This window comes from Microcaecilia unicolor, chromosome 9, assembly GCF_901765095.1.
Source record: "Microcaecilia unicolor chromosome 9, aMicUni1.1, whole genome shotgun sequence".
Taxonomy (NCBI): Eukaryota; Metazoa; Chordata; class Amphibia; order Gymnophiona; family Siphonopidae; genus Microcaecilia; species Microcaecilia unicolor.
This window is the reverse complement of record NC_044039.1, coordinates 95,807,884-95,934,830: the sequence shown is the minus strand read 5'-3', so window position 1 is coordinate 95,934,830 and position 126,947 is coordinate 95,807,884. Positions and strand designations below refer to the sequence as shown.

The 126,947-nt window shown below is 42.9% G+C and overlaps 1 protein-coding gene across 1 annotated transcript; it reads right to left on the bottom strand.

Moving 5' to 3' along the window:
* Positions 1 to 64,188: 64,188 nt before the first annotated feature.
* SSPN (sarcospan) lies at positions 64,189 to 121,615 on the bottom strand. Its single transcript, XM_030215028.1, has 3 exons — positions 121,143 to 121,615; positions 73,012 to 73,098; positions 64,189 to 65,582 (listed from the first exon to the last, which is right to left on the bottom strand). The coding sequence occupies exons 1-3, from the start codon at positions 121,428 to 121,430 to the stop codon at positions 65,217 to 65,219; spliced, it is 741 nt and encodes a 246-aa protein (XP_030070888.1). The 5' UTR covers positions 121,431 to 121,615; the 3' UTR covers positions 64,189 to 65,216.
* Between the last annotated feature and the right edge of the window lie 5,332 nt (positions 121,616 to 126,947).

The following is a 126,947-nucleotide window of genomic DNA, read 5'->3' as shown; positions in this document are numbered from 1 at the left end:
AAATTATAAGTGAGCTCAAATAAAAATGCTACTAACAATTAAGAACAACAGTGTGGATAAAGCAGCTCATAGGTCCACTTGCTTTGTTTTGAGCGAACGGGGATTATGGCTGTGCAGAGAAGAGGGAAAGGGAGATTAACCTAATTGGCTTCAACTTTTTGACGTCATCCCATCTCCTGTTATGTAACCTCCTTGGGAAATTGCAGCAGATGGAAAGCTTAGTATTGGGCCGCCAAAGGCAATGTGCTTACCTCACTGACCTTGAAAATTGAAGGATAGCGGTGCAGGGAGCGGGAGAGCAGCCAGTAGTGCCCAAAGCACTGGCACTTGACTGACCACCAGGGTTGGGGGGCCTGAGCCACCAAGGCCCCCCGTAACTATATCACTATGTCCAGGAAGAAAGATAAACCAAAAATAAAAGCACATTTTGGGGCCTGTTTACTAAAGTGTCATAACCAGTTACCATTTGAAGTAAACAAAACATTATCTCTCCTCGTGAGCCAGTTGGGAGCAGCTGCGGGAGGAGGAGCCATCAATTGGGAATCCTCCAGGAGGTAGTGCCATGTCTACAGTTGGTGTGCAAGGCCGGTTCCACGACGCCACTAGAGCGATCTTGCTAGCATTGAATAAAATGGTAGCTATTTTATGATAGTCCAACTTCACTCCAAATGACTTAAAATGTAATAAACAATATTCCACTTTCACAGGGTAAGTAGCATTAAGAAGCTGCTGAAGGACCTACAAAATAGTTCTAGAAATTCATGGCGATTTTTTACCTTTAAGTATTTATATATTACCAGCCGTGTGTAGCTGTCTTCCACCCAACCCTCTCCCTGTCTGTGTGTCAGAAGGGCTGGTCATAGAAACAGGGTGTTCTTCCCATCACTTTCTCATGTTCTTGCCATTTGCATGAGGACTGCATCCGTCTTCATTTTTTACTTCAGAAGGGCTGGTCACAGAAATAGACTCAAATCTGTAATGACAGAACTCTTATCTCAATGTAAGTGTGTGCTTTTCTTTATTTTTGTAATCAACTGCATTAAAGAGAACAATTTGGTTTGAGTCAGGTCTTCCCTTTGGTAATGAAATACTAGGTTTAAGCTGAATGAATGTATGGTGAAAGGAGACTCACTATAGAGTTCATTACAGTGATGATGTTCAGTCCTCTAACTGGCTAAATAACCTCATAATGTTAGGACAGTAAAACAGCTGGAACTAAACTTTATGTGGCGAGTTAACCAGACACTGGTCTGAATATCGGCCATTGCCTAGTTAACTTCTGGGTCAGGGCCATACCCAGATATTCAATGCCCTGGCATGAACTTACGGAGTTCAGCCCACGTCTGGAAGCGGTTTACAGGCCACTTACCACTATCACCTCCTATATGTGTAGTCCCCATTTTGCAAAGGGAGTACACATATATGGAAAGAAATTTCCATGTCAGGTTTCAAAGCATGCACAGGTTTTTAAAAAGTGCTCATTTCATCCAGGGCTTTACATGAAGAATGAAGGTAGTCACTCTGAGTGCTGGCTAGGGCTCAGGAATGTTGCCATCAATTACTGAGCTTGGCAGCATGACATTATGAGTGTCTGTGGAGGACTGGAGAAGATCTACTAAAATCTACTATCCCTTCCTCTCCCTGAGAGATCCTCTGTACATGGAAACATAGAAAATGAGAAGAATAAAGACCATGCGGCCTATACAGTGTGTCCATCCACACAAACTACTAAGTTAACCCTATTAGTTTTGCGTTTACCACAAACTGTATATTCTTTTACAACTTTGTAATTATTTATTCTTGCTATGTAAGCCACATTGAGCCTGCCATGTGTGGGAAAGCGCGGGGTACAAATGTAATAAATAAATAAATAAATAAATCTTCAGTTGGCGTAGCTTGGGGATCTCCACCATCTGCTGAGTAGGCCTGACCCTAATGTGGGTGGACCCCTGCCCACCTGGATCCACCCATAGCTATGCCCCTACCGCTTACGTGTGGAAGAACTGACACCTTGATGTAAAAGTTACCATTCTCTTTTTCAACATGTATATTTGTAAAATACAGTTCCTGCTGCACATACTGACAGAGCTAACACCAGATCTGAGCATGTCCCAGCTGGGATATATCAACTCTGACCTTTACTTTCTATGTAAAATGAAGATCTTAATTTTTAGGAAACAGCGGCTGAATGAAAAGTATTTATGCCTATGGGTGAAAATCTTTCTGTGGCCTGGTCTGTGGACAAAGATGAGGATGTTAGTGGAATGTTTATGCCAGTTCTACCTCATGCATGCCTTGTCCCTCATTTTGACCACTTCAGATATTCCCTAAATACCCTTCTTTGAGTACAGTTTGTATTCAACAAAACCCACTATAAGGGCTCCAAAAGCACATAGGGGAAGAATCAGACCCTAACACCACAAGAAGAGAGTTTTTAGCCCAGCAGAGGGGAATCAGACACCACGGAAGTTTATATTTCCGCAAGCAAAATCTGAACAGTCATTAAAATAAATATATCAGTTGCAGGATGGATGTTGTTGCATAAGTCACTAACAGCCCAGAAGTAACCTAATAGTTTGTTTACTCGGTTTTACATGACTGTTTTCTGAACCTTAAGCATGTGCTATAGCTGGCAGTAACAGTTGTATTGGCATGTAGTTAAGTGCACATTTCTCTTCCGTGACACTGATCATCTTTTTTGCAGAGACACAGCACAGTTAACGTGTAACAAGATTATCATCACAGGTACTGCCAGGGTAAAGCTGCACACGGGAACAGAGTCGGCTAAGAGGTGCTGCTGGCCTCAATACAACTGATTATATAATACAGATGAGATTTGGATTTATACCTTTTTTATATTATATTTGAAAGAAAACACATGTCAATCACAAGGAATGCTTGACCAGTTCTAGGTTTTTTCACCTTAACTACCAGAAATGATTTGTTCAGTTGTTATTTCTTGTTTATCTTGTTTGTCTGTCCTAATTAGATTGTAAGCTCTGTCGAGCAGGGACTGTCTCTTCATGTTCAAGTGTACAGCGCTGCGTACGTCTAGTAGCGCTATAGAAATGATAAGTAGTAGTAGTAGTAGTTTTCCTTGCTTCTTTTCACATATGATTTATTAAAGTGTATAACTGCTATCTGCCACAAATGACAGTTTGTTTGAAAAAAAAGTAGACTTTGACGCCAATGTGTTTGCCAGAGCCAGCTTCAGCAATTTTGTCCTGAGCCCCCACCCTACCCCCATACGGCCCCCGGCCTACTTTACTAGTCTGAGGTGGTCTAGGAAGAAATAGGCAGCAGCGATGCCCACTTGCTCCAGCCCAATGCATCTTGCAATTCAAAATGGCTGCTACAACCTCTAGGAAATCCAAAAAGTGTGCCACAATTTAGATACACAAATTCTATAACAGCATCTGGGCGTCCAAATTCCATTACAGAATACTAGTGTAAGTCGGTCTATACACACCAACATTTAGACGCTCCCACTTAAGTCATGTCACTAGCAGGCATAGATGTGAGCGTCTAAATGTAGCTCTTTATTTCATTTCATTTATTAACATTTATATACCGCCTTTATCTACAGCGATGAATAGGTTAAACATAAACTTAAATAAATCCTAATAAATAAATAACATTACATTACATAACAAAACTCATCAAATACAAAACAAGCACACTCATCACTGTACTGTGTCCATCAGCTGCCAAAGTCACTATTTAGCCTGCAAAAGCAAATGCTGTCTCAGCAGTCACTTAAACGATCCTGAGTTTTTCTGAGTCCTGACAGCTCAAGAGGGTTTGTTGCACTCTGTCAGACCTGCTACAGAAAACAATTCGCCTTCTAGTGTCCTCCAGACGAAACAGCTGGAAATGGGGGGGAGGGATCTTCAACAAACAAGTATTGTCCGAATGGAGTACTCGCTTTGGACAGTACAAATGAAGACAATGCGATAAATAGCAGGATGAATCTTGATGCACACAAAAATGAACCATCAGCAGTAGCATAAATTTAATTCTATCCCGCATGGATATCCAATTCAATTTCTGAAGACAAGGAGTAACATGACCATATTTTGACATCCTGTACAATAAATGAACTATTGAATTTATCACTGCCAACACAACAGATACTACAGTAATCCAAACCTGACAAAATCAAACTTTGGAGCACCTATTGAAAGAGTGAATCTTTAACCTGCAAATGACAGTATTCTATAATTTACACATGTAAATTGTGGCATGCTCATGCCCAGCCCATGTGCCTCACCCTGTGAATGGCCCCTCATATTTAAGTGCTATGTGACTTGCATGCTATAGCACACGCATGAATGTTACATTTCACGTTCATCAGTGCTAGAATTCTAGAATCTTAGGGGTGCTTTTACTAAGGTGCACTAATGGATTAGTGCATGCTAACAATTAGCACATGCTACATGCCATGCAGCTGCACGGCATATAACACACACTAATTTGTTAGTGCACACTAAATCTGTTCATGCATCTTAGTAAAAAGGACACTTTAGTGTGCAAATAGCACTTGTATTTAGGTTTACTAACTGCAATCCATGCCCTTTCTCCACCCTATAACCTGCCCAATTCCTGCCCCCTACCACAGCATGCAGTTAACACTTGTGTGGTAAAAGCACATATCAATTTGAGCAGTAGCTACTTCCAGCAATTTAGCAAAAGGCCCCTGAAATATTTCAAGTTACACCAATGTATTTAGCAGCAGCACCCAAATGGATAATGCTCCTGAATATAGAGGTAGTTTGAAAATGTCAAGGTTAGATTTTTCAAATTCTATGTTTTCCTCATTTCTGAATATTGACCTGCTTAAGTTCATTGAAAAGTTTCCTGATATGTTTAAGCATTAACATTTCTGTCAGACAGGTGGAATTTCTACTGCAGTGGTTTCAGGAGAAAGAGGAAGTTTGCTTTAGGCTGTCTAGGCCCAAATGTACTGTACCCTTGAGTCAAACTGACTCCTGGTGACTATGGAGTGAGGGACCCCACTTGTGGTTTTCTTGGAAAGATATGGGAGTGATTTGTTATTGCTTTCTCTTGAGTTTTAAGTGACTTGTCCAAAGCTGCAACAGGCTGTTTTGGGATTTGAACCTGGGGCTTGTGGTTACCAGCCCACTGCTTTAGCCATTAGGTCACTCCTCCACTCTGCTGCAAGCTGTTCAATTTCCAATAGGTGGGTCCTTATCCAAACAGTGGTTTTGTTATGGAGTGGTTATTGAAAAAACGCCTAGAGTGTGCAAACTTTGAGTGATTACTTTGTAGTAGATTCAGGGCTTTTTTGAGGGGGTACTTGAGTACTGGCACCTTTTCCATTGTTTGCTAAAATTGACCCATGGACCTCAAGTTTAAAATGAAAGAGTTCAGGCTCTACACACTAATTCTGCCTTGTCATAGATTCTGTGACTGGTTGCAGGGGTCTGGCTATTATTGTGGGATGAGTCCCTCAGTGATCACCCCACCCCTGAAGAGTGCCCTAGCATTTGAGTACTGGCACCTTTTTTGCTAGAAAAATGCACTGACTAGATTACTGTAGTATCTGCTGTGTTGGCAGTGATAAATTCAATAGTTCATTTATTGTACAGGATGTCAAAATACTGCTGATGGTTCATTTTTGTCTGCATCAAGTATCCCAGAAAACTGGTTTTTCTTTGGAACAACCCTGTCCAGAGTGATTGTGTGTATGTCTGTGGGTGGGGTTTTTTTTGCATTGCATTGCATTATTGGAAGGTACTAATGGATTTCTACGAGCCTAAGGGTTTTGAAAAATTACAGTATCTCTCCTTTCTGCTAGAGGACCCTAGAGCAAGGTTATCAGATGGCTCCTGAGCTTCCTAACAGCCTCTGTGTCTGATCAAAAGATGGGCCACAATGAATAATAAGCATGACACATTTGTATGTATTGAAAACCCAGTATATGCCAATTTGTCTCAGACATATTTATTGTACCCTTGAGTCAAACTGACTCCTGGTGACTATGGAGTGAGGGACCCCACTTGTGGTTTTCTTGGAAAGATATGGGAGTGATTTGTTATTGCTTTCTCTTGAGTTTTAAGTGACTTGTCCAAAGCTGCAACAGACATATTTATTGTGGATATTCCAAAATCCTGACATTGTGAGGCACTCAGGATGGGTTTTGAAAATCTTGTATTAAACCTATGTAATATTTAGAGAACGTTGATTATTGTTCAATCTTCCCTAGATAAATGTATGCATGCTAGTCAACAGTTAACCATGGAGGAATGAGGTGATGCCAAAGATGGAATGAGGGTGCAGATGGGAAATAGGATTGTAGTTTAGAATAATCAAAGCTGTTTATTTTCCAATGAAAAAATTAGATGTAGAAAAAGCAGCCACAACAAGAAAAATGTTTAACTCAATGTGGAAGCTCAAACGAGTGAAAACTTTCTTCCTGAGGGAAATATTTTGCAACTTAGTACAATCCATGGTACTAAGCCATCTAGATTACTGCAACGGAATGTATGCGGGATGTAAAGCACAAATCATAAAGAAACTCCAAACTGCTCAAAACACAGCAGCCAGGCTTATATTCAGAAAAACAAGATTCGAAAGCACCAAACCTTTACGAGAAAAACTACACTGGCTCCCAATCAAAGAACATATTGCGTTCAAAATCTGCACCCTGGTTCACAAGATCATCTACGGCAATGCTCCGGGATACATGACAAACCTCATAGACCTACCAACCAGAAACACAACAAAATCAACACGAACATACCTAAATCTCCACTACCCGAGCTGCAAAGGACTTAAATACAAATCAACCTATGCATCCAGCTTCTCTTATATAAGCACACAACTATGGAACACGCTACTGACCGCTGTGAAAACAACATACGACCACCTAATCTTCCGGAAACTCCTAAAGACTTACCTGTTCAAAAAGGCATACTCAAATGACTCAACCTAAATGCCTAACCCCGCAATACAACAATATAAATGTTCATATTGGACATAACCTACTCTTCCCCTTGACCCCCAATATGTTTATCAATTCTGATCATTAGTCTGTCATAACCTCACTTTGTTCATGCCAGTATTGGCGACTGCCACTACTGCACTATCCTGCTTATAATCGAAAAAGAAAAACGCCTATATTTCGACCCACATTGGGAGATGGGCGTTTTTCTTGCAAAGGTGCCCAAATCGGTATAATCAAAATCCGATTTTGGGCGTTTCCAACTGCACTCCGTCACGGAAACGAATAAAGTTGATGGGGCGTGTCAGAGGTGTGGTGGAGGCGGGACTGGGGCGTGGTTATCAGCTGAGGAGAGATGGGCGTCTTTAGCTGATAATCAAAAAAAAAGGCGTTTTGACCACAATTTTGGGTCACTTTTTTTGGACCCTTTTTTCTCACGAACAAGTCCCAAAAAAGTGCCCCAACTGCCCAGATGACCACTGGATGGAATCGGGGATGACGTCCCCCTACTCCTCCAGTGGTCACTAACCCCCTCCCACCAAAAAAAACCCACTTAAAAAATTTTTTTTCCAGCCTGTATGCCAGCCTCAAATGCCGTACCCACCTCCATGACAGCAGAATGTGTTCGATCCTCTGACAGCCTTTCCCTGGGTCAGATGTGGCTCTCGGGTGCAGTACAGGGTCACATCAGCATTGCATTGTGGTGGGTGTAGGGTATTGGGCTCCGTGATTTCATTATCTTGTGTTACAGTCTCACGATGTTGGTAGTTGGTAGGCTCTTCTCCCATGGTGCTTTTCCCCCTGCCTACTGGGTCAGAGTGTGCCCTGTTGTGTTTCCTGTTGAAGTCCATGCGGTAGTGGCCATTTTTGTAAGCCAGTTTTAGTTCCCTTTCCTGTGTTAGCCACGTTAGAGAACTTAGTTCTTATCTTGAATGTGGCTAAAAGACGGCATTGTACAGCATTCTGCCAGCTCTGACCTACTGCTAATCTCACTACCAGGGAGACTCGTTGCCAGTGGGGCACAACCTCTGATCTGCAGTTAACTGTGAGTAAATGCGGTTATTCCAATAAAGGATGTTTTCAGAGAGATTAGTCTTCAGGTGTCAACTGGTGTGCCAATGTTATACAGCAGCAACAAGTCCTAGAGGCCTGCGTGTATGCAGGTCCCTGGAGCACTTTTAGTGGGTACCGCAGTGCACTTCAGCCAGGTGGCCCCAGGCCCATCCCCCCCACCTGTAACACTTGTGCTGGTAAATGGGAGGCCTCCAAAACCCACTGTACCCACATGTAGGTGCCTCCTTCACCCCTAAGAGCTATGGTAGTGTTGTACATTTGTGGGTAGTGGGTTTTGGGGGAGGGGGGTTGGGAGCTCAGCACCCGTGGTAAGGGAGCTATGCATGTGGGAGCTTTTTCTGAAGTCCACCACACTGACCTAGAGTGCCCAGTTGGTGTCCTGGCATATCAGGGGGGGCCAGTGTACTACCAATCCTGGCCCCTCCCATGACCAAATGGCTCGGATTAGGACGTTTTTGAGCTGGGCATTTGTTTTTTTTAGCAATAATGGAAACTAAAAACGCCCAGCTCAAAAACGTCCATTTTTTCGAAAATACGGTTCAGCCTGCCCCTTCACGGACCCGTTCTCGGAGATAAACGCCCATGGAGATAGGCATTTGCGTTCAATTATGCCCCTCCACGTAAGCCACATTGAGCCTGCAAATAGATGGGAAAATGTGGGATACAAATGCGACAAATAAAATAAATAAATAAAAATAAAATTTTCTTGACCAGTGGTTTCCAATCCCTTCCTCAGATCTCTTAGCTAGTTGGATTTTTAAGATTTCCACAATGAATACACATGAGGAAAATGCGCATGCATTGCCTCCATCGCATGCTCTCTCTCATGCATACTCACTGTAGATACCCTAAAAACACAACTGGCTGGGGGTCACCCACGACAGGTTGGAGAGCCACAATTCTAGGGGCAAGAATCAAAACAAGAGTCTGCACAGACTTTCATTTGATTACTGGTGCAACCTACCAACTGAGGTTACCACAATACAGACACTGTTGATTACTGCACCCTTGTGAACACATGAAACGTATTTACCGAGCAAAGTAAATATTGCGCTGCTTCCTATCTTGGAGCCTATCTGGTGTGGGTTTTTTTTTAACTGCATATGAGAATGCATTAAAAGGTAATTTTCCTACATATGTAAAACATTTAAATATCCTGGGAATGTACTAGCCATTACCAGACTATTTATATAACCCATAGTAGATGCAATTATAGTTTAAGTGCTTTTTTAGCATGTGAAATTTAGATACTGCTCAGTACTGTAGTTAATTGCCAGTGTAGCAATCACAGTGACCATGCTAGCTATTAGGCAAAAAGAGAAGCAGTGTCTGTTGCCTTTTCTTCCCTGACACTATCCAGCTCCCCTTGACACAGAGCCCCCACCCTTAAAGTCCTTTCCCCTCCCCCCCCCAAAAAATCATTCACAGAAATGCCAAGTTAACCAGTTCCAGGCTAGAGATTTTGGGACAGGCTTGGGGGTGCTTTTACTAAGGTGCACTGAAAAATGGCCTGCGCTGGTGTAGACGCGTGTACTGGACACGTGCAGGTCCATTTTTCAGCACACCTGCAAAAAAAGGCCTTTTTTGCTGAAAATGGACATGCAGCAAAATAAAAATCAGTGCGTGTCCATTTTGGGCCTGAGACCTTACCGCCACCCATTAACTTAGCGGTAAAGTCTCACGCGTTAACCAGGCGGTAATCATCAGTGATACACTGCCGATTACCTCCCAGTTAGCACCACGCAGTAGAAAATAGAAATTATTTTCTGACGCACGTATTGGACACGTATAGAAATTAGAATTACCGCCGGGAGCATGCGGTAGCCAGGCGGTAGGTTCTAATTTGACGCAAGTTGTATGCACGTAGGCACCTACGTATCTTAGTAAAAGAGCCCCTTGGTGTTGAACTTACATCCCAAACAGTATGGGATTTGTAGTGCCTGATCCTGGCCATTGAAATCAGTGCTGCAGGTCCCATAAGGCACCATGATGGGGGTGGTCAAAAATCTAGGCATAAATCCCTCAAATAATGCATAAATAAGGCATAGAGTTCCCGATTTCCTTATATATTTTAATCTGTCTTATATGACCACCCCACCCCTTTATCAGCTCTAGTAATCACTAGATTAGGGTTTTGACTTAATTCAAGCAGGGCTTGCTGTTATTCTGTAGACAGATTAAATATAGACTTACTAGATTCATTCTCAAGCTTTCTTACGTCCCGCATGACTAGCTGATCTGTCTATAACAGAATTCATAGGACCAAAGGGAACCTAGGTGGAAGGAATTTTGTAACAATCTGAAATAGATTTCTCGTTTTTATCCTTGGAAGAAGTATCAAAACCAAAATAAGACTGCAAACGTAGCTTAGACAAGGCATCATATCTTTGAGTAGGTACAAATGATAAACCCAAGGCTAACACAGAATACCGGTTAGAGGATAAGGACACATAGAGGGGCATAATCGAATGGCGCCGGCCAAATAGATGGCCGGCCATCTTTGGGGCTGGCTTCACAAGGGGGCGGAGCCAACCGTATTTTCAAAATACGGTTGGGGCCGGCTAAATCGATCGCTGGGTTTAGAGGAGATGGCCGGCTTCGTTTTTCAGCCATAATGGAAACCAGGCCCGGCCATCTCAAACCCGGCGAAATGCAAGGCATTTGGTCATGGGAAAAGCCAGCATTTATAGTGCACTGGTCCCCCTGACATGCCAGGACACCAACTGGACACCCTAGGGGGCAGTGCAGTGGACTTCAAAAATTACTGCCAGGTGCATAGCTCCCTTACCTTGGGTACTGAGCCCCCCAAATCCCCGCCAAACCCCATTCCCCACAACTCTACACCATTACCATAACCCTAAGGGGTGATGGGGGGCACCTACATGTGGGTACAGTGGGTTTTGGGGGGTTTGGGAGGGCTCAACATTAACTACCACAAGTGGAACAGGTGGGGGGGGGGGGTGAGCCTGGGTCCACCTGCCTGAAGTGCACTGCACGCACTAAATACTGTGCCAGGGACCTGCATACTGCTGTCAGGGAGCTGGGTATGACATTTCAGGCTGGCATACAGGCTGGCAGAAAACTTTTTTTTTTAATTTTTTTGGGTGGGAGGGGGTTGGTGACCACTGAGGGAGTAAGGGGAGGTCATCCCCGTTTCCCTCCGGTGGTCATATGGTCAATTGTGACTTGGACCCAGAGGCGTATCTGGACTCGGGTGGTAGGGGGGCCAAGGCCAGAGGGAGGGGGCACATTACCCCCCCCCCTGCCGCCGCCGATCCCCCCCCCCCCACCATTGCCAGACACCCCGCCACCGACTCTCTCCACCCCCCCTCCCGCTGCCAATCCGATTTGTGTCGGAAGATGGCCGGCGATCTCTTTCGAAAATAAGCTCAAAAGTATAAATTATAAACCGTTCTCAGTGAGCTCTGTTGGGTTTTCGTGAATTGACAACCCTGGGAGGTACCGGAGCCTGGTTGACCTGTGGAGTAAGTGCTAAAGCTTGAGGTAAACAAACCCCACCAATAGAGCTATTGTCATCAGAACCACTAACAACTATATTACCATGTAAAGTAGTATTACTATTAATCAATTCATCACCTGAAGAATCACTGGAGGAGTTTATAAATCCAACTTTTTTGTGCTTTCTCTTATTCCTCCTAGATTTTCAATTTCTGTCCATCCAGGGGTGCACATAACCACGAATGTAATCAAATTCATCTTTCTTAAATTTGAGTATCTTCTCATTTCTAATCTCCTGCTTATATTTCTCCATATTGGTCTGATGTTCCTTGAGTTGAGATTCATAATCACTAATGGACATAGACCATTTAAAAAGATCTAACTTGGTCTCTAATTCAATCTTCTGCTCATCTAAGATCATATTTGATCAATCTACAGTGAGTAACATCAGATCAAGAGAACAATTAGTAACTAAGTCATTCCATTTAGTGACATAATCAGAGTTATCCTCATTAGTAAGAGGAAAGAATTATTTGAAGAAAAGAGTTTTGAGAATATTTTACTTTTTGTCTAACTCCTCCTCCATCAGAGCCTTTGCCTTCCAGCGCTTGATCTTGGGAATGTTCCTGGGTTGTAATTTAACTGTTTTGGGTTTTTTTCAGAAAAAATATTATTGTTTGTGAGTTTATCTTGCTCTATTCATATTCTTGCAATTCTATTTTGTAGTCAGCTCAGTAGGAGCCTTGATAAGAAAGTTTGAAGTTTTTTGAATAAAGTTTTGTTTTTTTTAATTGATTTATAATACTATCTAGCCTTTACTTTTGATTGTTGGTCCAATAATTGATTATTAGCACCTAATTGACCAATTAGTTTCTGTACACATGGGCAACCTATGCAGAACTCTGTTAACTGCTAGTACAGAGTAGCAATATGGGGCTTTGCGGTATTTTTGCAGTTAGTATGCGGTAAAACAGATGTTAAGCACTTTTTGTGTCAGGAGACATGGAATAATGGAGAGTGGATGTGGAAGGCATTTGTCAGCTAATGAGCTCCACTCACTGCATGCTAAACAATGCAGAGTTTACCACCTCCTGCACTAACCAGGAGCAGGTTCCGCACGTTAATGTGAATGTTAATACATGACCTGCTATAAAAAAATAGCGAGCACTAGGTGCTGTATTAAATTTACTGCTATCCTGCAGTAAAAACCCACATTAAGCCACGGAAACTGCAAATTTGACTGCGGTTTCGTAAAAGGGCCCTTTATTTTACAATTTATCAGAATTTCAGAGAAGTAACATCAAGACAAACCTTGAATCAGAAATCAAAATTGCCAAATTAATTAAAATTATAAGTAGTAAATATAAAGAAATATAATTTGACAACATCTCAAGTCCTCAATTAGAGGAGAACCCAAGAGATCAAACATTACAAAGAAAAAAGTACATCTGGTGCAGTTGCTCGTCGGAGCCTTCTCAACTTGATGCTGAAATGGGGAAAAGGAAAGCTAAGCTGTGAACCTACCCCTTGGGTTCTGGTGAGCTCCCAAGGATGGTCCAGTTGATATTAGACTTTGCGCCAGGTATTTGTGACCTGGATTGGCCACTGTTGGAAACAGGTTGCTGGGCTTGATGGACCTTTTGGTCTTTCCTAGTATGGCAGTACTTATGTACTTATGTACTTATATGACTGACTTTCTTGAATCATCTATGGAACTGGTAACTGAAAGATCTACGCTGCTAGTTATGTTTGTGCTGGAGCCAGACCATAACACTATATTAAGACTTTACTTCAGATATTTAAGGGCTTCTTTTACTGTTGTTTCCCCCTTCCCCCAGCTGTTCCTTATTCTCTGTTTGACCTTGAGTTAGTATGATGTACTTTTCATATATGTTGTTAGCCACATAGAGCCTGCCATGGTGGACTTATGTGGGATACAAATGTTCTAAATAAAAATAAAAAAAACGATGCTAGCGATTCCTGGCGTGACAAATGTACAGCAGCCCAATGGGCTGCGTCTCATTTGCCACGTGGGAATCGCTAGTGCGGTTTAGTAAAAGAGGCTCTAAATGAGCAGTTTTTTGGGTCTTATGTTCGTGTATTTCCTGATTTGTCTAGAAGTACCCAGCTTAGGAGGAAGGAGTTCTTGGCTATGAAGCCAAGGGTTATTCCTCTAGGAGATACTTTCATACTTAAATTTCCTTGTAGAAGTTTCTTGACTTATGGTGGTGTAAAGCTTTTTGACCCAAACAGCTCAGGTATTTTCTTATTGTTAAGGAGACTAGTACTACATGAAGAGCCTCTACAGGTTCTTCCTTAACCAGCTGCTGCTGATCTACCCGATGATCTCTCGGTGAGATTTGGTTTATTTCTTTTCAATTTTTTCCTTTTCTTCGTCCCAGTTATTGTTGGCTAAAGTATCTCTTTGATAATTGTGGTTTGATGTTCTTTTTCTTGATTTAAGTAGTCTGAGAAATAAAGTGCAGAGAGAAAGTAAGTAGTAGTAGTAGTAGTAGATAGTGCTCAAGCACTGCTGAGTGACAGGGGAGGAGGAAGAGTTTTAGGAGGTTATACAATTTAGAGTCATACCTAACAGAGGGTCTTTGATTGCCTGATGGTCCCCTGCCAAGAGACAAAGAGGAGAAAAGGGGAATCCTAAGTGAGGAGTGTGATCACTGGCTGTAAAGGAAGGTTGCATCTCCTGAACATGGCAACCCGGGAGATAGTGTGTGCTATGGGTGGGCAGAGGAGAGATCCAGCCCAGGAGCAGGGGATTGAAGCCAGGGAGAGCTTGGTCCCAAAACATCCATCAAGGCAGAAGAGGGTGAAGCTGAAGCCACAGATGGATGAGCTCCCAGCTTCACCTTTCATTTTTTAGGCATAATCAGAGGAAAAACTGAAGCTTAATGCATGTGACCACCTCTATGGTGTCATCTTGGATCCCTCAGGATGCCCTCCTCACACAGGATAACTCTTTTTTTTTTTTTTTAAAGAGTTTCATCTCAGAGCATGTGATAAAGTGAATCATAGTTCCATGGAATCCAAGGGTTCAATGTGACTTTATATATACCATAGAAGAAAAGCATATAAAGAGAGTTGGGGGGTAAAATGGTACAAGCTGCTGTATGCCTGTTGTCTACTTTTCACATAATAGGGGAAATATGTCACAATTGCACCAATTGATTAGAACAGAAGCGACATAGCTATGGTAGTGCTTTGTCTTCTCTGTGTATGGGTGACTAACCATTTGTGAGTCATGTTCAAAACCATGGAGAGTATTAATGGAGCATCTCTCGGAGCGTCTCCATATGCTGATTCTTGTTTGTTTCTGCCCTGACACATATCTCCTGAATAGCTGCTTATACAACAGTATTTATTTGGGAAACCTAAACATCTCTAAATATTCAACTTCCAGAAACCCAAAATATGCAGTGTGAAAGTCGGTAATTAGAAACATTATCTGACAGAAATATTTTTGCCTGGTTTGGCATGTAAAAACTAATTGCATTCTATATTTAAGGAAAATCAACAGCATGGCTGAGAAGCACTGTGTATCTTAGAAAAACTAGGCAACTCTCCATCCTCTTTTTTATATTTGTCTTTTTTTTTTAACTGGCCTTACTTTAAATTATATATAAAATGTTAACAGTTTTTAAAATATGAGCATGAGTTTTACTATCCTTTTGTGGATAAACAGTCACTCTTTCTGGAATTGGAAAAGTCTCATTACGGGTCTTTCTCAGTGATTCTTAAATGTTGCAGTCCACCTACCAGGTGGTCTTGTAAACTGCAAGGAACGTTCCAACTCACTGACAGTCTATAGAAACCTGGTGTGAATTCTCCGAACAGGAGTAAGATTTCATCCACTACATCAGAGCCCAAAGGCACAGTCACACTCTCTCAAAAAACTGACTCATGAACCCTCAGATTGTGATCCAAACAGCAACTGAATTTATCATACATGCTGAGTCACCCAAGGTTAACAGTTCATTATTTCATTAACTCCAGCACAGTTTAGAATGATTATCTTTCAGCAACGTTAAACAAGACTCCTGAGTAACCTTTTGTTTTGAGGTCCCAGAACCCTTCCAGGTCTTTGTTTCAAATTGCTTAGGGATTTCCTATCTATACTCAGTGGGAAAACCTACACTCATCTCCCAGGTCAGACTTCCCCAACTTCCTAAAGGGACTTGGAAACTGTACCTCTTTATGCACACTGATATCTCCAAAGCACGGGCATTGGAATGGGGGGAGCCACAGGTGCCATGGCATTCCTAAAATTTTTCCTCCCTTTCTCTCTCACCACAACACATTAACTCCCTTACCTTGCTCCCCTGGGGCAGTGACTGTATCTTCTTCCTAAGAGGCATTGTGTAGTCAGCCAGTTGGGGGGCCTGGAACATCTGCGTATGCTCAAGGTTGTCTGGGTTCCATCCTCTCCAAAACAGGAAGTTTGGAGGGGGCAGAAGCTGATAGGCCTTGAGCATGTGAGATGCTCATGGCCCCTCACTGACTGGCTGCCTGATGCCTCAGGCAGATGATATAGTCACCATCCTGGGGGAGCGAGGTAAGGAAGTAAATACCTCGAGGTAGTGGGATGGGGGTCATAGTGAAGGAGTGGCCTAGTGGTTAGGGTGGTGGACTTTGGTCCTGGAGAACTGAGGAACTGAGTTTGATTCCCACTTCAGGCAGCTCCTTGTGACTCTGGGCAAGTCACTTAACCCTCCATTGCCCCATGTAAGCCGCATTGAGCCTGCCATGAGTGGGAAAGCGCGGGGTACAAATGTAACAAAAAAAAAAGGAGAGATATGCTGAAGGTGGGAAGGGGAATGCTAGACACCATGGGTAGGATGGGGAAGGAGAGATATGCTGAAAAAGGATAAGGGGAATGCTGAACACCATGGGCAGGAGGGGGAAGAAAGAAGGGAAAGAGAGAGATGCTGAAGGGGGAGGAGAAAAGGGAGGAGGAGTGCTAGACACCATGGACAGGAGGAGGAAGGAAGGAAGAAGGGAAGGAGAGAGATGCTGAAAAGGGGAAGGGGGATGCTAGACACCATGGGCAGGAGATGGAAGGAGAAAAATTCTGAAGAAGAGGGAGGGAGGAATGCTGGACACCATGGGCAGGAGGGGGAAGGAAGAAGGGAAGGGGAAGGGGAGGGAAGGAGAGAAATGCTGAATGCCATGGGGGGAGGGAAGAGAGATGTTGGAAACCTTGAAGGGGGGTTAAGAATAAGGGAAGGAGAAAAATGCTTGACACCATGAGGGAAGGGTTGAGAGGGAAGGAGGGAAAGAGAGAAGCTGGATGCTATGGGGGGGGGGGGAACTATGGAATGGAAGAAAGGGTCGGGGGCAACTTTGGGGTGGAGCTGGAGTGGAACTTGGGCACCCCTAATCAAAAAGGCATGCTACTGCTCCTGTTCCAAAGCACTCGTTCTTTAAGCTATTCAGGAACCTGATTTATGTGACTGCTTTACCTTGTGAAATAAAATCATGCCATATTTTTAATTTTTGTAACTCAAAACAGCTGGCAAAATGATAATGTCATTGTAAGGAAAGTATGTCATCAGGTAAGGTACTTAAATTTAATTATTGAGTTGGCAAATGTTTACACAACCCACATGCAAAAAATAGTAAAAATATAAATAAGCATATAAAAGTTATGATGAAAAAATGAGTGGCCTCTTTTATTTTGGACATGGTGTAGATCCCTCCTCTTGTTATCCACACCTTCCAGGGTGTCCATCCTATTGTAGATTTTAATACTTCTGCAAAGAGGCAAACCTTACCCAGTAATGCTTGTGTGGTATCCCTCATAAAAATGTTCAAAAGGACAGGACCAGGGACTGATTCCTGTGACATACCACTGTCAAGTGTGAACATCATTGACCACTACCCTTTGTCCACTTCCAGTCCAAAGGAAAGGGAGTACTGCAAACCCAGAGTCCATGGGCCCAGACCAAAACATGCCTTAATTACACCATCAGTGTTAGTCATGAGAATCTGATGCCAAACAACATGATTGTACAATGTATTAATTACTGAACGCCAGCATGAAGAGCCAGGTCTTCAATCCAATTGAAAACTTTGAATAGGAAGGCTTGTCTGAGGTTTATTTGGAGCATATTCCAAAGAAAGAGGAAAAAGCAGCAAAAAGACGTGTGACATATGAGCTCCAAACTATCTGAGAAGAAGATGATAGCATAAAATATTCTGAGATGATTTTTAAGGCCGAGAGAGGATGTATGGTATTAGATGGTCTGCTGAATAGCTTGGAAGCCAGGTGTGTATTGCACGATGGACTAGCACAGGAACCTTAAACTTAAATTTATATGAAAAGGCAGTCAATGATGAGCAAAATATGAGAAGAGTTGCATGATCAACTTTGGAAGCAGAGTGTATGAGTAGCCTAGTGGTTAGAGCACTAGGCTGATACCCAGAAAAACCAGGTTCAAATCCTACTGCTGCTGCTGCTTGTGATATTGGGAAATCACTTAACTCTCAGATACAAAACTAGATTGTAAACCCTTCGGGGACAGGGAAATACTTAGTGTACCTTAATGTAACTTACCTTGAGCTGCTACTGAAAACAGTATGAGCTAAGATTAAAGAAACCTAATAGCTGTGTTTTGCATCAATTAACAACTGAAGCCTTATTAAAGAGACAGCTTCCAGACTTTTAAAGAGCATTGCAATTATCTAGGCAATTCGACATTAAGGCATGGAGTAGGAGTTGAAGGTCTACATTGAGTTTGAGCTTTTAAAATGATGCTTTTTATACCTACTAGTTATCTCCAATACAATATAAAAAGTTGGAAGATGTACAGTGATACTCAAGTGAAAGAACTAAAGGTTCTACTGAACTTTATTGAAATTCCCTGAGGAAGAATCTTTCCCAACTTTACAACTGCCCCATTAGCAACGATTTGTTGTTTTTAAATAGTCCTTTCAGAGACAACCAACATTATACAATTACACAAGTATAATACGTAAGGGCCTGATATTTAGCCGGTGGTGTCTGGCTTTGGCATTGAGTTTCTGGAGCCAGTTAATGCATAGCTAGTTAAATGCGACATTAAGCACTTAACCGGCTGTGGGTTACCACATAAAGATAGAGCTGACTTTGATGCAGTCCTATTTATGTGGTTAACCTGGCCAGTTAAGTGCTGAATATCGGCACTTAACTGACCAAGCGCTGACTCTGCCCTAGAACGTCCCTAAAATAGCCAGTTTTCAGTTCGGCAATAACCAGTTATTTAACTGGTAAGTACCACTGAAAATTAGCAGCCCTGAAAAGGTGATTTAACCATCCAGGAGCTGTTTCTGGCCAGTTAAATAGCATTTAATATTGACCCATTAGTGTTTTTCTTTGTATATTGAAGAAGTCAATGACCAGAAATCACTAGAAATCTTAATGTTATTGTTCTCTTGGAAACTTGAGCTCTTTGTGGAAAAATATGTCTATGGTGTTGCACGAATACATGATAAAACTTGATTGCCACTGTAGCTTTCTTTTGATAAATTATAGTAAGGGGTAAGGGGAAGGGGAAAGGTAGCAGTTTTCCTGGAATTTGGTCATTTACATGTTTGAAATATTACATTTGAAAGCACAATAGGGATCAAGCTATACATTTCACTCACTGACAGCACAATAACTAAGCTTACAGGCCAAGAAATTGTCCGTCATTTGCCCCCCTTACTTCTCCCTAAATAAACCCTTCATGAAAATATGAGCAGCCACAAGCAAGCCAAACTTGAAAAATGTTATTTTGTTGCGAGAAGGGAGGGAAAGTAAGCATTCCAGTCTGAAATTCATACTGAGTCCATGAAGGTTTCTTTAACATTCTGATACTTTTTATTTTAATAAGTCTTTATGAGGTTTAAACACACTCAATAGTTATTTTTTTTTTTTAGTTGAGTACTCATCCTAGGATTGTAATGTACTATATTTTAGGCACTGGTCCAAGAATCTGCCCCCATACAGTGGAACTGAGTTGGCAACGCACAGCTGATGATCACATGAAGGCACTGTCTGAAAGGTTAAGGCTTCAGTACAGTTTTACACTGCTCTATTCCTCTCTTCATTGTGTAGTGCTGAGTAAAAGCTGCTATATGTACATCTTCTTTACTTTGTAGTTATGTTTATCACATATCTTGATATATGACCATTTGTTACACATCACAGTGGTTAACAAACCTATTAATTAGCAGAAAACAAGGAGAATAGAACTAGATCATGAAAAGAATTTTAAAAAAAGAAGTCCTGCTGATTGCACCCCCTTTCCCCAAGCTGCACACAATGGCCTTCAATCCCCAAAGGCTTGGGAAAAGAAGGTAGGTCTTCAGGTCTTCAGGCCTTCAGACCTGACTTAAACCTGGTGGCTGTGACAATTTGAGAATTAGTTCAGCATTATGCTTTTGTTTTTTGATTCATAGATACGATGGCAGCTCTAGGATTCACTCGGACGATCAAATCTTCAACCCAAGAAAAGGGCCATATGCTAGACTTGGTGCTCTGAAAAGGGGTTGACATCTTTAACACAAGGCTGGTGGCATAAAGATAATACCCCTATCATAGACTGATCATTTTCTAATCAAATTTTCTATTAAGGACTACCTAAAACAGACGGGCCCAGCCAAAGTTTGGAAGGAAATTCGATATATGAGAAATCTGACTGCTGATAACTTCCTAGAGGCCTTGTCCTACCCCCATGTGGATGAAAAGATGACAACAGTGTCAGAACAGGTTGATATCTGGAATGCATTCTTAGCAATGGCATTAGAAAAAATGGCCCCCTCTAAGAAAGTCCTGATCTCTATGTACAAATGCTCCCCATAGTTCTCCATAGAACTACAGGTGTGAAAGAGGTCAACTTGAAAGAAAATGGCAACAATCTTGCCTAGACAAAGACAGGCTTAACTGTAAGAAACATATGGCAATGTACCACTAGGCCTTAAAAACAGCGAAAAAACAGTATTTCTCTCAACACATTGAACAAGCTGCAAATTCATTCAATCAAGCAGCTATTTAAAATAGTACACAGCCTACAGTAAACCCCACAACAGAACCAGTCATCCTGGTTACAACCAACCAGCAATAATTTTGCCACATACTTTGCCAACAAAATTGAAGGCTTCCATCAGGACCTACAGACTGCTCCCACCAGTTAATGAGGAGAATACTACCTCTCCACCGCCATGCACAGCTATCTGGAACTCATTCAGCCAGTTGGCAGAGGAAACTGTTGAAACAAATCTTGAAAGTTATGGCCAACAACCTACCCTTTTGACCCCTTTATCACCTTTGGCATTTTAAGCAATATGCACATATGTACATGGGTTGGACACAGTGGCATAGCAAGGGCGGGGCGGTTGGGGCGGTCCGCCCCGGGTGTCAGCAGGTGGGGGGTGCTAGTCCGTTGAGTCTCCTGCCACCATCCTGCCTGTTTAAAAAAAAATCCATCTGCGACGCAGGCAGCGCTTCGCGTCTGCCCTGTGCATGCTGTAAAAGCTGAAAATCACCTCGCTGGTGTCCTTGCTATGTCCCGCCCTCGAGGAAATAGGAAGTTACCTCAGAAGAGGGCGGGACATAGCAAGGACGCCAGCGAGGCGATTTTCAGCTTTTACAGCATGCACAGGGCAGACGCGAAGCGCTGCCTGTGTCGCAGATGGATTTTTTTTAAAACAGGCAGGATGGTGGCAGGAGAAGAGGGCTCTGTCAGCTTTCGATGGAGGGGAGACGACGGGACCGGATCGGGGGGGGGGCTCAGATGGGAGAGGGGGAGCTCAGAGGGGAGAAGGGGCTTGGGGAGGGGTGGGGGTGCTCAGAGGGGGCTCAGATGGGAGAGGGGGAGCTCAGAGGGGAGAAGAGGATTGGGGAGGGTGGGGTGCTCAGAGGGGGCTCAGATGGGAGAGGGGAAGCTCAGAGGGGAGAAGGGGAGCTCAGAGGGGAGAAGGGGATTGGGGAGGGGTGGGGGTGCTCAGAGGGGGCTCAGATGGGAGAGGGTGAGCTCAGAGGGGAGAAGGGGAGCTCAGAGGGGAGAAGGGGATTGGGGAGGGTGGGGGAGCTCAGAGGGGTGCTCAGAGGAATGCTCAGAGGGGAGAAGGGGATTGAGGAGGGGTGGGGGAGCTCAGAGGGGAGAAGGGCATTAGGGAGGGGTGGGGGTGCTCAGAGGGGAGAAGGGTCTGAAGCTGGAACTGGGGTCTGACAAGGGGGCAGGAGGGAAAATGGGTCCATGCCTGGGGCAGGTGGGAGAATGGATCTGGGGCTGAAAAGGGGGGGATGCAAGGCATGTGGTGGATGAAGGGGGCTGGAATTGGGGGCTGAAGAGGAGGGTATTTGGGATAAGGGGGCTAGTACTGGAACTGGGGGCTGAAAAGGGGCAGGGGCTGAAACTGTGGGGACTGGGGGCTTTAAAGGGGACAGGGAGAACTGGCTGGGGCTGAAGCTCGGGACTGGTGAGAGAAAAGGGCTGGGGTTGAAACTAGGGGCTGAAAAGGGGCCAGGGAGAAGTGGCTGGGGGCTGAAGCTCGGGTCTGATGGGAGAAAAGGGCTGGGGTCTGGTGGGATAGTGGGGCTGAAAAGGGGGGCAGGTGGGAGATGTGGGCTGGGGCTGGAACTAGGGACAGGTGGAATAAGGGGGCTGGAACTGGGGGCTGAAAAGAGGGGGCAGAGAGGGACGGGACAGACCCTGGATGGATGGGAGAGGGAGGACAGACCCTGGATGGATGGGAGAGGGAGGGCAGACGGATTGAAGGGGCAGAGAGAAAGGGCAGATGGTGGATGGAAGGGGCAGAGATAGAGGGCAGATGTGGATGGAAGGGAGAGAGAGGGCAGATGTGGATGGAAGGTGGAGAGAGAGATGGCAGACTCGGGCAGATGGTGGATGGAAGGGGCAGAAATAGAGGGCAGATGTGGATGGAAGGAAGAGAGAGGGCAGACAGTGGATGGAAGGGACAGAGAGAGAGAGGGCAGACAGTGGATGGAAGGGACATTAGAGAGGGCAGACACTGGATGGCAGAGAGAGAGAGAGAGAGAGAGAGAGAGAGAGCGAAGACAGATGCTGGATAGAAGGAAGACAGTGAAAAAAAGATGAGGAAAGCAGAAACCAGAGACAACAAACTGTAAATAAAATATATATTTTTATTTTTCTTGCTTTAGGATATAGTATTGTAGCTGTGTTAATAAATGTTTATAAATAGAACATGTAAATAAGGTAATCTTTTTATTGGACTAATTTTAATACATTTTGACTTAACTTTCAGAGAACAAAACCCCCTTCCTCAGGTCAGGATAGGATACTGTAACAGCACTATACTGTATTGACCCGAGGAAGGAGATTTTGGCCTCTGGAAGCTAAATGTATTAGTCCAATAAAATGGTATTATTTTATTTTCTGTATTTCTTTTATTTCTATTTGTTAATTTGTAAAGTGGTTGGTATTTGTTAGTTTTTTTCAAATTTACATCTGCTGTCTTTATATTTTGCACAGTACTAGGGGACATTTTCTGTTTCTTTGGTGTTGCATTGTAGTCTGGCATCGGGGGTTCAGTTTAATTTTTGTCTAAATAGAAAGTTTATTATTACGTATTCTATAGTGGATTAGGGTGTATCTGTGTTTGTGAAAAAGACATGGCTTTCGGTTGGCATTGACTGTGCAGGATTGACGATCTGTACTAATCTGTTTGTTTTCATTTTACAATAGGTGAATTGATGTTCTAGTGCTCACTGTATTGTTTAAGATGCTTTCCTATTCCTTGTGTGACTCGTACAAATTACTGCTTATGGTATGGTAGAATTGCTCTTTAGGTCCTGAGTGTTTGTATTCTCGGTATGCCTAATACTGGATTTGGGGGGGGGGGGGGTGTTAAAAAATGACCGGCCCCGGGTGTCAACTACCCTAGCTACGCCACTGGTCGGACATATTTCCTATATTCATTCCTTCATTTATTGGATATTGTAGTATTTATTTCTATGCTTTTGTTTCAACCATTTTGTTACCATCCATCTCTTTATTAGATGGTGCAGTTATTGTCACCTTAACTTGGATGTGTTTTTGGAATAGCGCATGTTCATAGGCTCATTTTCAAAGCACATAGACGTACAAAGTTACATAGGCTATTATATAACTTTCTAAGTACTTTGTAAGTCTGAGTACTTTGAAAATGAATACCAAAGATGTGTTATCCACTCAAATGGTATGTTCTTTTTATATAATCTGTAATGTTTCAGATAAGCCTTATCACTGTTCTGCTACCTCACTCCCAGAATGATTAGCATGCAGTTTAAACCCAGTCTCAATCCTTATGCAAATCTTCTTTAATGTAATAACTTGAGCAAGGAGAAAATAACTGTAAGTTTTGTTGCTTAAAAAGTATTGTAGTCTCTACTACCAGAGTCCAGTGTACCCTGGACTCAGGGAACTGGGAGAATAATTTCAGCACACGCTGAGAGGTAATGCTGTACTGCAAAACAGTAGGTTGTGGGTTGGTAAAAAGACTTGATGGAATTACAGTGATTTTGGAGGCATGCACTGCTGCTAGGTCAGAGAACTGCTTCTACTGGTGTGGGCAGACATATACGGTCTGTGCTGGGGCTGGTGGTTGGGAGGCGGGACTAGTGCTGGGCAGACTTATACGGTCTGTGCTGGGGCTGGTGGTTGGGCAGCGGGCATAGTGCTGGGCAGACTTATACGGTCTGTGCTGGGGCTGGTGGTTGGGCGGCGGGCATAGTGCTGGGCAGACTTAAACGGTCTGTGCCAGAGCCGGTGGTGGGTGGCAGGGATAGTGCTGGGCAGACTTATACAGTCTGTGCCAGAGCTGGTGGTTGGGAGGCGGGGTTGGTGGTTGGGAGGCAGGGATAGTGCTGGGCAGACTTATACGGTCTGTGCACTGAAGAGGACAGTACAAATAAAAAAAGTAGCACATATGAATTTATCTTCTTGGGCAGACTGGATGGACCGTGCAGGTCTTTTTCTGCCGTCATCTACTATGTTACTATGTTACTATGCTCTCAGGGGGAAGAGAAAAGGAAGGGGGAGCCCTACTAACCCAGCATGCTAGATGGCAAGCAACCAATAGGAATCCTCCCATAAACCACAGGGAGATGTACAAGTGCTCTGAAGGAGCCCATCAGAGAAAACTACAAAATTACATAGATTTTTAGTCTAAGGCATTAACATCTAATTGGGACTGGCTGGGCTGAGAAGGGAGTCTCAGGGTGTGGGATGATTGTATTCCTGATGACATCATCTCAAGGGATTTCAAAGTCACACTGAATCCTGAGGCGTTATTCATCTGCTACCTTCACCCTCTTGACAACTATCGAAGTGGAAAGCATATCTTTATTAACATCTAATTGGGACTGGCTGAGCTGAGAACTCAGGGAGTGGAAAGATCGTGCCCTTGATGACACCATCTCAAGGGATTTAAAAGTCACTCTGAATCCTGAGGCATTGCTCCGAAGGGGCATGCCATAAGGGTATGTCCTGCCCCTTTGCACACCCCTTCGTATGCAACTTCAGACACAACTCTGATGAAAATCCTAGAAGTGGTTTTCTAGATTTATTGTTATAATATCTTTTCCTAAGACCTTGCTGGCAAAAATTGTACAGTAAAGTCATTAATTTATCAGTTTTGTTAAATTCTTTGGACCCATGTTTTTTAAAATGCATTGGTTAACATGTTTTTTTTTTAATTCAGCTGGGATTGGGAATATTAGGAGATGAAACTGGAAATAGCTGGCAGTTTTATTTCTACTTTACTGACAACAGCATTTTCGAGCACTAGAAGTAGTAGACAGCAAAGCAAATTGAGGCAACCATCCAGACTCAGGGCCCTGTTTACTAAGCTGTGCTTTAGGCATGCAAATGTTTTAGCATGTGCTCAGTGGCGTAGGAAGGGGGGTGGTGGGGCAGTCCGCCCCGGGTGCACGCCGCTGGGGCGGTGTCATCTCCGTTGGTTCCTTGCTCCCTCTGCCCCGGAACAGGTTACTTCCTGTTCCGGGGCAGAGAGAGCAAGGAACCAATGGAGCCGACGCAGCTCCCAGTGACGTGGGCTCGGGGGCGGATCGGTCCTCCCGCCCGCCCCTCGCTGCCAAAGTAAGTTACAATGCACTCCGGGGGGGGGGGGGGAGGGTGCGCGCCGGAGGGGGGGCATCGTGCTGCACCCGAGGCGGTGCGCGGTTACGACCCGCCCCGAGTGCCAGCCGCCCCCGCTACGGCACTTCATGTGCTAAAACTTTGCACACGCTAGTGCTAGAGACACCCACATCGGATATAATGGGTGTCTCTATTGTTAGCACGGGCTAATTTTTAGCGCACGCTAAAAGGTTAGTGCGCCTACAGCATGGATTAGTAAACAGGGCCCTCAATGTGATTGATTGTCTCTTTCTAATAATATTCTAGAAGTTATTTAAGGCAGAAGTTATGATAGAACAGCTCTAGCTAAGTGTTCTTTTCATTAAAAAAAAATTAAGAGAATCCACTAATTTAATGTCAATCCCTTTTCTGTATGTAATAAAGCTAAGACGGTGAGGGACCTGATTGGAGATACAGGTCCTGGTTTGGTCTTTATTACTGAAACATGGATCCCAGACCCCTTGTCCCCTTATGCTTTAAATATTTGTCCTTCTGGTTATAAGGTGATTCATTCACCTCGGCAAGATAGGAGGAGGGGGGGAGGTCTTGCTTTTATTTATAAAAATTTTTTTAATTTTAGATTAGTGGTTAGTTCAATAGAGAAGAATTTGGAATATTTGATTTGTAAATTCTCTGGTAACGACTGTAACATCTCCTTTGGTTTTTTGCTTATATAGCGACCACCTGGATATTGGAAAGATGTTCAATTTAAACTAACAGAAGTTATTAGCTACTATTGGACCTTATTTGATAAATTAGTAATCTTGGGTGGTTTAAATCTTCAATTGGAAGATGGAACTGACCCAGAGTTTCTCCAATTTCTTTCACTGCTGTCCTTGCTATCAATAGATTGTGGCCCTAATTGTTCTACTCATTTAATAGGCCATTCATTGGACTTTGCAGCATATACACATGATAATGATATGGAATCATTAGTGGATACTGATCATTCATTATCTCTTAAAATTCCATTTGAAGTTCTTCAATACTAATACTGTTCAAACTTGTTCAGAGATTATCTCTGCTGGTAGGAAGTTTCCTAGTAGCAAAGCTTTTTGATAAGAATTTTTAGGTAGATCTGTTTTAGGGGCCTTTTTACTAAACAGTGTAGGCACCTATGTGCGTCTGACGTGCGTCAATTTGAAGTTACTGCTGAGCTACCGCGTGGCCCGTGCAGTAATTTCATTTTTGACACGCATCCGCTAGGTGTGCCAGAAAATGTATTTTACTTTCCGGCATGCGGTGAAAACTTGACTTGCATAGGCAATTACCGCACGGTTAACTCGAGAGACCTTACTGCTAAGTCAAGGGCTGGTGGTAAGGTCTCAGACCCAACATGGACGAGTGACAATTTTTATTTTGCTGCACATCCATTTTCAGCAAAATTAAATAAAGGCCTTTTTTGCAGGTGCGCTGAAAAATGGATCTGCACGTGCCTAAAACATGCGCTTACACTAGCACACCCCAGATTTCAGCGCACCTTAGTAAAAGGACCCCTTAGTGCAGTCTGATGTTGATTCTATGGTTGAATCATGGAATGCTGTTTCAAATGCTGTTTTGAGGGAAATTGCACCTTTTTGTGAAAAAAAGTAAGAAGAAACAAGACAATCCTTAGTACTCTAATGCTCTGTTGTTGTTGAAACAGGAATGTAGGTCTTAAGAAAGAAAGTGGAAGAAATATAAATTGGATTTCTATTATACAAATCGGAGGGCTAAGATGTCACAATATAAATTGGCTATTATAGATGCTAAAGTAAAATATTATGATCAAAATGTGATCAAAGCTGGAAACTCTTCTCAGATTTTGACTTCTTTAACAAATTTGGAGCAGGCTTAGCAATTCCAGAATTGTTTCAACCTTCATCAGAGAAATTAAGAAATTAGCTATATTTTTTTCAAACTAAAGTTAACATTTTAAGGAAACACTTTAAGGGAATCAAATTATATTTAGGTGGCTAAATAAATGAATATATATATATATATATATATATATATATATATTTGCACCTGCAACGTTCTAATGTCTCTGCCTGCATTCGTAGCCGTCTCCTGATGTCACTCTCCCGCAGTAGAAGCATGCTTGCCTGACGTCTACCTCCCACCACTGCTTCGTTTGCCTGCACCGCCCAGTGATTCTCCTCTCTCCCCTGCCCCCTCCAGCCACCCAGCGATTCTCCTCTCTCCCCTGCCCCCCTCCAGCCACCCAGCGATTCTCCTCTCTCCCCTGCCCCCCTCCAGCCACCCAGCGATTCTCCTCACTCCCCTGATTACCTCCGTCGAAGCGGCCGTGTCATTGAAAACTCTGCCCGTCTCTAGCCTTCCCTTCAAGTTTGTTCCCTCAGAGTCCCGCCTTCTGACATCATTTCCTCTTTCTGTGAGGGCGGGACTCTGAGGGAATGAACTCGAAGGGAAGTCTAGAGATGGGCAGGGCTTTCAATGACGCAGCCGCTTTGACAGAGGTAATTAGGGGAGCGAGGAGAATCGCTGGGTGGCTGGAGGGGGGCAGGAGAGAGAAGAGAAGAGAATCGCTGGGTATGGGTGGATGGAGGGGAAGGCAGGGGAGAGAGGAGAATCACTGGGTGGCTGGAGGGGGGGGCAGGGGAGAGAAAATAATCGCTGGGTATGGGTGGATGGAGAGGAGGGCAGGGGAGAGGAGGGTTGCTGGACATGGGTGGATAGAGAAAACAATTTCCTGTGAAATTGGCTTTTGCAATGACAATTAATAAGTCACAAGGACAAATATTTGAAAAAGTTGGCATTTTTCTACCACAACCAGTGTTTACACATGGACAACTGTATGTTGCATTTTCACGAATTCGTAAGTCTTCTGATGCAATTGTTAAAGTTATAGATGGTCCTGAACAAGGAAAGCTTTTCCCTCATTGTGATAAAGTTTACACAAAAAATATTGTTTATAAAAAAATTTAAAAAATCTAAACCAGCATTATGTTTGCAATTAAAGTTATTTATATTCTGCTTACTCTCTATTTTTTTAAATACTATACATACAAATTTCTAAAAAACACAATATTACTCATTATATACCCTGATTTTTGGTAATGGTTCCCTTAACACATAATTGCAATTAGATCATCATTTTCCTAGCGCCCATTTCATTTCTTTCAGAAACCTTTTTTACTAGTATATATATATATATAAGGATACGTATATGAGGATTTTATTCAACTTCGAAGTGTAATGTTGGCAGATGGACTCTAGGATCAATTTACTCATATCTCCTCTACCTTTCTGTGGAAAATTTGCAGGAAATTGAAAAATATGTGTTGTTCATTAGATGAATGTCCAGCATTCTATTTGGAAGGGTTACCATCAGATATTTTAGATCGGTTGACAGGCTTTGTTAGAAGGAAATTATCCAAAACAGATTGCTGGCATTGCTTTGACACCAATTCTTATGAAAACAGGGGAAGATATGACTGCTGTAGACAATTATAGACCAGTTGTGAGTATACTGTGGATGGCGAAACTCCTTGAATTTGTTGTAAATTTTCAACTTTCTAATTTCATGTCATCTTTTTCATATTTACATTACTCACAACATGGGTTTCATCCATTGCACAGTACTGAAACATTGTTGATCATAGTTACAGAAGGCAAAAAATATCTAGCTTCAGGGAAGAATATTGTATGCTAACAGTCTTCTATATCAGGAGCATTTGATTTACTACTGTTAAGATTGAGTGGGCTGGGTATTACAGGAATGGTTTTGAATTGGTTTACTGGATTTTTAGAGCATAGATCATATACAGTTCTTAAGAACTGGCAACAGTTTTCAAGTTGACTGCCAACTTGTGGTGTTCCACAGGGGTCACCTCTTTCACCACAATTATTCAATATTTTCTTAAGCCCTTTAGGGAAGTTTTTGGAGACCTTCATTATTTTTTCACAAAGGGGTCCTTTTACTAAGGTGCACCGAAAAATGGCCTGCGCTGGTGTAGATGCGTGTATTAGACATGCGCATGTTCATTTTTCATCACACCTGCAAAAAAGGCATTTTGGGGGGCCGAAAATGGACATGCGGCAAAATGAAAATTGGCGCACGTCCATTTTGGGCCTGAGACCTTACTGTTATCCATTGACTTAGGGGTAAGGTCTCATGCATTAACCAGGCGGTAATTGTCAGCGTACATACAATGCTGATTACTGCGCAGTTAGCACTGTGTGCCGGAAAATTTTCTGATGTGCGTAGTGGATGCACGTTAAAAAATGAAATTACTGCCCGGGCCATGCAGTAGCCAGACAGTAGTTCAAAACTGACGCATGTAGGATTTTATTTATTTATTTATTTATTTATTACATTTGTACCCTGCGCTTTCCCACACAATGCAGGTTCAATGCGGCTTACATAGTAATTCGAAATACAAAGTCTTATAATAGAAATTTCAAAATGGTAATGAAACATTATAAAGTTGAGCTTGATAATGTATGATTAGGATAAGAGAGGGTAGACAGGATAGGATAGTATAAGTTGGGAGAAAAGGGGTAAAGAGGGATATAATAAAGGAGAGATGGAGAAGAGAAGGATGGGATAAGTAGAGGGGGCATGGGGAGGTGGGGTAAGTAAAACTAATGATGAGGTCGGTATCTAAGTCAGAACAGAATTGGGAGTGGAGGTTGGTATGATTAGGTTGGGACAGAGTAGGCTTGCTTGAAGAAATGAGCTTTCAGCATTTTTCTAAAGGGCAAGTAGTCGTTAATTAATCGGATAGGTTTTGGTTAATTAACAATTACTTGCCCTTAACATATGTTCATACATGGCTTAGTAAAAGGACCACTCTGTTATTCAAATGATATATTTGAGGGTTGGATACTTTAAATGATACAACTCAAAATGTACAATGCTTGATTACAGTGGTTGAACACCGAGCAAAAACTAATTTCTTGAAATTAAATAATCAGAAGACCACAACTTTTGTAGTTAGGTCAAGAGTTCTTGTAATTATTCTAGACTCTAAATTGACCCTAGAATATCAGATAAATGCACTGGTAAGAAAATTTTTATGGGGCCCTTTTACAAAGGCGCATTTGGCTCTATCCGCATGAAACATGGACCAAAATGAGACTGCTGCCAGGCTACCGCGCCCCCGGTGGTAATTTCAGATTTGCCAGGCTGGTTTCAGTTTTACCGCATGCCCTTTTCCCGTCCCATTACAAAAAGCCCTTTTTACAGACGCGGTAAAAACTGACCCGGTGTGTGCCCAAAACATGTGCCTGCAGGCCACATTTGACTGCGGCTTAGTAAAAGGACCCCAATATGCATTGCATAAACTTAGATCTAACAATCTAGTTTCAGTCCTGCTAATTTGAGAGTTATTGCTCAGTCAGTTCTTTTACCCAATCTGGATTATTTTTTATTATTTGTTGACAAGACTTCAGTTGCTCCAGAATATTGCAGCTCGATTAATCTACAGGATGGGAAGCTATACTGAGGCTCCTCCGTTACTGAATGATCTGCACTGGCTCAAATTTGAGAGTCGGATTTATTTTAAACTCACTTGCTTAGTTTTTAAAAGTATATCCGGGCTAAATTTAGATAGTGTAAATCAGTTGTTGCTCGTTCTAAGTAGGAGATTAACAAAACATGCAACAAATGATATTAGATTTTCTATCTTGTAAATCTATGAGAGAAAATCAATTGAGTTTCAAAGTATAAGGTTCTGGAACAGTCTACGTGTCAATTTATGGCAAACTGATTCATACTTATTATTCTGAAAATCTTTAAAAACATTTTTGTTCTCCAATCAAAATTTATAATTTTAATGACATCATTATCTTACTGTATTGTTTCAATTTGCAGGTAAGCTCCTTCTGAATGCAGAAGTCTATTATTATAATCCACTTTGCAATACATTGCAAGGGTACAATTTCATATCTTAAAGGCACAAGCACTGAATACTCTACACAAACAACATGCAGCCTGCCTGCAGAACATAAGCATTTTATATATAACTAGGAAAAAAGGCCCGTTTCTGACACAAATGAAACGGGCGCCAGCAAGGTTTTCCTCGGAGTGTGTGTGTTTTATAGAGTGTGTGTGAGAGTGAGTGTGTCATAGACAGAGAGTGAATGTGTGAGTGTGTGTAACAGAGAGAGTGAGACTGGGTGCAAGAGTGTGTGTGTGTGAGAATGAGAGTGTGTGCCAGGGGCCCCCCTCCCTCCCAGTTCCAGGGTGGCCCCGCCCCTCCCTCTCTCCCAGTTCCAGGGTTCCCCCCTCCTCCCTCCCTCCCAGTTCCAGGGTCCGCCCGCCCCCCTCCAAGTTCCAGGGTCCACTCCCCCTCCCTCCCACCCACTCAGTTCTAGGGTCATTGCCCCCCCCTCTTCCCCCCCCCCCCTCCAGCCACCCTGCGATGTTTAACTGCAAAATTAGGGAGCTGTGTAGTGTAATAAAATGCACCTGCAACGTTGTGAAGCTGACTCCGTGGCTTCACTGAAGTGAAGGGTTCGTAAGGTTTGTCAGATTCGTCAGTCTGTCACCATCTCTCTCGGCCTCGCCCTCGCGCCTCTGATAGGTCCGCTGCCCTCGATGTCATCATGTTTTGACGCGAGGGCGGGGCCGAGAGAAATGGTGACAGACTGACGAATCTGATGAACCTTACGAACCCTTCACTTCAGTGAAGCCACAGAATCAGCTTCAGAACGTTGGAGGTGCTTTTTATTATAGTAGAGATGTTTGTTATATCCATGTGTTATTAATATGTGATTACATTTTGTATTTTTGTCATTTTTATACAATTGTTTTGACTCCTGAGACAGGCGCTGTGTGCGCTGAAACACAGAACTGTGTCGAGTCCTATGGGCATCTCTAGCATTTAGCACACACTAAAAAAGCTACCGTGCCTTTGTAAAAGACCCCCTAAATGTTGCCCTTGTGTTGGAATCTGATTGGTCTTCCCCCTTTCTTTCTTTAGTCTTTTTTTTTTTTGATCGGTGTATTTGGGGGTTCCTTTCTTCTTTTTTTGATTTTTGGTCTGGCTCAAAACCTACATGTACATTTCCTATCTGATATAGGGAACACATGTCTGTGTTAGAAATATTTCCCCATCAAGCTTCATACCAGCATCGAGGCACACACAGATTTAAAAATAAAGATTTTGTCCAGGGCTTTATATGGCAGATTAAGGAAAACAAAAACAAAACAAAAAAAATGAGCAAGTGGAGTGGAGGAGTGGCCTAGTGATTAGAGCACTGCTCTTGAATCCAGAGATGGCCAGTTCAAATCCCACTGCTGCACCTTGTGATTTTGGGCAAGTCACTTAACCCTCCAGTTCCACAGGTACAAACTTAGATTGTGAGCCCTCTAGGGACAGGGAACTATCCAGCATTCCTGAATGCAACTTACCTTGAGCTACTACTGAAAAAGGTGTGAGAAAAATCCAAATAAATAAACCAAACTTGCAATGTAGGCTTGTAAAATGGTACCAGCTGCAACCCTTATTTTAGAAGCATCCTCACATGAAAGAATTTACACGTGTAGAAAAGCAAACACATTTTTTCTCTGTAAATACTAATTCCCTATATGGCTTTTAATTCGATCACTCTTTGAATGACCTAGGGACCCTTTTACCAAGCCTCGGCAAAAGGGGGCCTGCACTGGTGTTGGTGTGTGTTTTTGACATGCGCCGAGGCCCCCTTTTACCACAGCTGGTAAAAGGCTGGTCTTTGCTTTCTGCAGGAAATGGCCCTGCGGCAAGAAAAGCACTTGCCGTGCGGCCATTTTAGGGGGGAGCCCTTGCTGACACCCATTGAGATGGCCGTAAGGGCTCCCTTGCTAACCTGGTGGTAACCAGGCAGCGCGTGGCACTGCCCAATTACTGCCGGGTACACCCTGGTGCTACAAATTTAAATATATTTTTGTAGCACCGGATATGATGGCGCACTGGGAGTAGGAAGTACCATTGGGCTGCTGTGGTAGCCCGGTGGTACTTCCTGTTTAGCAAGCAGTAAGCCCGCATTGGACTTACCACCGCTTTGTAAAAGGGGCCCTAAATGTCTGAAAAGTAACCAACAATATTGCATGAGATTGAATAATATCCTGAGAAGAGTCTAAAAATTGTGAAATATACAAAGTGGGAGAAACTATAACATCCATGGCTCCATCTTTCTGGGTTCACATGTTTGACTCCTTTCAAAATATAATAAAGATTATCCACCATAAAATTATTCATTAAACGATAACCCAACACTTCTTTCAGGTACTTCTTTAACAATTCCAAAGGAGCACATTGAATTCTCAATCCATTCCAACCTATTATATGTCGCCACAGAGTCCTTAATTGATGACATGACTGCAGTTTGAAATGTGACATTCTGTGACTCTACCTTAAAGACCCAAGATGCCACATCCTGAATTCTCCTATCTTTTTCAGCATGTTTTCTTACAGTCTCTTTGGGTTTGCCTGCGTGGACAGATGCCCACCCATTCTTGTTTCAGTCCCACCCAGCAGTGGCACCACACTGCTCTCTCCCCCCTCTCCTCTGCAGCATCCCATCATCTGCGTTCCTGTCTCTAAACTCAGCCCTCCCCGGTGAACCTTACAGGCCTGCAGCAATTCATTCTTGCTGCTTGTGCTGACCCTGCAGGTTTCCATCTGTCGCATTCTGCCAGACAGGAAACAGGCAATGATGTCAGCGAGAGCGGGACATGGCAGAAGGAAGCCTGCGAGAATGAATCGCTGCAGGTGCTGAGGACACCTGTACAGTACACTGGGGAAGGACGGGGGGGTTCAGAGACAGGAGCACAGATGGTGGGATGCCGCGGAGGAGAGGAAAGATATGGAGTAGGTGAAAAAATTTGTATTTAAAAAAATATCTCTGGGAACATATTGGTGTGTGTGTGAAGGGGGGGGGGGGGCGGGGAGCGTGTGCATGGTAGGGCCCATCCAATTTACCACTGGGCCCATCCAAAATACTGAATCTGGCTATGCCTCTGATTCAAAGTCTATTTCTACACAGTCTCCGATCTAACAACTACTGCCCAAATATCTTTAATAGTCATAAGTACATAAGTACATAAGTAGTGCCATACTGGGAAAGACCAAAGGTCCATCTAGCCCAGCATCCTGTCACCGACAGTGGCCAATCCAGGTCAAGGGCACCTGGCACGCTCCCCAAACGTAAAAACATTCCAGACAAGTTATACCTAAAAATGCGGAATTTTTCCAAGTCCATTTAATAGCGGTCTATGGACTTGTCCTTTAGGAATCTATCTAACCCCTTTTTAAACTCCGTCAAGCTAACCGCCCGTACCACGTTCTCCGGCAACGAATTCCAGAGTCTAATTACACGTTGGGTGAAGAAAATTTTCTCCGATTCGTTTTAAATTTACCACACTGTAGCTTCAACTCATGCCCTCTAGTCCTATTATTTTTGGATAGCGTGAACAGTCGCTTCACATCCACCCGATCCATTCCACTCATTATTTATACACTTCTATCATATCTCCCCTCAGCCGTCTCTTCTCCAAGCTGAAAAGCCCTAGCCTTCTCAGCCTCTCTTCATAGGAAAGTCGTCCCATCCCCACTATCATTTTCGTCGCCCTTCGCTGTACCTTTTCCAATTCTACTATATCTTTTTTGAGATACGGAGACCAGTACTGAACACAATACTCCAGGTGCGGTCGCACCATGGAGCGATACAACGGCATTATAACATCCGCACACCTGGACTCCATACCCTTCCTAATAACACCCAACATTCTATTTGCTTTCCTAGCCGCAGCAGCACACTGAGCAGAAGGTTTCAGCGTATCATCGACGACGACACATCAGAGTCTTGAACAGGTCTAGAAGAGCTAGATTCTAAATCCAAATGGGGAAATCTGCACAAAAGGTTGAGGGGAGAAGTTCTAATCCCTGAACTTAAAGAAGCATTTGCATGGGATTTGTAGAGTCCTGCGAAGAGACTGACTGCAGAGGGAACACGTTGGTCCATTGGTCCTTTCACTGGTACTGGGATAGATTGCACCACAGCAGATCATTCCTCTAAATGCTGGTAGACGATAATCTCCCGCTCCTGCTTCTAGGTGCTCCTAAAGTGCTTGGTCAAGTGCCTGCGGCCATGTGCCCATGTTTCACAGGGAGTGTCTATTCTTTTAGTAGTGAATACTGCCTCTGACGTCAGGCAGGCCTTCCCACTCTCCTATCCACGTTAATTCCTGCTGGAAGATGTCAATCTCGAGCTCTCTCTGGCAGTTAAGGCACTGTGTACCAGCGTTCCATGGGGAGTGTCTGTTCTTATAGGAGTGAATACTGCTTTTGACATCAGGCAGGCCTTCCCACTCTCCTGTCCATGGTAATTCCTGCTGGAAGATGATAATCTCGAACTCTTACTGGCAGTCAAGGCACCATGTATTCATTATTTCATTGTATTATTCAGCAACTTGAATGGCAATTTGTTTGCCAAGAAGAGGTATATATAAGATTTTATAAATAAATAAATAAAAAGATAAGTACATAAGTATTGCCATACTGAGACAGACTGATGGTCCATCAAGTCCAGCATCCTGTTTCCAACAGTGGCCAATCCAGGTCTCAAATATCTGGAAAGATCCCAGAAAAGTACAATACATTTTATGCTGTTTATCCTAGAAATAAACAGTGGATTTTCCCCAAGTCCATTTTAATAATGGTCTATGGACGTTTCCTATAGAAAGACATCCAAACCTTTTTTTAAACCCTGCTAAGCTAACTGCTTTTACTACATTCTCCAGCAACGAATTCCAGAGTTTAATTACACATTGAGTGAAGAAAAATTTTCTCCGATTCATTTTAAATTTGCTACTTTGTCTTAACTAGCTTAAAAACTTAAGCTGAAATACACAGCTATTCACTCTCAACAGGAGTAAATACTTTTAAACAAAATATGATGCCCTCTTTGACGTGAGTTTTGGTGATTTTCAGGAGAACATTGATCTGTACCTTAGTAGTGCTCCAGGCTCCTATGCCCTTCCCCAATAACCCTGGAAGAAATTCCCCAGTATGGCTGCACTCTGTAAACAGAGTCTGCAACCAATCCCAAGTCAGAAATTTCATTTAAAAGTAGCAGTACAGAAAAAGTTAGCTAGGAAGAGTTGCCTCTTTAAATAGTACCATGGTTTGTGACAGCAAGGGATATTAGTTATAACATGTCTACAGGGCTTACATTGAACCTACATAGATCATTAATTACATATCTAGGAAATTAACAATGCTTTAAAAGGTGATAGTAATAGTGTCCTTACATGAAACCTTTAAAGGGCCCTTTTACTAAAGGGTTGGCGTGCAGCAATGGGCTTGTCGTGCACCAACCTGGAACTATTGCAGGGCTACTATTTTTGTAGTGCTGTTGCTTATCCAGCGGTGATTGGCACTGCCCAGTTACTGCCGGGTTAGCACGGGAGCCCTTGCCGCCACCTCAATGGGTGGCAATAAGTGTTCCCCCCTGAAATGGCCACGCAGTAAGTGGTTCACTTACTGCACAGCCATTTCTTTTCCAGAAAAAAGACAGCCTTTTACCCGCTGCAGTAAAAGGGGGCCTCAGCGGGTGTCAAAAACATGCGCTGATGCTAGCAAAGGCCCCCCTTTTACCGCAACTTAATAAAAGGACACCTAAAACAGGGAGAGAAGCTGCAAAGCAGTAATAAAGTAATTTTTAACAAATCAATGATCTATATTCCAACCCATCTGATTACTTTTTTTTTTGTGTTACATTTGTACCCTGTGCTTTCCCACTCATGGCAGGCTCAATGCAGCTTACCTGGGGCAATGGAGGGTTAAGTGAGTTGCCCAGAGTCACAAGGAGCTGTCTGTGCCTGAAGTGGGAATTGAACTCAGTTCCTCAGGACCAAAGGCCACCACCCTAACCACTAGGCCACTCCTGTACTTGGGGTGGCCCTTCTGTTCTATTGACAATGTTTGTCCAGCATTTGCATAACACAATGTGAAAATATCTCAAGTCAAACACAGTAGACTGTTATCTTTGCCAAAGACCTGGCACTGCCATTCAGAAAGTTTGTGCTTTGACTCCAAGATTTGGTCTTCTACATCCCAGAGACTGGGGTGGCTGTGGCAGAGATAGTGGGGAAAAAGTTATGACTCTTGTTCAGGTCAACACTTGTAGCCAGATTTAGAGTCCATGTCTAGCTATGTGACTTACCTGGTGGTGGCTGTGCAATAACAAAAATTCTTTGCAGTCAAAATCAACTGTATAATCAGAATATCACAACAAAATTTAAAAAATTACTGAAAATTTGAACTTAAAAATTATTATGGATCATCAGCAAAGAGGATAATCAATAAATTTTGTGAAACTAGTTCGCAGAGGGGTCCTTTTACTAAGGTGCGCCGAAAAATAGCCTGCGCTGGTGTAAATGCGTGTATTGGATGCGTGCAGGTTCATTTTTCAGTGCACCTGCAAAAAGGCCTTTTTTGGGGGCTGAAAATGGACATATGGCAAAAGATCATACATGGTGATGCCCCAGCCTACATGTCAGACCTAATAGATCTACCACCCAGGAATGCTAAAAAATCATCCCGTACATTCCTTAATCTTCACTTCCCTAATTGTAAGGCCTAAAATACAAATTAACGCACACATCAACCTTTTCCTATATGAGTACGCAATTCTGGAACGCGCTACCACGCAACCTGAAAACGATCTACGAATTAACCAACTTCCGCAAACTATTGAAGACCCATCTCTTTGACAAGATATACCATAAAGATCAACACATGTGAAAGTCCCCACTTATATCTAGAATTGTCTTATAATGTTTTCTGTTATATTACTATCATGTATTTCTTTACCATGTAACCCATAACCCTTCTGTAATTCCAGATGTCTATTTTCTTCTCATTTCCACTATTCATGATGTATTGTAAGCCTTATTGAGCCTGCAAAGAGGTGGGAAAACGTGGGATATAAATACAACAAATAATAAATAATAATAATAAAAATTGGCATGCATCTATTTTGGGCCTGAGACCTTACCGCCATCCATTGTCCTAGCGGTAAGGTCTCACGCGTTAACCAGGTGGTAATGGTCTATGCGCGTACAATGCCGATTACCGCCTGGTTAGAGCTATGCACTGGGAAATTTCCAGCATGCTTAGTGGATGCGCATAAAAAATGAAATTACCACCCGGGCCATGAGGTAGCCAGCAATAAAATAAAAACTCAATGCTGACCACAATGACAGAATATTGGCCTGCAAGTTTTGTAATGTTGTTTCTGAATAACAATATGTCATGAAGGCTCATGGTGCACCAATCAGATACTGGGTCCAATGGAGTTGAACAAAGAAAGACAAAGGAGAAATTACCAGGTCCCCAACAGAGTACGTTTTGCCAACTTATTTATGTATTTAATATGCAAGGTATGTTTAAATAAAAGCACATATATAAAACTATACAACTGAATGGCATGAACTTGATTTACAAAAAGTTTTTTTTTCTTGCATAGGCACAAAAAGGAAGAAATCTTTAAAAATTAGTTTCTGTGAGGGCAATTTTCAAAGGTAGTACTGTACATAAAAAGGATTTTTGGGGCAGAAATGGAGTTTTTGGCAATTGCCCATTGTAAGCTCTTTTGAGCGGGGACGGTCCTTCCCCATGTTAAAGTTGTACAGCGCTGCGTAACCCTGGCAGCGCTATAGAAATGCTAAGTAGTAGTAGTAGTGTATAAATACATAAATCACGCGTGTATAGCCAACACACTCATAAATGTACACATTAAGATGACGGTTCCCAGGGGTGAGGTTGGGGCAAAAACTATTGTTTAAACTCATGCTTTTGGAGTCCCTAAGGTTTTATTTTTAAATAAATGAAAAATATACTTACACAAATAACAAATGCAAGTTTGTGTGTATCTATATGTATGTGTGTATTTATTTTCATATACAGTGGGGGAAATAAGTATTTGATCCCTTGCTGATTTTGTAAGTTTGCCCACTGACAAAGACATGAGCAGCCCATAATTGAAGGGTAGGTTATTGGTAACAGTGAGAGATAGCACATCACAAATTAAATCCGGAAAATCACATTGTGGAAAGTATATGAATTTATTTGCATTCTGCAGAGGGAAATAAGTATTTAATCCCTCTGGCAAACAAGACCTAATACTTGGTGGCAAAACCCTTGTTGGCAAGCACAGCGGTCAGACGTCTTCTGTAGTTGATGATGAGGTTTGCACACATGTCAGGAGGAATTTTGGTCCACTCCTCTTTGCAGATCATCTCTAAATCATTAAGAGTTCTGGGCTGTCGCTTGGCAACTCGCAGCTTCAGCTCCCTCCATAAGTTTTCAATGGGATTAAGGTCTGGTGACTGGCTAGGCCACTCCATGACCCTAATGTGCTTCTTCCTGAGCCACTCCTTTGTTGCCTTGGCTGTATGTTTTGGGTCATTGTCGTGCTGGAAGACCCAGCCACGACCCATTTTTAAGGCCCTGGCGGAGGGAAGGAGGTTGTCACTCAGAATTGTACGGTACATGGCCCCATCCATTCTCCCATTGATGCGGTGAAGTAGTCCTGTGCCCTTAGCAGAGAAACACCCCCAAAACATAACATTTCCACCTCCATGCTTGACAGTGGGGACGGTGTTCTTTGGGTCATAGGCAGCATTTCTCTTCCTCCAAACACGGCGAGTTGAGTTCATGCCAAAGAGCTCAATTTTTGTCTCATCTGACCACAGCACCTTCTCCCAATCACTCTCGGCATCATCCAGGTGTTCACTGGCAAACTTCAGACGGGCCGTCACATGTGCCTTCCGGAGCAGGGGACCTTGCGGGCACTGCAGGATTGCAATCCGTTATGTCGTAATGTGTTACCAATGGTTTTCGTGGTGACAGTGGTCCCAGCTGCCTTGAGATCATTGACAAGTTCCCCCCTTGTAGTTGTAGGCTGATTTCTAACCTTCCTCATGATCAAGGATACCCCACGAGGTGAGATTTTGCGTGGAGCCCCAGATCTTTGTCGATTGACAGTCATTTTGTACTTCTTCCATTTTCTTACTATGGCACCAACAGTTGTCTCCTTCTCGCCCAGCGTCTTACTGATGGTTTTGTAGCCCATTCCAGCCTTGTGCAGGTGTATGATCTTGTCCCTGACATCCTTAGACAGCTCCTTGCTCTTGGCCATTTTGTAGAGGTTAGAGTCTGACTGATTCACTGAGTCTGTGGACAGGTGTCTTTCATACAGGTGACCATTGCCGACAGCTGTCTGTCATGCAGGTAACGAGTTGATTTGGAGCATCTACCTGGTCTGTAGGGGCCAGATCTCTTACTGGTTGGTGGGGGATCAAATACTTATTTCCCTCTGCAGAATGCAAATAAATTCATATACTTTCCACAATGTGATTTTCCGGATTTAATTTGTGATGTGCTATCTCTCACTGTTACCAATAACCTACCCTTCAATTATGGGCTGCTCATGTCTTTGTCAGTGGGCAAACTTACAAAATCAGCAAGGGATCAAATACTTATTTCCCCCACTGTACCACCATTCACAAAGGGATCAGAAAAGTTGACAATATAAGAAAAAAATGGTTATACAGAAATGGGGTTCCAGAAAATCTAAAAATGTAAAGAAAACTGAAACAATGGGAAATAGCAAAATGAGTAGCACAATTTAAAATAACCAATAGACAAATGAAAAACAGAACTCCAAAGGAGGGGTAAAGATAAAATAAGTCAAAAGAATAACATCAATGTACAGAAGGTGCCTGTTAGAAAAGCCAAGTTTTAAGTGCTGCCTTAAACTTCTTCTCTGACAGTTCCATACATATTTCTGGGGTCCTTTCACAAAGGCGAGCTGAAAAATGGACTGGGATAGTGTAGGTGCGTGTTATGGACGCGCACAGATCCATTTTTCAGCGCACTTGTCAAAAATTCATTTTTTAAACTTTTTTGCCAAAAAAGGATGTGCAGCAAAATAAAAATTGGTGCGCGTCCATTTTGGGTCTGAGACCTTACCGCCAGCCATTGACTTAGTGGTAAGGTCTCTCGTGGTAATCACCTACGCACATCAAGTCGGAGTTACCGCCCGATTTTAGGCACGTGCCAGAAAAGAAAATATATTTTCTGGTGCGCGTAGTGGACATGCGTCAAAAATGAAATTAACGCACCAGGCCACGCGGTAGCCGGGCGGTAACTCTGAAATGACGTGCATTGGGTTTGCGTAGGCACCTACGCGGCTTAGTAAAAGGGCCCCTCTATTTCCTCATAAAATAGCCTCCCAGATCTGGCCCCAATTTATACTTGCTTTGAAGCTGGTGTGAAAATGAGAGTGAACACTGCAGTGTTCCCATATATGTTACCAAATACATGCATACACTGGAGCTCCACCCCAGATCTAGCCAAACTCCACCCCTGGGAAGGCCTATGCATGGCATGTGTATAAGTGCATGCTATCTTATCCGTGTGCAGACCATATTAGAAAAGGCCTTTCATCCATGTAAAACAGGTTTTAAATGCAGAATGATTGCTATATAATTACACCGTCATGAGCACAAGCATGTTTTGGGATGGCTGTTAGAAAACCAAAATTATAGCAGGTTAAGCAGAGTTTTGTCAGATAGTTGGAGTAATCCCTGCGTAACACTGCAGGAATCTCCACTTTCTTCCACTCTGTTTAATGTCTTTTTAAATACGCTAGGTCTAGAGTTGGCAAAGGATGTCTTTTTTTTCATATAGCTGCGCTGACGACATCACTGTGATGATTTCTATTCAAATATCCTTGTCATATTTCACCATTCTTGTTCAAAATAGTGCTGTAATAATAAGTTCTTGGATGCTGAAATATAAATTAAAATTAAACACCAATAAAACTAAATTCTTACTATTGGATAATAAACCTGATCCGTAGATTGATCATATTTTAATATCCACTCTCACCCGTCATTAAAATTCTGGGAGTTTATTTGGATCAAACATTACCACTTGAATTTCATGTTAATGCTTTCGGGGTCCTTTTACAAAGCAGCAGTAGCTGTGCCTCTGCATTGCCATGTGCCAAATCGGCCCTACCACTGAGCTTGATCAGGAGCCTAGCGGTAGTTCCAGCTTCCAGCGCATTGTGATTAGGGCACTAGAAAATATTTTTGTATTCTCTAGCACCAGCAGTGTGCATGGTGGTAATTTACTACGCACTGCCCAGTTACCGCCGGGCCTACTGTTGGATCGTTAGGGTATGCCTTTTCGAACCGGTAAGTTTTTAGTAATTTCCGGAATTTTAGGTGGTTGGTTGTTGTTTTCACGGTGCTTGGTAATGCGTTCCATAGTTGTGTGCTTATATAGGAAAAGCTGGATGAATAGGTTGATTTGTATTTGAGTCTTTTGCAGCTTGGGTGGTGGAGATTTAGGTATGTCTGTGTTGATCTTGATGCGTTTCTGGTTGGTAGGTCTATGAGGTCTGCCATGTATCCCGGGGCATCTCCGTAGATGATTTTATGAACCATGGTGCAGATTTTGAATACAATGCGTTCTTTGATCGGCTTTGTTTGTGCTGATCATTCATTATTATACATATGTTGCCAGAATGTTTCTGAGTCTATTTGGAACAATTTAGACTACATGCGCAATCTTTATTATTATCTAAATTAGATTATTGTAATCTTTTATATCTGGGAGCTTCTAAATAAATTATTCAAAAACTGCAACAAGATTAATTTTTTCTTTGTGTAAGTATGATAACATTTTGCGCTGTGTACGACTGGTAGTGCAATAGAAATGATTTATAGTAGTAGTAGTAGTAAATTCTATGTAAAACTCCATGGTTGCCCGTGAAGGCCAGGATTCTGTTTAAATTCTCTTGTGTGCTATACAAAGTTTTAAATGGCAATTACCCAGAATGTTTGTTGTTTCATCTAGAATTCTCTACTCCCATTAGAAATAGAAGATTATGCAATAACTCTCCCTTCATTTTTCCATCACTGAAGGGTATTAAGAGATTTAGGGACTCTTTTACCAAACAGCGGTAAAAGGTGACCCGTGGTGGCGTCGGCAAGGGGAATTCCTGCACGCCAAGGCCACCTTTTACTGCCACCAGTAAAAAGGCCATTTACTGCTTGACTCTTTACAGCCTCCTATTTAGGAGTCGGTGAGGGCTCCGGTGGTAACCTGACAGTAATCAGGCAGCATGTGGCACTGCCCGATTACCATTGGGCACACCTCTGGTGCTAGAAAATACAAATGTATTTCCTAGCACCGGAAATGGTGCACGGAAGAACCGTTAACTACCGCTAGGCTCCTGGGCGAGCCCAGTGGTAGGGTCGATTAGTTGCATGCCAAATCCGCAGTAGCCGTACCTCCCTGGGCCACCTAAGCTTTAGGAAAAATTGCTTGCCTTCCAAGCACTGAAAACATGGAAAGAATTTGCTCCTTCTTTTAACATTTTACATAATTATTTACCTTTTTAGGAGGAATTTAAAGGCCTTACTTTTTACAAGATTTGTCTAATTCGCTGCCATTGATTTTCATCCTTAATATGTGAATTTTAGAATTTTTGCTTACTGTAATCCCCAAGTGAATATCTTGGATGTCTCTTATTGTAAACCGCTTTGAATCTTGTGGTGTTACTGGTATATAAGCATGAATATAATAGCAAAATGCCATGAAGGAACACATTAGGTATGCTATTATCATCTGAGAAGAAAACTACTTTATCATGAAGAGCTATAGAAAGATTAAAATAAAGATACAATATATTAGCTCCAAACTTTCATATTATTTGTGTATATAAGCTCTGAGAAAACATAGCACTTATTTTTATGCAATATACCTGTAAGCATTCCCAGTAGCAGACAATGGGCAGAACAGGGGCAGGATTAGCACTTGTGCATGTATTTTGCAAAATATGCACCAGTTCCCGCCAGCACATACACGCACCAAGCGCCTCCTGTTTTACAAAGGCACATACACTGCCTTTATAGAATAGGAACAACCTTTTACTAAGGTGCACTGAAAAATGGGCTGCGCTAGTGTAGGCGTGTGTTTTGGGTGTGTGCAGATCCATTTTTCAGCGTGCCTGTAAACAAAGGCCTTTTTAACATTTTTGCCAAAAATGGACACGCGGCAAAATAAAAATTGGTGCGCATCCATTTTGGGTCTGAGACCTTATTGCCAGCCATTGACTTAGCGGTAAGGTCTCATGCGTTAAACGTGCGGTAATTGTCTACACGCATAGAATGAATTAGTGCACAGTTTCTGCCACGTGCCAGAAAAGAAAAATGATTTTCCGGCATGCGCAGCGGACACACGTCAAAAATGAAATTACCGCAAGGGCCACGTGGTAGCCAGGCTGTAATTCCAAACTGATGGGGGTTGGGTACACGTAGGCACCTACGTTGTTTAGTAAAAGGGCCCCTATGTGTCAATGTGACTTTACTGACCAGGCACCCTGTTACAGAGATTGCCCATCTAGCCGCTGTAACACGTATTTTCAAACGTCTAACTACAGCTCATTTTATAAGTGCCTAATTACCTCCATAATGACCATTGTTGAATTTGTACTGATCATATACCAAGTGTTTAGAACAAGCAAACGTGGGACGTTCTGCAACAGTGATGTACTCATAACAAAATTTAGAACCAGCGCACAAAAAATAACTTCCCAATACTCAACGTTAACAGCATGCAAATAAGATGTGAGTTGTGCAAGGGGGAGGAACGTGCCTGGCGCATGCGCACAAGAGTTGTGTGGTAAGCAAAGCTCTTGTGCTTATGCCCATTCAACCCTGAAGCGCAGGCACATATCAGTGTTGTTCTGCTCCTTAAATATAAGCTTTTTACATTTTTTTCACTCGAAATGTTTATATTTAAGTGCAGGTGGTGGTAAGGTCTCAGGCCAAAAATGAACACATGCTGTTTTTTATTTTGTCACACGTCCATTTTCAGGCCTATTAAAAAAAGCCCTTTTTCCAGGATGCAGCAAAAACTGGCCCTGCGTGCACCCAAAAAACGCGCTTGTACTGCCGCAGGCCACTTTTTCCCATGGCTTAGTAAAACGGCCACTTAATGAGCTGTTAACAATCAATAATTGGTGTTAATTGGCAGTCATTATGATTTACGTGTGGATCTACCCTGCGCCCTATGCTATAATGTGTGTATAAATTTTATGGTGCACAACTCAAAAGGGAGCATGGGCAGATCAGGGGCATTCCCATAATATAGGCACAATGTTATAGAATAGCATCACTTATGAGCCTAGTTGCTATTAGTTGCATGCCAGCATTTGCACCAGGTAAGTGCTTGTGCCCAAAGTTAGGTGTGAGATCTGCGTTAAGTTAGCATTCTCCAAAGGCGTTCTGTTCAGAGCACCCTTTCAGAATACTAGTTTAGCATGGATCTTCCTGGTACCTAACTCTGGTGCCATTTACTGAATTCTGCCCATAGGATGCCCCTGCATCCAGAATCACTTTTACTTCTGGTGGTCAGGCTCCGTGTTTTCTCTGGACTGCCTCCTCCCTGCACTGATGCCTCTGCTGTCAGTTCCCCTGTGTTCCAAGCCTCACTCTGATGCCCCAGCATTCTAGCCTCATTCCAGGGGCAAGCCTCACTCTGGTGCCCTGCTGCCTCCTTCAGTGTGGTCCAAGCCTCATTCCCAGGCACCAGAGACGTGAAATCATCAGTGAGGCCCTTATAAGGAACCATGGGACACTCTTGCATTGCCATCGCAATGTTTGCTCTTCTGCTGTGAGTTTCTTGGCTCCAACTCTGTTCCTGAGTTTCAGCTGTTCCTGAGTTCCAGTGCGCAGCTCTGTTCCTGAGTTCTGTCAACCTTCATCTCTGTGGTTCTTCTGCTGGATATCCAGTATCAAATCCTATCTGAGGTGACTCTGTCTGCCATCCTTGGAGTTCGCTTACCTTCAGGGTTCGGAGCCAACGATGGCCAAGGGCTCACTATTGGGACAGACACCCAGAAGCCTAACAGTAACAAAGTAGATGATGGAAGATAAAAACCTGAATAGTCTATCCAGTCTGCTCAACAGTCACACTCATTATCAATTCATGTTTAAACCAGCAATGAATGTAGTATAAAATATGTATACTTGATCCTGAACTCTCTCTGCTATTTTCAGGACACAGATCCCTGATTCTATATATGCTGCTCAATTGAGTAATGAGCAAATTAGTGCAAATAATTGGGCACTAACAATTATTGGTGTTAATTGGCAACAAGTTGGATTTACATGCACATCTTGCTAAGCACTACTCTATAAAGATATGCGTGTAAATCTTTTAGCATGCGACTGAAAAGGGAGCATGGGCATTCATTAAAGATGCGCGTAGTATTCTAGAATTTGGAGTATCTGTGCCTAATTTAGGTTTTGGTTGGTGTAAATCCTCATGCCAAAAGTTGGACGTGGATCCCAGTGCTATCTGCTATTCTATACACAGCAGCCAACTGGGAGCATTGTTTATAGAATAGCGGTCAATGCTCATTTTTTTCTGCACCCAAATTTGGGCACTATTTACAGAATCTAGTCTAGACTGTACAATTCTGCACATTGTCCTTATATCCCAACTACTGGAGTTGCCGTTAAAGTTCTTTCCAGCCTATCCTAATCTGTTTTATCATATATGAAACAAAGACCAAAGACATCTACCTGCCATTGTCCTTATGCTCCAATTACTAGAACTGCAGAGGCAATGGAGTAGCGTGATCAACAGGACACTTCCAAATCCAAGGAGATGAGAGATGGTAAAATATTCTTTAATAGTAGATAAGACTTGACACAGCACTGTGTTTTGGCGAACACTGCCTGCCTCAGGAGTTTGTGCTTGGTAAACGCCAGTTGATTGAGTTGAAGAAAGTGAACCAAATAAAGCCTTTAAAAGGGCTGTTGATTGATAAATAAAGCTGAGAGAAGAGTCGAGTGCAAGAAATGCCAAATAGCAGTATTGCTGTGTCTTATCCAACTACTGGAACTGCCATCAGAGCCTTCTCCGGCACACCCTAATCTGTCTTGCCATATACGGGACACAGACTGTAGAAGTCTGCCCAGCACTGGAGTCGCTGTCTAAGCACCACTCAAAATATCAACATACATGCAGTCCTTTTCATTTTTATACCATCCTCTGTCTAATTAGGGATCCTCCGTGTTCACCCCACGTCCTTTGATTTTTGTCATTGGTTTAAGCTCCACTACCACCATGTCAACAGCAGGTGTAAATGCGAGCACCTAAATGTAGCAGCATAGCGTGTAAAATTGTGACACACCCATGCCCTGCCCTTTTGCCTCGCCCTATAAATGCCCTCTTGCATTTATGCACTGTGCAACTTATGTACTCACATTATTGAATACCCGCTGTGCTCACACATAGCACTTATGCATGTAGATGTGACATCCATGCACTCACATTTAGGCTCTAAGATTATAGAAAGAGTTGGTTTGTAGTTCTCGCTTTGTTATTGTTGTCTGTTCTCTTATTCTGTCCTTTCCAACATTAGGTACCAAAATGGTTACATGAACCCTGTGGAGCACCTTAGATTTGCTTGTGTCTTCGCTTCGGGTAGCCATTCTAATTCTTGCAGTAACCCCTGTGGTGTTTGGCAGGGGTCTCCGTTGCCACCAATATTGTTTAATGATTTTTTTTTGCATAGCCTAGGTTCACTCTTAGAATCTCAAGATATTTTGTGTTTTATTTATGCCGTTGATATCATTGTTATGATCCCTGTTTATCAGACTATTCGGAGCCCTTTTACTAAGCTGCATGCCCAATGTGCGACAATTCGGAACTACTGCCTGGCTACCATATGGCACAGGTGGTAATTTCATTTTTTACGCACGTCCATTATGTGCCCCAGAAAATATATTTTATTTTCTGGCGTGCGGCATTAACCAGGCGGTAATTGGCATTGTACACACACTGATGATTACCACCCGGTTAACACATGAGATCTTACTGCTAAATGAATGGGTGGTGGTAAGGTCTGAGACCCAAAATGGACGCACGCCAATTTTCATTTTGCCGCATGTCCAGTGAAGAGGTTCGCACGGCAGGTTTGTGGAAACATACACGATAAAAAGCTGAGAACTTGAGGTATTTTCCCCCAATAACTTCATGACTTAACAAAGCAATATTTGTTATGCTTGCTATTTTATACACTTAGGTTACAGCAGTATACAAATATCACTGTTATGTTATGTTTTTCAAAATTCACAAAATAAGGATGCGGAACTGATCCGCGAGGTGAACAATAGGAATCATTGTCAAGGTATACTTCATCCAAACACTGTGTGAGTGAGACCTGGAATCAAATCCAGGTTACATTTAGATGTGGCATAGATGATCTGAGCCAACATAAGCCCTCCTAGTTTGAAGAACAGTTAAAGCTAGTGCAAATTGGTTGATCTAAACTGACACATGATTCATAATACAGTTCTAAGCAAGCTGTACTATAGGCTTACCAATAATCAAGCCACTGGTCTACTGCCCTGTTCACCATAAGTAAAATATAAAAACAAAGCCTTGGATTCTATAAATGGCATCCAAATTTGGGCACCCCAAATTGAGCATGATTATCAATTAGTTAATGAGTCATTAACAATCAATAACTGATATTAATGGGCTCTAATTTGATTTGCGTGCGGATCTGGCTGCATGTGATTGTATAAGAGACCGTGCCCAAATCCTCTCATGTGCAACTGAAAAGGAGGTGTATCTATTGGAGGGCGTGAGCAGGTTGGGGCATTCCAAAGAATTACACGCAGTGTTATAGAATTTGGGGTCAGCCTGCCAAGATTTACACCAGGTTTCAGTCGGTGTAAGTTCTCACACCCAAAGTTGGGTGCCGGAATGTGCGCTACGAGTGCTCAGCTTGGAGTGCATTTTATAGAACAGTGCTGAGAGGAACCCGAACTATAGCTACGTGATGCAAGGTTCCACGTTAGGAGTCACCGACCAGGAAAAGGATCTAGGAGTCATCGTTGACGATACTTTGAAACCCTCTGCTCAGTGTGCTGTGCCAGCAAAGAAAGCAAATAGAATGTTAGGTATTTTTAGGAAAGGAATGGAAAATAAAAATGAGGATGTTATAATGCTTTTGCATTGCCCTGTGGTGTGATACAAAGGCATTATAACATCCTGGTCACTGCATCTCAAAAAAGATATGGTGGAATTAGAAAAGGCACAGAGAATGTCAATGAAAATGATAAAGGAGATGGGATAACTTCCCTATGAGGAAACGCTGAAATGGCCTGGGCTCTTTAGCTTGGAGAAAAGATGGCTGAGGGAAGATATAATAGAGGTATATAAAATACTGAGTGGAGTGGAACTGGTAGACATGAATCGCTTGTTTACTCTTTCCAAAAATACTAGGACTAGGGGGCAAGCAGTGAAGCTACAAAGTAGTAAATTTAAAACGAATCAGAGAAAATATTTCTTCACTCAATGTGTAATTAAACTCTGGAATTCGTTGCCAGTGAATGTGGTAAAAGCAGTTAGCTTAGCGGGGTTTAAAAAAAAAAGTTTGGATAGCTTCCTAAAATGGACTTGGAAAAATCCACTGCTTATTTCTGGGATAAGCAGCATAAAAAGTATTGTACTGTTTTGGGATCTTGCCAGGTACTTGTGACCTGGATTGGCCACTGTTGGAAACAGGTTACTGGGCTTGATGGCCCTTTGGTCTGTCCCAGTATGGCAACACTATGTAGTTATGCTTTTTCCCGGAGCCTAATTTTCAGCTGTACGTGCCACTCTGTACAGGTTACCCCCTCCATGCCTTTGTTTAGGGCAGTACCTGCGGCTTGATGCAGGTTACCTCCTTCTGTGATTATATTTTATGTCGGGGATGGCAGAACTGGCTGTGTCCTGGCTCCCAGTTCCAGTTGGTCAACCAGATATTACTTGACTCTCCAGTGAGCCAGATTACTTAGCTCACTCAATACATGACTTAAGTTTGACATTTATGATTTTAATGTCACCGGTCTCAGACTTTTTATGTAAGATGAATCTTAGTTGTCTACCTTAATAGTGGGAATGTAAGGAAGAATACTGCTCATGGTGTACAGTAGCTTCCCCATCTTCCCTTATTTTATATTTTGATTTAATTGCAGTGCATCAAAGTTGGCAATAAATGGAAGCATAAACATCATTGACACTCATCCTTATAGTACTTAGAAACTGAGTGATTATTGCACTCAGTTTTCCTTGCCCTGCCTGTTCTGACTTGACACAGCAGATTAGAAATGAGAACCAATGCCAAGATGAGGTTGGCTTGAATTCTGGCAAATTGAGACAAGCAGGCTTGGTCTAATCTAAGCCATGTGAGCAGAATTAGACCACAGCTATTTGTGGCTAAATCCAGTGAGAATGGATGAACCCTGGAACACTACTTACATTCTTGTAAGAAATAAATCTTATCTCTTCTTGAACGCCAAGTAAGTGCTTTTATCATCCTATCAGCCTCTCTCATGTACATGTAAGATAACTCCTGAAAGCTACTAATATGGTAGGAGGGGAGAAGGACCCTCTCTAACAGCCATTCCCACTGAAATCCATTGGCATAACAGAATTTTTGAAATGATGCAGCATATTTTGATCAGGTAATGAGAAATATTTATCTCAAAGAAGGAAAATTGACAAATCTGGGCCCAATCTTCAAAGGTTCAGGTTCACTTTATTTGATATAGTGCCATATAGAGGCTGACCAAAACCAGTGGTTTTGATTCCAGCCAAAACCAAATCCGTGGCCAAAATCCACCACAATTTCGGCCAGAACTGGAAGCAAAAATGAAACTGTGGCCCCCACTGCTGCAGTTGCAAGCCCATTCCCACGAGCAAGACTCCCTCCTACTGAAAACCTATTCCCTCCCCAGGCCACCCGCCAACTCTGCCCTCCCCCTCCTAGGTCTTCCCTGGGTCTACCTTTTAAAATCCCTGGTGGTCTAGTAGCCTTTTCGGGGCAGGAGCATCCAGAGTTGCTCCTGCCCCCACTGGCTGCATTCTGAAAATGGCAGCAGTGACTTCCCATGGCAACTTTATGAGACTGCCGCGGGAGTTCGCAACTGCCATTTTGGAATTGGTAATGGCATGAGCAGGAGTGATTTTCAGAACACAGCTAGTGGAGGCAGGATCAACTCAGGCTGCTCCTACTCCAAAGAGGCCAGTAAACCACCAGGGCTTTTAAAAGGTAGGCTCAGGCAGGGCCTTGGGTGGGGGAGGAGGGCAGCTGCCTGTTGCCACCACAACTGTTGGGACTCAACCTGGCCCCTGTGCAGGGGGAAGATGCATGGAGCAGGGCTGGCTGGTCTTGCCTCAGGTGGAGAGTGCTATGCTAGCTGACAAAGATCTAGTGGCACAGGTGTGTACGTCCGGTAGCGCTATAGAATTGATAAGTAGTAGTAGTAGTAGGTGCACCTCACTGCTGTCATTAGTCATCTTAAAGGGAAGCTGAATAGATCCTTCCTGGAAGCCCCAGCCAGGTATTGTGGGGATTTGGGAACCCCTCACAGTGTGCCAAAAGATCTAGAGACAGGACTTCCTATGCCCAGTACCCTATTGTATTACTTCTGTCTGGCCACTGGACTGCCATCATAAGAACATAAGAATAGCCATACTGGGTCAGACCAATGGTCCATTTAGCCCAGTATCCTGTGGCCAATCCAGGTCAGAAACCTAAATAGTAGCAACGTTCCATGCTACCAATCCCAGGGCAAGCAGTGACTTCCCCATGTTTGTCTCAATAGCAGACTATGGACTTTTCCTCCAGAAAATTGTCCAAACCTTTTTTAAACCGAGATACGCTAACTGCTGTTACCACATCCTCCGGCAAAGAGTTCCAGAGCTTAACTATTCTGTGAGTGAAAAAATATTTCCTCCTATTTGTTTAAAAAGTGCTTCCATGTAACTTGGAGTGGAGGAGTAGTCTAGTGGTTAGTACAGTAGACTTTGATCCTGGGGAACTGAGTTCAATTCCCACTGCAACTCCTTGTGACTCTGGGCAAGTCACTTAACCCTCCATTGCCCCAGGTACAAAATAAGTACCTGAATATATGTAAACTGCTTTGAATGTAGTTGCAAAAACCTCAGAAAGGTGGTATATCAAGTCCCATTTCCCTTCTTTGAGTGTCCCCTAGTCTTTGTACTTTTTGAAAGAGTAAAAAATTGATTCACTTCTACTCGTACTACACCACTCAGGACTTTGTAGACTTCGGTCATATCTCCCCTCATCCATCTCTTTTCCAAGCTGAAGAGCCCTAACCTCTTTAGCCTCTCTTCATATGAGAGGAGTTCCATCCCCTTTATCATTTTGGTCGCTCTTCTTTGAACCTTTTCTAATTCCGCTATATCTTTTTTGAGATACAGCAACCAGAACTGAACTCAATACTCAAGGTAAGGTCATACCATGGAGTGATACAGATGCATTTTAGTATTCTTGGTCTTAGAATTCCTAGCGTCCTGCTTGCTTTTTTGGCCACCGCAGCACACTGGGCAGAAGATTTCAGTGTATCGTCTACAAGAAAACCTAGATCTTTTTCTTGGATGCTGACCCCCAACTTACCCTAGATCATCAGGTAACTATGAGATTTGGATTATTCTTCCCAATGTGCATCACTTTGCATTTGTTCACAATAAATTTCATCTACCATTTGGATGCTCAGTCTTCCAATTTCCTAAAGTCTTCCTGCAATTTTTCACAGTCCGCATGTGTTTTAACAACCTTGAATAGTTTTGTGTCATCTGCAAATTTAATCAACTCACTTGTTATTTTGATTTCCATACCATTTATAAATATGTTAAATAGCACTGGTCCCAATTCTTTATCAATGCTTTCCACTTAGCTTGACAGTGCTTATGTTGCTTCTTTTTTTTGTTTTGTTACATTTGTACCCCACACTTTCCCACTCATGGCAGGCTCAATGCAGCAGGCAATGGAGGGTTAAGTGACTTGCCCAGAGTCACAAGGAGCTGCCTGTGCTGGGAATCAAACTCAGTTCCTCAGGACCAAAGTCCACCATCCTAACCACTAGGCCACTCCTCCACTCCAGACATGTTGCTTCTTATTTTTTTCATTTCGGTCCTTACTGCATTGTTTGAAGGACATACTTTTGGCTCTAATAACCTTGTTCACCTTTTAACCATGTTGGCTGTCATTTTCTCAAATTTCCACCTTTGTAAATATGTGGTATGCATCTGGTCTGGGCTTACAAGATGGCATTTTTAAACAATGTCCATGTCTGATTTAATGCGGGGGGTAGACCAGTTGCTTAGAGGGGCCCGAGTTGGATGTGACTGTGCTGTCGCAGCTGACTGTCTTCCTCGTGTTGCTGCCAAAGAGGTGGAAACTAAAATATTGGGCACCCCTAACCCAGCCAAGTACCTGAGAGACCCTTGGGTAGATCCGGGGCAAAGAAGTTGCCAAAATTGAGCTATGCAGACCACTACCTCAAATGCCTGGTGTGGGATATGTGTTGACTTTGGTTCCCCTATGTCCCCTTCCAGATGATGAGTGTAGTGGAAATGCAGAAAGAGACTTGGATCCGGGAGGAGATTTTCCAACGAATGTGACCCGACCCCACTTATCTGGCACATAGCCCGGAAGACCCCACCATGCGAGAATACATTAACCATCAGTACCGGGAGTGGCAAGTGGGCCGCTCTGTCTGCAAACACTATGTAGAAGTGATGGGCTCCCAGTAAGGGGGAAAATTCTATTGTGTCACCTGCATTCTGTCAGAGGGAGCCTTGGTGAGCAAGCCTGACCCCAAGTGGTACAGGTGATGAAAGACAGTTTGAAAGTATTCAGGACTGATGAGAGTAATAGCACGTTGAAGGGTAAGTTAAATAACTGGTTAATTGGGGCATGTTAACTGTTGGTGAGTAAAAAGAGGGGAGGGGTTATATGAAAAATTGAATGGGATGTTTATTGCTGTTGGTATCTGATGTTCATTTTGTTAACTTTATCCCTCTACCTCAAGAAAGTTGACCAAGAATGGTGATTCCATAATAAGGTTATTATCATTGTTGTTTTAATAAAATGGAAATTAAATTAAATTATCTTTGAGGACAAAGGGTAAATGATTTCTTGTGGGAAAAAGAGGGAGAAATCATTTTTATTTTCATACAAGGGTGATAAGAAGAAATGATGAGACACTTTCCCAGGGGGATTACTAAGGGTGAATCCTGTTGCAGAAGACAGACAGGAAGAGATGGAGGGAATGCCAGGCTACTTGGGGGTGGGGGGTGGGGTGGACCTAGCAGACTTTAGAATAAGTATCTCCCCTACTATGTGGGTGAAGTTGAGTGACTAATATAGTTGTTGAAGTTATGAAAATATGATTGACAGTGGTGGGGTTTAGTGAAAGAAAAAAGCCTGAAATGAGGAAGAGCCAGGAAAGTGGAGACCCAGGAAGAAAACAAGGCACCTCTGGAGACTGAGGTAGAAATGATTCCACATGGCTACAGCAGGGGTGAAATGAAAATAGTATGAGCTCTGCGGGTTAGAGGGATTGACACCTTGAGAGGTGAGCAGGAGAAATACCTACTAGTTACAGAGGTCTTGAAGAGAACCGCACCTTGAGAAGTGAACGGACAGAGGAGGTCTGGTCTGTGGATGAGTTTGGCACCTGGGGATAGTGCCCAGCAAGACTTTAGGAGAAACAGCCAGGAGACCAGCCCCAGATTGTTTTTGCCAGGCAGGAGGGGACAGAACTCACTAGATACAGGAAGCAACAGTGGATTGAATGAGAATATTCAATTGTCATTACTTGTGATTTTCCAAGTTTGCTACTTGCAAGGACTGTTCATATGATTTTATCACTGTTAGTAAAGTTGAACTGTTTTTACAAAACCCAGTGTGTGAGTACAATTCTTGGAGCAGAACAGGATGAGAGACTAAGAGGTGGTAGCAGAACCCCCTAACCTACTGGGATTAAACCCGACCCGGCCTACGTCCAGGTGCCTACCTTAAAGAGCATAGCCAGCATTCTGAACTGTTTTGAGTGGGACCAGGGTTACACATGTAAACTCATAAGACTTCAAAAGCTTGCACAAAAATGTGCATGCAATTTTCATAACTCACAACTGCAAGGGATTCATGGACCTAGGAGGGGCCTGAGTGGGTCAGGGGCATACCTGGCACTCAAATGCACATCTTATAGAATACTTGCAGTTACCCATCTAATCGCCTACAGTTAAGCACAAAAATATACACGTGCCACTTAGCTAGCATAAGTGCTCACGCCTAAAGTTAGGCATGTAACTGCAGACATACTCTAGTATTCAATAATGTGCAATTGCCGATATAGAATTCATGCTCACTGCATATAATCTCTGCACCCAACTTTAGGCAAGCTGTAGAGAATTATCCCCGTTGTGGCTTAGAAACAGAGCATGTGATGACACATTATTCTGTCCCCTTATTCATGGAGGCAGGGTATATTGTTGTGTATATTTAATATGAGTATTATTTATATTCAATTGCATTGTTTGTATAATAGATAGCACTGTGAGTTATGACTGCTTTTCCTATAGTTTGCAGTTCCTGCGATTGACCCCTTGTGAGCTTTCCCTATTAGCTGTAAGCTTTGAGCTAGGACCAGCCCTTCCTCTGTGGCCTGTGAGAGACCCAGTCTTCCTAGCATGCCTTTGTGATCAGCAGCTGTTCTAGTGGCTGATCCCACCTTAATCTACTGTAATTCCATCAAGATTTTTCACCATCATCTCCTAAACTCTCCTCAAGGCATTCCTCAAGTCTTTTCCCAAGTCATTCCCCATTTATTTTCCCTGAGTTCTTCCACTTATTTTCCTTGAGTGTTACAGCTTTTCCTCTCAGCTGGACTGAGGTTCTGGCCATCTCCTTGCCTCTAGGGTGGCTAGATACAGACTCTATGGGTAGAAGGCCACAATTCATTTACAAGCAACTGAACTGTAAGTTGGAATTTCGTTGTTTATTCTGAGTACTACAATAAAGAAGATTTGCTTAAGAATTGAGAGTCTACTGGTGAAGCTTCTGCTTGGGAATGGTTTATGCTGGCTGTTTAAGCTTCACTATACTTTGCCTAGAACAGTACACGCATAGGGGCCCTTTTACTAAAGTGCATAGGCAACTATGCATGTACAACATGCGTCAGATTAGAACTACTGCCCGGCTACTGCGTGCCCTGGGCGGTAATTCTAATTTTTATGCGTGTCCAAAACACAGTACAAAATAATTTCTATTTTCTACTGCGTGGCGCTAACCGGGAGGTAATTGGCAGTGTACGGGTACTGACAATTACCGCCCGGTTAATGCGTGAGACCTTACCGCCAAGTCAATGGTGGCTGTAAGGTCTTAGGCACAAAAAGGCCACACGCCAATTTTAATTTTGCTGTATGTCCATTTTTGGCCCCCCAGAAAGGCATTTTTTGCAGGCGCACTGAAAAATGGACCTGTGTGCGTCCAAAACACGCGCCTACACCAGCACAGGCCATTAAGAGTTGCAAACCAGAAAAACTGTGACAAGATGGGTCATGTGAGTGTTTAGTCACAGTTTTTCTGGTCTGCACTCTTAATGATATCCCCAGCTGTCAGCTATAGATATTTGACTGTTGTAGGATGTCATCACTGCAAGTCAGTTTTTGCTCTCAAAGCCATTCACCTAGGTCCCCATGGCCTTGTTGGGTGGTATGTGGCCATTGCCAGTCTACCAGCATTGGCTATTTTGTTTCAACAGTAACCTGCTAAATCTGCTCAGCTACTTCCTGGCATTTTGTTTTCTTTTTATCGTCTCTCCCCTTGTACCTGCTTATAAGGCACTGAATGGTGGGTTGTTTGCAATACTGTTGAGGAAATTATCTAAATAGTATGGGATCTGCACCAGAAGACTATGAGAAGAGACTTGAAGACCTGAATATGTTTAACCTGTAGGAGAAGAGGGACGGGGGAGATATGATACATAAATTTAAATACTTATTAAGGAACCAAACAACCTTTTCTAAAAATGGAAAAGTGACAGAATTAGAATGAACTTGTAAGGAGGGAAACTGAAAAGCAACATCAAGAAAATAAGGTGGTGGTGGATGCCTTACATGCTCTTCTGTGGGGTTGTGGTGAGGTAGAAAACACTGATGGAATTCAGAAAGGTGTTACATAAACATAGAAGATCTCTTATGGCATGAAGATGTCATAAAAGTGTGCAGCATTTCCACTCACAGTAAAATTCAAATATATTTCTTAAATAAAGGGGGAAAAACACACAGAGGGGAGTTACCTGCATCAGGCATCAGTTACAACTGTAAAGACAAAGGAGTCCCAGGTACAACCCTGGCTGCCTTTCTGGGCAGACTGGATGGGCCATGCTGGTGTTTTTATCTGCCATTACTATGTAATCCTAGGCCTACCAACTTCCTCTATTTCTATCTCAAAGATCCTGGTCAGTCGCCAAACATCTACCACAATTTCAATAATGAATCATTTTCTAATGCTTCCTCTGAACATTTCTCCCCCTCAACTTACGATTGAATTTCCTTTTCTATGGAGAATTTCACCTCCCTGCAGTTTATTGAATATTTGAAGGTTCCTTTCATGTCATTCTCCACTGAGTAGATTTTGAGTGCCTTTCTCCTCTTTTTGCAGGGCTTGTGTCACAGGCTTTCGGCCATTTTTCCAGCTTTTTGGGTTTTGTTGAACTGCTTCATCTTCCCAAAGTGCTCCTGAGGGAATGACCTCCAGAGCTGGACAAGGTGGGCTCTCAGTACTCAGCTATTCAAAGGGCACTATTGCAGCCATGTTCCTGCTGGTATCTCTATTGATGCACTCATGTTCAGGTATTTCTCTTGAAAGAATAGAAATATAAATGTGTTTACAAATTATTATTGTGCAACTGCATACTGCTCAATTATGGTTCTTAAGAAGCTGGCTGAGGTGCCCTTATAAAACTTCCCCCTCAAAAGTAGCGGCAGACAGTTACGCCAATCTTGAGGCTCATCCGAATGTCCTAGCAAGTTTTATGCACATCTGTGCATATTTTGTACATATATTAATTCCAAACTCCACCCTTGGGAACAGCTCTCACTGTTAGAACAGTAGGCTGTTAGCCAGGAAATCTGAGGAACACTTATATCTGCAAATAAATATGTTTTACTGAGGAAATGACTTCTAAGATTACCCCCCTAAATGGCTTGAGTGGCTGCTCATCACCAGTGAGGCCGGCTCTGATTTTCATCATGTGGTGGGGAGGGGAAGGAGACTATATCCCGTTTCCTCTAGTAAAGCTAGGACTGTGCTTCGGAAAAACAAGATGCAATCCTGTGCTGATTACAGAAACTGGGCCCAACCACCATCATTTTTTCACAACACGTTAACAATGTAAGTCTCCATTCGCACGGTAATGTTACAGTCTGCTTTCCCATTTGTGGATCTTGATATTTAAAATGTGCAACCTTCTGTCCAAGTCTTGGTCTCTGTGAGGGTAATTTCATCACAGGATGCCTGACTTGTGAAACCAGGGTATGTTAACGTGATCCCAGTTTTCTAATGCTCTGCCTTTGAAAGTGTTCCCATGGAGAGCACCTGCACATGTTTAAATCTGCTATGTAGGACACACAATGTTTTTCTGGAAAATTGACGCACATACTTTTGAAAAGAATGTGTGCAAGTCTAAATCTTGCCCAATTCTGATTCTGGGAATGTCTCTGCTCACTGTGGGTATAACATTTGTGAAAGTTTGTAATATGATACCTTGTTAAAGTCTTTTTCTTTATATTGTTGTGATAATTCCTTCAATAAAGTGACCTTTGGAAAATTAAAAAAAAAAAAAAGAAAAGACATTTTTATACACAAACCTCTGTTTTATCTCATAAATGGCTTTTGAAGTTTTCACATATAAGTGAACTAAAGGAGCATACATAGGATACCTTCTCGTTTTACAACAAAACACTGTAGATTATAACATATATTGCTAATGAGTCCACTTGCAATGTAAAAATACAAAAAAAGGAGGAAAAGACCTCAACATACCGGGTGCTCAAATGAACACTGCCATTTCTGTCTTCACAGCACTCATCGAGCCGTTGCATCATCATTGGCCAAAAACCTCCTTCTGTATATTTTTCTTACTTTAATGCTCCAAACATCCTGCTCATTCAATCAGCGAACAATAAACAATGCAAATAAAGAATATTATATTGAGCTACTTATTAGCTGATTGAGCTGCATAGCTCCTGATAACACAACTCCCAACGGGGACCTGTTTCGCCCTCCAGCTTTTTCAAGGGAGAACTCAGAAGCATTTTGTCTTCTTCTTCAGCATATTTGCAGCACCATAGTATGCTGAAGAAGAAGGGAAAGGGGACTTGATGTACCACCTTTCTGGGGTTTTTGCAACTACATTCAAAGTGGTTTACATATATTCAGGTACTTATTTTGTACCAGGGGCAATGGAGGGTTAAATGACTTGCCCACAGTCACAAGGAGCTGCAGTGGGAATTGAACTCAGTTCCCCAGGATCAAAGTCCACTGCACTAACCACTAGGCTACTCCTGAGTTCTCCCTTGAAAAAGCTGGAGGGTGAAACGGGTCCCCGTTGGGAGTTGTGTTACCAGGAACTATGCAGCTCAATCAACTAATAAGAAGCTAAGTAGCTCAATATAAGATATTTTTATTTGCACTGTTTATTGTTCGCTGATTAAGTGAGCAGGATGTTTGGAGCATTAAAAGAAGAAGGGTTTTGCTGAAAGAAGTTTTTGAGATTCTGTAGAAGATTTTTTTGAGTGGAAGTGATCTTTGTTTCTTTGTTTACCCTCTCATTTTAGCCAGATTCCTCATAATCCCCCCCCCCCCCCCCAATATTCAGCCGTTGGCGGGCAGCGCTGTTAATGTTAACCACCACTGTTGAACCCGAATATTCAATACTGGGCCATATCCGGTTGCCGGCATTGATTATCTGTTTTTTTTAAGCCATTTAGCGCATGGCTGGTTACCTCAATATTCAGAGTGAACCGGCTATTCGTTAGCGCATAAAGATAGGACAGCTATTTATATGGTCTTATTTATGCGCTAACATTGGCACTGGCCAATTATCTCAGAATATCAGGAGCTAACTGTACCCCACCCACGAAAAGCCCCCAACATAGCCAGCTTGCACTTTGGCGCTAACCGGCCATTTTCATAGAAGATAATCAAGTTAACCGGTCGGCAGCCATTCTCGGCTGGTTAACTCACTTGGAATATCATCCGGTCCCTTATTTATTTAGATTCAGCTCACACCTTTTTAGAAGTAGCTCAAGGTGAGCTACATTCAGATATGCTAAATATTTCCCTCTCCCCAGAGTGCTGACAATCTAAGGGGTCAATTCAAAAGCACGTATTTGGATAACAGCACCTTAGCTGGAGAAGTGGTGCTGACTGGGATATTCAGATGCACCATCTGTTAGTGCCGTTGAATATTCTTACAGACCGCTTCCACACGATGAGGCGGATTGTGGGTGGAGCCAAGGTGCTTCCAGAACTTATCCGGATAGTGACCAATATTCAGTCTGCTATCTGGATAACTTAGGATAGATAGAAGGCTCTTCTAAGTTATCCAGGTACGTTATTCGGCTAGTAGACTCAATATCACCGCTATTCAGATAAGTTCTGGTGCTGGCTGATATTCAGTGCCTCAAGAGACTGGAACAACAGAGTCAAATTTGAAAATCTTTATTGTAGACTCGACAAAGATCTGTGTTTCAGCCACAGGCCTGCCTCAGGAGTCTCAGTAGTATATGTGGTTAGAAGAAATTCCACAGGGGAACTGATGGTGATGGTCTTGAAAAAGACCTTATAGTGAACAAGAAAGAACGCTGAAGCGCAAATCACAGTCCAATAACTGGAGTTGAATAACAGGAAAAGCAGCTGAATACCTGGATCTATTTTGACTACCGCAGCTGGTGTTTAAAAAAGGCTGAGCATGGTGGCTGAATGCTGAGGCAATGGAGGGTTACGTGACTTGCTGCAGGTCACAGGGGAGCATCACTGAGATTTGAACCCTGGCCCCCTTGGCTCTCAACCCACTGCTCTAGCCACAAGACTACTTCTCTACTCCCTTTAGAAGTTATATTGTATGGGAAGATGCTTCTTTATGTTAGATACACTACATAAAATACTTCTCAGGCCTAAATTATAGGTAATTTAAAAACCTGATTGGAGCAGAGGCATCAAAGGCAGTGGTGTGCTGGTAAATGTTAAACAACAGGCTCTCTCCCCGGTCCCCCTCTGCGCCCCCCTGTCCCCCTCTGTGCCCCCCGTCCCCTCTGTGCCCCCCCCCCAAATTGCAGAGCTGAATATAGCCGGGGAGAGAGCCTGGGGGGGGGGGGGCAATGCATTATCCAGGAAAAAAAAATTAAATGATCCCGGGTTCCAATCTAATTCATGTTTAATGTGGGATAAAATGCCATAAATAAGTAAATAAATATAAACTTTTAATGTTGAGCACCTGATTCTCAAAGTGAACATATTCCAAACACTATAATGAAAATAAAATGATTTTTTTTCTACCTTTGTTGTCTGGTGACTGTTTTTCTGATCATGCTGGTCCAGTATCCGATTCTGCTGCTATCTGTCCTCTTAACTCCGTTTCCAGGGCTTCCTTTCCATTTATTTCTTTCCATTTCTCCTTTCTTCTTCATTTCGGGTCCTCAGCTTCTGCCTATTTTCTTCATCCATGTGCAGTTTTTCTCCTCTCTTCCTTTTCCCTCATCTCATCTCCTTCCTCACTCTTCTCTCCCCTCCATCCATGTCCAGCATTTCTTCTCTCTCCCCTCCTCTCCCCTGCATGCACCCATGTCCAGCAGTGACCCTAATCTCCCCTGCCCTTCATCCACCCATGCCCAGGGACTCCCTTCTCTCCCCTGCCACCCCTCCCGCGTTGTTCACCGACAACTTCTCCTCCCTCCCTCCGGATCCGTCCCTCACCGACCTGACTCTTCTAATTCTTTGGCGGGGCAAGCAGTCTTGCCTGCCCGCTACCAGCGCTGACTCTCCCCTGCCGGTTCGCACTTCAAAATGGCCACCGAGACTTCAGTAACAGTCTCGCGAGGCCACCTCTGGAAGTCTCGGCAGCCATTTTTAAAGCGCAAACCGGCAGGGGAGAGTCAGCGCTGGTAGTGGGCAGGCAAGACTGCCTGCCCCGCCGAAGAATTAGAAGAGTCAGGTGAGGGACCGGATCGGGCGGGCGGGAGGGAGGAGAGCTGGCTCGCAGTGGGAAACAACCGGCTCGCAAGTTGGTACAAAATGTAACAACCGGCTCTTGTGAGCCGGTGCATGCCGGCTCCAGCACACCACTGATCAAAGGTCTATAACCCTGGATGTAATGCAAACATTTTCTATATAATTCAGAATAGCTGATATTGCACTGTGGGGCCCTTTTATTAAGCTGTGTTAGGCGCTATCCCCCGGATTCTATACAGGGGGTAAATCTAGTCTTATTTTATAACTATGTGTATAGATTAATTGTTTTAACAAGCTGTTAAGCATTGTTAACAGCTCTTAACAAGCACTAACTGGCAAAAGAATTTACACTTGTACATTGCTAAGCGTATTCTGTAATGCGCTGCACCTAAATGCTAATGTGTGCAGGCAGAAAGGGGAGTGATTGGGGGCGTGGAAATGGGTGTTCCATGGGCATTCTAAAATCTATACGGTTGTTATAAAATATGGGCCAGTGACCATTAATCTACATGTAGGGATTTACACCAGCTTTGTGTTGGCGTAATTGGATGCTCATAGATTTATTTTAATTTTATTTGTTGCATTTGTATCCCACATTTTCCCACCTATTTGCAGGCTCAATGTGGCTAACATTGTTCCATCATGGCAATCGCCATTCCAGAGTGAGAGATGTAAGTGGTATTACATAGAGAACATGAATGACAAAATAAAATTAAGCAAACAGGTATAAAGAGATCAAATTCGGAATAATAGATAAAGTGGTAATGCGTTAAAGTTCATATGAAGGATCGTTGTAGTATGCCTTGTTGAAGAGGCAGGTTTTCAGTGAATTCCGAAAGTTGGCTAGGTCATGCTGGTTTTTCACGTCAAGTGGTAATGCATTCCATAGGCTGTGTGCCTATGTAGGAAAAGCTGGATGCATGTGTTAATTTGTATTTTAGTCCTTTGCAGCTGGGGAAATGGAGATTTAGGAATGTGCGTGCTGATCTTAGTATTCCTGGGTGGCAAGTCTATGAGGTCTGACATGTAAACCTGGGCATCACCGTAAATGATTTTATGAACCAAGATGCAGACCTTGAACGTAATACGTTCTTTGAGTGGAAGCCAATGCAGTTTTTCTCTTAGGGGTTTGGCACGAACTATGCCTAATCGAATTCTAAATACTGTACATAGATTTACATGTGGTATTTATTTAGAATACACTTAGGCATAATTGCCTAACGTGCATTAATTTTAGGCGCCATATATAGAATCAGGCCCTATTTATTTATTTAGATTTTGCTCACACCTTTTTCTGTAGTAGCTCAAGGTGAGTTACATTCAGGTACTCTGGATATTTCTCTATCCCAGGAGAGCTCACAACCTAAGTTTGTACCTGAGGCAATGGAGGGTTAAGTGACTTGCCCAAGATCACAAGGAGCAGCAGTGGGATTTAAACTGGCCACCTCTGGATTGCAAGACCGGTGCTCTAACCACTAGGCCATTCCTCCACTCAAGCTTAACAGCACCAGTTCTGAACACACAAGTATCAGTAACTGTACCTTTAAAAAGGCAGCAGTGAATATACAGAACCTAAATATGCTTTCTATTGGAAATGTGCCCTTAACATGTTAAAAATGGACTAATGTCAGATGCGTTAAAGCATTTTGCATTGTGTGCGCTAATTATTTTCTCTTAAACTTTTTATGAGGGGGCGAGTAGGGGGTTGAGAGTAGGCATTCCAGCATCTATATTACTGCGCGCTAAGTGATTAGCACATAGTTAACACAGGAGCTTGTACTGTCTCCAAAACAGGAGGTAAGTGCTCCCGTGGTAATTTTTGTAAATGGCTGTGTGCTAATGCTAACATTAGTGTATGGCCCTATGTTGAAAAAAAGCAAAATAGCCCTTTATCACAGCCATGGAAAAATGGCCTAAGCACGTGGGAAAGACCCATGTAACGGCACACTAAGACCATTTCTTACTACAGCTTAGTAAAAGCACCTCTGTATTAGTAAACTATTTCCAAAGCTTTTCTGTGGTACTTTCTTAAAATACTGGTAAATCCCTTTGCATTAAAAACGTCCTAAAATATCTCACTACTGTTATCATGTTATTTGTAAACATTTTTATTCTGTGCCAAATCTTGGTTTGCTTTAATTTTTACAAAATTGTAATTTACAGTTTAGGTATCTGTAAAAGTAATTGTACATAATGAGGGAACATTTACGCAACAACTGATAAAAATATAAAACTGATTTGCAGAAATCTGCTATACTTGTCAGTTAAACTATTTTGAAAATAATTGTTCGTGCTCAGTGGCACACAATATCCCCCAAGTATTCACATATTTGCTCTGTCATTGATTTGAAAATATAAATATGATCATATAAAAGATGGGAAAACAGTGATTAGAATCTTATCGACTGTTTTGGTTGTTTCAACTAACCTGTGTCGACCTTTACCTATCCTACGGAAAATTACACTTTCTGCTGCTCCTTTTCAGTACGAGCCATTGTATAGAAAAAGGCTCCCACATAGAAGACTTGGTATCTGTGTTTCCACATTACAAAACAGACCACAAAGCACACAACGGCTATAACTACATTAAGAATCATTTGCAGGAGTAGGTACAGTTTGATAGTGCTGGTAACGGTGGAACAGTCAGACAGATTGTGGTAACTGAAGCTTCGGCTGAGGGGATCGCTAGTGTCCAACTTGCAATCACAGGTGTCAAGGACCATCTTGCAGGTGAACTGCGTGACCTGAGAATAATGATGGGCTGCAAAAGCCATTGCCGTGAGGCAGATAATCAGACTGAGGGCACTCAGCAAAAAGTAGGACAGCTGGAGAAAAACAAAAAGAGGCAGAACATAGACTTTTCCAGTTATAATGAAGAAACATACATAAAACAAGTTTGATGGTATAGGTGATATAGGTGGTAGTTTCAAATTGCATTAGTGCATAGGGATGTGTGTTCGTTGCTGGGCTGTGTGGGGCCCTTTTACTAAGCTGTGTTAGGTGCTAATGTGCGCCTAATGCAGCTTAAAATGGCGACAGAGTGTGTCTTGTGGTAAATGGCATTTTAACACACCGTAATCCACGCGCTAAAAAATTGTTCTATTTTTTGGAAGGGAGAATGGAAGGGTAGATCAGCGTGGTTATATTACCACATGCTAACTGGTAAGCACAGGAATAGCAAATGAGGCCTTAGTAGATTTTGTTACTGGCCACATTAGTAGATTTTGCTAATGGCAACATTAGCGCATGACTATTAATACAAAAAATAGAAAATCGATCACTTACGGCAGTAGTAAAAATGGCCTTAGTGTGCGGGAAAACCCTGCTGGAGCGCACACTAAGGCCACATTTTACTGCAGCTTAGTAAAAGGCTCCCTCAGTTTGTTAGCATACCTTCAAAAATGCAAGGGGTCTTTTACAAAGCCGCAGTTGCATTTTTAGTGTGTGCTAAATGATTAGCATGTGCTAAACGCTAGAGACGCCCATAGGAATATATGGGCATCTCTAGCATTTAGCGCATGTTTATTTTAAGTGCACGCTAAAAACGCTAGCACGCCTTTGTAGAAGGATCCCATAGTGCACCCAAAATTGATTTAATGCTAGTTAACCTACAAATAACGGGCTCCTTTTACAAAGCGGCATTACCAATTCAGTGTGCGCTGAATGGGAAGAAGCCCATGGGAATTGAATGGGCTTCTTCGCATTCAGCATGCGGCTAAAAGAAGCCCAATGTAATTCCAACTCATTTCTGTGCATTACAAAGTTTTCATGCAAGTTAACATTTTTTTTAAATGGATATCTGAAACAAACTTTAAAAAAAGTAAGAAAAAGTGCAAAAAATATCTAGAAACGAGCCTAACTTTTTTTGTCTGTGCACATCCCCAGTGCAGTGTCTGAGCTTATTAGTTTCCTGCTCCCTTTGCAGCAGATGTTAAAGGGAAAGCATACAATGAATTCCACTTTGAAAGCTGCCATTGCAAAATATGCATAGCCACTTCTATCTGCATTTTGTGGGAGTAGAATTTTGCTTAAAAAATACGTTGCTTTGATATAAAACGGGTGATTCTATATAGTACATACTAACATTTATACTGTACTTACATGTGTAAATTATTAGAATAATGGTTCATGTGCACAAATGTGTGCACATACATGCATAAATGCCAAAAATACACTTAAGCACTATTCTGTACATATGCACATATGTTACATTGAAGTAGATTAAGTTGACTGCTGATAAAACAAAATTGTTGTGGTTAGCCCGAAAGGGTGACCCAATTCCTTATTCTTTATATGTGTCTAAAGACCTCTCTTTGAAATTTGAATTGTCTTCAAAGATTCTTGGAATTATTTTAGACTCCTCTCTCTGTAGAAACTCAAATTAGACACCTAATTCAAATAGTATTTTTTAAATTGCGCCTATTACATTATATTAGACAGTATTTTGACAGATCTTATTTTGTCTTATTGGTACAATCATGTGTTTTAAGTCACCTAGGAGCCCTTTTACTAAGGCACGCTGAAAAATGGCCTGCGGTAGTGTAGACGCGTGTTTTGGGCGCGCGCAGAATCATTTTCAGCGCACCTTAAAAAATGCCTTTTTAAAAATTTTCTTTGAAAATGGACATGCAGCAAAATGTAAATAGCCGCGTGCCCATTTTGGATCTGAGACCTTACCGCCAGCCATTGACCTAATGATGAGATCTCATGCAGTAACTGGTGATAATGGTCTACACACGTAAAATGCCGATTACCGCCTGCATGCCAGAAAATAAAAATATTTTCTGGTGTGCGTAGTGGATGCATGTCAAAAATGAAATTACCGCAAAGGCCACACGGTAGCCGGGCGGTAACTCAAAATTGACGTGCGTTGGGCACACAATGGCGCCTATGTGGCTTAGTAAAAGGGCCCCCTAGATTATTATAATGCTTTATATGTGCCCATTTCTGCTAAGTTGCGATCTAAGCTCTAATTTTTGCAGAATACAGCGGCTAAACTTATTTTAGGTCTTAGGAATTGTGAAAGTTCTACTAGTGTTCTTGTATCTTTACACTGGCTTCCTATTCATTTTAGAGCACTTTTTAAGGTGGTGTTTATGGTCTACAAGATATTTGATGTTTCTTCTCCAGAGTATTTCTCAAATTTGATTACTTTTCCTTGTGAACGAGGTTCTTTGCAATTTAGAGATCCGATATGCCTATTATTACCATCGTTTGTTGGTATTAAATATAAGAAAATGTTGGAAACATCTTGGCTTTCCCTTCCTATTACTCTCTGAAACTCTTCTGGTTGTTTTCAATTTCGTAAACATCTAAAACCGTACCTTTTTAAAGCGTTTTTGTCTTAAATTTGTATCTTCAGTTTAATTTTGCTATGTTTATTACTAGTTGAATTCTGTTTCTATTTGTTGTAGACCGCTTTGAACCATTCACTTAGTGGGTGTTGGCGGGACACAAAAACTGTATCACATCACATCATATCACAAGTGGTGCTGAAAAACTGGCACTGAAAAAATATCTGTGCAGAGCATTATTCTATAAACACTGCTCCAGGCTGGGTACCATTTGTAGAATAGCATGCGAGCTGATTTCTATGCAAAATATTGGGCGCAAGGATTCACACCAGCAGAAACCTGGTGAAAATCTTGGTGCGAGATTTAGGTGCAGATCCCCGGTCTTCAGTAATACTGCACACACCTGACCCGTTCATGCCCCTCCCATGCCACACCCTCTACACGCTAGAAGATCTTTATAGAACAGCGCTTAGCAAGATGTGCACACAAATCTAAATTTTTGCCATTTAATACCAATAATTCATTGTTAGCACCCAAATATCGACGCGAATTGGCTCATTAGCCAATTTTGTTGCACACGCATCGCAGAACTTTAGATGCCATTTATAGAATCCAGATGATAGTGTATATTTTACAGGTAGGCAAAGACATAGGAAGAGTCTGGACAGAGCGTAAGTGGGAATCACTTAGCGACCCTTTTTTGAAAGGGTTGCCCTGCAGCGGAGGGCTTGCCACACGGCAACCCAGAACTGCTGCTGGCCCAATGCAGCCGTCGGCAATAGTTCCAACTTGAGTGCATGCCATTTGCAGCACGCCAGAAAATATTTGGGGAATTTTTACTGAGGTACTAACCTGGCGGTAATTCGGCAGCACCTCACGCTGCCTGGTTACCACTAGGTTACAGCAGGAGCCCTTACCTCTGCCTCAATGGGTGGCAGTAAGTGCTCCCCACCACATGGCCACTCGGTAAAAGTAACCTTACAGCATTGCCATTTTTTGGGGAAGAGAGGTGTGGCTTTTTACCCGCTACAGTAAAAAGGGCCCTGGCGCACAGCAAAAATGGTCCCTGCTGCTACCACAGGGCCCTTTTTACCACACCTTGGTATTAGGACCCCTTATTGCATATATAGTAGCTCTATGGCTGGCATTAGTATTTACTGCTAAATTACAGGCACATATTTAGAATTATTCCTTTTTTGTGTGTACTTTTACTCCTTCAACCTACCCTCCCCCAAGAATGCCTCTTTTCAGTATGGTTAAGTTTTGCATATTGTGTAACAACATGTGGACTTAGCCTCATTAAGGGAGGACAATTATCATAAAGCCAATTTATATGGGCAAAATGCTTTTTCTCTGCTTACATTGTTTTGAAAATTCATATGGTAACAATGTCACTGCCCTACCCCTAAACAGCAGATTTTTCACAGATGGAATGGGAAAAATGTCAGCATTTTGGGCTTTTCTGTAGTTTTTCACATATGGTGATCCATTAGCCAAAGTAAGTAATACATTTATTTGCATGTAGTCCATGTGAAAGTTTACTAAAATTCTGAGTTAATGAGTTGTGGGGGAGCAATATTATGTAAAGCAGCTCATTAATTTAGAATTCAGTGAAACTGGCACGTGAAGATGTCTTTGCAGGTCTATATTTACAAAAAGGTTAACTAGGCCTCAAGAGGCCTAGTTATCTTTTTTTCTGTTTAGCCCCAGGCAAATTATTTTTTGCAACAGTGTGCTACGGAACTTCATTTACATCCATAGCAAACTTTCACCTAAACAAGCCACTAATTTGTAGGAAATCACATGGATAAGAATATCAATCAGAGCCTAAGGGGTCCTTTTACTAAGGTGCATCAAAAAATATCCTACACTGGTGCAGACACGTGTATTGGACGTACGCAGATTCATTTTTCAGCACACCTGCAAAAAAAGGTCTTTTGGTGGGGGGGGGGGGGGGGGGGGGGGGGGAGCAAAAATGGACATGTGGCAAAATGAAAATTGGCATGCGTCCATTTTGGGCCTGAGACCTTACCGCCACCCACTGACCTAGTGGTAAGGTCTCGTGTTAACTGGGCAGTAATGGTCTATGCGCATACAATGTCAATTACCACCTAGTTAGTGCCGTGTGCTAGAATATTTCTGGTGCACTTAGTGGATGCTCGAAAAAAATGAAATTACCGCCTGGGCCTCGCAGTAGCTGATGTGCGTGGGGTACGCGTAGGCGCCTTCGTGGCTTAGTAAAAGAGCCTCTAAGTTTGAAGTCAGAGTGGTTAAGTAACTTGTTCAAGAGAACTCAGTGAGATGTGGACAGAAGAACTGAATTTTGAGGGCTGATATTCAAAGCCATTTATCCAGATAATGATCACTATTACTTGCTTAAGAGGCGTAGTTGTAGCTTTCTGTGGATATTCACCAGCACTGTCTAGATAGTGCTGAATATCCTTCATGAGCCAGCACCCTGAAATGCGAAAAGCACAGGAATAAGTAAAAAGAGCAAAAGAGGATATTGTCTTGGGTACATAAGCGTGTCAAAAGTGCCTGTCAGTAGACTGGTCTCATGACAGAACCCGGGGCAACTCCATACATGCAGCCAGTAGCAAGTGGGGAGCCTGCCAGAATTTACCACTGCAAACATATCTCCCATAGCTTGAAATGTGAGTCTTGTGACTACTGTCTACACAAAAGGAGCTGAATGTGAACCAACATGATGTGTCAGTGCCCAGGACAAACATCTTTTGCTTAAACATGCACTTAAAAAAAAATAGCAGTTCAACATTTTTTATTCATTGTAATATCATGATGGTAGGACAAATAAAACTAACACTTAAGGAATAAGATGTAGGTGAAACCAAGATATTTGCTTTAAAAGAAAGATACATTTCAAAAAGTAGAAATGTCTCACTTTCATTGCCTGCATAGGTGGCCAGTATAAGAGGCCTTGGAAGGCTGAGCCTCCCTGAAACATGCTGAGCTGCTTTGGCAAAATTTTCCTGTCCAGTACCCCTAAATCATCTGCAGAGCGGCGGGAGTTTGTCTTTTCGTTCCCACCGCGCCACCTGTCCTCTGCCACAAGTACTTCCTGTATCATTGTAAAAGATATTGAGATCAGTGCACTAATGTGAGAAAAATTCACAAGTGATACTTCGTATACAAAAATGGCAGATAATGTGCATTATTTGTGACAGCACACATTGAGGTGTTAATTCCATAAAGAAGATGGTAACATTTCTGTGTCAAATATGTGTCTAAATGCTTAGAATGCCAACATAGACGCTAGAGAATGACACGGGGACAGGGATCTGCAATAACCGCGGGGTTGGGGACAGAGCCCACGGGGATGGGGACAAACTTTATCCCCCGTGCCATTTTCCATTTTGAAGCCTGTTAATGAACTAGACTGTTATTTATGTTTGAGTGATGCAGACAACGATGACATATGTATAATATTCTGTTATATAGGCAATTATTCTATACGTTTCTTAGTGGGAACCGCATCTATGAATACCTTTGAAATCTTATCAGTCCCAGATATTCTCTCCTATATATTTCTCCACCAACCTCCACAACTTTTAAAGGTTGTCAAAATACAGTTATTTGACTGTTCAATTTTTCAGTTCTAACATTTTGCCTCAGTGGTGCTCAATTGTCCAATAATGATTTTTTGGCAATTTCATTCGCACCAAACTCCTCATCGGCTTCTATATATTTTAGTATGTTCAAAACACTTATCTTAAAGTTATTTGGACTGGGGGCTCAATGCTGTCTGACATGCATGTTTCGCCTGATAGGCTTTGTCAAGGATTCCCCCTGAAAAAAATGTAAACAACACCGTCTCAAATTTGAGATGGTGTTGTTTACATTTTTTCAGGGGGAGTCCTTGACAAAGCCTATCAGGCGAAACATGCATGTTGGACAGCGTTGAGCCCCTGGTCTGAGTAACTTTAAGAAATATGTATAATATTGTCAGCCACTGTAGCACTGCATTGTATAAAAGCACATAAGCCCACAGATTCTATATAGGATGCCAAGAGATCCACGCCGAAATCCAAGCATATTTTGTAACAACTCGGTTAATATGCTTAACAAGCCAATCAGCATTGATAACAGCACTTAACAATCAATAATGAGCACTAATTGGCAATCATTAGAATTTATGTGCACAATTCAATAAGTGTATTCTGTAATGCAGTGCAGCTAACTTCTAATGTGTGCAGCCAAAAAGGGGGATGGTTATAGGTGGGAAAATGGCCCAGTGTGTCTAAATCCACACACTGAGATTTACACCTCAGTGGGTGGCGGTAAGTGCTCCCCCCTCACATGCCCATGTGGTAAGACCAGTCTTACCGCATGGCCATGTCTTTTATCGGCCTTTTTTACCCGCAGCGGTATAAAGGGCCTCCGCACGCTGCAAAAAATGGCCCCCACTACTAGCGCAGGGCCCTTTTTACCGCAGTTTAGTAAAAGGGATATCAACTAAGCATATTCTATATACTGCGTCTAAATCTAGGTGCCGCTTATAGAATACACTTAGGTGAAAATATTTTCTGCATGGATTTTTTAAGCACCATATATAAAATCCCCCCTCTTTGTAAAATAAAGTCCTTGCTTGACATTTCACATAGGCACCCTGTGATGAAGTTATCCCATGGATCAATTCATGCAAATAATTGGGCGCTAACAATCAAATATTGGCGTTAATTGGCAACAATTCAGATTTGCGCACACATTTTGCTAAGCGTTTATAACTCAAAAGGGGGTGTGGCCATGGGAGGGACTGAATAGGTCAGGGGTGTTCACATAACATACGTGCACTAGTACTGAATACCAGGCATCTGCACCTATATTTAAGTGCCTGTGTGGTGTCTGTTCTATAAAAGAGAGTTAGCACCTGCTTTTCATTGTAGAAGTCCTAGCTGAACAGGCTAGATATGTGTGTAAAAGTTAGAGGTGAGCAATTTACCTTCATAGCAAACTGGCAAGATGTTTTCTCATCAACCTGGTATGTCATAAAGAATATGCATAATCCCAACAAGGCTACCACACAGACCTGCAAACAAAGGAGAGTTCAGAATTGTTAATGCATACCCCATATCCTGCTTCAGCTTAGACAACGGCAAGTAAGAAGGGATTCTTTACTTTTCATTGTACTTGGGTAGGGAAAACTTGTGGAGGATAATTAGATAAACAGCCTGCAGGGAAGAAAGGTGCATAAGTTGCACCCATTTATAAGGGAACATATATACCTCTCCACCTTTATAAAATTTACCCATTTCCCTCTCCCCGCCCCCAGACCTTCACACAAATCTCCCGTTACCTAAATGTGTCCCCAGGAAACCTCTGCTAATTCTGGGTACAATATGCACAGATAGGTTGCATACCAGTGGCATAGCTACGTGGGGCCTGAGGGGGCCTGGGCCCCCATAGATTTCATCCTGGACCCCCTCCCAATGACCCTCTCAACCCCCCCTCCACGAACCCTCCCCCGCCGCCACCTACCTTCGCTTTTGCTGGCGGGGGACCCCAGTCCCCGACCAACCATTGTCCTCTTCGTCCTGCAGTCAAAAAAGTCTTCGTTCTGTTGCATGCTGACGTCCTGCACGTTGTCAGCATGCAACAGAATGAAGACTTTTTTGACTGCAGGATGAAGAGTCGGCTGGCGGGGATTGGGGTTCCCCGCCAGCAAAACCGAAGGTAGGCGACGGCGGGGGAGGGTTCACGGCAGGAGGGGGGAGGTCGAGAGGGTGGGAGGTTGTGAAAAGTGGCGACGGGTCAGCAAGGGGGGGTTGGCAATGGCGGAGGTTGTCGGCAATGGCGGGGGGGTCAGTGGCGCCAGTAGGGGGGCTAAAATGTGCCCCCTCACCTCGGGCTCTGGACCCCCCTCCCATTGAAGTCTGGCTACACCCCTGTAATACCCTTATGATATCAAGTTTTATTTACATTTGACAGTTGGTTACTAAACAGAATAACCAACTAAGTGGTTTACAGTAAGCTAACCTATAAATTAAAAGAACAAAATAATTAACATACACAGCAGAGGAAAAAAATCACAAGTCACAACGTGTTCCAGGCCAGGCTCCGTCCCATTACAATACAATAAAAACCTAAAGGGAGCAGCATATTTAAAAGAAGTGAGCTTTTTGGGCCTTCTTGCATCAAATAGGAAGTTCTTGGTGGAGTGAAATAGGCAAGGTGTTCCATAAAGAAGGAGCTAAGGTACGAAAAATTGAGCGGTCGATATTGAGCCTGCAGTGGTAACTAACCCCAGTTACTCAGTGCTGGGGCATGGGCAGCTCCCGGCATTGAATATCCGGGTATGACCTCCGACCCAGAAGTTAACCAGTCACTGGCCAGTATTCAGACCGGTGCCTGGTTAACTAACCACATAAAGTTAGGGCAGCTGTTTCACTGAAAATTGCTGCTAATTGGCCAAGTTGCTGCTCCACCCTAACCCTGCCCTCAGCCCACCCCTAACCTAGTCAGTTAGGGGAATGCCAGTTAGTGGTGATTTTCAGCACCACCACCAACCAGTTATGTGCCACTGAATACTGAGTACTGGCTCGCTCAATGGGGTTTAACCAGGCAGGAGCCTGTCTAGGTATTTACAGAATAGGGCCTAAGCACCTTGCTGGTACTTTCACAGGTATGTGCATAAAAACCCACATAAGTGCGATTATGTTAGATATCTACATACATGCAGGGGCATGTAAATGAGGGTACCTAGATTATAAATTGCCTTTTGTATGTGCGCAAGAACTTAAAAATGCACAGGTACAAGCAATTTGGCGCACTTAAAAATTTTAAACTTTCAAACGAACCAAATGTGCACTCATAAATGCACACTCCTAACAAATAGATGGATGGACATTGATTCCAGAAACTATTTAAAAAATGTTGCTAGAGGTTAAGTATCCTAGAACATAATATGCAACAACATGTAATTCTATAACTATGTGCCCACATTTGCATGTCCTTTGCGCATGTAAATGTCCCGAATACTAGCACTCACACAAGTGTGTACTTACCAGCAACAGCTCCTCTTAAGTGCTATTCTGCAAATACCCACTTAACTTATATAGGGGGAATTCTATAACTGAAGCCAGGGCAGTAAAGGTCATTGGACCCCTACCCAGGCGCTACCCGCACTCCCACTATCTGCACACTGCCACCTCGCCACCCCGCACACTAGTGCACCCTCCCCAGTCCTACAAGGGGATGAAACTAAAAGGCGATGAAACTACAGTGTAACAAATTTAAAACAAATCGGAGAAAATTTTTCTTCACCCAACACATAATTAAACTCTGGAATTCGTTGCCGGAGAACGTGGTGAAGGCGGTTAGCTTGGCAGAGTTTAAAAAGGGGTTAGACGGTTTCCTAAAGGACAAGTCCATAAACCACTACTAAATGGACTTGGGAAAAATCCACAATTCCAGGAATAACATGTATAGAATGTTTGTACGTTTGGGAAGCTTGCCAGGTGCCATTGGCCTGGATTGGCCGCTGATGTGGACAGGATGCTGGGCTCGATGGACCCTTGGTCTTTTCCCAGTGTGGCATTACTTATGTACTTATGTACTTATGTATGGTGATATAGAGAGGTCTCTTTGGGGGCAGGAGAGAACCCTACTCTTTCCTGCCCGCTGCTGCGGTGAGCCCTGTGTCACCTACGGTAGTCTTGCAGGTCTCGGCAGTCTCGCGAGCCTGTTGAAAATGCGGTGGAGTTGGGCAGAGTAGCAACAGCGGGCAGGAAAGAGGGGATTCTTTCCTGCCCCCAAAGAGGCCGCTAGACCACCACGGCCCTTCAAGGTAGGACAAGGGAGGGCTTACCAAGGCTCAGGTGGGTTGTAGTTTCCAGGGGGAGAGAGCCTCTGGACCCCTCAGAGCCTCTGGGTCTTCGGGCACTGCCTGGTTGCCCATACGGTCAGTTCACCCCTGAATGGAGCTCAAAATTAGGTGCCAGAAAAAAACCGGTGCTAAGCATTATTCTATAAAAGGCATGCAACTTTTTGGAACGTCCATGGCCACGCCCTCTTTTGAGTTCTGTGCTAGTGCAGTTAGGCGCCTTGCCTTATAGAATAGCACACAGCCAGATGCAAATTTTAGTGAGCGGCAATTAACTTCAGTAACTGGTTGTTAGCATCCAATTACTGATAGTTAAGAGCTCAAATTCATTTGCGTGCGCATCTTGGGCATGTGCACAAATTTGGGTGTGCAAATCTGGAAGCAATATATAGATATCTGGGTGATGGCATGTATTTGCAGGTGAGCGGAATATGGGTGGCAGATGGGCAGGTCTCCCAGTTACACACATAACTTATAGAATACTGCCACATTTAGGTGTGTGCACTTATGTCAGGTCTACAGCCGGTATAACTGCTGGTGCCAAAATGCTAGGATTCTATAATGGAATCTGGGTGCCTAGGGTCCATCATAGAATACTTGTTTGTTTACTTATTTGTTTAAATATTGTATTTGTATTCCACTGGTCTGGCGATCGCAATTCCAGTCTAATGTAAGCCACTTTGAGCCCGCATCCTGTGGGAAAGGTAGGGTAAAAATGCACTAAATAAATAGCTGTAGAATTGCTCCCTTAGAATCATTAAAGGGCCTTTTTACTAAGCAGTGGTGAGCCCAACATGGGCCTACCGCTCAGCAATCCAGAACTACCGTTAGCACAATGCAGGAGCCGGCAGTCGTTTCACCCCCCCCCCCCCCCCCCCAGCACATGGAATTTCCAGCGCTAGCGGAAATATTCCCAAAAATATTTCCGCAGAAGGTTACCCAGTGGTTATCGGGCAGCGTCGTGCGCCACCCGGTTACCGTCGGGTTAGCGTATGAGCCCTTACCACCACCTCAGTCTTACCGCATGGCCATGTCTTTTATCGGCCTTTTTACCCGCAGCGGTATGAAGGGCCTCCGCACGCTGCAAAAATGGCCTCCACCACTAGCGCAGGGCCCTTTTTACCGCAACTTAGTAAAAGGGTCCCTAAATAAGATAAAAGTTTATTTTCCAATGCAGGGCCTTTAGTTTTCTTACCCTTCAGCTGCTGTTTGCACTGAGTCATCATAAATGAACTCCAAAGTATGTTCTAACCTCTTTCGTTGTGTGTGCTAGATATTGCAACCCCCTTCTGGGGCCTATTAAAAAGCAGAATAAAGCTCTCTCTGCTGTTTCTAAGGGGTTCTTCACCTAATCACGATTTGGCTCACCCTCTTCAGGAACTGGGTACTATTTCAAAAGTATTTACAGCCTTGGATGGCAAGCGAGTGCCTCATGCTGCCTGGAATCTTAACCAATGCAGTAGTAAAAAAGGGGTCAATATTGAGCAATTATCTATATATCTCTATCAATGAACATAACCATAGAAATCAGATTGTTGAATATGCCGCCCTAATTTTACCCATATAAAGTTAAGACTGCTGTTTCTCTGTGCAGGCATATAGAAATGTTATCTGGACAGCAGCTAAACAGTGTTATTGTTTGAATAAATTTTGGCTGCACCCTGTCATACCTCTAATTCTGCCCCACCTGGAGTATTGTGTTCAGTTTTGGAGGCCATACCTTGCGAAGGATGTAAAAAGAATTGAAGCGGTGCAAAGAAAAGCTACGAGAATGGTAAGGGATTTGCGTTACAAGATGTATGAGGAGAGACTTGATGACCTGAACATGTACACTCTGGAAGAAAGGAGAAACAGGGGTGATATGATACAGTCGTTCAAATATTTGAGAAGTATTAATCCGCAAATGAACCTTCTCCGGAGATGCAAAGGAGGTAGAACGAGAGGACATGAAATGAGATTGAAGGGGGGGCAGATTCAAGAAAAATGTCAGGAAGTATTTTTTCACGGAGAGAGTAGTGGATGCTTGGAATGCCCTCCCGCGGTAGGTGGTGGAAATGAAAATGGTAACAGAATTCAAGCACGCGTGGGATAAACATAAAGGAATCCTGTTCAGAAGGAATAGATCCTAAGGAGCTTAGCCGAGATTGGGTGACACAGCCGGTGGCGGGAGGCGGGGATAGTGCTGGGCAGACTTATACGGTCAGTGCCAGAGCTGGTGGTGGAAGGCGGAGATAGTGCTGGGCAGACTTACACAGTCTGTGCCCTGAAAAGGACATGTACAAATCAAGGTAAGGTATACACAAAAAGTAGCACATATGAGTTTATCTTGTTGGGCAGACTGGATGGACCATGCAGGTCTTTTTCTGCCGTCATCTACTATGTTACTATGTTACTTAACTTTTGTCCATATAAGTCAATATGCAGCCAGAAGATATGCTGATTGAATTCAATTATCCTCATTGAATTATTGCATTGTAAATGCATGGGCAGAGAGCACTGATGCATCGCTGCTATTTCCTAATGCATTTACTGTGACCCCGTATTTGACATACTAACTCCCCCTGATCCCTCTAGCATCATGCCTTCTCTCCACCCCCAAAACACATCAATATCCTACCCCCCACCTCCAAAGCACATCAGTATCCTTTACCCAATTACCTCAAAGCACATCAATATCCTTGACCAGCCTATACCCCTGAAGACCTCCCAGGTTCCCTGATGTCTAGGTTTTTCAGGGCAGGAGCAATCCCCAGTCATTCCTGTCCTCTCTGGGTTAAAAATAGTGGCTATGACCCCTAGTGTTAGTCTTATGGTACTACCACTAGAGGTCAATCTACCAAATAAGGAGCAATTGTCTTGTACTGCTTAGTGTGGCTTAGTAAACAGGCCTCTAAGCTTTTTCTTGATCAGCAAAATGTAATATTATCTAATATATTTCTAAAGAATACCTTAGTATTTACTTTTTCCATTTCATGTGCATTTATAATCTGGTCCCATGATATGAACATTAAAAAAATGTTTTATTATTGATATGAATAGTTGACAGGCTGTCAGATGAATAACAAGTCTTTTTGCTAAAAGGTCTCTGAATATGATTGCTTAATACATAAGTACATAAGTGTTGCCATACTGGAACAGACCAAAGGTCCATCAAACCCAGTATGTTTGTGCAGCGCTGCGTATGCCTTGTAGCGCTATAGAAATGCTAAATAGTAGTAGTAAATAGTAGTAGTATTCTGTTTCCAACACTGGCCAATCCAGGTCACAGGTACCTGCACGATCCCAAAAGAGTAAAACATATTTTATACTGCTTATCCTAGAAATAAGCAATGGATTTTCCCAAGTCCATCTTAATAATGACTTATGGACTTTTCTTTTAGGAAATTATCCAAATCTTTTAAAAACCCTGCTATGCTAAGTTCTTTTAGCACATTCTCTGGCAACAAATTCCAGAGTTTTATTACACATTGAGTGGAGAAATATTTTCTCCGATTTGTTTTCAATTTACTGCTTAGTAGCTTTGTTGTTTGCCCCTAGTATTTTTGGAAAGAGTAAACAAGTGATTCACATCTACCCATTCCACTCCATTCAGTATTTTATAGACCTTTACCATATCTCCCCTCAGCTATCTGTTCTCTAAGCTGAAGAGCCCTAGCCACTTTAGCCTTTCCTCATTTTCATTGCCCTTCTCTGCACCTTTTCTAATTCTGTTATATCTGAGATGTACATATTTTTCCTTTCTTGAGGAGTCACATTTTAGATAGGTGAAACTGGTCATATGTAGTAATGTTTTCCCTGCTTAATGCATTATTCTTTACCAACTACTATTACAAATGAATTGGAATGAGCATTTGTTAGCACATATTCGGTTCATTAGTTTGTCTTTAAAAATTTGAAGTCTGATATTCAGTGCTGCAGAAAGTGCCACAGCTGGAGCTTACTTTCTTCACATGATCAGTAACACTATGGGGTCTTTTACTATGGCACACTGGTGTTTGTAGCGCACGCAAAATATAGGCGTGCACTAAATGCTCAAGAAGCCAATGTATTCCTATGGATGTCTTTTACGTTAAGCGTGCGCCTATTTTTAACGCGCACTAAGAACGCCAGTGTGCCTAAGTAAAAGACCCCCTAAGGCAGTTATTTTAGAAGGGCTATTCACATTTGATAGGTGCATAAACCAGTACTTAAACTTGTATTCTGCATAAAAATGTGGCCCTTTTACTAAGCCGCGTAAGCATCTCCGTGCGCCCAATGCGCGCCAAAATGGAGTTACCGCCCAGCTACCGCATGGCTCTTGTGGTAATTTCATTTTTGGTGCGCGTCTGATACATGCGTCCAAAATTGTTTTTTCAGATGTGCATATTGGGTGCGCGCCAAGTGGCATTTGATGCACGTAGGCCATTACTGCCCGGTTATCACGTGATACTTACCACTAGGTCAACGGCTGGAGGTAAGGTCGCAGACCCAAAATGGATGTGTGGCAATTTTCATTTAGCCGCACGTCCATTTTCGGAAAAAAATTTAAAAGGCATTTTTTACAGGAGCACTGAAAAATTATTCTGCGTGTGCCCAAAATACGCGTCTGCACTACCGCAGGCCATTTTTCAGCACGTCTTTGTAAAAATGCCCCTAAGTCTTCATTTTACAAAGTTGGGTTATGCCTTGTGGGAGCGTTCTTTTTCATTCCAGGGTGCAAGAATCTGGAATACTTTACCGGTAAAGATTCGTCTAATTATGCCTTATTTTGTGTATAGAAAAGCTCTTAAAACCTATTTGTTTACGTTGTATAAATAAGGAATTTGAATTATATCTGTTTCTTTATTCTGATGTAATTCCTTTCAGCTAAGAATGTGTTATCTCTTGTAATCTGCTTTGAATTGCTGAGATGATAGCAGAATATAAGTCACAGAATAGAATACAATAGAAATGGCAAGGGAGTATCATGTAGGCAATAAGGATTTAAACTTTCGTAACGAATGTTCACTTCGTAGATATAAAGGCATAGAATTCCATAATGATGGAGCAGCAAAAATGAAAGCACTGTGCCGTGTGCTCTCCATTTGAGCTTGGTGGGGCCCTGGCAAAACCATACGATGAGTATCAAAACCCAAGCCAGAGAATAGGGAATAGCCAATGCCAACAAATATGACAGTGTACCAGGCCCTGTCGGAAAGCCTGAAATAAAAGAACTTTAAACCTAATACGATATTCAATTGGTAACCCATGATAATTCTTCAATGCATGTGTAACATGATCTGTTTTACGCAAATGAAATAGGAGTCAAATAGCCATGTTTTGGAGAGTCTGAAGTCTTTTAAGCAAGGCTCTTTGGCTCATAACTTACAGTATTCTGTATTCTGATGTTACTATGTGTGACAATAATGGGCAGGACGGAAATTCAACTAGTTTTGTTAAAAATTTGTTTTATTTTTTTCCTGGGTTGCAAGAGCTGTTGATTGTGAAAAAGAGAGCACAAATGTTTTCAACAGATTACATATCATCCAGAAAATATGTTAGGAGTCACAATTTTATTTATTTAAAAAACTTATATACCACCTATAACTAGGTCGTTTTCATAAAAACATTCATAATCAACCTCAAATCCAAAAACAGTACTCAGGATCAAACAGTAAACTCATGTATAATTGCCAAAACGCAGAAATAAACAGTTTTGTTTTCAAAAGTTTTTAAAACTGCTTAAGGACAGAGAATCGCTGAAGCTGGCCGGATAGCTCATTCCACAAAGAGATTCCAGCTGACACAAAAGCTGAATCTCTTTTATCAGCATATCACAATTGCATTACTGCATCAACAGAAATACGCATAGTAGATTCTGATCTTAACATACAGCTGGGATGGTAGACCTGCAGTGCATGCTTCAGATAAAATGGAGCAGAAGTAAACAATGCCTTAAAATGAATCATTTGTGCCACTGGAAGCCAGTGAAGTTGCTTAAGAGCAGGTGTCACATGTGAAAATCTAGATAAACCCACAATTGTTCTCACAACAACATTCTGGACTATCTACAATGCCTTAACTCCTGAAGCAGCCATACCAATGTACAAGGCATTGCAGTAGTCCAGTTGCATCAAAATCATACTTTGAACCACATAACAGTAATCATACAAAGTAAGCATAGATTTTAATCTAAAAATCACATGTAATTGTCTAAAGGCTGTCTGAACAACATTAGCAGCCTAGGATTTCATTGTAAGCCTATGATCCAGCATCGCCTCCAACAATTTCATCTCTTTCTTAACCAAAACACTTATATCTCCCATGTAGTCTCAGGTCACTCTTTCAATTCTTCCTGTCACACAATCATTACCTCTGTTTTCGCCATATTTAAAACTAAACCATTCTCTTCCATCCACTGTTTCACTCCTACCATATTTCTGACATAATTGTCTGACAGAGAATAGTAGTACATTTAGGCAGTGCTGGCCCAAGGCAAGATGCCGCCTGAGGCAGAGCTAAGATGCCACCCCCAGGCCAAGATGCCGCCCCCTGCGTTCCAAACCCAGCAGCGATTCCCATGCGCTGCTCTTCTGCCGGTACCTGCCTCTTCCCTTTACTGTGGCTGCCTGAGCCTCTGACGAAACAAGAAGTTACATCAGAGAGGCGACTGCAGTAAAGGGAAGAGGCAGGTGCCGGCAGCAGGGCAACGTATGGGAACCACTGCCACTGCCGGGTTTGGAATGTGACAAAATAGGTAAACATCACGAACAGGGTGGAAGAAGGAAGGGGGAGATGCCACTTCCTGAAGAGTGGGAAATGCCGCTCCCTGGCTCAGGTGGCCTAATGGTCGGGCCGCCCCTGCATTTAGGACTAAATTCTATATATGGTGTTGAAAAAAAGCTGTATTCTATAAGCCTTGCTTAAAGTTAGGCACAGTTATGCCTAAGAATCACGCCTAATTTTAGGCTCAGCCCATTTGCAACAACTGAAACATGGTACAAATGTACGCACCTACATTAGGCAAGTATCCCTGTTATTCTCTAACAGCATGTGTTAATTTCAGGAATACCCCATTCCACCCATGACCTGCCCATTTCCGCGCCCCTTTTACAGAGCGCGTATAAATTTTACGCATCGATCTCACACCTAAATTTACACGTGTAAAGTTCAATTAACTTTAATTAATGCCAATAAATGCTTGTTAAAAAGGCAATTATTGGTGCTAAATTAGCTTTTTATTCAATTAAATTGAACACACAAATTGGGCACAAACCCAAATTGGCACATGCAATTTTTGGCGACTTTCACAGAATTTGGGGGATAAAGTACATGCTAACATTTGTATTTTCTCTGCACCCTTAATCTAGGCCCAATTTCTGCACATTTGTGCTAATAAGTTATAAAGACATAAGAGTGCCTGTCACGGTTGTGACTGTATCCAATGCCTACACTCACCTCGGCTCCTGGGGACCAGGCCCTATGGCTGCTGTGGACTGTCTTCTCCCAGTTTCCCAAACATGTTCCAGAATCCGGTTCCAGCCAAGTCCGTTCCAGCATCCGGTTCTAGCCAAGCCAAGCCCATTCCAGTCCTATTCTGATGTTCCAGCATTCCAGATTTACTTGTGACCTCATCTGTAATTGCCTTTATTAAGCACCTGGGAACTTTCAGGCTTGCCTTTGCAACAGAGGTCTTCAGATGAGTTTTTGTCTGTGTGTGTTTGTTGCAATTCCAGCCCTGCTAGTTCTTGTCTTGCCAGTCTTCAACTTCTACTCCAACCCCGGTTGTTCCAGCCCTGCAAGCCTTCAGCTTCAGTTCTAATCCTGCTTGTGTTTGCTCTGTTTGTCTTTCAGCTTCAGTTCCTCCATTGTTTGTTCCAGCCCTGTCTGCTTTCAGCTTCCATTCCAGCTCTGTCTGAATCCTGTTCCAGCCAAGCCTGTTTGAGAATCCTGAATCCTGCTCCAGCCAAGCCTGTTTGAGAATCCTGAATCCTGTTTGAGAATCCTATCTATCACTTCAGCTCCAGTCCAGTAGTTCCAGTCCTGCTTATTCCAACCCTGCTCATCTACAGCTTCAGTTCCCATCCTGCTAGTTCCGGTCCTGCTTGTACAGGTCCTGTCTGTGTTCAGCCTCACTTCCTGTTTGGGTGGTTCACCTGCTGCTACCGGTCACTGGCAGTGGCCCAAGGGCTCACTACTCCGGACTCCGTGACAGTGCCCATATGTCCTTATTATAGTAGGCATCTTTCTGTCCTATTAACTTAGGGACCCTTTTACTAAGCCATGGTAAAAAGTGGTCTTTGCTAGTTTTGATAAGTTCTGGGACATTTTTTACTGTGGTGGGAAGAAGGCCTTTAAAATGGGGCAGTAAATGGCTATGTGCTAATATTAAAATTAATGGACAGCTATTTACTGCCTGAGCCCTTACCGCCACCTACTTAGAAGGTGGTAAGCGCTCATGCGCTACTCATGCAGTAATCAGGCAGAATGGGGTAATGTGGCCGTGCTGTCGATTAACGCTGGGAATGTCCCCACAGTTTAAAATAGAAAATTATTTTCTACAGTGGGAGACTGCGTGCGTCAACTTCAGAACTACCGCCAGGTGCCCACGCTACTCCAGTGGCAGGGTCAATTTGGCACATGGTAGCCCTACCACAGCTTAGTAAAAGGGTCTCTTAGGGCCCCTATTATGAAATATAATCTCTTATAGTTTTACAGACTCAGTTCGTACCAATACACTCCTTTTCAATCTGATAATTGCCATGATTTCTTTTTTTGGTATTTCCTTTCTTTTTCTGATTGTAAATTTTATTTTGAATTCCATGCGAATGCATAAAGAGATAAAGAATTATAGTTCACATCAATGGGGAAAAGGCAAGAAAATTAACATTAAAAATAGAACATACTAAGGAAATCAAAGACTAGCCTGCTACTTAATCTAGACTCATTTAACTAAAATTAAACCCCATCATTATTTTAAACTTCTTTATCCAAAAGAAACTTCTCAAGCTGAGTTGGATCAAAAAAGACATGTTTTGCATTGCTATAAGCAACTGAACATCTGCAAGAAAATCTAAGAAAAGAAAAAAAAATCCTACAGCTAATGTGTGAGCTTTCAAAGCTAGAAATTAGTTTCTACAAAATTTCTGCAAAAGAGATTTTCAAAACCTGCAGTCAAGACTCCAATCTTATAATAGTCTTTTATGACTTTGTTATACATTATAACATACAACTTCGACTTCTATATTTTAAGATAAAAGAATTACTAAGAAATAGGTAGGGCTAGGAACAGAACTAGATCTGTCTCCATGATACAATACTTTTCAGAAACTCTTAAAGTATGTACTCCCACGTAAACAGAAAAAATTGCTAATGGTAGGTTCAGAGGCTTTTATAAGTGAAGTGATTTCATAAGAACTTATTTTGGTATAAAATGATGCACTTTACATTACATTATGTTGACATTTGAACCCAATCATACCTCATGAGTTCAGTGTAGCTTACAAAATAAAATAACTGGGCATACCCAGGAAAATAACAATAACCATACTTAACAAGACAAATCACATTAACATCAACACTGAGCCACATACTTCTTTAACAAACAGGTCTTCAATAATTTGCGAAATATACCATAATTAGGTTGATATCTAATTTCACACAGAAGCTCATTCCAATACATAGCAGCCTGATATGCAAATGCAGCTGAAAAGAACCTTTTGTAAACAACCTTCCTAGGATTAGGATAATGCAATGTTAAAAATTCCCTAGATTTTGGACTCGAATTTCTAGCCGATAAATGAATAAATAAAAACATATAACTAGGGGCGTGAACATGAAGGATCAAAAAGACTAATGAGCATAACTTCTGTGTAATTATGTTTATTGGTCAAATTAGTAGAAACAGATACATGACATGCATATAGAAATACACACATTTTTATTACATTTGTACCCCGTGCTTTCCCACTCATGGCAGGCTCAATGCGGCAGACAATGGAGAGTTAAGTGACTTGCCCAGAGTCACAAGGAGCTGCCTGTGCCGGGAATTGAACTCAGTTCCTCAGGACCAAAGTCCACCACCCTAACCACTAGGCCACTCCTCCAGCCTGATTTTCAAAAACGTCCCTTGTCCCTCCCCCTCCTCCCCTCCCCGTCTTCCCACATTCCCCTCCCTCTCCCCAACACAGGATAAGTAAAACACAGCACGGAGATGCCTCTGCCAACCTGCAAAGTAGAATTCGGATATTAAGCAGTTGGCTACGCGTCACATGTGGTAATGAGGTCTAAAAATGTTCCCAGATGGAGCAAAAGACTTTCCCTTTTCTAGAGTCCAACGATTCCACTGACTGGTGCTCTATCATGAGTAAAAATATCATATAAGAACTCCAGTGTGGGAGACTCCTCACACAACCATTAGTACAATATTGTCTTTTTACCCATAAGAACAGTCCTTAGTAAAATTCCTTTATAGCCTTTTGGGGCCACAGACGTAATGTGGAAACACGTGAACAAAAGAAGTGGGTTATTCAAACAAGTGCAATTCCATGATCTGGAGATCAGAGTAAACATTAGGTTCCAAAATCTGCGTATTTGTCTCAGTAAAGCTTCTCTTAAAGAGCATTTTGGACAACAAGATGAACTGGAAAGTCCTGCTCTGTGGACTCTATTTGGAGCAATATATAATCTCTGAAACACTTTAGAATTGGTTTCCCATAGCAACATATTCTGGATCCACACCTCAGAAGCACTGATGTATTTCTTCAACCGAGGTCCTGTCAGAGGAATGCCCAAGTCTGCTGCCCATTGGGCTGCTAGTTTGTTATAGTCCATGGCCACGATATGAGTTTTTAAATAGGCATGATGACATTGCAAGGGTACTGCATGATGGGAGTCCAAGCTTAGAGCTTCCACTAGAGAATTTTGTACATTCAATCCCAGTGCTGTGCTAGGTAAGGAACTTATGTAGTGGTGAATTTGTGGGTAGTGCATAAGATTTCCAGTTAGGTCAGAGAACCCTCTTCATAAAGTGTATGGAATGAGTAGACAATCTCTCTAGATGCCCAAAGCTGAAAGGAACTGGAAGTGGACCCAGGGGAAAATGACCATTTCCCTAAATAGGGAGAAATGGAGTAGTCACTGCAGAAATGTTGCAGAGTCATCTCCAGATGTGGCAAAGTGCCTTAGAGATCAGTGCAGCTGGAAGATGTCCATTCAAGTCCGCTAGTGGGGCATGCATGACAAAACTAAAGTGATAAGGGGAAAAAAGGGTCTTCTTTTTTCTGTGAAGGAAAACTGAGATGTAGTATGGAATCAATTGTTGATATGGAACAATGAACAGGCACATGCAAACAATTGCATATTTAATAGACCAAGTCCACCCTTAGATTTGGGAAGAGCAACCTTTGTATAAAACAAACAAGGTTTTTTGTCCTACTACAGAAAGCTATTTACCAACTTTTTAAGTATTTATGAGTGACTGAGGAGAGTCACAATGGCAACATCTGAAAGACGTAGAGGTACTGCGGCAGGACAAACATATTATAGAAAGCAACAATTCCCATTAGAGATACAGGATATGTCTTCTACACATGAAGCCTCTGAGCTGTGGAGGACAACAAGGGGGACATATTAAGAAAATATAGTTCTGTCCAGTCTCTAGATAGTCTAATTCCTAAGTATTTGATACTGGTATCCTTCCAAAGAAAGGGAAAAGTGCCCACCCAGTTCCTTGCAAGGTCATTTTGTTTCTATGCAGGAGTACATGAGACATATATTTTGAGAACCTCTTCCCTGAGGAAGTTTTTTTATGAAACCTGGCCATGTCGGTGGAGGTTCTCCTGCTACTAAACACTGTCGCCAGCTTATTAAGATAAGTGCTATGCTGTGCTACATTACATTTTTTGTGAATAATTATGAAACACTGCATAAAATATATGCTATAAACTTAAAAAATCAGGGTGATCTAATGATGATTTGCACCGCAACCATTTTCCTCAATATGAAGAAAGAACGAGATGTTCTAATGGTGTGAGTTGCATTAAGATCTGATGATCCCCTCAAAAAACAAACAAAAAAACATATTTATACAAATTTACTATTGTTGTAGATTCTGTAGTTGATTTTCCTGCTGCAATATTAATGTTTGGGACATTCTATTTATTTCAGCACCTAGACAGTGGCAGAACCCAAGTCCACCCCATGAATGTCTGGATCTCTGCGAATGGTACGCAATAATGGTTCCAAGTAGAGCAAAAAGAGGAGACGGGACAGGGGGCAACCCTGCCTAGTACCCTGACAGATAGGAAAAGAGGTAGTGGGGGTACCATTCACTAAGATCAGTGGGATTTATTTTATTTATATTATGCTCACACCTTTACAGTAGTAGCTCAAGGTGAGTTACACTCAGGTACACTGAATATTTCTCTGTCCCTGGAGGGCTTACAATCTAAGTTTGTACCTGAGGCAAAGGAGGGTTAAGTGACTTGCTCAAGATCACAAGGAGCAGCAGTGGGATTTGAACTGGCCAGCTCTGGATGTCATGACTGGTGCTGCAACCACTAGGCCCCTCCTCCTCTCCTATAGAGTCTTCAGGGCCTGAAAATATGAGCCATCCAACCCCATATAATTTAAGACCTGAAACAGATAGGGCCAGTTGACCTTGTCAAAGGCCTTTTCGGCATCTAAGCTTGAAAAAACTGTGACATGGCCAATAAGGCTTTGCGGACGTTAAGGATAAATTGACTCCCAGAGACAAACCCTACCTGTTCTAGGCAATCTTAAGAAGATGAGTGGCTAGGCGATCTGTCAGTAACTAAAACAATATTTTGATATCAACATTCAATAGAGATATAGGATAGGAATCTGGAAGATCATCGGGTTTACCAGGCTTGGGTATCAACGTTATAAATGCCATGTTGGCATATAAAGGTAGCGCACCTGCTGAGATAGAGGCATTATAATATGAAAAGCAAGGGGCCACAGGCCTGTGCCATCATGAGTTTGTAAAATTCAGATATGTAACCATCTTGTCCGGCAGCTGTACAATTGATAAGGGATTTAACAGCTTTTTGGTATTCACTGGCCTGAATAGGAGAGTTAAGATGTGTAATCATCTCTGAATTAAATCTAGGCATTCCTGAAACCTCCAAGTAGTTGATAAGATTGTGGCTCTCTCACAGGTTAGGAGTGCTTTACATGTGACTGAAATAATCATAACAGGTTTTTGCTATGTCTTGCATATGGTGGACTGGAAGGCTCTGCACAATCTTAAGGGTAGAAATGTAATGGGGTCCTTGCCAAGTTCTATTAATGTGTGCAAGCAATTTCCCTGGTCGGTCTCCATATCTAAAATTGTATATATTTACAGAAAAACAACATTTGTTTGGTACATTCATGGTGAACAGATTTTAGGACTGTCTGAGTAGATAAGAGGTCATCTTTAGTGGCCAATGAAGGCCGCACTAGATAAGCATGCTTAGCCTTAGTGTGCTGCTTTTACAAATGAATAATGCCCTGTGAAATTCAACTGGCTTGGGCTGCAGTGTAAGAAATAATATTCCCACACAGTACTATTTTCAGAGCATTCAAATACAACTGTGGATTCAAGACATGTTGGGCATTGAAGGTAGCATATTCCCCCCATTTGTTCAACAGATAATCATGAAAATGTTTGTCCTGAAATAGATAAGCAGGGAATTGCCAGCTATTGCAAGTACCACTTGAGAGATTAAGGTCAACATCCAACCATATCATGGAGTGGTTAGAGATTGAAATAAGGCCAATATCTGCCGATTCCACCTTGGAAAACAGTGTTCAGACGATTAAGATATAGTCTATCCTAGACATAGTGCATTGAGCCCTAGATATATAGGTGTAGTCCCTGTCTATGGGGTGTAGTAATCTCCAAGGGCCCACAAAGTCTAAAGAAGTACAAAGGTAGGTCATAAGCTGAGAGGGAAGAATGATCCATCTGAGGATCAGCTACCTGGTTGAAATCACCAACCATGAAAAGAGGGATAGTCATATCTGTCAGGGCCACTTTAACCAATTTTTGAACAAAGGCATGTTTATTAATATTAGGAGCATAGACCACAAGGAGATGAAATGCATGATCCTCAGTCATGATTTTTAACAAAAGGAATCTACCACGTGTCTTTTGTAACCAAGGAGGCCTGGCAATGCAAACATTTCTAGATCAACACTGCCACCCCACCACATCTACAGTTGGTGGAAGAGTACAAGGTCTCCCCCACCCAACTCTTACTCAATTTCCAGTGTTCCTGGTCCATCAAGCGGGTTTCTTGGAGACAGGCAATATCTACCTTGCACGATTTCAAATGAGTTAGAATCTTAGTCCACTTGATGGGAGAGGACAAACAAGAAACATTCCTTGATAAATGCTGGTGGAGCATATATGTATAGAAAGATGTCACTGTGGAACAAGTATGCAAGACTAATAAAGTCTATGTTAGTTCCAGACACTCAGCCTCACCCAGAACATGGAGAGAATAACCCAGCCTATACACCACATGTGTAGTGCTTAAGAAAAACAGATCATTCTATACAGACAAGAGAGGGACCTTCAGAGCTCCTTGATAGAGACATACCACCTTTCTCGTAAAACAAACATTCCATCCCCCCAAACCCCAACAGACCAATTCCAAAGAAACACCAAACAATGTAAGAATAACCTTCCCCACCCCTCCCTCCTACCTTCTCCCGCCCTCTAGACATTTTGTAGGTCCTCTGTGACACCCTCTATGCTATGAAGAGAGTCAAGCCATCACGTTTGTCATGTTAGGTAAGGTCCCCCCTTCTACTATAGATTAGATAAATGGATACAGAATATACACTCTTAAAGGGACACAAATTAATGTGGAAAGTTGTAATAAAAGTTATTATGTATAGCTTCATGTGGTTCACCATAGACTATGAAACCACCCTTAAACACTCACATAGTCAAATTAGGCAATATAATATCTTGGGTATGTAGAAACTAAACACAGCTGAAGAGAAAACAATTTTTAAAACATGATAAAGCTCACACTGGATCAGGTTAATTAAGCCATGTGACTACATCATCTGGAGAATATGAGGGGCATAATCGAACGCGAACGCCCATCTCCATGGGCGTCTGTCTCCGAGAACGGGTACGTGAAGGGGCAAGGCAGACCGTATTTTCAAAAAAAATGGGCGTCCATCTTTTTTCCGATAATACGGTTTGTGCCAGCCAAATGCATCGGATTTGTGCGGATTTGAGCCAGGCGGTTTCGTTTTTCAGCGATAATGGAAACCAAAGGCGCCCAGTTCAAAAACGACCAAATCCAAGGCATTGGGTTGTGGAAGGGGCCAGGATTCGTAGTGCACTGGTCCCCCTGACATGCCAGGATACCAACTGGGCACCCTAGGGGGCACTTGTAACAATTAAAAAAACAAAGCAAACTACCTCTGAAGTCCATAGCTCCCTTCCCTTGGGTGCTGAGCCCCCCAAATCCCCCCAAAACCCACTCCTCACAACTCTACACCATTACCATAGCACTTATGGCTGAAGGGGGCACCTAGATGTGGGTACAGTGGGTTTTGGGGGTGGTTTGGAGCGCTCCCATTTACCACCACAAGTGTAACAGGTAGGGGGGGATGGGCCTGGGTCTACCTGCCTGAAGTCCACTGCACCCACTAACAACTGCTCCAGGGACCTGCATACTGCTGTGATGGAGCTGGGTATGACATTTGAGGCTGGCATACAGGCTGGAAAAAAAAAGCTTTTAAAGTTGTTTTTTTTGGGTGGGAGGGGGTTAGTGACCACTGGATTGGGTCAAATCGCCAGGTATCATATCACCGCCAAATTTTAAGCGCTCCTGTCACAATGCAGTCAATTTAGACATTTGAAAAAGAAAATCTAATTGCAGAAAATTTGAGGCATGGATGGTAAGGCTTGCTGTCGCCAAGCCTGGGCCAAAGTCAGTTTTGCCACCACAAAGAAATGAATCACCAGTTTATGTTGGTCCACAGTAATCTCAGATGATTTAAAATGGAGTAAACAATGTATCACTTTATATGGGAAGGACTTACCAAGCACCCGTTGAAGCAGGTTCAAAATAGCAGTCCAATAGGGTTCAACCCTAGGGCAGGTTACCATATATGGTAAAGGTACCCTGTTCACCACAAGATCTCCACCATTGAGCGAAGAATTGAGGGTTCCAGTATAGTACCAGCGATAAAAAATTTTAAAACCATTCTCAATTATATTACTAGTTACTGAGCATTTAAACAAATACAAAAAAAAACCCCTTCTCCCAGCACTCTGAAGCATAAGCAGATTTAAGATCTAGTGCCCATCAAGCAGTATACTTCTGGAATGGGGAATGAAACAGCAGAAGAGCCATAGAGGTGGGATACACTGCCCCTCCCTTCCCCACCTCTAATAGCCCATTCAAGAGGGGTTTCTGCTAGACTGAGACCACCCTGAGCCCGGCAGTAAATGAAATCTCTAACCTACCAATAGTAGAACAGGTCCCGCATCACCAGGCCAAATTCATCCTGAAGATCTGAGATGGATTGGAACTGCCTCTCATCCCAAATCTGTCCCAAGGTCTGCAAGCCCTTATTAGCCCATCATTTTGATTGCCTAAATACGACCAAGCCATGAAATAGTAAGGCCTTCCCAGCAATCTAGCTCCTCAAGTAGCTCCCGTAGTTTCACTCCCAAATATTTAAAGAATTTTCGTGCCCATGCAAAAGGGAAAAGTTGTTGTAAATTCTGCATCTGGGCTGCTGGCAAATTAACATTGTGTATCTCAGATTTAATTATATTCACTTTAAACCCAGAAAGTGCCCCATATTGTAACAGGGCTTCCGAGACTTGAGCGAGAGATCCCACAGTGTCAGTCAGAATAAAAAGAATATCGTCAGCGAACAACATTATTTTATGCTCTGAAGGCCCAGTGGAGAGGCCCCTAATGGCACAGTTAGTTCACACTTTTTGGGCTGATGGCTCTATCGGTATGGCAAAAAGAAGTGGAGAGACCACACATCCTTGGCAGGAACCATTAATGCGGAAGCTCACTAAGGGATGCGTTCAGAACTCTGCTGCACGTCTTATCTTCCGCCTGGACCGATATACTCATATCTCCCCTCTCCTCAAATCACTTCACTGGCTTCCGATCAGGTACCGCATACAGTTCAAGCTTCTCCTCCTAACCTACAAATGCACTCGATCTGCAGCCCCTCCCTACCTCTCTACCCTCATCTCCCCTTACGTTCCTACCCGTAACCTCCGCTCTCAAGGCAAATCCCTCCTTTCAGTACCCTTCTCCACCACCGCCAACTCCAGGCTCCGCCCTTTCTGCCTCGCCTCACGCCATGCTTGGAATAACCTCCCTGAGCCCATACGCCAGGCCCCTTCCCTGTCCATCTTCAAATCCCTGCTAAAAGCCCATCTCTTCAATGTCGCCTTCAGCACCTAACCACTATTCAAGAAATCCAGACTACCCCAACTTGTCATTTCGTCCTTTAGATTGTAAGCTCCTTTGAGCAGGGACTGCCCCCCTTTTTTGTTAAATTGTACAGCGCTGCGTAACCCTAGTAGCGCTATAGAAATGTCAAGCAGTAGTAGTAGTAGTTAAGTAGCGGCCACAGGCACCTATTTTATCCAACGCTGCAAACATGAAGGGCTACAACAGTCTGCCAAAGGCTTTTTCAGCATCAATCGACAGGAGTATCATCGGCCTTCGGTCCACTCGAGCCAGTTTGAGTAGAGGAAGTAGACAGCGAACATTATCAAAAGTCTGCCGCCCATTAATAAAACTGGCTTGAGCCTCATGAATAATCCAGGGGAGGACCCTCTGGAGGCATCTAGCCAAACTTTTTGTAAAAATCTTATAGTCAGTATCAAGGAGTGAGATAGGCCTATATGACTCACAATTCATGGGGTCCCTGCCTGGCTTCAAAAGCATAGTTACTACCGCAAGTTTCCAGAGTAAGGAAGCTTAGGCGCTGTATCAAATGCTGCAAAAACCTGCCACAGCAGAGGTGCCAGGAACTTGGCAAAGATTTTATAAAAATTATTTGTAAAGCCATCTAAGACAGGGGCTTTTTTGTAAAGCAGTTCTTTAATGGCCACATAGATTTCCTCCAGATCAATCGGTTCGTTCATCTGAGCGGCCTCCCCACAGGGTCAGACTAGGCATAAAATCCCCTCCAAATAGGCCAAAATATCGACCTGCTCTGGAACATGTTACGGTTTATAAATATTGCCACAGAAATATACTCCTCCTCTGTCTGTGTCCTAATAGAGTGAATAAAATTATGCTGAGCCCTCTTTTTAAGTTTAAAAGCAAGTAAGCAACTGGCTTTATTGCCAAACTCAAAATGTTCTTGTACCTTTTGCAACTTATTGTCAGTCTCACCCATCTGAACCTCATTCAGCTCCAAGAGAAAGGCATGCAAACTTTCTAAACATTGCTTATCAGTTAGATCTTGTTTATGCTGTAGTTCCAGCTGAGCTATTTGATTATATAAAGAGTGTTCTTGAGCCTTACACTGTTTATGCAAATGAGCCTGAAGGGCTAAAATGTACCTCTGCATCACAGCTTTGAGATCCTCCCAGAGTATAAGAGGATCAACATCCTCAGTATCATTAAGTTCTAGATAGTCTTGGAGGGCCTGCTGTAAAGACGCCACATTTCTGGGGTCCAAGAGCAGAGTATCTGACATCCCTCCCCATACCACTGCAATACAAGACCTAAAGCATCAAAAAACGCCCCTGATCCTCATTGGGAGCATAAACAAATAGCAAGGTATATAAAGCATCAGTTACAGCCACCTTCAGCAGTACATAATGATTGGACCGATCAGGAATCACAAGCCGAACCTGCCAAGGAAACACCTCAGATAAACCTATCATGAGCCCCCAGGTTTTAGTCAGCATGGGTTCAGTCAAGGGAAGTCTTGTCTCACCAATTTGCTTCATTTCTTTGAAGGCATAAATAAACATGTGGATAAAGGTGAGCTGGCTGATGTACTATATCTAGATTTTCAGAAAGCTTTTGATAAAGTTCCTCATGAAAAACTCCTGAGAAAATTAGAGTCATGGGATAGGAGGCACGGTTCTGGTGTGGATTAGGAATAGGTTATTTGACAGAAAACAGAGGGCAGGGTTAAATGGTCATTTCTCTCAATGGAGGAGGGTGAACAGTGGAGTATTGCAGGGATCTCTATTGGGACCGGTGCTATTTAACATATTTATAAATGATATGGAAATCGGAATGACGAGTGAGGTGATTAAATTTGCAGATGATACAAAACTATTCAAGGTTGTTAAAACACGTGCGGACTGTGAAATATTGCAGGAAGACCTTAGAAAAGTGGAAGACTGGGCATCCAAATGGCAGATGAAATTTAATGTGGATAAATGCAAGATGATGCACATTGGAAAGAATAATCTGAATCATAGTTACCTGATGCTAGGGTCCACCTTGGGGGTCAGCACTCAAGAAAAAGATCTAGGTGTTGTTTTTATCAGTCCGTCTAGGTCACAACCCCATTTAGGGCCATGACCCTCGGTTTAGCTAGCACTGGAGTAACCAATGTATTATAACAAGGCCTGCGACAGAACAATTCTCCCATCAAACTTACAAAAAAAAGTAAGTTTGACAGAATTGTTCTGTGATTTTCCATCTTTGGATTTATGCCTTTATATCTGGTTATCTTTCTTGAATGTATGCAGTTCTACTCTGAGATTGATTGGAGTTTACTATTTTGGGCTGAACAAGATATATATTCTAGTGTTTCAAAATCAGATGTACATAGACCCCTGTTGCAGGCCTTAGAGTTGAAACTTGGCCCGTGTCGGGTGGTTTGATTTTGAATAAAGATTCTTCTGCTACCCATTGTCCACTTCGCTGTTTCTTGCTTGTCTCTCGGTGTCTTGCGGAGTGCATCCTCCTTGGTTTTGTGATGCTCTTCATATGACAAACAATATTATTGGATGGATACTGCAGATACTTCTTCAGCCCACTACACCTGGACTTTCCAGGTGTCTTTTTTTTTAACCAGGCATTAGCCAGGTCCAACTCTTCTTAGCTTCAGAGATCTTACAGATTCAAGATGACATATAATGATGGTTCTGGAATTACTTCAAGGACTACATTTATTCAACTTTTATAGTTTATAATTCTTCTGCTCCTACAGTTGTGTGTGAATGTTTACATTTTGTTTGGATAGTACATAAGTACATAATAAGCATTGCCATACTGGGACAGACTGAAGGTCCATACTGTTTCCAACAGTGGCCAATTCAGGTCACGAGTACCTGACAAGATCCCAAAGTGTAAAACGGCCTGTAATCTAGAGCAAGCAGCAACTTCCTGCCTGAGCATATAAACCTTGTTCTTATAGGTTAAATGTTGCATATGACCATTCTCTGTCTGGCTTCATGCCTTAGCCCAAGCTACAACCTTTAACCTATTTGTCAATTCTAGAGCCCCTAACCCTTATGGGTAATCCTTAGCATTCATCTCTGTAGTGCAAAAAAATCCCCCTCTCACTTGGGCTTAGAGAGCAAGCGTCTTCCGGCTTCTTCCTCTTTCTCCGCTCCTGGAATTGAGCCCTTCTTTTACCAGGTATTTGACATTCACATCTTCAGTTTATCAGTCAGTCAACTGATCAACTTACAGCTGCAAAAGAAAGACTCATCTTGCTTCTAGTGGCCAAGTATCAGTGCAGCTTTCTTGTTTCAACTACTTACAGTAACTTCTTTGTTCACTTATTTGTAATAAACAGTTAAAATTAAGAAAGCAAGTCTTCTCTGTGGATGTTGAACTGGTTTAGCTTAAATGTTGAGTACACATTATGAGAACAGTACATTAATTACAGTTATAATTATCAAGACTTTGCATTTCTTGTAGTGGTCGAGGCCTACAAAATCCTGAGTGGTGTAGAATGGGTAAAAGTGAATTGATTTTTCAGTTTTTCAAAAAGTACAAAAAGCAAGGGACACTCAATGAAATTACATGGAAATACTTTTAAAACAAATAGAAGGAAATACTTTCAGGCTTATTTTCGAAAGAGAAGGGCACCAATCTTTCGACACAAATCGGGAGATGGGCGTCCTTCTCCCAGGGTTGCCCAAATCGGCATAATCAAAAGCCGATTTTGGGTGTCCTCAACTGCTTTCCATCGCGGGGACGACCAAACTTCACGGGGGCGTGTCGTAAATGTAGCAAAGGTGGGACTGGGGCATGCCTAACACAATTATAGCTACGTCTTGCAAGGTTCCGCGTTAGGAGTTACGGATCAAGAAAGGGATCTGGGTGTCGTCGTCGATGATACGCTGAAACCTTCTGCTCAGTGTGCTGCTGCGGCTAGGAAAGCGAATAGAATGTTGGGTGTTATTAAGAAGGGTATGGAGTCCAGGTGTGTGGATGTTATAATGCCGTTGTATCGCTCCATGGTGCGACCGCACCTGGAGTATTGTGTTCAGTACTGGTCTCCGTATCTCAAAAAAGATATAGTAGAATTGGAAAAGGTACAGCGAAGGGCGACGAAAATGATAGTGGGGATGGGACGACTTTCCTATGAAGAGAGGCTGAGAAGGCTAGGGCTTTTCAGCTTGGAGAAGAGACGGCTGAGGGGAGATATGATAGAAGTGTATAAAATAATGAGTGGAATGGATCGGGTGGATGTGAAGCGACTGTTCACGCTATCCAAAAATACTAGGACTAGAGGGCATGAGTTGAAGCTACAGTGTGGTAAATTTAAAACGAATCGGAGAAAATTTTTCTTCACCCAACGTGTAATTAGACTCTGGAATTCATTGCCGGAGAACGTGGTACGGGCGGTTAGCTTGACGGAGTTTAAAAAGGGGTTAGATAGATTCCTAAAGGACAAGTCCATAGACCGCTATTAAATGGACTGGAAAAATTCCTCATTTTTAGGTATAACTTGTCTGGAATGTTTTTACGTTTGGGGAGCGTGCCAGGTGCCCTTGACCTGGATTGGCCACTGTCGGTGACAGGATGCTGGGCTAGATGGACCTTTGGTCTTTCCCAGTATGGCACTACTTATGTACTTATGTACTTATGTACTTATGGGCGTCCTCGACCGATAATGGAAAAAATAATGGCGTCCCTGACGAGCATTTGGGCGACTTTACTTGGTCCATTTTTTGTTACGACCAAGCCTCAAAAAGGTGCACGAACTGACCAGACGACCACCGGCGGGAATCAGGGATGACCTCCCCTTACTCCCCAGTGGTCACCAACCCCCTCCCACCCTTTAAAAAAAAAGTTTTAAATATTTTTTGCCAGCCTCTATGCCAGCCTCAAATGTCATACCCAGCTCCATGACAGTAGTATGCAGGTCCCTGGAGCAGTCTTAGTGGGTGCTGTGCACTTCAGGGAGGTGGACCCAGACCCATACCCCCCCACCTATTACACTTGTGGTGGTAAATGTGAGCCCTTCAAAACCCACCACAAACCCACTGTACCCACATGTAGGTGCCCCCCTTCACCCCTTAGGGCTATGGTAGTGGTGTACAGTTGTGGGAAGTGGGTTTGTGGGGCTCAGCACACAAGGTAAGGGAGCTATGCACCTGGGAGCAATTTCTGAAGTCCACTGCAGTGCCCCCTAGGGTGCCCGGTTGGTGTCCTGGCATGTCAGGGGGACCAGTGCACTACAAATGCTGGCTCCTCCCACGACCAAATGGCTTGGATTTGGTCGTTTCTGAGATGGGCATCCTCAGTTTCCATTATCGCCGAAAATTGGGGATGACCATCTCTAAGGACGACTGTCTCTAAGGTCAACCTAAATTTCATGATTTGGGCATCCCCGATCATATTATCGAAACAAAAGATGGACGCCCATCTTGTTTCAATAATACGGGTTTCCCCGCCCGTTCGCCAGGACGTCCTCAGGAAAACTTCGGGCACCCTTTTCGATTATGCCCCTCTTTTTCACTCAAAGAAAAGTTGAACTCTGGAACTCATTGCCGGGGGTGCGGTAACAGTGGTTAGCATATCTGGGTTTAAAAAAGGTTTGGACAAGTTCCTGGAGGAAAAGCCTATAGTCTGTTATTGAGATGAGCATGGGGGAAGCCACTGCTTGCCTTGGAATTGGTAGTATGGAATGTTGCTACTATTTGGGTTTCTGCCAGGTACTTGTGACCTGGATTGGCCACTGTTTGAAGCAGGATACTAGGCTAGATGGACCATTGGTCTGACCCAGTATGGCTATTCTAAATTGTGGACAGAACCATCACTTGGAAAATGATATCACAGGCGAAAAAAAAATGCTGTCAATGTCCTTCCTCCCCTCTGTTTGACTTCTCATCTCCCATTAGGTCAGTGTAGACCACTATTTTCCAGCTGGGGAAGCATACCAGTATGTCCAGGGATGGGGGAGGGGAAGTACATGGAAGGGGGCAGTGTGGTGCACTGCCTTAGTGCCTCATACCACTACTGCAATATTCTCCTGGTGCCTTAGGAGGTCACCCATCTTGTCTACCTTTTGTGTCAGACTTGAATATGGCTACCAGAAAACTGATTCGCATTTTTATCATAACAAATGCCACAGTGGCCTTAGGAAAAGAACATGTAGCATACACGAAGCTAGTTTTCCAGCTTGAAGTAGGCTACTATTAATGATTTTCATTATTATCGCCACCAGAATGTAGGAATCCTCCACACACATGAATAAGAATAACTAAACTGGATGGATTGTGCAGGTCTTTATCTGCCGACTTTTATCATGTTACTATGTTACTATCCTAATGGTATAAAGCTGCTCTTGTATAACTGAGAACAAGGATTTGCAGTCCACAGCTGGATCCAAGTTTACTTTCCATATCAGGTTTCCATTTTCATTTTTTTCTAAACACGCAGACACACCCAGTACTAAATATACTGCAACAAGTAAGGGTGCTCATTTCAAAATTAAACTTAGATTAGTGCACACTAAAAATAACTGTGGAAGACAATTTGACCTTTGTGCTAAGTTTTGCACCATTTTACTTTTTCAATCGGCAGATGCAGTATTTAACCTGGCAGAACATATTCACCACACAAACCTGCTCTTTTCATCACTTTACACTGTTCGTCATGCTTTCTATGTGATCCTTCATCCTTACAGCATAACTGACTGATAAGAGAGGAAATAAGGTAGATGTGCCAAGCCAAACCAGTTTCAGGAGAGAGACTTGTGGCCTGTGCCAGTTTTGAACACAAGATTCCACAAACAGTATGGTATTTCTACTCCTTGATTCTATGCATTGAAATCAGTGCAGCAGGTCCCGTAATGCATCAGCTTATGGTTGTTAGAAATGCAGAGCTGTCCTAAAATCTCCCACCCGGAACCAGGTTAATTGGCCTCTATTAAGGTACTTTGCCTGTGCTTCATTACCTGAATTTGCAGCCTACCACCTCCATCAGATATCTATAGTCTGCTGTTCAGTAAAAAGTCAATAACTACCAAAAATCAAGGCCTACGAGTACCATAGGGACCCTTTTAAAATGGCACATAAGGGCCTATGTGTATGCAGCTCATTTCAAATTTGACCTTTTCTTTCTGAGCACACTACCAGAACCCTTATTCACACTCTTATCACCTCTCGCTTAGACTATTGCAACTTGCTTCTCACAGGTCTCCCACTTAGCCACTTCTCTTCTCTTCAATCTGTTCAAAATTCTGCTGCACAACTTATATTCTGCCAGTGTTGTTATGCTCATATTAGTCCTCTCCTCAAGTCACTTCACTGGCTCCCTATCCGTTTCCGCATACAGTTCAAACTCCTTTTATTGACTTACAAGTGCATTCACTCTGCAGTAAAACTAAATGAAATCTGTATAAACCTAGAGGATGTAATGGGACGATTTGACAAATTGAAGAGTAGCAAATCTCCTGGACCGGATGGTATTCATTCCAGAGTACTGATAGAATTGAAAAATGAACTGGTGGAACTATTGTTAGTAACATGTAATTTATCTTTAAAATCGAGCATGGTACTGGAAGATTGGAGGGTAGCCCATGTAACGCCGATATTTAAAAAAGGTTCCAGAGGGGATCCGGGAAATTATAGACCGGTGAGTCTGACGTCGGTGCAGGGCAAAATGGTAGAGACTATTATTAAGAACAAAATTACAGACCATATGCAAAAGCATGGATTAATGAGACAAAGTCAACATGGATTTTATGCAGGGAAATCTTGTCTTACCAAACTACTACATTTCTTTGAAGGGGTGAACAAACATGTGGATAAAGGTGAGCCGGTTTATATTGTGTATCTGGATTTTCAAAAGGAGTTTGACAAAGTACCTCATGAAAGACTCCAGAAGAAATTGGAGAGTCATGGGATAGGAGGTAGTGTCCTATTGTGGATTACAAACTGGTTAAAGGATAGAAAACAGAGAATAGGGTTAAATGGTCAGTATTTTCAAAGAAGAAGAGTAGATAGTGGGGTTCCTCAGGGTTCTGTGCTGGGACTGCTGCTTTTTAGCATATTTATAAATGATCTAGAGATGGGAGTAACTAGTGAGGTAATTAAATTTGCTGACAACACAAAGTTATTCAAAGTTGTTAAATCGCAAGAGGATTGTGAAAAATTACAAGAGGACGTTACGAGACTGGGAGACTGAACGTCTAAATGGCAGATGATGTTTAATGTGAGCAAGTGCAAAGTGATGCATGTGGGAAAGAGGAACCCGAAATATAGCTAAGTAACGCAAGGTTTCACATTAGGAGTCACCGACCAAGAAAGGGATCTCGGCATCGTTGTTGATGATGCGTTGAAATCCTTTGCTCAGTGTGCTGCGGCAGCTAAGAAAGCAAATAGAATGTTAGGTATTATTAGGAAAGGAATGGAAAACAAAAGTGAGGATGTTATAATGCCTTTGTATCGGTTCATGGTGCGATCGCACCTCAAATATTGTGTTCAATTCTGGTCGCTGCATCTCAAAGAAGATATAGTGGAATTAGAAAAGGTACAGAGAAGGACAACGAAAATGATAAAGGGGATGAGACGACTTCCCTATGAGGAACGGCTGAAGCATCTAGAGCTCTTCAGCTTGGAGAAGAGACGGCTGAGGGGAGATATGATAGAGGTCTATAAAATAATGAGTGGAGTAGAATGGGTAGATGTGAATCGTTTGTTTACTCTTTCCAAAAATACTAGGACTAGGGGGCATACGATGAAGCTACAAAGTAGTAAATTTAATATGAATCTGAGAAAAAGTTTCTTCACTCAATGTGTAATTAAACTCTGGAATTCGTTGCCAGAGAATGTGGTAAAGGCGGTTAGCTTAGTGGAGTTTAAAAAGGGTCTGGAAACTTCCTAAAGGAAAAGTCCATAGACCATTATTAAATTGACTTGGGGAAAGTCCGCTGCTTATTTCTGGGATAAGCAGCATAAAATGTATTGAGCTTTTTTGGGCTCTTGCCAGGTATTTGTGACCTGGATTGGCCACTGTTGGAAACAAGATGCTGGGCTTGATGGACCTTTGGTCTGTCCCAGTGTGGCAATACTTATGTACTTGTACTTAATACCACTCTCATCTCTCCCTATATTCCTCCCTGGGGTAAATCTCTCTTATCTGCACCCTTCTCCTCCACCTGCTAACTCCAGATTCCGTTCCTTTTATCTTGCTGCACCATATGCCTGGAATAGACTTCCTGAGCCGGTACGTCAAGCTCCATCTCTGGCCGTCTTCAAATCTAGGCTAAAAGCCCACCTTTTTGATTCTGCTTTTAACTCCTAACCCTTATTCACTTGTTCAGTACCCGTGTTTTATCATTCCACCTAAGTAATTCCCTTATCTCTTAATTGTCCTGTTTGTCTGTCCTAATTAGATTCTAAGCTCTGTTGAGCAGGGACTGTCTCTTTATGTCCAGTGTACAGCGCTGCATGTGTCTAGTAGCGCTATAGAAATGATAAGTAGTAGTAGTAGCATTACTGCCTGGCTAGCGTGTGGGCCTGGTAGTAATTCCGAGTTTGGTGTGTGCTGAAAACCCACGGTAGAAAATAATTTTCTACCATGGGGACATTCCTGACGGTAATCGGCAGTTGACACGTACTGGACGGTTACCACGTGGGTAATACGTGAGCCCTTACCGCTAATTCAATGGGCAGCATTAAGGACTCAGGCTGTAAATAGATGCGCACTGGTTTAAATTTTTCTGCATGTCTATTTCCTGGCCGAAAAAAACTCCCTTTTTTCCAGATGCGTTGGAGAAATGGTCCAGCGTGCGTCCAATACACGCACCCACATTACCACAGGCCACTTTTTGGCACGCATTTGTAAAAGGGCCTCTTAGAGCAATCTGAAATGAGAACAGCTTGGTCATTTCCCAGTACTGTTGGTAGGCCACAATGATGCTACTATATGCCATATCAGTTTGCATAGCCAATTATTTTTCACCTGTAAATCGTCACTGAAGTGACAGTAGAACCACAAAAGATGACAAGCTGCAGGTTCAAAACTTTATGCAGGAGTAGTCTAGTGGTTAGAGCAGCAGGCTAAAAAAAAAAAAACAGGGAAAGCTAGGGTTCAAATCCCACCATCACTCCCTGTGGCCTTGGTCAAGGAAAACAGCCTTCATTGTTTAGGTCAGGGGTTCTCAACATGCTAATTTATCTCATGCATATTTATTGTGGGTATCCTGAAAACCTGACTGGCTAGGTGTGTCTAGAGGACTGGGTTCAGAAGCCCTGGTCTAGGTGGAACTTAGAGCCCCTTTTACTAAGCAGCGGTAAGACCAATGTGGGTTTACTGCTTGCTAAACAGGAAGTACCTCCGGGATACCGCAGCAGCCCAGCGGTACGTCCCACCCCTAGCGCACCATCATATCTGGCGCTACAAAACTATATTTATTTTGTAGTGCCAGAGTGTACCCGGCGGTAATTGGGCAACCACTGGGTTAGCGCTGGAGCCTTTCCTGCCACCTCAATGGGTGGCGGTAAGGGCTCCCCCTGAAATAGCCGCGCGGCAAGTGCTTTACTTGCTGCACAGCTATTTCCTACAGGAAAGGAGACTTCCCTTTTACCCGCTGCAGTAAAAGGGGGCCTTGGCGTGCATGAAAAACACGCGCCGATGCCAGCGCAGGCCCCCTTTTGCCACAGCTTGCTAAAAGGGGACCTAAGAGTGTAAACCTCCTTGAGCAGGAAAATAACTTGTACACCTGCTTGGATTTGGAAAATGGTGTTGAGGCATTCACATTCAGGGCTGGCCAGTTAAGTTTATAATGGCCAAAGATCAGACTACTATTTAAGTGATCCGATTTGGCCATTAAAGTTAGCCAGCAAAGTACTGAATATTCATGGCTAGCCAGTTAGCTGCTATGCACTAAGCACTAATATTCAGAGGAAATAACTAGCTATCTCGCACTGAAGATTAGTGCTTAGCTGGCTAAGTGCTATTTATCCGACCAGGAGCAGTTCCCGGCCATTAAATAGTGTTGAATATCGGCTGGTATATGTTATATGCGTTACTTGAAGATATGACCATGGCCTGCCCATGCTCCACCCACATATACTCCATCCCCTACAGTTACACATTATAGCCCATGGGTAATCACTGCCTTATAGAATAGTACCTAGTGCACATTCACATGTAACTACCACTTATTCATTCCTATGATGTTTATAAGTGTTACCTACATCTAGGTGCCAAGTTATATAATTTACTTCCTTACAGTGCATTGCATTAAAAATTCAAATTTGCAAATAGCATGTGTTATTGCCAGGGCCGCAAATAAGACATGGCCAGGCCAGGGGCAGAACTGGACCGCCGCGCATGTGCCACCCTCACAACCTGGGCCACCGTTGCCGCCGTGCTGCACCCCCACCTTTCTGTCTGCTCCCTCGCTCTGTCCTCTCCTGCACTGCTCCTGTCCGGGTCCTGGGCGGCATGCAGGAGCAGGAGAGGACAGAGCCGGAAGCAGGCAGGAAGAAGCTTGCTGGCGCCGGGCCCCCCTCCCCCTTGGAGGCCAGGCCCAGGGAATTTCCCCCCTCCCCCCCACACTCTCTCCCTCAGCGGCCCTGGTTATTGCTATAACATAGTAACATAGTAGATGACGGCAGAGAAAGACCTGTACGGTCTTTGTATCTGCCATTTTCAGGGCACAGACCGTAGAAGTCTGCCCAGCACTAGCTCCACCTCCCCCCACTGGCTCTGCCACCCAATCTCCGCTAAGCTGTCCTGACTAAGCTGTATTACAGCTTAGTGAATAGGCCACTAAGATTTGTCCAGGTACCTAATACTTACCTGGATAAATCTTTTGTATATTGACACTGATTGTCAGCTGTCTGGAACAGGAACTTCCTAATGTAGTTAGCTATAAACTTACCTTGAGCACAGATTTGAAAAAGCAGATAATTAATTCTAAATAAAATAGTTTGGATGACAAATATAAAATCTGGTAATTTGAGTAACAAAGGAGAAATGCCACTCTGGAGTCATATATGTTGACATTTCGAAGCAAATAGCTGTCAGTATTCAATCCTTCAGTTTTATTTGTGTGATGACTAGTTCAATTCCAGTCACGTGCCATTCTTTGAGACAGTAGTGAAATTGTACCAACAGCAGCAGCAGTGCACGCAGTATTTCTGACTCTGAGTGTCATGTTACCAGGCAACACTGCAGGATCAGAGCAATAGAAGAAGCATTTCAGCAGCTGCAAGCATCTCACTAGGCATGATATATACTATCAGCTCTTAGATAGAAAACTACAGTAATCCTGAGATATTAATACGCTGCGTTAAAAGGGGCCTGTGGTAGTGTGGACCTGTGAAATTGGCATGCCATATTTTACCGCGGCTGGGAAAAAGGGCTTTTTAAATGGGGGCAGTAAATGGCCATGTGCTAAAATTTAAAGTAGCAGCAGCTATTTACGGCCTGAGTCCTTACCGTCACCTATTCATCTAGCGGTAAGGGCTCACACGCTACTCATGCGGTAATCAGGCAGCGTGCGCCAATGTGGTCACACTGCCGATTACCTCTGGGAATGCCCCCTGAGGTAGAAAATACGCCAACTTTGTTCTTACCGCTGGGCGTCAGCACTACCCTGGCGGTAGTGCCGATTTGGCGCACGCTACCCACACGTTAGCCCTACTGCTGCTTAGTAAAAGGGCCCCTAAGAAAACAGTAGAGAGTACTTTTATCAATGATCTTTTATGTGTGAGCCAAAGCTTATAAAGTTAATCCACAGGCAGGGGTGGACTGAGACTGGTCTGGGCTCCTGGGCCCTAAGGGTGGTTTGGGTCCCCCCCCCCCCCGCCTGGCCACTGCCCGACACACCCCCTACTGCTGCCCACCTACCACCACAGCCATTGCCCCCGCTGCCCTGGTCCTACCTGAAAGGCCCTGGTGGTCTAGTGGCGGGGGAAGGGAGAGCATTTTATTTCCTGTCCACTGTGCTGCCGCTTTTCTCCCCTCACATTTTCATCTCCTGGATCTCAGAGAGGATCCCTGGGTTAAAACTCACTCCCTTTTTGCTCCCGTTACCCAATGAAGGTGTTATTCCGGACATGAGCCCTTGAGTCCAGGCCAAGGCCCAGTATAGGATTTAGGCCATGGCCTAGGGTGGACTGAACAGATCCTATGCACTACCCCATCCACCAAACCCCGCACACTAACAACAGCCAACAGGCACCACCAAAAAGAGGAAGATATTCAGGTGGGCCTCACGGCCAATCGGGAACCCACTCACGCAGAGACCAAGCAAGCGGGCCTCATGGCTGACCAGAAATGAGTCACACTCTAGGATGGGAGAAAGAATAACAAGGGTTCCTCACGGAACTGGGCCACAAGCAGGAACCACAGTGCAGAATACAGTCACAAAGGGAAGAATGAGAGGCAGAAGCCTCTAAAGGAATAAAAGGCTGTACCACAGGCGAAAAAGAATACAGGAAGCCCCAGAAGGAAACAGTCTAGGCTTATACTACACAGCACTCAAGGAAAAAGGAAACCAATTACAGGAATACATTCTGGGCTGAACCATTCAGCACACAAGGGAACTAGGCTGTACCTACAGCATACAATAATACAGGGAATCCCCACAAGGGAATACACTGGGCTGACTATACAGCATACAAAAAGGGAAAGGGAGAACTACCCAAGGAATACACACTAGGCTGAACCTTTCAGCACACAGGGCAGAGCACTCAGCAGACAAAGATAGAGGAAGCTGCCTTGACACACAGAGACCACAGAAGGAACCAGGGGCGTAGCCACGGGAGGGCCTGGACGGGCCCAGGCCCAGCCACTTTCCCTCCAGGCCCACCCACCCAACATCCCTCACATGTCACTGCCGGCCGTCCGGGAGCGTTCAGCTTTGCCTGCCGGCCCTGCCCTGAAATTCTTGTCCTCCACGCAGGCACTGCCTCGGTCCCTGCAGCATTCTTTTCTTCACCCGTCACCGGCAGCGCTGCCATTCACACAGACAGCTCTGCTCCCCTCTGCCGTGTCCATCTGGCCCTACGTAAACAGGAAGTGCATCAGAGAGGGCCGGATGGACGCGGCAAAGGGGAGACAGAAGGATGTAGAAACCAGAGCCTGGGACCAACATGACTTGAAAAATAAAATGAGCAGACAACAAAAGGTAGAAAAAATAATTTTTTATTTCTATTTTGTGACTAGAATATGTTAGATTTGAAATGTACATCCTGCTAGATATGGTTGGGGCCCAAGGCAGAAATTTGGGAGGGGACACAAAAGCTTACTAACAGGCTGCAACTTCTTCAGCTTCCAGCTGGCCTGGGGTTCTCCCTGGCTAGGGGGCCAAACGCAGTTGCCCTAGTTGCACCTCCCCTAACACTGTCTCTTGCATTTGCTGTCATTATATTTTGCATCTCTTTGTATTTCTCTGTGCTGTGCTAAATGCAAGGTCTGGCCTCTTGGGATTTTGATTTAATTTGTTTATGGTCACTTATTCTGTATTTTATTTATTTATTTTTTTTATTTTTGTTACATTTGTACCCTGCGCTTTCCCACTCATGGCAGGCTCAATGCGGCAGGCAATGGAGGGTTAAGTGACTTGACCAGAGTCACAAGGAGCTGCCTGTGCCGGGAATCAAACTCAGTTCCTCAGTTCCCCAGGACCAAAGTCCACCACCCTAACCACATTTGTGTTCTGTGTGTGTGACCAAAGTATTCTGTTAGCATCAATTTTCTATGTAGTATTCTATTGTACTTTGGCTTGTTCAGTTTTCTTGATGTACTGATATTTTAGGGCCCCACTGTAAAATTTAGGGCATATTTGGTGGAAGCATATGTGTGTTGGTGGACCGTGGCTCAGTGGAGGATGAAGAGTGCACCCTCTTATATTTCCCCTAGCTCTCAATGTGGCCTGCAGCCACTGAGGCCAGCACTGCTACTCCCATTGAAGTTATTGGGAGTGGGGTAGGTGTTGCGGTAGGAGTAGGGGCATGGGCAGGGCATATCAGGTGGCAGGTGTTTCTCTAGTTCCCATCCATCCAACCTGTTGGCCTACCTAAAAATTGCCTTCTGGCTACGCCACTGGAAGGAATGCTGCTCCCCTACACAGGAGACAGCTACAGCAAACAAAGAGAACTAAAACAAACAAACAAGAGCAAAATACAAGGACAGGGGGAGGTAGAACCACAAAGGGCAGAGCAGAAGCTCAGCACAACAAAGGGAACACCAAGGGAGAGAAAGTTAAACAATCAAACAAACAACTCAAGGCATAGGCTTACCCCAGACAGCACTACCTTAGAGAAGGAGAAAGCAAACCAGGTGTGGGGAGTGAGGCAATCAGGCTCATGCTGGGAGAACCCAGCATACGCACACACAGAATAAGCAAGCACGAAGAGAGAGACTAAACTCCTACGTGCACACGAGCGACCAAGCGCAGACTGGCTTCAGCAAGCAATCAGAGCAATCAAACGCCAAAGCAATGATTGCAGGGGAAAGGCAGGATTAAATGGATCAGGCTCCTGATGTCTGCTGGCTCAGCTCCTGACAAGCCAATCAGGAGTGAGTCCTAAACATTCCCCTGCCTATCCAGCAGAATCATAACATCAGGGATGCATGATGGATCTTTTGGCCCTTATCTGTCATCATGTTTCTATGTTTCTATGTAAGATCCTCAAAACAGGCTGGTTTTGTTTTTTTTTTATTTTGAGATCACCTAATTTTTCAGCAGTTATGACTTTTGCATGTTCAAAAGACCACCATGCCTACAAGACGATAAGAAGAGATTTAATTGAACATCCACAGAAATAGGGTAGGTTTCTTATTAGTATACACAACTGTATTTTTATGATTCATCTAGGATTAAATTCAGTAGATGGTGCTGGGATGATGCACGCTGAGTGTGAATTCTATAACAGCAGTTCCTCATGGAAGTGCCATTATAAAATACTAATAAGTTCGCAGTTTTGCGCTTAATCTTAGCCACAAGCACTTACACCATGGCAAAGACTAGTTTAAGTGTTTGCACCTACCTTTTTGCAGTTAGGCATGTAATCCCTAGTATTCTATAACCTACGCACATAACTCATAGGCACGCCCATGCCCCTCCCACAGCTACACCCCTAGAAGTTGAGCACAACAGAAGTTGCATGCGTGTCTTCTAAAATAGCAACTAAGGTCAGTTACACACGCAACTGCCAATTAATACCGATTAACACCAATTTCAGCCAATAATTGTCTGTTCCAGCCAATATTAGCTGGAACAGGCCAGCTAAGTGCTTTGATTGGCACTGAGCCTGATATTCAATGCCGGGCCGTTTCCAGTGACCAGCATTGAATATCTGGGGGGTTTTTGGCTGGCTTAAATTTAACAAACTCAGAACTGGCTGGTTAAGTTTATAGCAGTCCGATTTGGCCACTAAACTTAGCAAAGCGCTGAATATTTGTGGCTAGCTAGTTATATCATACGATAGAGCTGGTTAGCCACTATGGGCTAGATTCTATATATGGTGCTTTAAAAATCAGTGCTGAAAAAAATATGCCTAGGCATATTTATTTATTTTTGCATTCTTGTATCCCACTGTTATCCAACAACAAGTTTTGGTTCAAAGTGACTTACAATCTACATTTTGGTGGAGTTCCAATAGTGTTGCGCAATGTGGAGAGGGCATCTATAATTCATGTGGTTATTCATGGAGTTTTTGAAGAGATAGATTTGAAAAGGAAAAGATAGCGGGAGCTTTTGTGTTCAATTGTAGAGTTTTGGTGATATTCATATAGTTTTTGAAGAGGTAGATTCGAAAGGAAGGCTAAGAAAGCACACAGAATGTTGAGTATTATTAGGAAAGGGATGGAAAACAAACACGAGGATGTTATAATGCCGTTGTATCGCTCCATGGTGCGACCGCACCTCGAGTATTGTGTCCAATTCTGGTCGCCGCATCTCAAAAAAGATATAAAGGAATTAGAAAAGGTGCAGAGAAGGTCGACGAAAATGATAAAGGGAATGGAACGACTTCCCTATGAGGAAAGGCTGAGAAGGTTAGGGCTTTTCAGCTTGGAGAAAAGGCGGCTGACGGGTGATATGATAGAAGTCTACAAGATAATGAGCGGAGTAGAGCGGACAGATGTGAAGCGTTTGTTTACACTTTCAAACAACAACAAAACCAGGGGACACAAGATGAAGCTAGAATATGGTAGATTTAAAACAAATAGGAGAAAGTTTTTATTTACTCAGCGTGTAGTTAAGACTTTGGAACTCGTTGCTGGAGAATGTAGTGACAGCAGCTGGCCTTTCGGAATTTAACGGGGGGTTTGGACAGATTCCTGAGGGAAAAGTTCATTGAACATTATTAATTGTTTTTTTTTTTGGGGGGGGGGGGGGGTTGCCGGGTTCTTGAAGCCTGGATTGGCCACTGTCGGAGACAGGATGCTGGGCTTGATGGACCCTTGGTCTTTTCCCAGTATGGCGGTGCTTATGTACTTATAACAATATCTTTGTGATTAGCTGTAGAATTTTTTTAAGAGGTAGGTTTTCATTTTTTTTCTGAATTGCAGGAGATTTGTGATGCTTCTTAAGTTTTTTGGTATCGAGGTCCACTGTTTGGAACCCAGGTAGCTAAATCCTGCTGTGTAGATAGCTTGGTAGATGGTGTTTTTGCAGTTGGGAAGATGTAGGAGCAGGTAGTTTCTGTTTTCTGGGCTGGCATTTCTTGAGGACAGTTCAATCATGTTAAGCATATATTCGGGTGCCCTATAAACCATGCCTAAAGTTAGGTGCGGTTTATAGATTATGACTAGCGCCAATCTACGTGACTAAATTTACTTATGGACATTTAAATCAAGTAAAACTTGGTGCAAATGCATACGCCTAAGTTAGGTACGGAGTGGATGTATTCTATATCCACATGCATAGTTTTTAGAAACACCTACAACCTGCCCATTCCACACCCATGGCCATGCCCTCTTTTCAACTATGCGACTTAGAATTTACGTGCATCACTTTACAGAATATGCTTAGAATGTTGTGGAACTACAGCTCCAGCATAAAAAGTAATCTAACACTCTATTTATATCTTTTCTGATTTTTCATTACTACTACACTGAAACCTTCCTAAATACGTATAACCAGTCCTATTTTCACCCAGCTAAATCTTAGCCAGTCATGTCTGCAGCTGAAATTGCCTGGCTAAATTCAGCAGGTTGATGCCTACAACTACTGCTAACTGCCTAAGGCCCTCCATTAAAGAAAACCCTCTCCCCTCAAGATAGCCTAATCCTACTCCCCACACCATCTTCAAAAATTCTCCTTCTACAAATTGACATAAATTTCCACCCATGTCCTGATCTAATTCCCAACTTGTCCAGTCCTCAAGAATAATCATAGGCCAAACAACCCCCCATGAATCCTCCTCCCTAAATCCTCAGGTTACCCCCCACCCATACACTCAATATAGCCACACACACATCATCAGCAAGTAGAGCGCTTGGGAGCAGAGCTGAAGACTGGATTCTTTGGCTTCTCCAACAAAAAGGCATTTCACGTTCCTATATACCTCCCTTCCCCCCCCCCCCCCCCCACACACATGCAAAGTCCTTAGACAGAATTTCACAAGGCATGCTCCGCATGCTTTCTCCACTTGTTATAACTAAAGGTATAACCAGCTAACTCCCAACGTTAGCTAGTTAAACCCTTTTAAAAAGTGCTTGTTTGTGTCTATGCTTAATGCATTTCTTCTATCACTTGTGGAGGGGTATTTTCAATATTAAGTCCAACTTTGGACATTTTGCTCAAAATGCCCAAAATTCAGGTGGGGAATATAGCCATTTTTGAAACAGCAAAACATCTGTCTTTTTTTTTTTTTAGTGTCTATTTACTGTATGTTTTTGTGTTCTGTGCCATTGGGATGTAGGAGAAGCCAGCATTCTTAGTAGACTGGACACACAGATATCCCAGCAGAGCAGCGGGGCACCCTAGGGAGCACTGCAGTAGACTTCACTTAAAAGGTCCCAGGTACACATCTCACCCTTATCCCCTTGTATAGTATGGTGAGCCCTCCACAGCCCACCAAAAACTTATTGTACCCACTATACACCACTACAATAGCCCTTATGTCTGCAAATGTCACCTATATGTGGGTACATTACATTTTTGGTGAGTTTTTTTTTTTTGGGGGGGGGGGGGCTGACTCATTCCACTACAAGTGTAACAGATAGAGTTGATTATGAGCCTGGGTCCCCTTCTGCACAGTGCACTGCACTGACCACTAGGCAAATCTAGGGACCGGCTTGCTGCTGAAATAGGACTGGCCATAACATCTGAGGTTGTCATAAAGGCTGGAATTTACTGTTTCTTTCACTTCTTTGGTGAGGGGGTCAGTGACCACTGGAGGAGTAAGGGGAAGGGTCATTCCTTTATTGTTGGATTATTTGTAGTAAATAATTAGCAGATTTTAGTACACACAGCTTCAGCTTTAGAAATGTTAATTTCTTTCTTCATCTCTCTCTCATTCACCCCTGAATAATTCACTGCTGAGTCACTTTAAAGTTGAAGTAACAAAACATCTGTTTACTCACAGTTTGTAGTTAGATTATAATCAGACAGGCTTATATATACATATTACTATACATTTGTATTATCAGCTCCTTCCATGTGCTTAGATGGTAATGGATGCTCACACCACCATAGATCCTCTCAGGTTAGGAGAGATCATGAGCTCCATGTGCTGCATCTGCTGCATCTAACCCCCACAGGAAGTTGCATAGCAGTGTGACCTCTCTAAGTAATTCACATCAGAGGTCACAGAGTAATCACAGAGAAATAATAGGTGACAGTCAATGCATGTAAAATACAATTACATTCCAACAAACCCCTTCTCATGCATAACTGTCATGCAATTATTTATTCATACAAAGTCCAAGCTTTATACGCAGATTCACAAAATGTTCTCTGTGTAACGGTTTGGTCATGATGTCAGCTGTCATCTCACTGGTGTGACAATAGTGTAGACTGATGACCCCTTCTTTCGCCAACTCTCGCACGTTGTGGTATTTCGTTGCGATGTGCTTGGTGCGTGACTGAACCTTGTCATTCTGTGACAGTCGGATGCAGCTCTGATTATCTTCCATTATCTGGATTGGTCTTTTTTCAGCTATTCCAAAATCCAGCAAAAGTTTTTCAATCCACATCAGTTCTCTGCACGCTTCCGATACAGCCACATATTCAGCTTCTGTAGAAGACAAACTCACAATACTTTGTTTATGACTGGCCCATGAAATTTGTACATTTCCATACATAAACACATATCCACTTGTGGATTTATAATCAGAATGATCCCCTGCCCAATCTGAATCACAGTAACATATTAGTTTTGGATTACTATTGGCTGAAATCTTTAATTTACAATCAATGGTACCCTTTAAATACCTTACCATCCTTTTAACTGCAGTCCAATCTGATTTGGTAGGTGAGCTGACCCTTCTGCTCAAAATTCCTACTGCATTTGCTATATCAGCCCTGTATGTGGTAGCTAGATATAAAAGCTTACCTATGGCTGATCTATATTGGATGTTATCTGGTAAAGGTTCTCTTACTGTTTCATCCTTCAGAAAATCAGTGATCATGGGAGTGCTTACAACTTGGGCATCTTGCATACCTAAACTTTCAATAAGCTCATTTATTTTCTGCTTCTGGCTTAGAAGATAAGAACCATCATTTTGTTTCTCAATTTCTATACCAAGATAGTATGACACATTACCCAGTTCTTTTATCTCAACATTCTGGTTTAAACACTTTACAATGTCCTTGTACTCTTGCTCACTTTTGCTTGCAATGAGCAGATCATCAACAAAAGCTAAAATGTATGCATATTGTCCATTTGTGCACCTAGTGTACAAGCATTTATCTGCTTCACCTTGCTTAAATCCTAAATTTGTCAATATTTCATGCAATTTTTCATTCCAACATTTTGCACTTTGCTTTAATCCATAAAGACCTTTGTTTAATTTACACACTAGCTGTCTTTGTTTTGTATTTATGAAACCTGTTGGTTGTTCCATGTACAAGTCTTCAGTTATTTCTCCATGAAGAAACGCTGTTTTCACATCAACGTGGTTGACTTGCATGCCTTTTGAGACTGCAATGCTCAAAAGTGTTCTAATTGTCGTGTGTTTCACTACAGGTGCAAACACTTCATCAAAATCTTCTCCATATTTTTGAAGATATCCCTTTGCGACTAATCTGGCTTTATACCTTTCCACTTTTCCTTGTGCATTCCTTTTTAACTTGAATACCCATTTGCATCCTATAGCTTTCTTGCCAGGAGGTAATTTTGTAAGAATCCAAGTATTATTTTTATTCAATGCATCAATTTCTTCTTGTGCAGCTTTATGCCATTCAGCAGCTTCTTCTGCTGACATTTTCTCAATCTCATCCCATGTTAAGGGCTCTTGAGCTTCTGCTGACTTTGTTAGGTAAGACAGTCTTGGGGGTGGAACACCTTTGTTTTCCCTGGATGAGCGTCTGACAACAGGTTGGTCCGACCTTTCCGCATCCTCTATATCTGAGAGTTCTTCTCCAATTGATTCCCCTTCTCCAACTGTACTGTCTTCTTCAATGATCCTTTCTGTGTCTGTTTCCTCTGTCTGTTCCTCGTTAGATACAGATGAGTTGCTTTCAGACATCTGCCTTGGTATGGCATTTATATACACTGGCATGTCTATTATGGTTCTAGTTTCATATTCTGGATGATAAGGCTCATCTGGGATAATCCAGCCTTTATCAACCCTTTTGTTTTCATCAAAATATGTAACATGTCTTATGCCAACAATGCCAGTTTTCAGATTCAAAATTCTATATCCTTTGTGTCCTGGAGCATAGCCAACTAAAATGCCCCTTTCTGTTGTGGAATCCAGCTTATGCCTTCTTTGCTTTGGTATATGAGCATATGCTGTACTTCCAAATGTTCTTATGTGTGACAGGTTTGGCTTCCTACCATGCCATGTCTCATGTGGTGTGCGCTCAGCGCCTTTAGTTGGCATTCTGTTTTGTAGGTACACTGCTGTGAGAATGGCTTCCCCCCATAGTCTTTTAGGGAGATTGCTATCTGACAGCATACATCTGGTCATTTCCACAAGTGACCTAAATTTTCTCTCTGCAACAGAATTTTGCTCTGGTGTATAAGCTACTGTTGTGATATGCTGAATGCCTTCTTGTTCTAGAAATGTGCGCATGCTTTGTGAAATGAACTCACCACCATTGTCGGTCTGAAGAACCTTTGGTTTTCTTTCAAATTTATTGCTCACCATGGCTACGTATTTCTTCAGCATGTCTGTGACTTGACTTTTTTCTTTCAGCAAATAGGCCACACAATATCTAGAGAAATCATCCAAGAATATTAGCACAAATCTGTTATTTCCCAATGATGGGATATTAAACGGTCCACATAAGTCACTGTGTATTAAGTCCAGTACTTTATTACTCCTATTTCCTGTGTATGCAGGAAATGAGGGTCTCACACTTTTTTGAGTAACACAGTCTATGCATTTCTCCATTTTACCAGCATCTGCACTTATCTGAATGCCGGTGGCCAGTTGCTTACTGTAAAGATCCTGGATCACCTTAGAATCACGATGTCCCAGGCGGCGGTGCCAGATTTCCAGACTACTTTTACCATCATTCTTCCTTACTTGCGCCAGATGTGAGGCTTCACCTGAAATGCTCAGTTTATAAACATCATTATGCATAAAAGCTTCAGCATACACTTCATCATTTTTAGAGATTGTGCACTTACTGTTTTCAAAATGAATCGCAAATCCCTTCTTATCTAATGTAGATACACTAAGCATATTGCAAACTGCTTGGGGAATATACAAGACATCACTTACAGGAATTTCTTTAACTTCATTAGACACTTTGCATTTTAAGAATCCAATACCTTTTGCTTGGATCTTAGCAGTCCCTGCGTTTGCAGTTTTAAGAATACCTTCCTCTGGACACATTTCCTGAAAGAAATCCTTACAATTGGTTAAATGGCATGTGCTCCCTGAATCCAAAATCCAAGTACTTCATTTGAATTATTATTTACCATAGTCAAAGATTTTTCTGCCATTAGAAAGCCCCTGTGTTTATCTTTGTCCTTCATACATTTCCTGGTTTGAAAATTCTTTAGTTCCATTGGCTTAGGTGAGCTAGAGGGAGTGTTTTGTGTTTCCTTACACCATTTAGATACATGTCCCTCCTTTCCACATGAGTAGCAAATCAGCTTGCCCTTGGGTGGAGTTTTCCCATAGCTCCGCCTTCCTCTGTTCTTTGCCAAGAAATTTGTTTCATTTCTCTCTGACTGACTTTGAGAACACATCTCCTCAGAATCATTTATTATGCATTCCTGCCTTAGTTTTGATGTTGCCTGTTCAAAAGATTGCCCTTCAATGGCCTCATTTACAGACCTAAAAACATCAAACTTCTTTGATAGTGAGGTAAAAAGAAATGCTCTTTTCAATGCATCACACATGGGAATTCCAGAAAGTTCTAACTTTTGAAATGAAGACATAAGATGCATAATGTGATCATTACATTTACTTTTATCCCTTAATTTGGTTTCATTCAACTCTGCTAACCAAATTGGTTGCTGCTTTGCATATGTAGTTGCATACATAGTTCTCAGTTTATATAAAATGTCCTTTGGTGTATCTTTTCCCTCCACTAATATGGCTTGTTCCTCTGAGAGAGCTTCCAAAAGCATGCACTTCACATAATAGTTTGCATTGTCCCATTCAGCCATATTTTCAGCTGTTCTGTCTTGGTCTAAGCATATATTTAATCCTTTTGCTCGAAGGAGACATATGAATCTTAGTTCCCACTGCTGATAATTAAACTCAGTTAATCTAGGCACCTTGAGAGAATAGAAAAATGGTGAATTTCCTCCCTCAGCCATTTTCTTAGCCTTCTGTCTGCTGTGTGGGGGGAGAGAGAGACAGACTGAATCTTTCCTTTAAAACTTAAGAGAAAAATGTGGCCTTTTTTTCTGCCTGGTAATATTTCTCTTCTTTTTCAATTCCTGGACCTGGGCCCATAACCCTTTTGTTGGATTATTTGTAGTAAATAATTAGCAGATTTTAGTACACACAGCTTCAGCTTTAGAAATGTTAATTTCTTTCTTCATCTCTCTCTCATTCACCCCTGAATAATTCACTGCTGAGTCACTTTAAAGTTGAAGTAACAAAACATCTGTTTACTCACAGTTTGTAGTTAGATTATAATCAGACAGGCTTATATATACATATTACTATACATTTGTATTATCAGCTCCTTCCATGTGCTTAGATGGTAATGGATGCTCACACCACCATAGATCCTCTCAGGTTAGGAGAGATCATGAGCTCCATGTGCTGCATCTGCTGCATCTAACCCCCACAGGAAGTTGCATAGCAGTGTGACCTCTCTAAGTAATTCACATCAGAGGTCACAGAGTAATCACAGAGAAATAATAGGTGACAGTCAATGCATGTAAAATACAATTACATTCCAACATTTATTCCTCCAGTGGTCATCTGGTCATTTAGGGAACTTTTTTGTGGCTTAGTTGTTATTAAAATAGGTCTAGACCAAAATGTCTTAGTTGTAGTTCTGGCTGGCTTTGCTTTGTTCCATTATGGCTGAAAAACATCCAAGTCTTAGGAATGCCCAAATCCCACCCTTAACACACCCCTGCAATGCCCCCTTGAGATTTGGATGCATTGCAGACGAACTGCTTAGATAAACGTCTGCCAAATGGGTTTTAAAAATACCAATTTGGATGTTTTGGTGAGAAAAACTTCCAAATGCTGCTTTGCGCCACTTTTTAGACGTTTTTCTGTTTTGAAAATGAGCCGCTATCATAGTCACCAAAACACATACGCAGTTTAAATATCAAAACTTCAGCGACAGACTACTATAACCTTTGCTAGAGGTCTGTTCCAGGTATTTATCAATCTTTCAGTGAAAAAGTTTTTTTTTCCAAATTGAGTGCAATATTCAAAGTGAGTTATGTATTTGCCAGTAGGTGATAGACATATATCTCAATTAACCCTCAATTATTTCACTTTCAAGGCCAGGACATACATTTTTGGTTCCTAAATGGATAAATTATGTGTTTATAATTAGGTCTGTAGCAGGCCTAACTGTAAATGAATAAATGCTGGCATGGTTGCTCATCATATAACATTATATGTGGAGGAGTGGCCTAAGGGTTAGATCACTGGTCTTGACATCCAGAGGTGGCTGGTTCAAATCCCACTGCTGCTCCTTGTGATCTTAGGCAAGTCACTTAACCTTCCGTTGCCTCAGGTACAGAACTAGATTGTGAGCCCTCAAGGGACACAGAAATACCCAGTGTACCTGAATGTAACTCACCTCGAGCTATTACTGAAAATGTGAGCAAAATCTAAATTAAAAAATCAGTGGCATTAGTTAAATGGGCATTTGCATTTCCTAGTTATAATCCTTCTGAAAGTACTAACCTGTAGCCCCTAAGTCTATAAAACTGGGCACCCAACTTCATACTTAGGAAGGAATTTGACACTGAAAAAATTGAGCACTAAGCCTTATTCTATAAAGGGAGTGTGCCTTTTACAGAGCAGTGTTCAGCGTGGATCATAAGCACATAAGTATTGCCATACTGGGACAGACCAAAGGTCCATTAAGCCCAGCATCCTGTTTCCAACAGTGACCAATCCAGGTCACAAGTACCTGGCAAGATCCCAAAACAGTACAATACATTTTATGCTGCTTATTCTAGAAATAAACAGTGGATTTTCCCCAAGTCCATTTTAATAATGGTCTATGGACTTTTCCTTTAGGAAGCCATCCAAACCTTTTTTAAACCCTGCTAAGCTAACTGCTTTTACTACATTCTCTGGCAACGAATTCCAGTGCCTAACTTTTGGGTGCTGTACTTACGCCTGCAGGTGTAAGTGCTGGTGGCCAGCTTAGGCGTGCTTCGGGCAAATTCTTGTAAATCTCTGTGCAACTTTTTAGAAAACTCTATCACGCCCCTGACCATGTCCCCTTTTCAGATACACGCAATTGAAGTTAAGCACCGTGCTTTATAGAATAGCGCATAGCAAGATGCGTGTGCAAATATTTAAGACTGTCAACATCAATAATTGTTTGTTAGCACCCAATTATTAATGTTTCTGAGCTGATTAGTTATTTCATTTGCAGGCACATAGCTGGGTGCGGAAACTTGGGCGCAATATATAGAATCTGGGGGTTAGTGTGCAAAAATGGATGCCAAATTTATAGGATAAGGTCAGTTGCAGATGCAACTTAATTCCATAATTAGCTGTTAATTGGAGTTAACACCGACCAATATTCAGCGCAATTTAACCGACCACTAGTTTTAGGCATCAACCAGCTGAACTTAGCCAGGCAACTTCAGCCGCAGACATAGCTGGCTAAGATTTAGCTGGGTGAAAATAGGACTGGCTATATTTAGGAAGGTTTCAATGTAATAGAAATGAAATATTAGAGAAGATATAAATAGAGTATTAGATGACTTTTTCTGCTGGAGCTGTATTTCCTATTTTGAAGCAGTGAGATTGCTTAAAACATTAACTTACCTGTTTCTTGACTCTTTTAAATTAAATGGGGGGTTTTTTAATTTACCTCTAGATCCTGTCCCCTTTTTCTCATATTTATTTCTTGTATTTGTAGCACACTGCTGGCCTGAAGTGCATGCACCAGTATTAATGTCATATCATATTCCTTCTCTCTGGGCTTGTTCCTGCTATGCAATATTTTAAATGTAATACTGTTACTGTATATCATATGGGAATCAGTATCAGCACTGTAGCCTAGACCCTGCATGAGGTAGGCGTGGCTAAGCAGGAACAGCTTTCACAAACTTTCAACAGTAATATGTACTCAGAATTGTAAGTCAAGTCAGAACAAAAAATAAGATAAGATGTGGTTTTAACTATCAGTGTATTTGCATTTTGAGTGGTAATGTGGCTATAAATTGTAATACTAGCTATTCACAAAGGGGGCCCTTTCACAAAATTGTGGCATAAAATAGCCCTAGTGTGCCCTTACATGGGTCTTTCCCATGCTGTAAAGCCATTTTTACCACAGCTGTAAAATGGCCTGTTTTCTATTTTCTATTGTATTAATGGTCATGCACTAATGTCATTAGAACATGGCCATTTTGAAAAACTACTGCGTGAGCACTTACCACTACCACTTTCGTAGGCAGTATGGGCTCATGCGGTAACCCTGCACTAATCAGTTAACATGTGGTAACTGGTTAGTGCAGATGTAGATGCGCTGTTTAGTGCAGGAACGCCCACTTTCCACCCTTGAGATTCCCCATCAAAAAGAAAAAAAAATAGAAACATTTTTAGAAAGTAGTTAGTGCATGCACATTTTGAAATGACCACAGACGCCCGAGAGCATCCTGCAGTACTCCATTTTTAACTATAGTAGGCGTACCTTAACGCCTAATGCAGGTTAGTAAAAGGACCCCCACAATGCTTTACCAATTGATAAAATTTGATCAATAAAATTAGCTATTTTTCTAATAGCAGGCAACATGACAATACTCATATCAATTGAATGTCTAATTGTTTCTTAAAACTAATAATACAAAACTTAGGATAGTTTGGAAGTGCTGTGTTCCCCACCCCCCATTACATTTTTATTACAGACTTTTGAACATTGGAAGAATAAGGTTTGAATTATTACTGTACACCCACTACAAAGGAACATTTTGTGGGACAGCAACATTTCCCATTACAGGTTAGGCAACCATGCATCTTGTTAGTCCATTCACTGTTATCATGCAGCTTCCAATTAATGTTGGTAATGCACTTATGTAAAACAGGCTTTATGCTTACAGTTATCCCAGCCCAGTATGGAGTGTCTCTGGTTAGCAAGGAGGAGCTGCTGCCTGCCATAATGAAAGCCACCACTGTGACAGAGATGCCCAAGACGAGTTGTAACAGAGCCAGCAGCAGTGGGAACCGGCAACCCCAGCAAGTGTACGATTCTTGGTCCGGGCCTGCCTTGGGGTCTCCCTTGTCCCCTTTCTTCTTCATGGCTGCTTTCTTCTCCTTCTTTGCTTGGTCAGATGACTTCTGGTCAATTAGGGAGGCGCTGGGCTTGTTTATTCCATCTGCTCCCATTCCTGATTTAACCTTTTGGCTCTGGGATGGGGTGGGTGTGTTGCTAACCTTATCGCCCTGTTCTTTTTTACTCTTCTTAGCAGGATTGTTTATTTCTGCCCCCCTGAAGCCTCTTGCTTTTCTCCTGGCTCAACTCTTCCTGGTACTTTGAATCATAGAGGCTGAGCAAATATGGAAAATATTCAGAGCAGATTGTCGGAGCCCTCGAAATGCCACATATAGCTCTCCAGAAATGAGAGGGGGGTTCAAGGGAATAACGAACTGCCAACAGCATGTAAAGTGACAAAAGGAATTTCTTTGGTTTAAAACTTAGATAACACACTTTGCACTCAAACTGGGTCAATTTACAATTACAGTGACAATTTGCAGGTGCCCAATTTTCCCTTCTTAATGCCAAAGCCAGGCCAATGTGTTGGGCAGATACAAACAACTTCTTATCAGCCTAGTGTACTGTTGGTTAACATTAAAGTGTCACTCATTAAACAATTCTAACAAAATTAAAATACAAATAGAAGAGAAAAACACTGTTCTTTCATTAAAACTATGAGAAAAGATGGAGTTACTTGTACTTAAAACAATTCTGCTAAATGTATATACTATTTGTAACGGAGTTGTTTTAAAATACAAATAACACTAAAGCAATTAATATTTAAAATATAACGTTAGAGACTGACTTCACGTAATATAAGATATAGATACATTTCAAGCCATATATACACAAGTAAATAGCAGTGAGAAGAGGATGGACAGAGGGGATATGATACAGACCTTTACCTACTGGAAAGGAATTACTGAACAAACCAGCCTTTTCTAAATGAGGAAAAGTTCCAGAACTAGAGGACATGATATGAAGTTACAGGACGGCAGAGTCAAAAAACAAAACAAAACACCTTTTTCATGGAAAGGGTGGTGGATGTTTGGAATGAGGTGCTGGAGGGAAAAAAGGAGTGGCCATACACAGGAGATCCCTAAAAGGCAAGAAGATGTAAACCAAGCAGACAGCCCCAAATTCTATAAATGGACAGCAGCGGTAGAATAGGATCAGTTATCTGTGTAAACCAATTGGCTTAATTGGTGATAACTAGCACTAATGATTGCACTTATGTAACTGATCTATGCCTTATTCTTTAAACGGCATGCCTAATTTTTATAGCGTGCAACTCCAAAGGGGGCATGGGTGGGGGAGGGGCATACCCATCATTTAGCACAGTTTTATAGAATACTAGCATTTATACACCTAAATGCCAATACATGCTTGCACCTAAAATTACCCCCTTCAGGGAAGAGGTTCAATTCAATTCTTCTCACTCCATGCTAAGCATCAGGGGCTTCTCCTCTTTCTCCCCTGGGCCTCTCAACTTCTGCTTGGCCCTGTCTTTTAAACTCCCTGGTTGTGTCTTCGCCCCTCCCGACTTGCTTCCTCCTGGGGCGGGATTTGCTCTCTTAAGGTGGTCCGGGCTCAGAGACTTCTCTTAAGGGTGAGGGGCAGTGTCCTATGCACCCCATCACAGTGCCATTTCCTGAATCTACCCAAAATGATTTTTGCACTTCTATCAAACCATGGGAAAATAATCTGCACTGCATAGCAAGTACAATGCCAACAACCTTTCTGAGCAGACTTGGTGGGCTATATTGATCTTTCTGTGCGAACATTTACTGATGTTACTACATTGGTGTTCTGAAAATTGCCCTCCCTCACTGTTCTTAGGACTTGATGAGAGGCTACCTATGTGAGAAGTCCATAAAATAGACTCCCAGATCTGTCCCCATTGATGTACAAATGCTGATGCACAGATTTAAACCTGCTCTGAAAAAGGTGCAAATTTGGATGTGTTCTCTATCCATGTCCATGTATATTGTATTATATAAAATACACCTTTCAACCAAATTAACCCTCAATCCACACCACACACAAAATTGTTAACCTTAAGTGGGAAAAATTGATACCAGACTGAGCCTTTGTATCTTACATGTGTAGGACATAGTAACATAGTAGATGACGGCAGAAAAAGACCTGCACGGTTCATCCAGTCTGCCCAAGAAGATAAATTCATATGTGCTACTTTTTTATTTGTACTGTCCTCTTCAGGGCACAGACCATATAAGTCTGGCCAGCCCTATCCCTGCCTCCCAACCACCAACCCCGCCTCCCACCACCAGCTCTGGCACAGACTGTATAAGTCTGCCCAGCACTATCCTCGCCTCCCAACTACCAGTCCCGCCTCCCACCACCAGCTCTGGCACAGACCGTATAAGTCTGTCCAGCACTATCCCCGCTGCCCAACCACCAGCCCCGGCACAGACCATATAAGTCTGCCCAGCACTAGCCCCGCCTCCCAACCACCAGCTCTGCCACCCATTCTAGGAGGGAAAGAAAGGGAAACACCTCAGAGGTCCGTGGTTAATACAACACCCCATCAGACCGGTCCATGGAACGCTCTTTGTATGCTAGTTTAAACCTTACTCTGGGCTGTTCACACTGAACCTTTATCTATCATCGGCAAAAACCCTTTCGTCTGCTTCCATCTATTACTACACTTTATTTAACCAACAAATATTTTATGGTTTTTTTTTGTTCTTTTATATATACCAATAAAACTTCATAAAACTTGCAGATCACTTATCTGTACCCAATGGGGCCCATTTCACCCACTGGTTTCATCAGGGATATAGTGCTTCAGGCTCGAAGAATAACGGCAGCAAACAGTTAAAGCACTATAAGTGTTTCTGCAAGTTTTATGAAGTATATTTTATTGGTATATATAAAAGAAGAAAAAAACATAAAATATTTGTTGGGTTAAATAAAGTGTAGTAATGGATGGAAGCAGATGAAAGGGTTTTTGCCAATGATAGATAGAGGTTATTATTATTTTTTATTTATTATTATTTTATTATTTATTGCACTTGTATCCCACATTTTCCCACCTATTTGCAGGCTCAATGTGGCTTACAAAGACCTGTTATGGCATCGCCATACCAGGGTAAAGAATACAATTGGTGGTACAAAGAAATCACGTAAAATAAGTGGATCTGGTCAAGCAGTTATAGAACGAGACATTCTGAATAAAGGTGGGTGGGTGTTGTGTTATAGTTCGTTATGGGTTATTGTGGTAGGCCTTGTTAAAGAGAGAAGTTTTGAGAGATTTGCAGAAGTTAGTTAGTTCGTTGATCGTTTTCAAGTGTGTTGGTAGTGCATTCCACAGTGTGAACAGCCCAGAGTAAGCTTTAAACAAGCATACAAAGAGCGTTCCACGGACGGTGTGATAGGGTGTTGTATTTACCATGGACCTCTGAGGCTTTTCCCTTTCTTTCCCTCCTACACATGTAAGATACAAGGGCTCACTCTAGTATCGATTTTTTCCACTTATATAAAATACAGACATATATTACAACTCTGCCTCATCGCCACTTACCATGCACCCTGGGAATGCCTACTTGCAGATTGTGTAAATGTAGGTGTACAGTTTCCATGTGTGTACTCTTAAGCACATATGCGGTCATGCAATTTTATAAAAGACATTCTCCGAGGACAAGCAGGCTGCTTGTTCTCACTGATGGGTGACGTCCACGGCAGCCCCTCCAATCGGAAACTTCACTAGCAAAGTCCTTTGCTAGCCCTCGCGCGCCCGCGCGCACCGCGCATGCGCGGCCGTCTTCCCGCCCGAAACCGGCTCGAGCCGGCCAGTCTTCTTTTGTCCGCACTCGGTACGGTCGTGTTTTCGCCGTGTCGAGCCCCGGAAAGTCGACCTCGCGCGTCCAATTTGTTTTGAACGTGTTTTTTTCCTTCGGGAAAGCTTTGTCCTAGTCGGGAAGTGCTCCGGAAACCCCTCGCCGGGTTTCGTGTAAATCCTCCCCGTACTTCTAGCTTTTTTGCCCCGGTAAGTTTTCTTTCGTCGTCGGGGTAGGCCTCTTTTCGGCCTCGGTCGAGATTTTTTTCTCCCTCTAAATTTTGGTGCTCCAAATTTCGCCATTTCGGCTTTTGATTTCGCCGGCGTGATTTTTCCGCCCATGACATCGAAGCCTTCCAGCGGCTTCAAGAAGTGCACCCAGTGCGCCCGGGTTATCTCGCTCACTGATCGACACTCGTCGTGTCTTCAGTGTCTGGGGGGCCGAGCACCGCCCTCAGAACTGTAGTCTGTGTTCCCTGCTTCAAAGGCGGACTCAGGTAGCGAGACTAGCCCAGTGGAACGTGTTGTTCTCGGGCTCTTCGTCGGCATCGGCACCGGGATCTTCGAGTGCATCGACGTCGTCAGCGTCCAGACCATCTTCCTCGGCCGCCCCTGCATCGAGTGCATCGAGGCATCGGGCCTCTGCATCGGCGCCGAGACATCGGATAGCTGCATCGACGTCGGTGGTACCAGGACCTCGTCTGCTGATGTCGTCGGACGGTGGTGCATCGGGTGGAGTGCAGGTGAGGGCTGTCCATTCCCCTGCTGGTGGCGGTGAACCCTCGGGTGGGTCTCCTCCTACCCTGAGGGCTCCTGCGGTACAGCCCCCCCGAGATCGACCTTCTTCAGTCTCGGCCCCGAGGAAGCGACGGATGGATTCGACGTCCTCCTCGTCGGTGCCGGGGAGCTCCGGTGACATGCTTCGGAAGAAATCGAAGAAGCATCGACACCGGTCTCCTCCCCGTGTCGGCACCGAGAGCTCTGGGTCGCCGAGGGATTCGGCACCCAGCAGGCATCGGCACCGAGAGGACCGCTCACCCTCTGTTCAGGAGGTGTCGATGCGCTCCGCTCTGGACAGCCCGGAACAGCCTCCACGCCCGGAACAGGTTCTGACGTCGACGCCTGCATCGACCTCTCAGCCTTTCTCCGCAGCCACTCTAAACGAGAGCCTCCGGGCCGTTCTCCCAGAGATTCTGGGAGAGCTGTTGCGCCCTACCCCTCCGGTACCGGCGGTGCTTGCGCCTCCGGTACCGTCGAGCGTGGCGCCGGCTGGCCCATCGCCCAGGTTGAGGTCCCCAACGTCGGTACCGCGTGCGGTGCCGACCGCGGCCACCTCCCAGGAAGGCTCCCCGACTACGTCGGCGGAGGGAGCTTCGCCGATGCGGGCCAGGGAGTCTACCTCTCGACGCCCCCATCGTGGACGTGGCTCCACAGAGTCGAGCAGGGCGAGGTTGCAGACACAGGTCCGTGAACTTGTGTCTGACACCGAGGGTGAGGCCTCGTGGGAGGAAGAGGAAGATCCCAGATATTTCTCTGACGAGGAGTCTGAGGGTCTTCCGTCTGATCCCACTCCCTCTCCTGAGAGACAGCTTTCTCCTCCCGAGAGTCTGTCCTTTGCCTCCTTTGTCCGGGAGATGTCTACGGCCATCCCCTTCCCGGTGGTTGTGGAGGACGAGCCCAGGGCTGAAATGTTTGAGCTCCTGGACTATCCTTCTCCACCTAAGGAAGCGTCCACTGTTCCCTTGCACCATGTCCTGAAAAAGACATTGCTTGCGAACTGGACCAAGCCATTAAGTAATCCCCACATCCCCAAGAAGATCGAGTCCCAGTACCGGATCCATGGGGACCC

Coding starts and splice junctions, on each gene's coding strand:
- SSPN (XM_030215028.1), bottom strand. CDS start 121,430: ATGGGAGCAGATGGAATAAACAAGCCCAGCGCCTCCCTAATTGACCAG. Junction 73,099..121,142: donor CATACTGGGCTGGGATAACT/GTAAGCATAAAG, acceptor CTTTGTTTGCAG/GTCTGTGTGGTAGCCTTGTT. Junction 65,583..73,011: donor CTTGCCAGTTTGCTATGAAG/GTAAATTGCTCA, acceptor GTTTTTCTCCAG/CTGTCCTACTTTTTGCTGAG.